Below are 117132 nucleotides of genomic sequence, written 5' to 3' on the forward strand. Positions count from 1 at the left end.
TTAGTTTTTCAACCAATATTATCACTCTTGCACACATTGGGGTCAAACATTTAGTTTTTATGAACCAATAAAGTAGATTAGCTCTGTGGAGACTCCTCCCGGAGCTGTGTAAAACTCCTTGTGCTGTGTCTGGCTTTAGACACAGAAGGGGGAATTTCCCACTCAGAATGTCCTTTTTTTCTGGAAAGATAAGCCCAACCCTTTTTTTTCTCATTTTACCGTCAACGGGGCAGTGCCTGTCCGTAAACTCTAAATTGCATCATACCTCCTGCAGGTCAACTGCCCTTCTAAATAAAAAAACTCTCATAGTGTAATACAAACAGAGCTCCCACTTTTTACTACAAACTCTGAAATTACCTTGTTTCTTGAACATGTTCAGCTCCACACTTTAGTATTTATAATACATCTGGAAATTGTGTCATTTCTATAAATCAAATTTGCAGTTTGTGTTGAGAAAAAGTATAAACTACTATTGGCATTATACACGGTTACACATATCAGAGTAACATTAACTCCCTTTTGAAAGAAAAATGGATCCCCGGATTTCCGTAACACAGGGCTAACGGGAACCCAGACCTCCTGAGCTACCGTAAGGGGCTGGAGACTATTCAGGGTTAGAACGAACCCAGATTTCAACATCTTATTCACTTCTCCTATTTTACTGTGGACGACAAGCATCTCTGACGTGCACCAAGGACTTGTGGTAACTGCAGAGCCAGTATGGATTTATGAAACTAAATTCTTGCATAAGTACTACATTTCTGGTGGAGAGGGGCCAATAGGTGTCAACATGGTGGGGTTCACTCTTTGGGTTACCAGGTAACAGCCATAAAGTGATTTCTCTTTACATTTTTCCTTCATGAACTGCATGACATTCTAAAAACACATTACTTCACATTTAACTTTTAAATATTACAAACCAACCACAATACCACATAAAACACCCTTCTTGTAAATTCTCAAAGATACCTATAGCCCCCTGTTTCTTTTGACAAAACAAATCAATTTGATTAGTTACAAGATCAGAAGGGTCAGTTCTCGCTTACTACTTTTATAGCATCAGAGTCATATTGGTCTACAATGACCTAAAGATTAGCATCCATCCTAGACTGAATTCAAATGTAAGGCTATTTTAGATGTTTTTTTATTCTTTACATTCATTTCAACGTATCAATTGCCATGTCATGCAATACAAAATACGAGCCTCAAACAGTTTCACATACACATGAAGGGCCACAAATCAGAAAGTGTTTTCATGTTGATTTGGCCTACTCATTACTGTATTCATTTAGAAAGTGAACACTATTCTCTGTTCCTCTATACCCTCCTTGAAAACTTCCTAGATTACCAGAGCCAAGGTTTTTAATTTGGCTTTTTCATTTACTTTAAAATTATGGCCAAATGGATGAGATCCAAATATCTGAACATCCAAAGTATTAATGGTAAACGTCTGCAAGTCAAGACAATTAAATCAGTATTCATATGTTTCAAATGAACTGTCATTTTAAAAACAGTACTACAGAGTGCATTACAGTTTCACGGTAGCCTCACATAAATGGTAGTTAAAGGCAACGTAGCTATGCCACTTCAATTTGTTTCCTTTCATAGGTCTCACTTAATATCTGCCACAGGTGAGTCATGTAGTAAGCTGACCCAACTGGAATGGGCGTGGTGGCTGCTGAGTGTGATGAAACTTCCCACCTCAACCATAACGTGACTATTCTTATTTCCACTTACAAACTTCTAACTTTCACTTGATTTCAGTAAGGCACATACTGTATCTTGCTACTGTATTTACATGTCAGTAGGCAGATACAAATGATCAGGTAGGTATGGATAAATGGATGTCTTAAATCTAAAGCTATTGCACAATCACAAATCACTTCCTGTACCACTACTAGGGAGTACATGTTTGCATATTAGGATCAAGCATATATGAAACACCACAGAACAAAACTGATGTTGTTTTGTAGAGTGCTTGAGGAGGTCGTCAGAAAGCTTTGTTTACATGTGGGATACATCTCATTGTCAACGTCATCAGTCCATGTTTGATCAGTAGTAGGCCAGAGGAAGGAAGTTGCGCTGAAGAGCATACCGTGGGGGAAACACCGGCTCAGGGGACACAAGTAACGGTAGGAGACCTACTTGATTGTGATGGTGCATCTAAGACAACAGCAACCCAAGACAGGAACAGGAACGACTGCTCATGTCACAACAATCGTCACCATATTCACCAACGTCTGCTGTGGTGGAGGGACTGATATCTTAGTACTTTTCCATTTGACTGTGTAGCACACTGATCTCCAGTATTGAAACATTATATCAACAATGGAAAACAAAATAAGGATAAACATTTGCTTTACACTTTGTGTAAAGATGCTAGATAATTAAGCAGTCTTTTCATAATCATGTCTTATTTATATTTATCATGAATTATTTCATATTTATTCTGGTTAAGGAGGGATGTGAAGCAACTTGAGATACACCTACTGTACATCCACCGTGCATCAGCTGTTGGTGAGCTGGTGAGTCAGTATTGATCATCTGAATGTTCTCAGACATTGGAATTTCCAGAACTGTACTTGACTCCCAGAAAATAATCCACATCTGAAAGGGAGGTCTTATCGCCAAGAATCCTTCCCTGTCTCTCTAGGTTGACTGGCCATTAGGAAGTTCCAGGTTAATGACTAAACCCTGGACATACATTGTAAGAGCTCGCAGAAAAGAGTTGATGCCTTTTTAGAAAGTTCTGAAACTGAAGTTACAGATTCAGACCAAAACTAAGCAAAGCACATGGTAAACTGTAAAATTGAGTACTTAATAGAAAATGTATAGATTATTTCTGTTCCTTCATCATCATTATCATCATCATCAACATCATCATAAACACAACATGATGAAATCCAAAACTACAACACTTGTGCAGACCCCAGAGGGTACCAAATAAAAGTACTATAGCTTTAAGATCACTTCCTGTGTTTGCCCAGCCACGCCTTGAGTACTTTTCCCAATGCTGATTGTTGCAGCCTGTTCTATCTAGTCCTCTGACGTCAGTTGCATCCGCGTGGCTGGGAGTGCTATTACTCACGCTAGTTGCATTCCTTTGCAGCATGTACCAGTGCCTACTTCCCCCTCTCTCCAAAACAGTTTCCCAAACAGGAAATCCGGAAGGTTGCCAAATGACTTGTACCAACATTGTGGTTTACCAATTTTTCACTTGCTGGTCTGATACTATACGATCACACGTGCCTGATTTCATGCAGCACTTATGACCGACAACTGACTTTTATTGTCAATGAAGAGACACACTATAGGCCTTCCACACTACCCCTCTAAAATATTGACCTGGATCTCTCCTGTTCCAGCTGAGATGTATGTCCTTAAGTGGATGAAAAAAAAAATGCTAGCACATGGAACATCAAAAAAATTTAAAGCACGAGTAACGTGATTATATATATAAAAAGGATGGTTTGTAGGTTGGAGGACAGGAATTGCGAACCAGGTGCTATTAACCTGACCCAGGCTAGGCTGTGGTAGCAAGTCAAATAGAGCCCTCTTGTGGTGGATTTGTGAAGGACAAATACAATTGAACAGAAATTCTATTCAAATTTGTATATTAGTCCTGAAGTCATTTCTGTTAATCTGTAAAGTCATAACATATGAAATGCAAGTAGTCACTCTCCTGCATATGACCCTAGCCAAGAAATGGACCATAAATGTCGCTGGCCAGGATATGGGAAAGCACTTGGCCCCTGGGCAACACGGATGTGGCTGACCACTGCTCCTAGCTGCCCTTGGAGGAGGGACACAGGATGGGACAAAAGCAGAGACCAATTTCTCCAGTGGATGCCTGGGCAGGCTTGTTCTGCCACTCCCTGAACACGAGTGCCTGTGTGGGATGAGTAAAGGATTCTTCTTTATGAGAATCAGAAACATAGACCACCAATAAATGAGATAATTTTATTACCCCATATATTGTTCAGAATTCAGACTGAATATGAAGTTGTATACTTTGTATCAGTTCTAAAAACCAGAACAAATCAGCAGTACAATTTTATTAAAAAAAGGAGTACATTGATGTATGTAAATAAAAAAGACAAATGGTTGTTGAGCTGAGCATGAATACAGAAAAACAGAAGTGCCTGGGTAGACACATGGTTCCCAGGCACGGTGACTTTGTTGCTCACTGACACACAAAAAATAAATCAGCATACATTGAAACCTGATTTGAAAACATCAAGAGGGTGTCCATGGGTTGGACCTCATACATTCTAAATAAAGGTACAGCCATTGGACTCAAAAAGCAGTTTCTATGAGCCACTAAGGTAAACTGAATGCTGCTAGCAGCTTAACTAATCTCATTTCATGACAAACCTGTTTATTCATTCACCACTGCAGGATGTCTAAGTGAAAAAGCAATCATACAAAATAACATAGCCAGCTCAGGCCCATTTCATAACATTTATGATGGACCAATCCTACAGTGTTTAAATCCCTGCGCTGGTGTTTGACTTTTTGGTTGAGATCCCCGTCCCTCTGTTCCAACAGGCAGGATGGATTCAGCATTCATCAAGTGCGAATTTAAAGGGGTATCATACTGATAAGTATTTGTATTGCTGGCAAAAGAAGAGTACTCTGTGTCCTCGTTGGCTAAGCTGGCATTTTTGTGCGTAAATGCAGCCTTCCATTTGATAACAACTACACAACACTTATCTGCTGCATTCCCCTCAGGCTTACACATTCACTTTTTCTGAGCAAGAAAAGTCGCAGCACTTTTCATGTTAGAGCAAAAATGTTGCGCACCATGAACATTATCACGTAATCTTGTAGGTTTGACAACTTCAAGAGTCAATGGAAGACTCTTTTACAACTGACGTAACTGATTTGTGAAATTGCAGTGGCTGGAGCCGATTGTGAAACACCAAGTCTGGATGTTGGGTCTCAAACATAATAGCCCATGACATACAGTGAATGTGCACCTTCCATTCACAGCTCATCTCAAAGTAAACTCTCCTGTGTAAATGTCAAGTTTGGAACAAAAATGTGTGGGGAGAGGGGGGATTACTAGGAAGAGATTTAGAATACATTTCACATTTGACTTAATTATAAGCTTGAATATTGCCTACTTAGAAGCAGTACAAATCAAGCATCAGTAAAAAGCTCAAATATATTCTGGCTAGGCAGTTTTACCATACACTCAAATGCACGCACATCCTTACACACACACACCAAGTGCGCCTCATGTATATTAAGCCCAAATGCCCTACTGGGGGTTGCGGTGGGGAGCCTAAGGCCCAACAATGGCCCACTGCATGCACTGCTCATCTTGTGGAGGGGAGACAACCTCCCATGTACTCCCTCCAACCAGCTTCAGCTTACTCCTGAGTATAATACTGCCCCATCTTCAGGAGAGCAATTACGCTTCTGAAGTGTGGTTGTTTTCCACAACTGATGTCTACCACCAGGATGGCCACAAATTAAGTTCTGTAAGTCTTAGAAGGAAAAAATATCTAATGTCCAGGGGTGTAATTATGTGAGAAGCCTATGGACATACTAGCAAGGGCTGAAATGGAAGAACACAAATGAGTTTTGTTTGGTACATAAATGGAGGTGGCATGTGTGTATGGTGGACTGTGGTTCACAGAACACAGGATCAGACTCACACACCTTCCTTTACTGCCTGTGAAAGAAAAAACATTTACTGACTCAATTTTCTTTCTTTTTTAAATCAACATGTGTATTTTGGGGTGTGACACCTGAAAATGTAGGCCCTGAGCATACAAACTGACAGTTTGAGGATGTGTTACGGTGGTTGAAAAGGGAAGGGCTACCCCTTACTCTGACCTCAACACACCACCTACACTGATTTTGTAAATAAAACAATTGAGCCTGAATCTGCTGAAGTTCAAACAAACCACCCGCCAGCAGAGTAAGCCCATAAGCAAATGGGGCCAGCTGGACAGGCTGATTCACCCTGCGAAAACAGTGAATAGAAAGGGAGGAACAAGAGAGGGAGGAAGGAAAGACATCAGTGAAAACAGGCTCGATAACAGACATAAGCACCCAGGGCCAATGCCGTGCACAGGCAAACATTGGCCAACAGAGGGGTCCAAGTCCCCTTTGGAGAGCTGTCGCCTGCTTGCTCTGCAGCCTGGGTCAACTTCTGCCTTTCTATCTCATACTGCCGCTGAGGTTTGGGTGGAGCTTTGGAGGCTTCTTCTTTGCTTCCCACCAGTCCATCGGGCTGGTCGAAGGGGTCAGTGGGGGGCTGAGGGGCAGCAATATCAACACCAGTCCTCCTCCGGACCTCTGGCTCTGGTGGGGCACTGCCGACAGGTGCATTCACAAGAGTAATTAGTGGATAGGGGGATTTACGACATAAAATATATTTGATATGCAGTTCAGATGTTTTTTGCCTGCAAACTTGTTTCAGGTTTGGTCTGTAACAGATTTTCCACATTCCAAGATGGTTACCTGTGAGTGTGAACATCATTCTGTGCAACAATCAATTGAACGTCAGTCGGAGGAAAGAAGGAGAGGCGCTCAGGTGTGCCGTTTTGAGAGTCTCTTTGAGGAGGAGGAGGTGGAGGTGGTGTGAGCTCAGGCGGAAAATCCTCCTCATTTGACAGCTCTTTCCACGACTCCTAAACGTAAACATAATGTGAATGGTATGGACATTTAAAGGCTTTACGAAGAAAATATCTAGGGCCTTCCTTCTTCAATAAAAATGGGTTTCTATTCATAAGATTTTCTTGCCAGAAGTATCTGCAAGATGTTCCTTGTGAAACAATCTGAGTTACCTGCAAAGACGTGTCTCCCATGATGCACTTGGCACCTTCAATAACAGCGAGGTAGGAAAAGCGGAGTTGGTCCGCTGTCTGAATCAGACCCATCCGATAACGTCTCATCTCCAGCAGTATGTCACGAATGCGCACAGTTGATGGGTCCTTGCGAATGGACATCTGGGTTGAGTTGAAAATAAAAGTTACAATTAACTCATTACTTGATTAAATCATCTTGTAAAGCATCATGTAAACCATTATACTCCCCCAACAGGACACTTTCAGTAGAAACTGCTGTGCTGTGCTGTGCTGTACTGACCAGTAAGAGGCAGGTGTCTACCAAGCAGAAGGTTCCGGAGCGGCCAATCCCAGCACTGCAGTGCACCACCACAGGCCCCTGGTCAGAGTTGAGACATCCAGACTCCCGCACTTTGAACAGGAAGTTGAGGAAGGAGGCAGGAGACTCGGGTACTCCAAAGTCAGGCCAGGTGGTGTAGTGAAAATGTAAAATCTCTCTAGTTTCCTGAGTCTGTAAAGGTAGGAGAGCAAATATACATTGACATTGTCTGACATGAATGCCCAAATGAACCCTAAAACCCAGAGGGCAGAGCACAACCAGAAAACAGATATCTTACCAACATATTTTCCAGCTCCAGCTGACGAACAGTGTAGTAGGATTTTATGTCCTCTGAAACCAGAGTTAGCTTGAAATTGGTGTCATCAAAAATAGCCTCCTTCTCCTCTCTAGGCGGCCAATACTGTGCACATTTCACCTATGAAACATTTGAGTTTGAAAATTAGAATTTTCTCTACACACTTGAAGATCAGTTCCCCCTTATTGACCACACACGTATTCATGGTAGATGTAAAAGCATCAGCAAAAGTCCTAACATGCACATGGTATTGTGCAACTTTCTCACAGCAAACAGAGCACGTCTGATAGTGACAAGGTGTGTACAGTAGGCCACATACCATATTAAATGGGGGGCTGACTTACCGATCCTTTTTCTATGACACGGTTTAACATCACCACACCTCGGGTTCTCTGCTCCCACACCATTTCCCAGAAGTGACCACAAGTGTTTGGAAGGGGTCCCTGAAGGGGTAAGATAAATGTGAATCTATGAAACAACATGAAATAAATAAATCCAGATATGATTTCGAACAAAAAATTCCATAACATGTATTCCTCTTTAAGGGACAAACATGTGTGTTCTCCAAACTCCCCCTCAGTCCTAGAACTAACCTGAGTGAGAATGTAGCTTCTCTGTGCCTCCTCTACAGATATCAGGCTTGCATTTATGTAGTCATTCATACCCAGTTGCAGGCGGATTCTGCTGTGATCAACTACAGAGAAAAAAATACTTTAGAATAAGAAAATGTATTCATGGCTTTGTCATTCCTGATATCCCTCGGGGACTTCAGATTAAATGTGTTCTGTCACGGCCTAGAGTACGTGAGAGCAGCACAGCTGCACACAACATGACAGGTCTGTCTTTGGTGAAACACAGAAGTATTTGTTCCTGATCCGGTTTTATGATCCACACCATTGAACATGAAAGACTATTTTACATAATAATAAAAAAAGAGACAGTGATACCTGCAAAGAAGTTAAACTATTCACAATTTATCAATTTAGTACTGGTTGTATGACTTTCAACCAAGAAAACCAAGCTACACATCAATACCACCCATAGTGACTTGTGACCGGCCTGCATAAAGTGTTTGCTTTAGGTTCACTTTTTGCATTCTTGTGAAAAGAGGAAACCACCCTTTAGAAGTTTCTCGTTAACATAACTTTTTGAATACAACAGTGAAGAGCATTCTGACTTAGTAACGCAATTTTGAGAAATCATAATATGAACAAAAGCACTTAACAAGAATAACAAAGGAAAATTATTTTGCCCTACATATTTATCAATAACAACTGTCTGACTAGAATCATAATCAGAATGGGCTTCATGTAGCTAAAATGTAGCTGTCTTTATATGGGTGCATGACATTGCTTGTAAAAGGGGCTGTATGATAGATGATCAAATAACATTTGATTCATTCACTAAGGGATACAACAAATAGTTTGTCTACATTCTACATTGTAAGAAACAGATGACAAAGTTTGGGCTGTATCAGGTAGTTTACAGTATATCACAGGGACTATGCAACACTCATCACAGGTGTCAAAAGCTTTTCAACTGGGTACATGAGCAGTCTTTTCTTAAACAAATTGATTATATAAATGTACCAGACAGAGTACACAACTTACATGGGCTGACATCTCTGTAGCGATTCCGAGTTTTGTTTTCAGGTAATTTGGCAAGTTTGCATGGCAGTTCACTTGATTGCTGACGTATTTCCTATGAAGATGAAAACAATTACTTATATTATAAACGTTTTGCGCACATAGTATTACCATCTGATGGATCTTTCACTGCTCTCATTAAAACACCAACTGTGACAGGAACCTCAATGAGACATGCTCAATCAGCAAATCCGGTGACATAGCTGGCAATATTGATAAATAAATGGCTATACACACAATAATTGTTTGCTGAACTGAACTCAGAAGTGGTTTAGTAAAATATTCCTGCATACATTTTCCTTCCGTTCTTCCTAATCAATGGGATTGTTGTATGCTTATAAATGGATTGCAATATGTGAAATGGAGGAAATGATAAATGAATTAAATGTGACAATACATACTACAGTAAAGTAACACCAAAGGAAGTCACAGCACAAGGCTGCAATGAACGCAAGCAACCTTTTTAGCTTTAGGCTACATTAGGACAGCTATAGGAGGCACCGGCAGACATGATCGGATAGCTGCGTGGAGGATGATGTTATCAACTAAGCTAAAATCGGAACTTGACAGCTAGGGCATGTTATCTATTGTCCCAACAATAATGTAGAGGAGAAGTAATGAAGGGAATAATAATACGTTTATGTTTAAAATGTAGGGAAGGTTTGTGATTAACCAAATAGACACACACAACTTATAAAAAGTCCACCTTCCTTTACCAAGAAAACCCTTTTTACTCGCTACCTGGTAAATGGCGTTCCAACTCCCTGGTTCATCGATCTCCCGAAACTCAGCTTCCATTGCTGTGCTGCTGCCACCCGTTCTTCCGACGACCAATGAAATGAACGTTAAGCTTTAGCAAATTTGACACAAACTGTGTCTTGGAAACCAGACAACTCTATGGGCGGATTCGGCGCTATTTTTTATTTTTCGGTACTGTAGCTTCATAGATTACTAGTAATGTTGTCGCTCGGCCTCGTCTAACCGGAAACACGCCGTACGCTCCTCCCCCACCTAAGCACAACTGTCCTTGGGTGGCTCTAATCCCCGCCCTCATTTTTTGACATTGGCTGCTCCATTTGTACATACTTCTTTTTATTACTTTTTTACTCGTTGCAGTTCTTCGGTTTGCAGCATTAACCACTCGTGTAATTGTATGTTTGACCCGGATGACTAGAAAAAGGCTAATAATGGGTGCTCTGTAGTGTAGCCACTCACCACTGTGAACATCACCATCTAAGATCCTAATGTACAAAGATATATAAACAGGTTACACTGAAGGTTATTGTTTACTGTCTGGCCCTACAACATCACAATTTAAAATGTTGTTGTGGAGACCCACCAGGCACTATTCCCGGCATCTCCACAATATACTATGTGCATTAGCCAATGTTATACATTACAATATGGACGGTCTGGTACTCAAAAATAATGTCAGTAAAATTACAGACATGTATTTCGCCGGCGAGTCCAGAAACATAAACCGAGGTTACTCAGAGCTGACATTATTATTATTATTATTATTATTATTATTATTATTATTATTATTATTATTATTATTATTATAGCGAATGAAATTAAATGATAGTTTACATTAAATACACGTGTTTTACAGTGTACAGTGTATACGTGATTTTTGTGCTGGTTGATTCCTAGATATAATTTTCTCATACTATCGACATGACCTGCTTTGGTGCCTGTTGTGTTGGCGTCAATTAAGTGCGCGCACGTAAAGTGACGTAACTTGCTCGCTGGGTAAATTAGCTGGTTTGTTGTGTTTTTAAACGTTTCCTGCTGATGCTAGCTAGCGTAGTTAATAGTCAGGCTAGCTAGCTAGCTAGACATAGTTATGCATTTGGCCATCATAGAAGCTTGCGTTAGATGAACGTATCGTCTCCTTATCGCAAACTTTAATATATTTTCCAGTAAGCATTCGAGAGGGGCTTGTCGTACGGCTGTCATGTATCTTCCTTGCCTATCCACAAATGGCTAAACTACAGTACCGTGTCAGTTAGCTAGCAAGTAGCTAACTAGCAGCTTGCACTAGTCTGTAACCACCTGTCTTAGCTGACCAAGTGGTGAGTACTGGTTATCAAGTCAATAATAGTACTAGCAGCAGTTGACATTTTCTGAATTGTAAGCCATTCTGTGGCTAGCCTACTAGTAGTGACTATCTTCTAACGCTGAACTCCTACGTACTAGTATCATGTGCTTAATGTAGCTAGCTGTACTGTACAATTAAAGTGTTGTGTTTGGCTGGCAAAACAATAATCACCGACGGTCATTTTTCAGCATCATACAAATAAAGCTGTCTCTTTGTGCTTTTAACAGAAACTGCAGTCAATAGGGGATCTTCTGAGACTTCTAAGGCACTGGTCATGGCTCCCAAAGATATCATGACCAACTCCCATGCCAAGTCTATCCTTAATGCCATGAATGCACTTCGAAAAAGCAACACACTCTGCGACATCACATTGAGGGTGGAAAATACAGACTTTCCAGCGCATCGCATTGTCCTGGCCGCCTGCAGTGACTACTTTTGTGCCATGTTTACAAGCGAGGTCAGTGTAACGGTGTTCAATAGGGCCTATTAAATAGGTTGTTCAAAAACCTCGAGAACTCAATAATTAAGGTGCATACAATTTTGGACCCAACCCCCCCCCCCCCACACACACACACACACACACACACTTCTCAATGATAGATAACAAGATGTTAAATGCAGCCATGGTCATATGGCCAAACAGGGACTGGTAAGGAATTACAGGATTATTTACGTGAGTCCCAACAATAGCCAGATCAGAATTGATGTATTTGCCATTTACCTCATTGCAGAAAAAGACTTAAAGAAGATTTATATGCAGCCCAGTTGACCTAGCCTATCTTTCTTTCTTAATGTTTGTGCCTGTCTAAGAATCATCAGGTGAGCATATCTTTTTACTGACCAAACTACAGTCATTAGTTCCACACTTATATGCTTAACAGTTATACCTGTTTAATACAGTTTAGCAAGGTTTGAGATTTTTGAAATGTGTTTTCTTTTCATAAATGTTTTTATTTGAATTTTATTTAGCCTTATATGTCTCTGTTGTGATTCTGCAGCTGTCTGAGAAGGGGAAATCCTTTGTGGACATTCAGGGCCTGACTGGATCAACCATGGAGATCTTGCTGGACTTTGTCTACACTGAAACAGTTCTGGTCACAGTGGAGAACGTACAGGAACTGCTTCCTGCTGCTTGTTTGCTTCAGCTCAAAGGTAAACGGGAGATTTCCTTGTCAGCCCTGCACACTGTTTGAACCAACTACTAGTGCCAAAATTGTGAAGTGGCATGGACAATAGGCATGACAATCATTGTCTGAGTTGACCGTAACACTATAGATATGGGTATGGATTCTGTATAGCCCAATATATGATACATTGTGTACACATACAAATGTGTGGATGTATCTTTGTTTCCCTTAGGAGTGAAAAGAGCATGTTGTGAATTTCTGGATAGTCAGCTTGACCCTTCAAACTGTCTGGGTATTCGGGACTTTGCCGAGACACACAATTGCCTTGACTTGATGCAGGCAGCTGAGCTTTTCTCCCAAAAGCACTTTCCTGAGGTTGTTCAACACGAGGAGTTCATGCTGCTCTGCCAATCAGAGGTCGAGAAGCTTGTGAAATGTGATGAAATCCAGGTAGGCTTAAGAAGGATATGGGAGGAGGGGTGTGGGGAAAGGTCTGCCCTTTTTAACCTGCCGGATGAACAATGTCTGTATACAAAATGTTGTGCAATGTTCAATAAAGTCTGTAACTAATGCATGAACTATCCAGGTTTGGTTGACATAATGTTTGAAAGTATCCTTAAAAACACACTTGGGAGGTAAAGATGCAAGTGCAGGCCTGCTTTCATCTGTTAATACGAGGGGGGGGGGGGGGGGGCAATGCCTGTCTTCTGTGTGGATTTGTGTGATCTTCTTATAAAATTATGATAAAGGAAACTTGATTTAAGTATGCCTTTGTGCATAGGAAATTCCTGTCTCTAACCACACAACTTGTTTTGTGAAAACATGGTTATAATCATATGATGATTTATAGATCCCTAACCCATTCAACAAAAGCTTGCCTATCATTTGTTGTGTTTTTTTAAATTCTAGCTATGCATGATAATCATACTGTAGTCGAGACACCTTTCCCCTCAGAACATTCAAAGTAATAAAATGAATAGTGTCCTCAGTTGTCAGTGCTTTTGATAAATTGTGAATTCCTTTGAGTTGGCTAAATGCTCCGTCTGTTTCTGTTACTAGGTTGATTCGGAGGAACCGGTATTTGAGGCAGTCTTGAATTGGGTCAAACACAAAAGGAAAGAGAGAGAGCCGTATCTCCCGGACATGCTTGAGTTTGTGCGAATGCCTCTGCTGACCCCCCGCTACATTACAGATGTCATTGATTCTGAGGTGAGGCAGACCACACACTGCCTCATGTAGGCTATTCCCGCTTGACTTTCATGAACACCACTCCCTCATGATGGATGTCTTTCTAGATAATACATCAAGTGGCAAGCATAGGATTAACTTTTATAACTACTTTAATCTATTGAGTCGCCCAAAATGTAGTTATATGTTTTGACATGTTCCAGCCACTCATTCGATGTAGTCTTCCGTGTCGAGACCTAGTAGATGAAGCCAAGAAGTTCCACCTAAGGCCAGAACTTAGGAGCGAGATGCAAGGCCCACGAACCCAAGCACGATTAGGTACAATCTTCTCATTCAAGTGCAATACTGCTTTTTCACAATATACTTGCTTCTTTGTGGAAGGTAACTTACTGTTAATCCCTTTAGGTGCCAAAGAGGTTCTGTTAGTTATAGGTGGATTTGGCAGTCAACAGTCTCCTATAGATATTGTGGAGAAGTATGACCCTAAAACCCAGGAGTGGAGCTTTCTACCTGTGAGTAATATTGTTTTGGTTTGTGGTAAGACTTCTTACTTAACTGTACAAAATGTAAAACAATGTGTATAAAGTGCAGTATTATAAGTGCAAAGTGCAGATTGTGTACTTTGGCTAATGTTAACTAATCCAACGTTTATTATTTCAGAACATTGCTCGTAAAAGACGTTACGTTGCCACTGTGTCCCTCAATGACCGTGTGTATGTAATTGGAGGCTATGACGGTCGGTCGAGACTCAGTTCGGTGGAGTGCTTGGATTACACCGCTGATGAAGACGGTGTCTGGTACACTGTTGCTACCATGAACGTTCGCCGTGGCCTAGCTGGCGCCACCACACTCGGAGGTGAGGGACCTTTTCAGACTGACAGCTTGTACTTCTAAAAGTGCTACCATGATTGCATTGCCATCGCCTTAGCTTTTTATTCGATTTTAAATATACATTTGTTATCATTTGTGTGGGGGTGCTTTGTTGCTGTACAGACATGATCTATGTTGCCGGGGGTTTCGATGGAAGCCGGCGTCACACCAGTATGGAGCGCTACGACCCAAACATTGACCAGTGGAGTATGCTTGGGGACATGCAGACAGCCAGGGAAGGTGCCGGGCTGGTGGTGGCCAGTGGATTGATTTACTGCCTAGGTAGGTGAAGGTGCTTTATATCAGTTTAGTGTATATTCGTTTGAATTGGCTTTAAGGGTCCCATTTACTTTTTCTGTTGTAAAAATCTGTTTTCTTTGTTCACAGGAGGATATGACGGGTTGAATATACTCAACTCAGTTGAGCGATATGATCCACACACAGGGCACTGGACCAATGTCACCCCCATGGCTACTAAACGCTCAGGTCGGTATTTCTGAGAATGGCTACTGAAATTTGCCATCTGGTTAGAACTTAGAACCTAGTCTGAAGATCTGGTCTTTGTTGCAGGTGCTGGAGTAGCCTTGCTCAATGACCACATCTATGTGGTAGGTGGCTTTGACGGAACTGCTCATCTAGACTCTGTGGAGGTGTATAACATAAGAACAGATTATTGGACAACAGTTGCCAGTATGACTACTCCCCGGTGTTATGTAGGGGCTACTGTTCTCCGTGGACGGTTATATGCCATAGCTGGGTAAGCATGCATGCCAAACATTATAACTATTAGTCCTTGATGTGATTAAAAAAAAAAAAAAAAAAAAAAACACTGTCACACCTTCTCTCTTTTACTTGTTTAGATATGACGGGAACTCCCTCCTCAGCAGCATCGAGTGTTACGACCCAGTGATAGACACCTGGGAAGTAGTCACCTCCATGGCAACTCAGCGTTGTGATGCTGGAGTCTGTGTCCTCAGAGAAAAGTAATTTTCATCATGATCAGCATCACAGAGGAGTTAAGCGACAATGACGTGCCACTGTTGAGGTGGCTATTAATGTACCACTACCACTGAGCAATGGAAAAAGTCATTGTTGGTCAGAATGTGACATGGGCTGCTTCAAAAACTCATCATTGCAGCTTCATCAGACTTTCATACTTGAAAGAGTACACCCTTACCAAGAGTATGCAGCAGAGATGAACAACTATGTGCAAAAAACTCTTATTTGTTGATGCCTCCAAGAAACCAATACCACTTGCATGACTCTTTGGTGATACATGTTGCTGTGGTTACCCGTGAGATTATAATTTTGATGTATTTAAAGTGCAATACATTTATACTTCTTGAAAGAAAGGAACAACAGCAGAAATTAACAGGTGACTCCTGCTGCTATATGCCTTATGCCCCTGTGGCCCCCATATAATATAACATCCATGTTGCCTCTCATTTGGACTAAAACGATTGTTATCATGACATCAAGTACTGTATAATCAATAAGCGTTTGCCAGATAATTCAATTGTCAGTGTCCTTTTGTAGTTTTTGTAATTCTGTATGAAGAGCTTTTAGTAACAAATCAAATGAAGATGTTTTCTTCATCTTTGTTTTCAATGTAGAGATACAAGTATGACATTTTAAGCACTACACATTTGCATTGTAGACTATGCTGTACAATAATTCTTGTTCTCAGTCCTCTCAAGTAGGCCTACAGTAAAAAAAAAATCGTGTATGTGTATTATGCATGCATTTATCCCCAATGGTTTCCTTTGTACACGTGCCTAACATGTATGTAGACGAGATATGGTAGTTCACCGTCGGATCATTTTCTTTGACTCGAAAGTGAATAAACATCTAGTCTGTCATACTTTCATTATCATCCTTGTTTCGAAGTGATTGTAGTCGATCATTATCTCTAGTTTTTTTCCATTGGTATGACATTTACCTAGTTGGGTAAGACAAGTTAATACATATTCAGCCGTGTACAGTGTATACACTGCTGTACTGTATTATCTTACTGCTATAAGTACCTAACCTAGCCTTATTCCTCGACCATGGGTACTGTCAAGTACAGGTATTTGAAGTTTACCATTCAGCATCAAATATATTTAATATCACGTTATGCATTATCTGGAAAAAGACAATCAAGGTAGTATACTTCATTGCGCAGGACTTGTGGTCGACAGGGGAACTGTATAAAAGCAACCCTAGCACTCACTTTAGGCAGATGACATTGCTGTGTTGGCGAGGACACGTTGCTCGTCAGGGTCGACATTGCTCAAGCTTGAAAGTTTTTTAACGCATTGATTTTTAAGCTTTTATCAGATCTTTCAAGAAAAATGGTAAGTGTTGAGCCGATAAGTTTGAGTCCTAATATATTTATTTGCCTATGCATCAAATGCCAGATGACAGTTTTAGTTAGTCTTTTGCCCCTTTGATTCTTTATTTAACCGACAATGTTGATAATAATTCAACAAAAACTCGTTTGAACTAATCTCTACGGCGTATCATACTATAGATCATTAGCAGGTAATTGATTTGCGGCTGTTTCTATAACACCAATATGTGTAAAATGAATTTGAATTGTGCATGACTGGAATTTGAGGAATCTGGAGCCGAGCCTTGGGTGAGAATGTGGAATGTATGTTCGTAAATTCTCCAAGCAATTCTATTGTTAAACATGACCCTGGTCTATTTCTAAAATGGGGTCACAACATGTGTAATAACAAAATAATGAAAAGTATAGTGAGTGCATGATGTGACCAGTGTCCATTTAATGAGAAGTCAAGTTTGTGATCCACTTACAGTAGCAAACTCTTCTCTCAAGACTATAGCTTTAGTTTAGAACATATCATGAACCTTTCTTTTTGATAAAATACTTTGTATGGAAGCTACAGATCTTTTTGTAAATGTCAGTAGAAAATGCCTGTGCAGGAATGATCACTTGTATGCAGAGATAACAGCATACTATTTGGACAAGTGGAAACACGTGTATTCTGAAGGCACACTAACCACTTTCTGAAACATGATAGCCACAATTTGGGCTGTTATGGACCATCCTGTTTTTTAAGTAGAGCAGATGTATTGCTTACATTTTCTTTTTTTGAACCCCATAAATTGCAGCGGATCAGGCAAAGAAAAATTGTTTCCTCAGAATAACATTGAATAACACTGGAGATTACTTACCAATCCAAATTTCGGATGTGCCCTTTTGAAAGTATACAATGATCTTCTATTTTCTTCACTGTTAATATGTATGTTTTAATCTTATGTATTTTTTTCTTACAGAGAGAATGCATATCTATCCATGTGGGCCAAGCAGGCATACAGACAGGCAATGCTTGCTGGGAGCTTTTCTGCCTAGAGCATGGTGTAGGGCCTGATGGTGTATTTCAGGATGTGCCGGTAGAGCCGAATTCACGTTCAGATCCGTTCAACACTTTTTTTAACACTGGAAACTCAGGACGCCATGTTCCCAGAGCCATATTTGTGGACCTGGAGCCAACTGTGGTTGGTAAGCAACCTGTAAAGTTTTTTTTCCCCAGGTTCTTTATGTTTTTCCCCTATAAACTTGCATAAAATTGTATATGTGCTGTATATATTGTGAGTGCATTTCCATCCACATGGGCCACACAGGAATACACATTGGCAATGCATGCTGGGAGCTGTACTGACTGGAGCATGGTGGCGGTGATGACTCCTTTAACACATTATCCAGTGACAGCGTCACTGGACAGTGACAGCGTCACTGGATAAGTGTCAGTGTCATAAGAAAGCATGTAAATTTCACTGTTTGTGGATGTAGACAGTTGACAATGGTCAGTGGTGTTGTAGAATATAGAGCTTAACAAAAGAGAAGTAAAGGGGTATAAATCCAACCCCTTTATGAATATGATTATGGACTTAACATAATAGGAGTGGGGCTTTTTGATGTAAGTGAAATTTCCCTTCGAACTATTTAACCAAACAAATAGTTCGAACAGAAACACTGTTCAGGGTATCTTTATCTCAGTTGTCCATGCATGTATGGCCCATTAATTTAATCATTATCTCTTAGATGAAGTTAGGACAGGCAAGTACAGGCAGCTCTTCCACCCTGAGCAGCTCATTTCTGGGAAGGAGGACGCAGCCAATAACTATGCTCGTGGGCACTACACTGTTGGGAAGGAAATAATTGATGGTGTACTGGAGAGGGTCCGTAAAATGGTGAGTGTATGGTTTCACATGACAGTACTCCAGTATACAGGACTTGATTGTACAAATCTTGATTAAAGATGAACAAGTTAATGTAGTTGAGTAAGCTTTTAACATGTTACAATCATGTGTCCTCAGACTGACCAGTGCACAGGGCTCCAAGGGTTCCTCATCTTCCACAGCTTCGGAGGGGGGACTGGTTCTGGCTTCACCTCTCTACTGATGGAACGCTTGTCTCTTGACTACGGCAAGAAATCAAAGTTGGAGTTTGCCATTTATCCTGCACCCCAAGTGTCTACAGCAGTGGTAGAGCCGTACAACTCCATCCTGACCACCCACACCACCCTGGATCACTCTGACTGTGCCTTCATGGTGGATAATGAGGCCATCTATGACATCTGTCGTCGTAACATGGATATTGAACGTCCATCCTACACCAACCTCAACAGATTGATTGGTCAGATTGTTTCCTCTATCACAGCCTCCCTTCGCTTTGATGGGGCCTTGAATGTTGATCTAACAGAGTTCCAGACCAATCTGGTTCCTTTCCCCCGTATTCATTTCCCTTTGGTAACTTACTCACCTATCATCTCTGCGGAGAAGGCCTACCATGAGCAATTGTCTGTTGCTGAAATCACCAGTGCCTGCTTTGAGCCAACCAATCAAATGGTCAAGTGTGACCCTCGTCATGGCAAATACATGGCTTGTTGTATGCTGTACCGTGGTGATGTGGTTCCAAAAGATGTCAATACTGCCATTGCCAATATTAAGACCAAACGATCAATCCAGTTTGTCGACTGGTGTCCTACTGGATTTAAGGTAGTCAACACAGTTTGCGGTTTATATACAGTGTAATATGGTATGCCTTACACATCCCACAATCAATCCACCTATTAATTATCTTTGTCTTTGTCTCAACAGGTAGGCATTAACAATCAGCCCCCAACTGAGGTTCCTGGAGGGGACCTTGCAAAGGTCCAGAGAGCTGTGTGCATGCTTAGCAACACCACTGCTATTGCTGAGGCCTGGGCACGTTTGGACCACAAGTTTGACCTCATGTACGCTAAACGTGCCTTTGTGCACTGGTATGTGGGTGAAGGCATGGAGGAAGGAGAGTTTGCCGAGGCCAGAGAAGACTTGGCTTGTCTAGAGAAAGATTATGAGGAGCTGGGAAGAATGAGTGGGGATTCTGAAGATGAAGTGTGTGAGGAATACTGAATCGCAGTGCCTGGAGCTGTCATCAGATAACACGAAATAATACTGATTTTGTTATTGTCTTATTATGTGTTACTTCAGTTTAGCTGTAACAATATAGAATAATTTGTATGCATCTGCCATTAGTAAGACTTTATTTATATAGCAGATTAGTTTAGTCATGAAACGTTTATCAAAGGGCTCTAAAAGGGGTTATTTAAAAACATTTACCCTGAAACAAGCCAATTGCTTGTTTAAGCATCATAATAAAGATGTTATATCATTGTCTTCATTGCCTATGTATAACAATAAGAAATGGATCTTCCAAAATAGTGGTCTAAAATAGGGCTTACCTTTCGTACCATGCAGGGGGATTATGTAGACTGTCTGATGTATATATGGCCTGTGTTACAGTTTTGTAAGGATAGATGATTACAAAACTATCAAACACAGGCAAATCTAAGGATCCACACTTAAGACACACTTTAGACTAATATTGGTCCTTGTGTCCATCACAACGGGAACATTTAACAAAAATGCTTTCTAATCGCCTGCTTTACAATCGGAAGGATCAGAGTTGCTGAACGGGTGCACCCAAATTCTCAATAGTAGCTATTTAAAGAATGAGTCCCGGTAGTAGCGAAGGTGTCACCTGAAAGTATCCATCCGCGCAAGTAAACATTGAGAGTAGAAACTAGCAAAAATGTTACTTAAATGATTAAGACGCTTAATATTAACACATTGGCAATAATAATTCATATAGCCTAGTTGACAGTTAAATTTGATGATCATGCTGATTATTTTGGTAGAATTAATGGGAATAAGTGATAGATGTAGTCTACAAGTAACTTGAGATTGCATTTGGTTTGGTATAGGCTATATGATTATGAACAATGTCTTAATCTGTCAAATTGATTTATACCGGTTTACCTGGACCATAACATTCCAATGGTACAATTTGTTACGAAATAAACTGTTTTGACTTTGATGGATAAATCAAGATCATCATATCATAAAATATTCTGAAACAATATAATAGTGTTTGGTTCAAGGTTATGTCTCCCATCTTTTAACGTGGGTTGTCCATCATTAGATCAATTAACAAAGAGACAATGTGTTAGGAAAATGAATTGTTGACCCATAGTCTTCATGATACATCGGATTAATACGAACAAAATTGACATATAGGACACATGTATGTATTGTATAATGCATTACCATGAATAATATATTTAAACTGATATACCGTAATTTTATATGACAAAAAACATTTAAGAAACGAATCCGCGGTCAAAATCCTCCAATTTTAGAACATCTATTTGGTGTCTAATTCTTTAGGCGGACGTGTTCACAGCCTTAGAACATTCGTTTCAGTGTGCGTGCGTGTGTGTGTGTGTAAGCTGTCTCTCATGTTGATCCCGTTTGAGTCGAAGGAAACCTGACATTGGGAAATTAGCTACTAGACTACACCTCCAGACAAATCATAGCACGGTGACACCTTGTTGCCACCGGTCAACCTGTGTTGTCTGAGCTATAAGAACAGTTCACAACGATGACCCAGCCTCGACTAGATGAGTTCAGGTCTCCTCCGGAGTGCCCAGTCTTCGAACCCAGCTGGGAAGAATTCGGTGATCCTTTTGCTTTTATTAATAAGATCCGTCCAATCGCGGAAAAAACTGGAATTTGCAAGGTTCGCCCACCTCCGGTAAGTTTGATTGAAGTGATTCATACCAATTCAACAGATGCTCTTGACAGTGTTATCTCAAGAATAAGGATGGATAAAGCACGAGCACTGTGGACGGGGTTTAAAGGGACTTTTCAACATGGCGGAATGAAGGATATTCTGATTCTTTTGTGTAGCTAGCAGCAATCATGAAGTTGAACCTTTTTTTAGTCACATTTGTAGTTCATTAACACGTAATAGCCAGCATGGCGGCAGTCTTTTTTTTCTTATTTTTTTCTACGGTGGAATGCCTGAAGTTGTTTGACTGCTCTTGTACTTCTGTATGGAACCGGCTGAAAGCTAACTAGCTTCTAGCTGTATGGTGACTGTCTGTAGGCTACAGGCTATCATGGTAGGTTGCTTAAAATCCAAAGTCGAGAAAGAATATCGGTTCGAGGAGGCCCAATATATTAGGTTAGATCTAAAGCATTAAACAAACTGCAAGGTTTGTTAAGAAACTGAAACTAATCTCCGTGGCTTTCAGGTTGGCCAAAAAAAAAATACAACAGTATGACAGTAGGCCTCCTTGCCAAACACTAGCCAGTAGTAGGGCCACATCAAGTTACTTCTGGCTTTCAGTTGAGCAAGTGAGCGAGCTGTCAGTGTGATATAGCTCGCTTAAACTAGTATTAAAGCTAGTGTATCACATTATACACAGTAGCAATAGCATGTTGTATGTTGTTGTGAAATTGGATTGCAGTCTTTTTGTCTGCATTTGTTGTTGTTTTTTTTATAATACATTTTCTATAACATATGTATGACCTAAATTATAGCCTGCCATCCAGATATACATTTACCATTATTAATAATTGTAAACGGCGTCATTGCTGTTTTCTTGACGGTAGTGCATGGTGGCTATGAAAGGTTCACCCAACAAGCCTTGTCCTCCATGTTGGCTTTGTGGTGAGCTTGGTCTGTTCAGTGAGTGTTCCATCTGGCCATTTTGTGTGCCTGTGGTAGATGTTGGCTAGTGAGTTCAAACAAGGAATTAGAGGATTCTTGAGATTGTTATATTTTGTAGGTTCTTTACACATGTAGGTGTGCTTAAAGTACTGTCCTTCATCAATAACATTGGGCTGACTTGCTTAAAAACTCAAGCATATTATCCAAAAAGTTATTTAATTGTTTGATGACACTACATTTATAGCCTTACATGTTACACATGAACTAATGAGATCGCCCTAGTTGATTATATAGTCTATGTAAGTATCTATTTGTTACCACTTCACTACATAATTTGCTAATGGAGTCCACAATTGTGACCTGCTTACCAACAGGGATATTTAGCATAGCTGTAGTCATGACCTTCCTCTAATAGACACATCTTGTTACTGTTAGGTAGTTTTTTTCAAAACTATTTTATTGGGTTGGTAGGACTGGCAGCCTCCATTTGCTTGTGATGTTGACAGACTTCACTTCACTCCTCGAATCCAGAGGCTCAATGAATTGGAGGTGAGTCTATCTGCTTCTTCCTTAAAACTAATTCATTGGTTTTCCTTACAATTTGTAATGACATGCTTGTGTAAAGTACAACATTTAAAGTGCAACACAACAAAAATATTGCAATGCTAAAATATGGGAATGGGTTAGGCTAGGTCAAACAAGTGGAATGTGTGGTCTGAAATAACTTATTGATTTAAAGCCCAGCATAACTGGCAAGAAATACTCCTAATGATCTAAAACTGAAGGAATTTATATTGTTTGTACTATAAACACACTCTAAATGCTTTGGTCAATCAACAAAATATTAAATATATTTCTGGGGCAGAGATGTTGTAGTCCTACCATGTAATCTAGCTGGATTGAATGACAAGCAATCATGCAGTAATTCAAATGTGTATGCTATTCAATAAATATTTTTCTATGTATCCCTGTCAATAGGCACAGACTAGAGTCAAGCTTAATTTCTTGGACCAGATCGCCAAATTTTGGGATTTGCAGGGATGTGCCCTAAAGATTCCTCACGTGGAGCGCAAAATTTTGGACCTGTATCAACTCAATAAGGTTGAATTGTTAAATCACAATTTTACAACAACTATCAATTCACCAAGCTATTCAAAGAGATAGAGTGTGCATGATGAAAGTATAACCAATTTCATATATGGACAACCCTCACCATACAGTAGTTTAAGTTATTTTTTAGCTTTTAAAAATATGAACCCTCTTTGCTACAAACTCATTGGGTGCAAAGATGTAGGATTAGATTAGAGCTATATTCACAGCACATCTATCTATTTAAAATCTAACTTTGAGATGTCTTTTTTTAAAGCTGGTGGCAGATGAGGGGGGATTTGATATTGTATGTAGAGAGAGGAAATGGACCAAGATTGCAATGACCATGGGCTTTGCACCCGGCAAGGCTGTGGGCTCTCACCTCCGTTCACACTACGAGAGAATCCTCTACCCCTATAACCTCTTCCAAAGTGGAGCAAACCTTCTGGTGAGTACAACATGTTCATCATATTAATGGTTAATCTTCCTCAGCCTGTTGATGAGCCAGTTGAACACAGAACTCTATACACCAGTTGCTGTTTGTTTTTACATCGTAAATTATAACTATAATTCATATGGTAGATGTTTGTCAGTGTCATCCAAAAGAAAAGCATCTCTGACTAAATACTGCAAGAGACACTTTCTGCGTGGGGTTTGGGATACACATATAAGTGCTTATTTTGGTGAAAAATATCAATAGCTGTTCTTGCTCTGTTACAACACTAAAAGGTGCATAGCATAATATAGTGCTCTGTTTAGCCAAGAGAGGACTGTGCATGAACTGACCAGGAGACATGTATTTTGCCCTTCTATGCTTGTTTAGATAGGATAACAGTTGCATTCAATGTGTTGAGCAGTAGCAGCTTATCTTCTTGTGTCTAGTCACTGGACACAAGAAGATTCTGTGCCAAAACCCCAGCAAGAGAAAGCCTACAAACTGAGAATGAATTGGATCTGGGTGACCTCTTGTGGAGAGGTCACTCAAAATTTTTGTGTAACCATCCAAGCTTTCTCTTGCTTTAGGCGCCAGAGCTAGCTTCCAAACTGATGCGTTTAGTGGCTGATCCTGATCTTGAGAAGGTATGTTTGTGTCATGGTTAAAAAGTCAATAAGTCTATGAATTAACAAATCGCAGTCTTACAATTGTACCGAAGGGTTTGACAACTTGGACTTAATCTTTATTGAAAAAAATAATTAATATTGTCATGCATTGTACACAGGGTTATATAAACCCTTGCCTACATTAAAATGAATTACATTTTGTCCAATTCAATAAAAATTTGATTCATGTATTTATTCTATTGAAATACAAAATGATACAGATTTTTGTCCTTATAGCCAAGCCTTTTGATCATGGACATTTTTGAAAATTACAGATAGAAAAAAATTGCTTAACCTCTTTCTGGCTCTATTGACTCTATTTGATCTGTGTTCTTCTGCTCTCTGTATTTGCGTGTATTTGTGATGCAGCATGTTTTGTGTCTCAAAACCCTGTTGGGGAAGAACAGGGACGGTTGAGAGGGCTAACATAACAGACTGTTAAACTTGCGACCTAAAATATAGCATATCTTTATTGTCACGTTATTAGTTTAGCGCTGTAATATATATTAAATATGGTGCCTTTCCACTACAGAATATAGTTTCATGCTTTCTCTACTAGTAATTTAAAACTCATTTGTGGTGCATTTTGCCTTTAACACAATGTTGAAGTGTAGCTAGTTGACATTTACAATTGTAACATACATAATGTCTCACCTTTGGTGCATATTCCTTTTGTCGTTAAAGAAGCCCACCATGCCTGTGGATAGCAGTGATAAGGAGTTCAAGCTCCACGACCTGGCTCAGCATCAGTTTGTCCAGCCAACAGAGACCTGCCCCAATGCCCGCAGAGCCAAACGCACAAGATCTGAAGTGGACGCTCTTGACCAGAGCCACACACACTTTGCAGAAGAACTCCACCTAAAACCAGTAATTCAGATCCTACATCAGCCCCATTTGATCTAAGTTTTCACTACCAATCTCTCTACTAAATGACTATGTAAAAATAGATAGAAAAAATAGAAGAAATGTTGGCAAAAGCCAATGTGAATACAATTTTCATCAATATGTATTGCATGTTGTGTTGCACACTCGTTTATTGCATGACCATGACACAGAAAGTTGAAACTGTGTGAACTAAAAACATATTTTTTGTCTTTGTAGTCTGGCTGTGTAAAGACAGAACCAGGGGAACCCTGTGAGAACAGGCCCAACCTGAGAAGGAGGATGGGCTCTTTTGTAGCTAAGCCTGAGCCAGGTGAGATCACACACTGTTAACTGCTAGTTTGATACAATGTTGTAAACAATGTATTAGTTTATATAAATGCATGTGTGGCACACCATGTATTATTATGGAGACTTGTATTTTTAGTTTACAGTTGTGTGTGTTATTTCTTCTTGTACTTTATTTGCTGTACAGAGAAAGAGATTCCTATTCCAGTGAAACAGGAGCCCCAGGAGAGTAAGGAACCGGTGAGCGACGCAGACAAAAACAAGTCACGGTATAAGAAACCCGCCCCTCCAGTGAGCACCGTAAGTTTACCTCTGTCTTTTTGTGGGTTATCATTAGTTCTATCTTATATATTATCTTATGTGTATGTATAGTTACATCCTCTGTCTACTCTGTAATAAAGATCTGTAGTCATCTCAATCACCAAATGTAATCAAGTAAATCACTCAACCACTCTGCAAAAGTTAATCACTCAACCACTCACAACAAATGCCCAATCTCCTGTTCTTCTGCAGGTGGACCTGTACGTGTGTCTGGTGTGCAGCAGTGGGAGTGATGAGGACCGTCTGTTGCTGTGTGACGGCTGTGATGACAGCTACCACACATTTTGTCTCATCCCTCCTCTTAGCGACGTCCCAAAGGGGGATTGGAGGTGCCCCAAGTGCCTGGCTCAGGTGATTCTAACACATTCACAACTCGCTAATGAACCATGTATGCCCCAAGGGAGAACTTGAGAGAAGAGGACATACACATAAGAGCCCAGTGTTGTGCTACTCTTATCCTAAAAGAGGGTCTGTTGTTGAATATGAAACATGTTTTTGTTTAGTCTATCGTGTGTTCATTTGAGGTTGAGTAATCCTAACGTTAGCATGCCTATCTATATAGAACAAATCATTGGATATTGAAAAGGCTAATTGTACTTAATGAGTATATTAAGGGTCTGTCTCTATTGAATGCTATGAACAGGAATGCAGCAAACCTCAGGAGGCTTTTGGCTTTGAGCAGGCATACAGGGACTATTCCTTGCGTGCATTTGGGGACATGGCAGACTCCTTCAAATCTGATTACTTCAACATGCCAGTTCATGTAAGTGGAGCATCAGTTACAGTTTATTCTGCTGCTGTGTTTAAACTATTCCTGTGCCTATCCAACCTCTGGCCTGTTTCTTTCAGATGGTTCCTACAGAGCTGGTGGAGAAAGAGTTCTGGCGTTTGGTGGGGGCCATTGAGGAAGACGTCACTGTCGAGTATGGAGCAGACATAGCCTCCAAGGAGTTTGGGAGTGGATTCCCCATCAAAAATGGAAGATTTAAGGTTGCTCCTGCCGATGAGGTGAGTCCGTTTTAACCCTCCAAATCACCTAGCTATTAGAATCTCAGTGTAGTTATGGCATACATTGTCCAGATTTAGCAACTCCCCCACCCATCATGTCTCCTGTTCTTCAGAAGTATCTCAAGTGTGGTTGGAACCTGAACAACATGGCAATGATGGATCCTTCTGTGCTAACCCATGTCACGGCTGACATCTGTGGGATGACCTTGCCCTGGCTCTACGTGGGCATGTGCTTCTCTTCCTTCTGCTGGCACATCGAGGACCACTGGAGCTACTCCATCAACTACCTGCACTGGTACTGATCCCCGTTGACTATTTCCTTGAACAGAATATTCAGAGAATTTGAGTATGTGCCGATTTTGTCCGATTCTTTTCTTCAAATGTGCTTGCTTTATTTGACCAGAGCATTTTTTATGTAGAAGCAGTGTCACCTAAAACTCTTTCTCTTCACAGGGGGGAGCCCAAAACATGGTATGGTGCTCCTGGATTTGCTGCGGAGCAACTGGAGGAGGTGATGAGGAAACTGGCCCCTGAGCTGTTTGACTCCCAGCCTGACCTGCTGCACCAGCTGGTCACCATTATGAACCCCAACACCCTCATGGCCCACGGAGTCCCAGTGAGTCTCAGCCTAGCTACATTAACACCCATGAGGGCCTCACATCAGTATATTTCTCCCACATTTGCTACACGTGATACTACTACCAAGGACTACGTTCATAGCACTTGAAACCCCTGTAATTTTGATTCATCTTAACTCTGTTACCACAGATTTACAGAACCAATCAGTGTGCTGGTGAGTTTGTCATCACTTTTCCCAGAGCATACCACAGTGGTTTCAACCAGGGCTTCAACTTTGCCGAGGCTGTCAACTTTTGCACTGTGGACTGGGTATGTCCTTCCATAGAATACATAACATCTATACATAAAGGTTAAACATAATATAAATAGACTCTAGTAACATATTGCCAATGTTTTTTTGGTATGTATATGAAAAGGAGGGTTTTTATGTATGGTGTTGCAGATGCCCCTGGGTAGGCAGTGTGTGGACCACTACCGCCTGCTCAACCGCTACTGTGTCTTCTCCCATGACGAGATGGTCTGCAACATGGCCTCCAAGGCCAACAGTCTGGATGTAGTCCTGGCCTCTGCAGTACAGAAGGACATGTCCACTATGATCAGAGAAGAGCGAGACCTGCGAGAGAAAGTCCGAAAGATGGTGAGTAACACATTTTCCTACAGTGCATAATTAATTAAATGTTAACATATGTAAATTCTACCTAATAACAGTCGTTAACTCATAATTTGCAGCATCATAATATTATTTAAAACCTTTAATCACTGTATGTGGTTTAACATTACACATGTCCTGAAGTAAATGAGAGGTTAATGTTTCATAATTACACCATTGCCACTCACTATGGAGCATGTGGTATCTCAAATTAAAGTCAAAACCACATCTCCCTCAGGGTTCAGTGTAAAACCACAGTCTAGCCCCATCTCCCTCAGGGTTCAATGTAAAACCATGGCTGTGTTGTTTTGTCTTGCTCCCAAAGGGAGTGTTGCATTGCCAGGAGGCGAAATACGATCACCTCCAAGACGATGAACGGCAGTGTGCCAAGTGTAGGACCACCTGTTACCTGTCTGCCATCACCTGTCCCTGCAGCCCCGGGGTGCTGGTGTGTCTCCACCACATCAAGGACCTCTGTGCCTGCCCTCTCAGCAACTACACACTGAAGTGAGTCCCGCTGTCTGACTGAGAGGCCTCAAACACTCAACATGATATTAGGAAACAAAGTAATGCAAGCCATATTCTGGGTGCAATGCTCACTGTGAGTTGAATCTCAACTGATGTTTTCCTTTGCGTTTCATGAATCCTGTAGTTACAGATTTACACTGGATGACCTCTACCCCATGATGAACGCTGTGAAGCAGCGAGCCGAGTCATACGACGACTGGGCGGCTCGTGTGACCGACACTCTGGAGGCTAAGCTAGACAAGAAAAAAGGTGAGGCGTGACGTCGGCGTGAGGGGCACAGCACACGATACATCTCTGTATCGGCCCCTGAATGTTGACCACTGTCACCTTGTTCTCTCAGGCCTGGCTGTATTCCACTCCCTCGTTGAGGAATCTGAGTCCAACATGTTCCCTGACAACGACCAGCTCCGCCAGCTCCGTCTGGTTACTCAGGATGCAGAGAAGTGTGCCTCGGTGGCACAGCAGCTCCTCAAGGGGAAAAGGCAGACCAGGTACAGCAGATAGATACACTATCACATCACACAATCACACATGCAGCACTTGTTTGCCCACTGACTTACTTGTAGGAATGGAGGAAGCACCAAAATGAGCTCCGACTTGGATTTATTGTTTCATCGAGAGGCTGTTTTGGTTCCCTCTCCTAGGTACCGCTGTGGTGGGGGGAAGTCCCAAAGTCATCTGACTGTGGAGGAGCTGAGGTCATTTGTTAGGCAGCTGTACAACCTCCCCTGCAGTCTCAGCCAAGCCCCCCTGTTGAAGGTAGGTGGTGGGTGACACACCACTGCATGGGGTTGGATAGGGTAACATAAAAATAGACGAGGTCTATACAATCGGTTCGGATTGTTTTTCCTGTTCTCATGGGTTGTATTATGTTTGCTGATCATGTTGTTAATATTCTGTGGCAGGAGCTGCTGAATCGCATCGAGGACTTCCAGCAGCACAGTGAGAAGGTCCTGGCCGACGACGTTCCAGGAACAGAGGAGATCCAAGGCCTGCTGGACATCAGCTTTGACTTTGACATGGAGCTGCCTGAGCTGCCTCTCCTGCGGGTGAGGCTGGAGCAGGCGCGCTGGCTGGAGGGGGTCCAGCAGGCTGCCTCCCAGCCTGCCACTCTGTCCCTGGACACCATGAGGAGGCTCATCGACCAGGGCGTGGGCTTGGCCCCCCACCCCTCTGTGGAGAAGGCCATGGCTCGCCTGCAGGAGCTGCTCACTGTGTCTGAACACTGGGAGGAGAAGGCCAACAGTCTTCTCAAGGCCAGGTGAGGGCAGTGCTGAGAGATCCTTGTACTGGCATGTCGACCAAAACCTTCAAGGTCTGCTCTGTGAAGGGAGACGTACTATTTACAGTAAATTGCATACGTTTGTCATGCTCAGATTGTGCCGATTTTTTACGACATTGGCAGATAGGTGCAAAACATTTAGTCTCAGAGAAAGGTTCATCCTGTAATAATGAAAGAATATCCTCCTCTTGCTTTCATTTAATGTATAAACATATACCCTGGTGACTGGTGATTACTGACTTATTATGTAGCATAATGTCAGTGTCCCTGATTTTGCTTCATTTTAATTACAGCTAGTGCAAAATGCTGCCGCTAGAATATTCAACAAGATCAACAAAAAGTGAGCATGCATATCTAGTTCTGCCTTCATTTCATTGGTGCTCGGTGCTTTTTAATAACCACTGTCACCAGCGTTCTCAAAAAGCTTTTAATGGCATGGCTCTCTGGAATGTACATCTGTGCGCTCCACATATCCACAGTTAACTAGCATTGAGTCCAGTGTTTGATTTTGTGCATCTCCCTAGAGCTAGAGTCCATTCAGATTTTCTTTACCATTTTAGAGTGTAGAATGTTAGGAAATACTCCGCGCTCACTGTAGCTCATCATGGTTGGCTGGATAGTTTGGTTCTTTTTCAATCAAATCTGTATGCTTTGTTTTAATTTATCAGAATGGTAATGCGTAGCTCATATCTCAACAACTGTCTATGCAATGGTTTCAGATTTTGGCTGCAAGGAGTGTGTATAGTTTTATGTATTGATTTACTCAAGGTAACATACTGTCATCAGTGTGTAGTAGAAAACTTTGCATGGTTCATTACTGTGACAGCCATAATGTCTGACTTCACTGGATCAAATGTTTGCCACAAGATGTGAATGGGTGTGTAACATGAAAAACTTTAATCAAATTGTTCTGAGAGCAGGATTGGAGGAGTTGAGAGATGTGCCAATGATAGCATATCCATTCCATTAATTAATAATCAATGTAACATAAACATGTTTCCATATCAAAAGTTCTCTAGGATGTCCACACCATCTTATTTCAGGAAGATATGGGTCTGCACTGCCGGGCTTGTCCACACTTGACTGTAACTGTGTGTGTCAAAGTCTTCAGAAGTGACTGATGTCGTGTGATGCTCTCCTCCAGGCCCCCCCACTCACTAGAGACCCTGACGGGGGCTGCTGCCAAGGTGGAGTCCATCCCTGCTTACCTCCCCAACTGTCTACTGCTGAAGGACTCCATCAACAGAGCCAGAGAGTGGCTTCAGGAAGCTGAAGAACTTCAGGTATGGAAGCAAGTGACCACGTTTTGGGTTAGCCTGAGACGAGGACAACCTATTGGTCTGCATGTGAACAATACTGATTGGAAATATGATTTGAAGACACGTGTATCTGTTTCAGGTTGGAGGCTATGTCCCCATGTTGGACAGCTTGTCTGACATGGTGCTGCGAGGGCAGGCTATCCAGGTCCACCTGGAGCCCCTGGAGCTGCTGGAGTCCCTGGTGGCAGAGGTGCAGGCCTGGAAGGAGAGCGCAGCCAAAATGTTCCTTAGGAGAAATTCTTCCTTTACCTTGCTCGAGGTACAGTACTCTCCTGGTTTGGTGCAATCTAATCCTGTGGAGAGATCAATGGGATGACAGAGCTACAATTCAATATGAATTTCACAGGTCCTGTGTCCGAGATGTGAGGTTGGACACTGGTCTCCCAAAAGGAAGTCCAAGAAAGCGAAAGATAGCCCTCAGCACAGCAAGAAGAGGATGGTGCGGCTGGACTGCCTGAGTGATGTGGAAAGGGCCCTTTTAGAGAGCAAGGACTCTACCTCTGCTGTAAGGGACTACCTTTACCTAACCACACATCTCAATGCAGACGACAAGGGCCATGAGTTGCTTTTCACTATTATATACTGTATTGACGTAACTGTAACAGGACCATTATACATCAACAATTGTTTGTTTGACTCGTATCCATGTTGTTCTTCAGATGGCAACTCTTGGGGAGGTGCGGTTAAGGGAGATGGAGGCTCTCTCCTCTCTCAGGGCAGCTAACGAGTCGAAGCTCCTCCCCACCACTGAGTGTATGGACCTGAAGGTGTGTGTGTGTCAGAAGCCCCCCATGGGAGCCATGTTACAGTGCGAGCTCTGCAGGGACGCCTTCCACAGTGTGTGTGTGCGGGACCCCTCCAACACCCGCTCAGCCCAGCCCTGGTTGTGCCCTCTCTGCCAGCGCTCAGAGAAGCCACCCCTAGACAAAGCGCTGTCCCTGCTGGCCTCACTGCAGCGTATCAAGGTACGCCTGCCAGAGGGCGACGCGCTGCGCTACATGATTGAAAGGACAGTCAGCTGGCAAGACAGAGTGGAAAAAGTCTCAGACCCCTGTGACCTACCAGAGCTGGAGGAGAGACCCAGGACCCCTCCTACCCCTTCCGACAGGGCATTCCCCAATCACGCCGCTGATACAAACGAACAGGTCAATTATAGCCTTCCTCTCTATGTTTAAGTCCCTTTGTCTTATCAGTAACCATTTAAGTGAATCGCAGCATTTTCAAACCAAAATTCAAACGCTTGTTTTATAGTCCTGTGTTTTGCTCGGTTGACGCAGGCTCCATATTTGACTCCAGAGTGGAACAGGACAAGCAGCATTCAGACAGTCTTCTACACAGAGCAGCGGTGCATCCCCTTGCAGGGTCAGTGCTTGTCCAGTTGTAGTTTTTTGGGGAGGGAATAGTGTGTCATTGGTGATACACCTTTTAATATTTGAAATGCGCTCCATTCTCTTTTTAACGATGCCTGGATAATGACACCTGGTTTTGTCAGCAGGTTTGAGTCCGGAGCTGGAGGAGTTGATGGTTGAAGGTCTGCTGCTGCAGGTGTCCCTACCAGAAATCCCTAGCCTTTACCACATGTTACTGAACGGTTTCAGGACTCAACACACCGGCAGCAACATGTTGTCACAGGATGAACCCTCAGAATGTGACAATCACAAGCAGTGTAAATCTCAGGGAAGGAATCAGCCACAAAATGAGGTTAGTGAGCATGCTGAAAAGTTAGTTCATGGAACACTCTGAACACAGTGTTCTTATGTCAAAGGCATTACCTTGAAAGCTCTGCTGTGTCCCTGTAACACTCTTTACTTATCATGGAATTTCAGCACTGAGGAGAAACTACAGTTTGTTGTGTTTAATGTGCTCCAGAATGGAGGTCACGACACGCAGAGGGAAGTGGTGAGTGTTGCAGAGAAGAAGGCCAAGCGACGCTTGGAGAGGGCGGGTCTGGAAGCGGAACGCAGGGACAAGGCCAAAAAGCTCCAACACAAGCGCCAGAAGGTGAACAAAGACAAGAACCTGGAGCGCCGAGCAGCTTCCACCTCCTCTTCTCCTCGGTCAGACTTCTCTCAGTCCGACAACTCTGATGAGGAGATGGTCATGTGTCCGGCAGAGAGATGCCAGCTGCCAGAGGGAGATGAGGTGAGCTGAGGAACTTAAACAGACTTGCTCGACCCACCAGTGTATCTGTAGGCTTCAGTGCAAAAAGATTATTGGAAGAGAACCCTTCTTTTTAGATGTTATTTTAATGTAATTCAGTCTGGTTAGTGTGTTAAAATAAGGTGTTGTTCAATTCAGGTGGATTGGGTCCAGTGTGATGGCAGCTGTAACCAGTGGTTCCACCAGGTCTGTGTGGGTGTGTCGGCCGAGCTGGCAGAGAAGGAGGACTACGTTTGTGTCAGTTGTACATTAAAGGATGGACACATGAAGTGAGGAAAAAACAGAAAACAAGAGTTGTTTTTTTTAAGGAAACCTGGAGGACTGCTCGTCCTCACTCCATTAGCAAGCCACCAGTCTGGATGTGTCACTGACCCCGCCTCCATAGTGCTCCCTGCCCTGTGGTTCCCTCTCCATCCCCTTTGTAACTACGGTGCTATCTCCTCTATATTGGATTGTTGTCCCGAACTATACTATTTACTTACTTTTTGTATTTTTTACTTATATTTCTTTCCTCTTATGATCTATTTGTGGTTGTCTAAATAAGTATGGGGATGTGGGATCTGCATGGGTTTCCATCACACGTTTGCAAAGGAGTCTTAACAATAATGATGCACCCTGTTAAGATCAAGGGTTAATACTGTCTTTGGAACGTCCTTGCATGCAAAACCAGAGAAACTGGGAGAAGATAGAGGATTTGACACCTCCCCTTAAAAAAAATCGGAATAAATAAATGATAACCTTTTTTTGTTAAACCCCAGTGTTAAGTACATTCATCTTAATTATATAATTATTCCCAAGTTTTGTAGATTAGTTTTATTTATCTGAGCAATAACGTTTGTCTGATTTGGCTTTAATGGCTTGATCTCTGCTAAAATGTGTGTTGGTGCTTTTGCAATGGTTTCATGTACAGAAAGATAATAGGTTGTTGGGTAACAGTTGTGGGATAGAGATTTAGCAGACAGAAGGATAAAGGAACTGTATAATGGTACTTTTTCTGACACTTTATGTACTTTGGGTAGGTAACTTTGGGAAGCGAGAGTGCGGGGCAGATGAAGACGTTGCCGTTTATATTGTGGAATAAAACGTTTTGTTCTAATATCAAAACCTCATCTGACTTGATTTTTCAACCGCTAGATGACGCCATTCAGTTAATCCCTTTTGAGGCACAAGATTTGCCATGATTTGACGCAGGCAAATTACGAAAATAATTACTACTTTAGCAGGTATTATCAATCAAGTTTGACCCAAAAGATTATATAATTACTTTGTTCGCTTTATCGCAAATTGGTGATACTGTCAGGCTCCAGCACTGGATCTCCAGGAGCCACAAAGATAGGCGGTCCGGTTGAGTGCATCTGATAGGCCGATACTCAAGTCTCATGGCCAAAATATAACAGCTCTCCAAGGAAAACCCTCGTGTATAATTCACAAGTTTTGATCATAGAAAACGGCATTATCTTGGGTAATCATGTCCGGGAGTAACGGTCCAAATCAGAAGCAAGAGAGCGAAGATGAATGTGACATTGACAATCTTTTGGCATCTTTAACGTCTGCTGAGGTGGAAGAGTTGGAAAATGAGTTTATCGACATTGATCCGGACCCAGCTGTGCCAGTCGGCCTCAGGCAGAGAAACCAGACAGAAAAGCAGCCGTCAATCCAATACAACAGAGGGGCAATGCTGGACTTCTGTGAGCGCGAGACCAAGAAACTAATTGAGAGAGAGCTGAGCTTTGAGGTATGACTATTTTTTTCAAAAATTGTCAACGTGTTTAGATATAGGCTACCTGGACGTTTTTCCTGGCCATACCGTACACCATCAGCTTAATATAGTCAGACTATTATGAGCGGAATGTCAGAAATGTCAGAAACTGTAATCCACCAGCTAGATTCCAAACATGGTGCAGTGGCGTGAGGATTCATCTTTGGGGTTTGCTATTAATGGTTAAACCACAGCATTACATTTAATGTAATTCAAAATTGAATAGTGATAAAACGTTGACTAACAAGTAAGCTAATTGTACTAGAAATGTAATGTGTAAAGACAACTTTAATGTGGAAAGACACCTTTTTATGCATGTTTAGGCTATTCCCAACTGATAAGAATTGATATCTCTTAGACATTTTAGTTCCAGGGCTTCTCTTGGTTTATTCACACTCAGCCTTGTGGATACAAACTTCAACAGGTGGAATGATGTAAGGAAACATGATCTATCTGGAGACAGCCGTCAGACCTTAATTATAAGTCTTGTTGTTTGTAAAAGGTCCAGAGTATGGGTTTGGAAAACCCAGGGTGAAAAGGCAGAATGTCATCTATTCACCAGGGCATCATCACTCTTAAAGTTGCTATGCAGCTTGAAAACAAATGATCCCTTATCAAAGTTTACCAGTAGTGAACTTTAAAGAGCAAATCCCCTCTCTAATTATAGGAGACAAACACCTAGGAACAGATGGAGGCTTTTCATGGTAACTGCAAGACCTGGTAACAACAAGAACTTCATTACAATTTGCTACTATACATTTTTACCTTCCTTGGCTTAAGTGTCTACACTTGCCTTTATTTATGAGTACTGAGTAGTTTACATCTTGGCATGTATATTATTAATAAGGATATTTGAATAATTTATGATAATTATATTTTATTGCAAAGTGCTATGAATGTTCTATGAATTGACCAAGATGTTGCAAGACTTATAAAGACTTATAAAATATGGTGCAATGTCTATATGTTTCAAAAGCCAAAGAAATGCAAAAACAAAATCACATTCTGCTGTACATCTCATAAAGCTCTGCATTTCTCCCTTAAATCAAAAATAGGTTTTATTGAGCTGTTATGAAAGATATAAGCTCCAGATATAATGCTGGCTTGCTCATGTTGGCATGCTGCTCCCAATTTGAAGACAAATGAAATTCCTCAACCGGAGGCTTAGACACACTTCCTTTTAAGGACACATCTGCAGGAGCTCTTTAGACAGCAACTTGTAAACCCCTTCCAACACGTTGCCTGGTGAGGAATACAAAATACTAACCTATGTTATGTTTCCAATCAGAGGTTTGGTTTTTATAAAGTTTAAAATTATATTTTAAACAAACAGCAGTCACAATTAAGTATATATCATTACAAATAATTTCACAAGAAAAGTAGTGTTTAGGGTTGTAAATTATACTATGTGCAGTCAAATATATTTTGTCTCCACACTCAAGGGGGAGCCTGACCGAGCGAAACAAGATAACTTGAAGAATATGGGGAAGAGCTGTGAGAGTTTCTTCTTTGTGCCAGACGACCAGGATGGCTTTGGCTTCGATAGTCAGAAGCAGGACAGATGCAAAGAGGAAATCCCAGACAACAAGAAACTCAAATATGTTGACGAAGGTCAAAAGGTCATAGAAGAAAAAAGTCCACATAATATGACTGGGGGTGAAGGTAAGGGAGATGAGGTAATTGAGAAAAACAAAGAGAGCCAGGTGGGACAGGAAAAAAAGGAAGGGTGCAAGAAAATGGAAAAAAGCACTTGCAAAACACTTGACCTCATATCAAAATTACAAAGCAAAAATTACATTAAAACTGAAAAGGACAAAAAAGAAGAGTGCAGAAGGAAAATAGACTGCAAAACCAAAGAGCTAATTTCAAAACTGCAGGGACAAGGGGAGAAAGAGGAGAAGGATAAGGACAGGAAAGGAAAATCACAGAAGCTGAAAGATAGTAAGAGGGGAATGTTTTTAAAGGAAGGGGACAGAGAAACAGATTTTAAACAGATTTTTCCTGTCATAAAGGCCCAGAGGGACAGTGAGAAGGACCAGAAAAACACAAACTCTGTGAAACAAAGAAAATCTCCAAGGGAGAGAGAGAAGGACTGTAACAATACAACTGAAAAAACTGTCCATAAACATTGTAAATCCAGCCAGGTAGAACTAAAGAACAACAACAGCGAAGGTTCAGCACTTGAGGAAGTAAGGGGAGAGGAAGACATCTCCAGCATGTTTGACCAACTTCTTGAAAGAGTCAGAAAAGACGATCCTTTGTTGACTGAGCTCAATGTTAACAACTCAGATGTCATAAAGACTCTGACTCTGACTCAGTTTGCAGAGGCATTATTAGACAACAAGCACGTCAAGACCTTTGCTTTGGCAAATACCAGAGCTGATGACTTTGTAGCTTATGCTGTTGCCAACACACTACGGAGGAACACCTGTCTGACCAGCATCAACCTCGATTCCAATCACCTTACAGGCAAAGGCATTCTGGCCCTGATACATGCCTTGGAGAGCAACACGTCTCTCACCGAGCTGCGCTTCCACAACCAACGACATATTTGTGGTGGCAAGACAGAGATGGAAATGACCAAGACCTTGAGGGAGAACTCCACGTTGTTGAAACTAGGTTACCACTTTGAGCTGGCTGGCCCAAGGATGACCATGACTAACATCCTGAGCAGAAATATGGATCAGCAGAGGCAACGCAGGATGCAGGACAAGAAACAGGTTGATCAGGATCTGCAGACCACATTGAATCGGAAAACATCTCACCAGTCATCTCAGCAGGTTCAAACTTCTGGAAAGGCAACACATAAACTTCCTTCAGACATGGATCAGACCAACAAAAAAATATGCACATTGCCTCTTGTCAAAGGAAAGGGCAAGCCTCTTCCGAGTATCACCACTGTTGAATCCTCAATGAAACGCTCCCACAAAGCAACCCCTAATGCAGAAAGTGCACAACCGAGGCCAGTGGATGTTTTACCCCCACCTCCTCCACCTGTCCCTGTCCCTGTCCCTGTACTAGAGAGCTTGTCCTTAAGGAAGTCCTTGACACCAGTGACACAGAGAAAACCTAATGGGCAGACTTCACGCCACGAGAGAGGGACAAACTCTAGGGATCAGTTGCTGCTTTCTATTCGTAACAGCACCTTAAAAGTTCTCAAGAAGGTTAGAACAGCTGTACTTTGATGGTTTTGCATGGAGATAAATATGAAAAGTGGTCGTAACCAGTGTGTGAACAATGACTGTAATTCATATTTTTTATCTGTGTATCTTTTTAAACATTATATTCTGTCAATTCTTGAAAACGCCTGTTTCTTTCTTGCAGGTTGATGTTCCAAAGCTGCTTCGCTAGGAACCAAACCAAGAAGAGTCATGTTTTACATTATTTTTACATTGCAGATAATTGATATACAGGTGGTTCTGTCAGGGCTAGAGAATTATGTTGGAACCTAGAGAGAAGTTACAAAGTATGACTGAGAGGGTATCAAACGATGTGTCAATATGATTATTTATTGGAATTTAAACAGGACTTTTCCAAATAAGGCCACAGAGACTACCTTGTGCAACTTATGTTGAAAACACAACAGGAAGATGTTAGCCTGATAAGAGAAGCTTGTGTAGAGTTTGCAATGTAAATTATAAATCTTGACAAATGTTGAGGAATTATCCTTTTTTTTATGTTCACAACTTGTTTGTTTGAATAACAACCTTTATATTTAATAACTTGGTAATAATATGCACACAACATGAGGCACATAGTAGTTTGCAATTACATGTATAAGTTACTTTTGCATTACATACATAGTTACATATAAGTCTCCACTAGGCCTCCTGTTGACTTAAGTGTCATTAAGTTGGATCTCAAAGCTTGTTTCTTTTGCGTCCAGTTGATGCCCATATTTAGTCTGCAGTGAAGATGGTATGATGTAAGAATAATTCCTCTATTCACTTTAATTACCAGGGAATGGCCAGTAGGGTGTCTTGCTCCTTCACAGACAGTGAAAGGGGGTTAGAAGGAGGAGGATCATGGGGATTAAAGGAAGATGAAAAGGGGGAAGAGCAGAAGGTAACATTTGCAAGCTGCCACATTTAAGAACACTATTGTCTCTTTACAAACCCACTTATAATCACTGAATCTCAGTGCCAAAGTATCAGTCAAGGTAACATACAGTAGATACACATGTGTATGTTGGTTTCTTATAAGTAGAAGATGGATGTGTAATGTTTTAGTTTATCAGTGTGTGGTAGAATGTATTTGATATTCAAATGAAGTGTAGTTGACAAGCCCTTCAGTGGCCAACACGGCTGTGAATTGACAGCTGTTGTTCACAGAACATGTCACTTTTTGGACTATGTGTGTAATGTAAAGCTACCAAATAATGTTATTTTAGTTGGGTTAAATAAGGCATAGCTCACATTCTGGTTTTCAATTGATGATGAACAATAGTGGGGCCTCCTGGGATGTGTCTGCAAAAACATCCTCCTGGGATGTGTCTGTGAAACTTCCTTCCTGGTGTTAGGACAGCACCCAGGGAATGTCTTACTTCCTATAATAATACAATTACAACCATTGGCCACTGCAGTTGATTGTGCTGAAAGAGATAGATTTATGCATTTATTCTTATGTGTGGAAATGACAGATTATAAGGTCTTCTTTTTATTGACAGGTAAGTTTTAATGAAAAAAGTATTTATATTACACTGGTAGTTCAGATAGGGTATGCTATTTGTAAGAATTATTGTTTATCAAGCCACAGTAAGACATTGCAAAGTATTTTCTTTGTGTTTCATGTTCATTCTTACAATGTGATAGACAATTGCAGATTTATTTTCATCAAGGTCTATTTTGTGACGTGAGCGGGAAAATAAAAAATGGATCACATGGACGAGAAGGTGGATCTTTAGATATTATTTGTTCATATCCAGATGGATATCAGAATGTACCTAAATACTTGTGTCAACACCCCTGCACCACCAAAAATTATGTTCTCATCAAAAGTGAGAAAGCTAATGATGTAGTTCAGAATGGAAGATTTAGCCTCTATGACAATGTACATGGACGCACTTTTACTGTTACTATCAAACACCTGGAATCTCAAGATGCTGGATCATATTACTGTGGACTTGATCAATGGGGAAGAGATGTAATGATCAAAGTAGAGGTCTCTGTTAGTAAAGGTATGTAAAATGCTGTTTTGCTTTGATGTTACTGTGATATCAGATACTATTAAATACTGTATCTCTCAATACACACATTTGTCATGGAAGTTGATAGTTGTACATTAGAATTTCAATATAATTTACACACCCATCCTCAACACCAATGAGCAGGTCACTCACTAGGGTCATGTTTAAAAATGTGTCAGATTTTGTGATTAACTGATATGCTGATTTTTTATGTAAGGATAGGTGTAAACTGAGGTTCCTTTGTAAGTCTGGTCATTTATGTTGCAATCTCTCACCTATATGTTCCCGTTAGCTTTATCCTCTCAACCTGCATTGGATCCTGAGATTGAAAGCAAGGACACCTATGGGATAAACAACTGCAGATCTGTATGCACAGAAATCCACAACTCTACAACACAGGTTTATACTGGTAAAAACTCACCATATTGCACATCACTTTATCATACCAGCACATTATCCCTCACTGGCTTCTCTTTTCTATTTATGATCCATTTACATTAAGGTCACGGACAAGGTGCCTGTTGGAGATGGGGATGAAACACCTCCATTTCCTACACTTCCTATTGACATCTCAGGTTAATTAACTTAATGAATAGCTTTGGTGACACATTTTGATACTGGAAAACCAAACTATCTTAAATCAAACAAATCCTTCCTCAGGTCATGCAAGTGTCAACATTATCATTGGCACCTTCTTTGGATTGTTAGCGTGCAGCTTTCTGGTTGCACTCGGAATCCTCAGAGAACGTTCAAAGTCAAGTTCACTTTGTAAGACCTAGCTCTCTATTCAAAGTATATTTTCAATTAAAGAGAAGAGTTCACATGAGTTTTGTAAACATAACATTGGTTTTATGTTCAATTGTTATAAAGGAATTCACAAACAATGTTTTCCCCCCTAAGCCTTTCAAGCATCACAAGTATCAGATCATTTAAATGTTTTACAAGTGAGTTTCATTTTATACTTATATTATTTTGAATTAAACTCAAGCATTCTTATTATTGCATATCAGCTCTATCTCTAATTCAAAACGATTTTTTTGTCTTTTAGGATGAAAATGACCCTGGCCATGTCTATAATGAGATAACTGGATGGATGGAGGAGGACTTGTATCACACAATAGAGATATGGGAACCTCCACAAGAAATGGACAGCAATGCTGTCTACTCTGTTCTGACACTGAATTAACAAAATTACGTATTGGTTTTACTATAGGTGCCAAAAGAACAACAACTTATTCCTCTCGTTTCTTTCAATGCAGTGTTGCTAATGGTAGGCCCAGGCTATAGCCTACTTAATCATGCAGAAGTCCCACAGCTTGCATGTTTCCTGAAATTGCAGTTTATCTTTGTGAAACACGGAGGAAACATGGTTGTAGATATCATTTACAAAGTTTGTTTTCTCCCTGTTTAAAAAATGTACTTGCAACAAATACTTGTATATTTTAATTTAACCCTAAATGTATTTTACATACATGTATGTTTAAATAAATACCCATATTCCAGTCAAATGAGTGAAATATTATAGCACTATTCATTTCAATCTGTTTAACTAAACTAAGAAAACCATGGACTTTTTGAACTAATACTACAAAGCAGCTGATGAGCTGCTGAAAAACGTTGTTGCCATTTAAGGTTTGTCCGTCCAGAGGGAATGACGTTTGCAGTGTCTGCCATGCAAAAGAGGCTCAGGCTGAGTGAAGGTACTTGAGAGAGACGGCGGCGAGAGGAAAACACGGTGAGTAGCCAGCCAGCTAGATTGCTAGCTAGCTAACGACAACAACGGCTTTCTCATGTTTCAATGTAGGAAGCTATGTAACTGACTGTTACCATCGTATGACAGACAATCTACATTTAGCCTGCTGAAAACGGTAGATCGAAGGAAGGTGTGAGTGGCAAGTAACATATCAACTAGGAGCAAGTGCTAGCTAGTGTGAAGAAGAATTGGCTAGCACTTGAAGCTAGCTAACCTACTAAGTAGCTTGCCCCAACGACTGTTCATGTCGTGGGCACGCTCATGTCTCAGAAAGCACCGGACGGAATTCTAGCTAAATAGCTAGCTAACTAGCCTTACGTAATCCAGTATAAAATTCATATTTTTGATTAGGTTGTATTATTAATATATTTCTCAGGCTGATTGGTGACTGCTAGTTAGTTAGTTAGCTAATGAATTCAGCTAGCTCGCTAGTTGGCTACGTACTGCTAGCTAGTCTGCATGTTGGCTAGTATGAAGCTAGTACCAAGCCGGCAAGAGGGAGGCCAAAACTTAACTCTAACTAGTAGCTAGATTTGATTCGTTAGGTAGCTAGCTATGGCTATTGAAAGAAGTAAAGTAACGACTGTACAGTCTTTTTTAAGAAAGGAAAAAAAGCAATTTCCAGTTGTGGCTTTGTTATTGCCATAATACAAGCTTCCCAGTTGGGGCCTTGTTTTAGGAACGGAATTTAACAATTCCCAGCTCGCTAGCACCTTTAAACAAAACAGGCCCGCTAGCTAATGTGTTGATCCGTTTACAGTTAAATTCAAAATATCTGATACTAACTACATCAATAACATTACATTTTTCATTTCAGTGCCAGAAATATTCATTATCAAGTTGTATTACTTGAAAGTTGAATTATTGTTGTGACGTGCTGTTGGTCTGAGTTTTTCAAACTGGTAGTTGAGTAATTTTCCAGCACTTTATGCTCTCAATTTTACCATCAACAACCACAAAAAATGTTTTTTATGAAAAGTATTTTTGTAAGTATCTTTTAAGAATTCTTTGGAATAGAATATTCCTAACTTGATAATTTGTTGGTGCTCACCACAGCTTCCTGCCTACTGCATCAGCCAAATCTGGGATCTGCTGGCCTTCTCTCACCAGATGTAGAGGGGACTTGTCATCTGCAGCCGTGTAAACAGTAGGTTGTGTCGCAAGACAGTTTTTTGAGGGGGTTGGATTGGCCAGAAGAGGCCAGACACAAACTCTTTGAAAGAGTAAATGTGCTGTCAGGTTGACATCAAAGCACATCAATTTGGAAACAGTCAGGCACAGTTGAAATTGTCCAAGTTGTTAAGGCACTTATGTTCATAGTTAACTACTTCATAAATGTTGGCCTGTTGGGGGCATCCCAGTGGCTCACCGGGTAGGGCATGTACCACATAGGCTAAGACCCTACTGCAGCAGGCCGGGTTCTGTTCCAGCCAGGGCCATTTACTGCATGTCTCCCCCCTATCTTATTGGTGCACAAAACCTGGACCTATGAAGTGTACTTTTGACTTGGCCTTCTTTGCACAGCTGTGTGTTGTGCTCTTGATTCATAGATATGAATCTTGCTCTCTTGGTCAGATAGTAATTCCATAGCTGGTCATTCTCTGATCTGTCTTCATCTGAGCAGAGGAGCAGTATTGTAGTGCTTTGGGAATTGAATGGTCCTTTGTGATATCCCTCAAATGCGTATCTCTCATTGTGGGCTCCTGGTGCTGCCTCATCCAGCTTGGTTAGAATTGCAAATGGCTTGTTGAGCATAACAAAGTGTTTTTTGTATGTTTGTCTGCATATGTAACAAGTCTCACTGAGAATTCACTTGTTTTCACTTATCTCAGTGTTTGGTCGTAGTTGAGTCAAACCTCCCTCAATCATCTGGGAATAGTTTGCTTTGCCTTTTATGTGAGCACTTGCCTCTTATGTTTTCAACGCATAACTAATCAGATCTCCGTCAGTAACTCATTATTGCATATCTCATAGGCAATCATAACTGGAAGGGCTGTTAAGGGAGTTATTTTATAACATGCTAATTAAACTAGGCCTATTTTTCATTTTGTCAGGCTGGAGGTGGTGACTTCTCCTCACCTCACACAGCACTGCTCCTCTGCATGCTAATGAGATTAATCTATTTGTGTCTTTGTGGATCTTAGCTTTGCCCTATGGCGTCAGTAGGTATGTTCAGGTTTTAGGCCTAGAGCTATTCTACTCTACTCCTACTCTATAGCTAGTAGCTTGCTGACTGTGCCCCGATGTTCTCCTCTCCCTTGAGCACTAGAATGCTCTCACACAGTTCTTTAGGCATAGAGGGTGGAGCAATACCCCAACTCTGTGGATTGCATTGAAATATTCAAGCTAGGTAGGACTGGATCTTGGTTTTCTGTGTTTTTCTCATAGGGGGGAAAAAGGGGCACTGGGCCTCATCAGCTTAAATCCTAGGGTTGCGGGTGGGAAGGAAAGATAATTATTTTGGCAGAGGACTAGAAGTCGAAGGATGTCACCTGCAAATATGTCAACGATATTCTTCTTAGGGGGGCGAAGTTCTTCTTAAAACAAATACCAAGATGTCTTTAGTTGGAAGTTTGCATGTCATTCTTAATGGAATAGTAATGCAACTAAGGGTCTCACTCTTTCCCCGACTGTTCTCTTGCAGACGTTTGTGCTGTCCAGTGAAGGAACCCCACCATGCGCGAATACAAGCTAGTGGTGTTAGGCTCAGGAGGTGTGGGCAAATCTGCACTGGTAAGAACTGCTTTATGTGTGGCCCAATGCACCCAATCTCTATGACTTGAAGTTGGTTAAATGTAACAAGAGTTAAGTATTATGAACACTTATTATTATTATTATCCCCTGGCTTTGTCTCCCCCAGACAGTCCAATTTGTACAAGGTATTTTTGTGGAAAAATATGACCCCACAATAGAAGACTCTTACAGAAAGGTAAGCTTGCTAAGTATGGGTAATTTTCTAGGACACCCACTGTTAGTGGTGTTAATCTTACTTTTTCTTCCTTTCCCCAGCAAGTTGAGGTGGATGGGCAGCAGTGTATGCTGGAAATCCTTGACACAGCCGGAACAGTAAGTAGACTATGTCTGTCCTGGGTCATATACTGTAGTTTGTATCCAGAAAATGGGAACTGTAGAACTGTTGGTCATGGACATTCCCCTCTGCTGGTCTACAGGAGCAGTTCACAGCCATGAGGGACTTGTACATGAAGAACGGCCAGGGCTTTGCCCTTGTATACTCAATCACGGCACAGTCAACATTTAATGACCTACAGGACCTCCGGGAACAGATCTTGCGAGTAAAGGACACTGAGGATGTGAGTATTAGATCTTGTAATGATAAAGCCCCCCCCCCCCCCCTTTCTCTTGCAATGACAGCTACCATGGATACCCTTTTGTCCGATAGTTTTCAAAGAGAAGGGCCAAGCCCTGTCATTTTTCCTGATTGTCTTTGTAGAAGGCCCTGAGTTGTCGACCGTCCACAGCCCTGGCATTCAGCCATAGATCCCTGTTCATTTCCCTTCCTCATTAGAGGCCTGTCAGTGGGGGAAAGGGCATGACAGAAGGGGGGCTGCAGCTTTGTAACAAGATGGAAATGTCACGGCTACTGTTAATATCTACCAGCCCCAGTCTACCTCTCGTATCCTGATTTAGAAGAAAGATCTGTAGCCCGCTGAGCTTATGAATGATTGATCTCTGGTTGCCTTGGGAATGTTTATCTTTTGAAATCTCACATAAGTAGGCACAGTCTGGTCACTGAGATGTATTTTCAGATTTTAGGGTTTCAACATTTCTCTTGACTCTGCCTTGGTTCTGGCTAGGTCCCCATGATTCTGGTGGGCAACAAGTGTGACCTGGAGGATGAGCGCGTGGTCGGCAAGGAGCAGGGCCAGAATCTGGCCCGACAGTGGAGCAACTGTGCCTTTTTAGAGTCTTCAGCTAAATCAAAGATCAACGTTAATGAGGTGCGCCCCACTGCTGTAAAATGCAATCAAATTAATTGTTAGTTCTGAAAATGTTAAAGGTAATTCAATTGCAAAACAGAATAGAATCGTTTAATGATATTAACTGGAGACACCAAGGGATTTGGAGGTGTGGTAAGTATTCTATTTTTGCAAGTAAGTGTTTTGGAATTTATGTGACCTAACATACACATTTTATGAAATAGCCACAACTTCGACATTAGAAAGCAACAAGTGTCCTCAGACTGCAATTTGTGGCGCATCCACTTTCATTGTGCCTGGTAGCTAAGATATGGTTACTAGTAGTCTGGTAAATACAATGTTTTTTGGCTCTGACCACTAAAATACTGTTAGAACTATGCACTTCTAATAATTTTCTTTTCTATGTTAAGCACAGTTTGTCACTTTGGATCACATCATCTGCCAAAATGAATAAAATGTCAATATAAATGATGCCTGTGAGTGGATTACATAATGTTGTATGCTGATGTATATGTCCTATATTTGAGTATAAGGGATGTGAAATTCTCACATGACAAATGTTATTCTTTGCCCCAGATTTTCTATGACCTGGTCCGACAGATCAACAGGAAAACACCGATGGAAAAGAAGAAGGCAAAAAAGAAGTCAAACTGCACACTTCTCTAAACCATCATACTCTGCAGCTCTGAGCCAGGTGAGGGGACAAAGTGAAGAGATGATGCACTTGATCATACACTGTATTTTATTGATCTTGAACAATATTTACACTGACTGTTTATTTCAACCTACCTTAGAGCGGACCTTACAGAACACCACTTTTCAGTCAAATGGCTCCATCTATTGTTCATGTTTTGGTATAAATGTTCCGTCAGAAATAAATTGATATGATTCAGCTAAATTTGACCCAGCCGTCCCTGGAAAACCTATAGGCCGTTTTGGTGGTCAGGTCATCAGAAAACATCTAGACCTTCACGCTTTTATCAGGAGTGCAGATCAGAGTTAACTGGTTGCATCTGCCCCTTTTTTGCAGGAAGCTGTAATTATATAAACGTTTGCCCAGTTGGAACGTGCCAGCATTCCAAGTTCCCCCCTAAAAATGTTCAGAACATCTCAACAATGGCAGAAATGGAACACTCCACTTCACCACTCAGAGGGACGGACGGGGAGTCTTCCCAGAAAGTTGTCTTTGCTTTTTGATGGTTAAAAGATCTAAACCTTAATCTCTGTTTATTCATTTTGTCAGCCAGCCATGAAATGATGAATTTTCCAGTTTTCAAACTTTTGGATATGGCTATTAAAAGTTTAAAAAAATTGACAGTTGTGATAACCTTTTTGGGAAATGAGTTGCTTTCTTTCAAATAACATCAATAATGGTTGCCCCATTTCAAATGACTAAATGTTTTTTCATCAGTCATGTGAAATGTTGGTCTCTTTCATACCGTTCTGCACTAATTTTGTCAACATAAATGCATAAATGTTCATGTTTTATCGCTCCTACTACTTACAATGACTTGTATTCATCAAATAACATCTTTCCTAAGTGACTTTGTTTTATATGGAGAGCTGCAAGGCTTTCATATTTCCCATAATATATTCTAATTCATTTTTTTTGCATAATGAAGCAATGGAAATTAGTATTTTATAGAAAGAAAGGGGAAATGACAAACTTGATTTCTGTGTCTTGAGGCTGAAAACATATTGTACTAAACCAACCCTAATATTGCTTTTTGTGTTACTGTCACAAATGATTTTCCAGCTTTTATGAATGATTAAATTTTAGTACATTTTCATTAATTTGTGTCCTTGTGAATTTGTTTTTAAGCTGAATCAGGCAACTGGTGTCATAAAAGCAGACCTATACTTTTTATGTAATTCGCTATTGTTCTGTCACTTTCTTGGAAGACAAAACAAACGTCATCTTAATTCGACCACGTGTTAATGCATCATATTTATCTTAAAAACAAATATTCTCATAGTCCCATTCACCAAACCCTTTACTGAATTTATGCAAAACAAAAAAATACATGTAATAGTATATTGAACTACAGTAGACCTCAACGATTGATAACAAGACCATGAACAAGTCCGAAAATGTTCAACCGACTGTAAACCCAACGCGGTTTCGTGAAAAGTGCATTCAGCAGAAGTCCGGTTATCTAGCACAAAAAGAGCAACCTAAAGAGGTTCAAGGTGTTATGACAGAGAAGGAGAGGAGGGAGACCATCATTTGCCAACTCAAATCAGCAGATGCGCTCAACCGGATCCGTGGCATGAGGCTGCGTCACCAGCACATCAAGGTGAAAACACGCTCGGACTCGGCACAAGAGCTACATGCCTCAATTCATCCCTTTGTCTATAATGCCGTTGAACCGTGTCAACCATTCGGGTCAGTCATTTAAACCCAACATAAAGATGTCTCCCCACTGTCATAGTCAAATGTTTTCTTTCCAAGACCCAAGAGATCAACTTGATGATCGCCTGTCAGCTCACCGCCCAAAGTGCTCTACGTTTGGAGCTCCTGCTGCCAGTGAAGGAGACCAAACTCTGTGTTCGGGACAGTCTTAACACAATGGAGGTCATTAGCCTACTGTATTTTGTTAACTTGTGGCAACATTTGTATTATTTGCTGAACGAGAAACATAAGCTAATAGGCTTATATAAGTTTATGGCTTTAGCCTAAATATTGGAAATTAATTGTTTAATGATTGTATTTTCAGAGGAAAAGGGTTGAGGCTCTGCTGGACAACAGCTGTGACTGTCTGGACAGACGCTGACTGCACCATGATACAAGACGCGTAATACAAGGCCCTCACTTGTGTCATACCTGCTTCACTTTTCTTTTTAAGAGACGTTAAGGAGGGTGCGCAATATTTCGACCTGACGCAACTACCAATGTAAGCCCACTTTTTCCTGTAGGCGACATTATAATTGGTTGACTGCAGAAACTGGGCTTGCCTGCTTAAGTGAAGCATCCTGCTCTATCCACTTGGTTGTTTGTCTCTGGGTCTATAGCTTGCTTTTAAACACAAAAGCTTAGAGGATAACTAATAGAATAGGCTACTCTGTCTACATTACGCCTGCCATTTTCTTGTGATGTGTTCCAAAAATAGCCTACAATTCCAGCAGTGGATCGGATGTCGCTTATAACCCAAATACAAGCCATCCAAACACATTTGCTTAATTATAACTGTCAAGCATGATATCGGTTTTTCAGTAGACAATTTATTTTAGATTTCCAATTTTAACTCTTCATATGCTCACACGTTAATCGATTGAATTTCATTCAGAAATATTGACATTCTTTTCACCTCTCTCTTCTCGCCCTTCCCCTCTCTCTTTTTCCCCACACACGCATGCATACACACACAAGCATTGGCAGGCTACACGACCCCCCTCCCCCCTTCCATCATTTTCCCATCTCTCATACCCACTCTATTCTTTACAACAAACATGGCCGCTAAATCTGATGGTACACTCGTTTCTCGGCGAAATGAAACACCACCCGAGTGCCCGTGTGTTCCAGACCAGCGTTCCCCCCAGTGCCGTCCCGCTGGGAGACGCTATTCTCTCCTCGATTGCTGCTGGACACTGTGTGCCCTTTTGGTATTCTTTTCGGACGGCGCATCTGACCTGTGGCTGGCTGCGGACTACTACCTCAGGCGAGACTACTGGTGGTTTGCACTGACACTGGTCTTTGTGGTGGTTCCATCTCTGGTTGTACAGGTGCTGAGTTTTAGATGGTTCGCCTATGATTACTCGGACACCGTGGAGAGTGGTACCGCAGCAGCCGCGGTGGTGGCAGCATCGGGCGCCGAGAGTAATTTCAGCACTAAGGACAGCGACCGACAGCGGGGCGCTGGCCGCACTGCTGCGGTCGGGGTATCGCCTGCCACGGGCACCAGGGGAGGTGCCCAAGGCTGCTGCAGAGTTTTAATGTGGTTCTTTCAATCTATCGTGCATATCTTCCAGCTTGCCCAAGTTTGGAGGTGAGCTAACCAAAATATGTCTTCGGATACAGTGCCCCTATTTGTGTGTGCGTTTTTGTGAAGTGCGTGTGTGTATTCCTGCATGTGTGTATTCCTGCATGTGTGTAGGAAACGGAGTTATTGAATATTTCTCAGATCTAAACAGTCCTGATACACTTTATGTAAACGTGGTTTTGTCTAGACAACAATAAGTTAAATCATTCAGATAGGGCTGTAATGTTTTCAAAATGCTAAAAATGTAGCTATTATACTGTTGGATGTCTCAAGGCTAGGACGGGGCATTGCAGGCTCCTCCCCTCACGCGCTTCTAGGTCAATAATCTCTGGTGGAAAATCGTCTACTCATCCACACCAATCGCTTTATGAATACACCCAAATCCTTTTGTCTTTCAGGGTTTGAATGAGAATGTGATATTTTGGAGTACAAAGTCTGGTTCTCTCTTTGGTAATCATTGGTAATCAATAAATTCCCTACGACTATGACTATGTCCCTTCGACCCAGAGCCCTAACTTCACATTAGCACATTCACCTTAGTGTCTTTAGTTGTTTTAGTGTGACTGAATCAGTCATATGATTCTTACGCTGGTCTGTTCTCTAGATGGGAGGCCATGTTAATGGGCCATGAAGGGTTTGATCTTTGCAGCTAGAAACATGAATTCCCAGGCTTTTTTAATAACAAATATCACTCATTGGAAATTCATCTATTATGGGTCTGGTGTTCAGAGGTCAGATAGTCAGCCAGTGATGTTCAGCCATAGACTAGCCTTATTTGTTTTGACAGCCTGAAGCTGCTGCCAGTGAAGAGGAGGCTTCCAACTGATCTATAATGTGCAGAGGGTGAGATTGATAATGTCTACATTCATATAAGGATTGTATGGGCTTCTGTAACAAGCTATTTTCCATCCATCCCACACACTTCCTGTCTGTCTTCCTGCGTTTATGGATGGGGGCTAGGTCTATTGATTTTGGTGTTTCCTCTTAGTGAATGAGAAACAGCTGTGTTCATGACTTAGGAGCAGCACAATGAAACTCTCTGGGAAAGTAGAATTACTACTAATTCCATTAAAGCGCTCTTCTCAGCATGGCTACTCTCAGACAGGTATGTCTGGGTATTAACAGGATTACCCTTGTGTGTTTTATCCTCAGCTGTTAACTCAGGAGTGAGCTGTCACTGATATATAGTCAGGTGAACTGGGATCAACGAGGAGAGAATGTGGGAATTAAATGCTCCTTTAATACTTAAAGACAAGAAAGGGGCTGGTATTGAATTGTACCACTCGGGGTCAGTAAACGGTCAGGCATTGTGTGTAATTGTGCACATGTGTGGGTGTGGCTCTGTGCCTTACAGCATACTCCACAGAGTATATGGCATCCCAAGGCATAGTTGTTTGTTGAGTGAAAATCAGAACAAAAAGGGTTACACAAGCTCTCTTACGGTTCACTGGGTTCATTGAGAATGTAAGGTTGTTCTGTCCCTCTCTTAGGCACTTGCCTTGGTACATTTAGTTGTTTTTCACTATTACAAACTGAATTTTCCGTACATATAGCATATCTGCTTGTTTCAGACCAACAGAAGACAGTTTCAAAGAAATGTGTGTATGCGTGTGTACAGAGCATGTGGGTTGAGATGGGTTTCACATCAGAGTCTGTCAAAACTTCAAGGTAGGCCTATGAGTCAATCACTGAGAACAGCAGCGAGCTCTTTGTTCCTTCACAATGAAACACAATGATCCCTCTTCTCCCACCTTTCTTTTCATGGCTCTGATCATTTGTAGCAGGAGAGAAATAACAGTGAAAATATTGCCTTGTCTAAAAAGTAAAGACAAAAGAAAAATTGAATTTATTTTGATACCGTTGAGTCTCTAGATTAAATCAACAAATGATCCCATCATCTTGTGCCTCTTCCTCTCTTTGCATGTTTCTAAGGTATGTCCATGCTCTCTACTTGGGGGTGCAGAGTCGCTGGCGTGGTGACCATGAGCGCCGTCACTTCTACTGGCGCATGATGTTTGAGAGTGCTGACATCAGCATGCTGCGACTGCTGGAGTCCTTCCTGAAGAGCGCCCCCCAGCTGGTGTTGCAGCTCAGTATCATGATCCAGGCCAGTCAGGTCCTCCCCCTCCAGGGTCAGTCATCGTGGACTCAATATTGGACTGACAGTCTCGAAATACACATTTTTCATCTCACTTCACCACTCTGCACTCGACATTATTAGACACCATTCTTGACACAAAAACAAATAGGTCATACATACCATACTGACTTGGATTATAGCAACACTACCCTTTAGTACTCAAGAAATGCCAATCACTTTCAGGCCATTCCAGTTCCTCACATTTATCCCATTTCTACTTGTCTGTCTGTCCTCCTCCTGTCTGTCTGTCCTGTCTGTCCTGTCTGTCTGTCTGTCTGTCTGTCTGTCTGTCTGTCTGTCTGTCTGTCTGTCTGTCTGTCTGACTGTCTGTCCTCCTGTATGTCTGTCATCCTGTCTGTCTGTCTGTCTGTCTGTTTTCTTCATTTAGCATCTGCTAAAAGAATAAGTAATTTGCATTATTTTTTCTTCCTCTATAGCTTTCTTTTTCTCATTATTTAACTGTCTGTTTCTCTTCTTCACCAGGTCTCTCTGCCTCAGCCTCATTGGTGTCTTTAGCCTGGATGATTGCCTCTTATCAGAAGGTTTTGAGGGACTCCAGAGATGACAAGTTGCCAATGTCCTACAAGGCAGTCATCGTACAAATTCTCTGGCATCTGTTCACCATTGGCGCTCGCACAATGGCCTTTGCACTGTTTGCCTCTGTGTTCCAGCTTTACTTTGGGATCTTCATTGTGGCACATTGGTGCATAATGACATTTTGGATCATCCAAGGTGAAACAGACTTCTGCATGTCCAAATGGGAGGAGATCATCTATAACATGATGGTGGGGATTGTGTATGTGTTCTGCTGGTTTAGCGTGAAAGAAGGACGAACACGCTGCCGACTATTCATCTACAGCATGGCTGTCTTTGTAGAGAATGTGGTGCTCACCACAATTTGGTACCTGTATCGTGGCCAGCGCACCTCAGACTTTTATGCTGTGATCTTGGTATGTGTTGTAGCCAGCAGCTATGCTTTGGGAACCTTCTTTATGTTTGTATACTACTGTCTGTTACACCCTGACGGCCCTATCTCAGGTTGGGGCTTTGTGGTGGAGGAGGAGGTGGTTGTGGGGTCCCCGACCTCCACTCTCCCACCTGATGTTGTGAGCAGCCCCCCCAGAACCCTCCAGAGAACTAAAGGGGGTGACCGAGAGGGGACAGGTGTTGATGGGGATGTGTTTCAGGTACGGGCGCTCAGGGCAGCCCCAGCTGCTCTTCCCAGTCTTGCCCCCTGGTCTGAAGGGCCAGTCATACGCATCGACCTGCCCAGGAAGAAGTACCCTGCTTGGGATGCCCACTTCATCGACCGCCGGCTACGCAAAACAATATTGGTGCTCGAAAGTGCTGCTCCAGTCACGCCAAGGATCCAGTACCGCTGTCTGGGCTCACCCAAGGAGATGATGGAGTATGAAACCACTGTGTGACATGGAGGCACAACCACCATGCCTGGTGTAGCACACCACCTTGCGTGCCAATCTACCCCAGAGTGGCACACTAATGATACACCCAGAGGATCAGTTCTGCTCCAGTTCCTGTCACTGTCACTATGTAATGTCCAGAGCTACACTGACAGAGAGAGAAATAAGGTGAAGAGAGAACTTTATACATCCCCAAACCCTCTATTGCGTGAGGTGAGGTGTATATTTGGATTCCGGTATCATATCTCAGGTAATGGGATGGTACAAGTAGATAATGGGAAGGGTTCAAAGGTCAGCAGGAAGATTCAATGGCTAATAACCCTTCAAAGGGACAGTTGAGTTGTGTGGTCATCAATGAGAGGTAAAGTATCCTAAATGAGGGTGCTTAAAAATGTCCTCCTAAGGCAAATACCATCAGAGATTATTCTTAAACATGTATGAATACCCATGACACCTGGTATTATCACAAGGACCAGCAGGAACAAAATAATCATCTGGAGATGTGTATATTATCTGTGTAAATGATAATCTGAGACAACATTCTGGCGTAAACCTGCTTATATAAAACCACTCTCTCTGCCTTGTGCAATTTCCCATAGTTGTTCATACATGTCTTATTTTTTCTCAGATAAAGCCTTAACAAGTTTGAAAAAAACGTTTTAGAAACGAGGAAACTGAAGCGTTGAATGTAACTTATAATTCTAAGAAAACATTTTCAACATGTTGCTGTAATATTATTACAACACAACGTGTGATTTAAAGACAATTTGTGAAATATGTGTTTAGTTTACAACCAATTGTTGTTTTGCGATACTATCAGTACTACTCCTTATCATGTCCATGGAAACATGATTATTTCCATTATATAAGTTTGTAATTAATTTACATAACACATTCACAAAAGGCCAAATCAATTCTCATAATGCATTCATGCAACACTAAAATTAACTTGATAAGCATTGATCTATGTGTAAATGTACATGAGGATACATGAAAAGTAGACATTTTCAGTGCAATGAAAAATATGCTGTCCTGCAGCCAGATTCCCTATGTAGAAACATTTTGGCGCTAGTTCCCTTGCAGCAAATTGTTTTTCTGATCATCAGAATAGTGGGAACGGTGTGCTACTTTTTTATTTAAAAACTTGGATTCATTCCTACTCAACAGTGATCAACAAGGTTGGAACAGAGAGCATATCTGGAACTGATTTTATCATTTCTATTTGGAACTGATTTAACCCTTTCTGGAACTGAAATTGTGTGTTTGTGAGTGTGAGTGTGTGTGTGTGTGTGTGTATGGAAGTGTGAGTGAGCATAGAAGTGTGAGTATGCATATGTTATGTTATTTTATGTTGGAGTTAATTTGATTTATTTAACTAAAATATGAAACATTTGGTCTGAATTTTTGGTTTATTTACGCAGATTGATAGATTCTCAGCAACGATGTAAACATAGTACAAGGAAATACACAGGCTCGATGATGGTGCTAAGTGTCCAGACCACCGTTTACCTTGCTCAATATTCTGTCTGAAGGATAAGGGACTGAGCTGTACCTCAAACACATCGAATCAAAGCCTTAAACTGGTCATACCAGACTGTTGCTGTTCTCAGCACAATAAAAGAGAAAATACTTTCATGGTCTATTGTAGTGGGGAAAATAAAGAACAATGTGTTTACATGCCCTGAATGTGTCTTCCCATCTATAGTGGTTAGCTACATTTAGAAGTATAAGCAGGCACAAGTCATGCCAAGGTATTTAGAACTGTGTCATAGAAAGAGAGAGACAAACACATTTGAGACAGGTTGTTGTGATTAGCTTTTCCTGTGCTAAAAGGCTAAATCATATGTCGTGTGGCAGTTAGTCAGTGGACTTCTAAACTCTACCCTGCCACTCTACTGGCTGGCCTTACTCTGGTGGACGTTCCCTAGCCATTATTCAAAACAACTCGATTCACTTAATGGTTTCAATCATAATGGTGAAGACAAACTGATATATTGATTTTAGTTGATAATTATATTGATATGCAACCAATACAAAAGGTGAAGGATTGTTTATAGCCTAGTCTTTGAAGAGTCCAAGTTTTCAGGCCTAATAATGATACCAACAAGGTATATTTATATTGGATCTATTCCTTTTTCAGACTGCGTCAGGCTTTACTTTACAGCCAATCCTATATGACTATGATGAATATAGTACCATAAATTTAGGGTCTCAGCCAATCATTTAATTGTAGGCGTGGTAAATTGTCAAACCGGCAACATTCTCCCTACCCCCGATCATTTCACAGTAGAATGGCGACGGCTGCCTGTGGTATACAATGTGCAAGCAGTAATGGAACAAAATCACACAAAGAGCACATAAGAAAAACAAAAGATTCCCGCCGGAGACAAGCCGCTCTTCTATTTCTCAACAATATATCTCTGGATGGGCGGCCTTTGTGTCCTCTTAACAATGGAAACATCGCTCAAAGAGAAATCGTTTGCGAGACTCGGAGACTGGATGTCGGCACAATCTCGGTTGGACACCTCGCGTTCACAACCAGTAGCAATGGAACAGCCCCCCAGGTGTCAAGCTCCGTGACAGTGGGCACTGTTACAAGCGTACCGGGAATTGGAGCTTTAAGCCCTGTTAATTCAATTTCTGTCACGTCCACGGGGACTGGAGCTAGTAGCGGAGGCAATGAGGTGTTTGGGGAGAACGCTGTCGGTGACTCCACCGTATACCCTCTCTCTCCCACCCCGCAGACCCTACATTTAAGTGCCAAATCTGTATTTAGCCCAGTAGTTCAGACCAATTCGGGGCCTCTGGATTCCCGTCAAAGGTGAGCATGTTGAAACATTTTGTAAGAACTCTATGAATGGTTACCATTCACGTTGATTCAGCATGACACCGAATGCCTATATTTACTTCCGCATAGGCTAGCCTATTCCAAAGTTGTGATTCATGATTATTGTTTATTGTTTTCAAATTGTTCAGTTTTGTTCATTGTGTTGAGAACAATACATTATTGTCATTGTAATGATTTATTGAGAAATATTTATACCTGAACGAGCCTCACATTTTACATTGCTAGTTGGCCGACACTTCCATTTGTTTGTACGTCACCCTAATCACATTTAAAGATTATTTGATATCCCCCTTGCAAGGCCTAATATAGACTAGGCTTTGGAATTGCTTTATGTAAATTCAATATCTGTGATTTAAAGACTTTATCAAGTCAAAACAACACAAATAATGTATGGCACAGAACCCTTTTTAAAAACCCTAATGATGTAGCTATATATATTTTCAGATCACACAATGTTTCTGGCTCCCCAGGACCAAAGGCTGCTAAGAAGGTCCACTTTATCAAGAGCATGAGGCAGTACGACACGAGAGGCAGCAGGTGAGTCTCTTAGTCAGGCAGTTGGGCATGCCAGGTGATGGATGACAGGGACTTTCCTTTAACTGAATGTGTATTTGTGGGCATTCATGGCTGAAATAAACAAAATATAGTTATCTGGCATTCTTTGTAAGTGTGAGCTGTACTGATGTAACCCTACTTTAGACTTTGATCACCCAGCATGGTTTCTTTGAAGCATTAAATAACATTTACATGTGACCAACTACCAGGCTCTGCCAGTGTGTAACAGGCTTAGCTTCACTAGCAGTTGCTAATTCACATAGTAACAGTGGGGCAGCTTGAGGGATTGCTAAACAAAATTTCATCACCCTTGGAAATGAATCAGCAGCTAAAGATGTCTTGTAGAAACATATCCTTGCCCCAACGGTGAAATACCCCTTATGTGAGAGGGGACTCAAATTATTGTGCTCTGTGTTTGCATGTTGATGTGCTGCTAGTGTCATCTTGTTGTGAAATATGTACTATCATTGAGCAATAATCTGTAGTATTATACTTATTTAGGAATTTCTGGTTTCTGAAGTGAGATTTTTGTACTGTACAGCCCCTAGGTGAGATTCACTTTTCTTGACTTGGTCTGGCCAATTTGTACCACAAGGCCGACATTTCAAAGGAGGAGTCTGCTTGCAGTATGTTATTTATTGGTGTTCAGTGAGGTTTAAAGCTTAGTAGCTGTTTGGAGATTTGTTTATATATATAAAGCCACAATATAACAGGTTTGCAGATATCTTGGGTACTTGGTTATAGTGTATTAGTTGACTTTAAAAAAGAATCTATAATTAGTTGTTTTTATCGTCTGAATTTCTGTATTTTCTCATTTTTTCTTGCATTCTCTTAATACGTTATCTATTTGAGTGGACTAAAGACAATTTAGCTTGTAGTTATGTGTCATCTTGGTTATATAGTTGTTTGTCAATCACCAGCTGTTTCCATTTAGACCAACATAGAAATGGTATTAGTGGCTGATCCAATGTTCTATGTTGTTTTTGTACCTCTCCCATGTCTCCATATGGAACCAGTGCTGCTGCTTGCTGTTGTGTAGTGGTGTGACTGTAGTCATTGTGTAGTGGTGTGACTGTAGTCATGGTGTAGTGGTGGTGTGACTGTAGTCATGGTGTAGTGGTGTGACTGTAGTCATTGCTTGTAGACTGACACTTCGTCTGTTTTGTCTGCCTGTACTTGCTATCTGTGTCCTGCAGGATTATGCTGATTTGTGCCAAGCGGTCTCTATATGCTGCTTTCTCAGTGCTGCCCTATGGAGAGAGTTTTCACCTCAGGTACAAAGCCCTAACCAACCCAGAGAGCTGCTTCGTGCCCCTGTGTGCTCTTTCTCACTCTCAGGAAAGGCTGTTGGCATGGTGAGATGGATGGGTGTTGATATTGAGCTCTAGCATGATGACTTGAATCGTTTCTTTTCAAGTGATCCAAAGGTGGATGCACAGCGACAGAGACTATCCTCTTTGGTGCCCCCTGACTTGCTTCCTACTCTGGAGGGACTGGAGTTGGCAGCCTACGGCAAGGTGTGTGTGTGTATGTGTGAGAGAGGGAGAGAGTGTGCTAGTATGTGAGAGAGTGTTTGTGAGGGAGTGCGTGAGACTGTGTGTGAGTAAGAGAGAGAAAGGAAGTGTTTTCAGGTGTTCCTTTTCCAGTCTAACAGCCTCATATTTCCTCAGACGGTCTCTTATGCCAAGTTCCTTTATCCAACTAATGCCCTGGTAAGGCAGAAGAACAGCACTGCACCAGATAACAACATGGTCCTTACCCCCCAGTCCCATTTCCGCAGTAACAACCAGCGGAATTTCACTCCTGCGCGTCTGAACAGCACCCCGGGACAGGACCCAAGTACGTTCTGCTAAACCTTTATTGAAGTCTGTTGTTGTTGTCTGCCGTTGGCTTCTCATGGAAACCCTTTGTTGGCAGGTATAGAGGACCTGTCAGAGTACGATCCCAACTTGCTCAGTGATCCCCAATGGCCTTGTGGCAGACACAAGAGGGTTCTTATCTTCGCATCATATGTGGTGAGCAGTCATGTGTATGATGGTCTTACAGGTAGTATTACAGTTACCTATTTGTGAAGAAGTGCAAATTTGCAACAGCTGCAATGATGTGCGCACATGTCATTTTTGTGGACTGACCGACAGAGTGAGCTATACAGCTGGTAGTTGCAGCTATTAATATATATAGTTGCCTAGTCTAAAAACTATAAAAACTGATATGTTCATCGCAAATTAAATGTTCTTCTCCTTGGAACATTCACTGACTACAGTCTGCACTTACTCTGTACAGTAGCATCTTTGTAACAGCTCAGGTCATAAAACTATTCACAAGACTATGGCACAGAAAGCACATGATAAGAATTACATAATCATCCAACTTTCATGACATGTTAAATCAGCCTTGGTTTTATTTTTGGTTTCCTGTTTTACAGACGACTGTTATTGAATATGTGAAGCCGTCTGACCTGAAGAAAGACATGAATGAGACATTTAAGGAAAAGTTTCCCCATATCAAGTTGACCCTCAGCAAGATAAGAAGGTACTGACACAGGAGCACTTGATATTTGTCACTGGTCTTCCTCTTCCAGCCTTGTACAGATTTCAGGTTTAAACCTGCACTTATATGTTGATACTCTCATCTCTGTCCTTTTAGACATGGTTGGCCTAATTTCTTAAGCTTATGACAATAGTCAAATGTTTGCAAAGATTGATCAAAAACATGAAGTATAACTTTGCCTCTTGTCTTTCCTCTCAGTCTGAAGCGAGACATGCGCGCAGTGAGTGAGGAGTGTGGTCTGCAGCCGGTTACCGTGGCGATGGCTTTTGTGTACTTTGAGAAGCTGGTTCTGCAGGGTCGCCTGAACAAGCAGAACAGGAAGCTGGTGGCAGCAGCCTGCGTGTTGCTAGCAGCTAAAATCAGCAGCGACCTGAAGAAGCAGGAGGTCCGACAGCTGATAGATGTGAGTCATGTTGTTGTAAAGATAACAGCTTGATGTTTTATGCACACCATGAAAGACTTAGCCACTAGCACAGATGTCAATAATAAAGCTGTCATATTTCAAATGCCAGTCTTATAGTCACCTATAATTTTCTTCACATCAGAAATAAACTGTGCATACCCTCATCTTGACTGTGTGCTTGATTGATGATCATCCAACTTCTCCACTCTCTCTCCATGGTAACACAGAAGCTGGAGGAGCGTTTCCGTATCAACAGACGGGAGTTAATTCCATTGGAGTTCCCTGTCCTGGTTGCCTTGGAGATGGGGCTTTACCTCCCTGAGAGCAAGGTCATGCCGCACTACAGGAGACTAGTGCAGCAGGGCTAGTATGGACACTGTGGACCAGTGTGAAACTAACAATGATGGAGATGGGACCTGAATCAGACTCTAGGGAGGCAGCCTCTGGGCTGGATTCTGTAGACCAACCGCTCATGGTTCATATCTCAATCAATCAAACTGAGATAGTGGCTGCGTATTTATTTTTAAATCATGATAGATTTTATTGCAAGAATTCGCTTTAATATTAAGACCAGTGCTATTTTGTTGTTAGACTTGATTTGTATGAATGCATCAGCATGTTTTAGGGTAGTAGTCTGATGTGAATTCAAGTGCTCTGTACTAACAATGAGATTTCACAGAGCCTGTTGATAGTGCCACCCCAAGGTAAAATATCAATGTGACACATTGTCTTTGTGCTGTGATGTAAGTAATGTTATTTACCATTTATTTATCTGTTCAAAATTATTCAACTTGCCCTGACACTGGCCCATGGGCAATTTCGAAAGGTACGTAGATGTGTACATTGCACCTGATATGTTGAGAGCAATGTAACTCACTGTGAAGATTACACATTTGACTGCCAAAGTCTGATAATGGATTAGTGTTTGATTGCATGTTTGTGTGTCTAAAGCTGGCCATCAGTACTAGTTCAACTGAAGAAGTGACCTTCACTTGTTCCTATTTGTCTGAAGTAGCATCTGTTTAGTATGCAGGGATTTTAATATTGAGTGAATTCTATTTATGTATTTATTCGTATTTCCATGGGAAATGGCTTTCTTACTTTTACTGTAGCAATCTAACTATTGATCTCCTAAATAACCATTGTGTGAATGACTGCACCACTACAGTAGGTGTTTTAATTGAGCCTTTATGGTCATGGAGTTTTACATTATTTAAAATTAAGTTAGGTTCTCAGGAAATCTGTCCAACATCTTAAATGTATGTTTCCATGGATCTAGATTTATTGAATCAGACCAACAGGTAGTATTCACAGAAGATGATGGTATTTCTCAGTAAGTCCCAGTGTGTTTAGAAAACAAAATCTACTGTAACAGTAGGTGCACAGGTGCCTGTACTTATCAAATGTTGTTTCTCATAAACAGTATTTGTGTACACATATCCACAAGACATTCATTATTAAGTGCCTAAAACAATTAGTGAAATATTTTGTCCCATCAAGCTGTAATTTACAGCAGTTAATGTTTTGTTGTTGGTGTCTTTTGATGTGGTGTGTATTGTTACCTTGTTATGGCCTGTGAATTTGAATCATGTCTGGTAAAAGTAATCATGAACTTGTATTGTTCTTGTTGAATGGTAAGCGTAATGTTGTGCAAATTCGTAAGTAGGTACCTGTACAGTAACTTTCTGCAAAGACTACAGTCAGCAGTGATCTTTTTCAAATGTTTTTTTTTTTTTACACAGACCTTATGTATTTAAAGTAATTTATTTCTGAATTTTACATGGTGAAACTTCATATTTTCTTGATTAATTGATTGTATGGATCGTGTAATTATTTTTACAAGTTCACGCTTAAAATCAAATTAGACAACGCTCTGAAATATATTTTCTGACCATAAGACCACGTGACTCTTGAGTGTTCTTTTCTTAGTTGGGATGTGACAGACCAGACTGAGAGGCACAGCTGACAGCGCTCTGCGCTGGCTTCAGCTTTAAACATACCCCAGTTATAGTCTACAGTGTCGAGTACCCAATCACACTTGGTTGACTTACTATGAACTTACAATAAAAACCTCTGTAGAAATAACTTGTATGTGATGCACACTGCTTCATACATACAGAGGGTTCCCGCAGGGTCTTAAAAAGTCAAAAATTTGGAACTTCAAATTTAAGGCCTTAAAACATCTTAAAAACTGACAGATTTTAATTCGAGGACTTAAATTTAATTGTCAGGTCTAAAAAAGGTTTTACCCTCAGTAATTTCCAGAAACGCTGGCCGCAGAAAGTTATTTCAAAGTAGCAAAAAAGTATTGGAGTCGTAGTTTACAAAGCGGAGCTCTGGAGTCCAGGGTTCGAAAAGGGGGGGGGCTTGGGGGGTTAACCCCCCTAATTAAGACTTGGATCCCCCCCAAAAGAGGTAAAAACAACAGGTCAGGGGGGTCGATACATTTATATATCGTTCTTACACGTTATCGTAATTATTACTTTACACCCTGGAGAAGAAGCTGACCCGCCCCATTATCGTGTATAATTCACACTCTTTCTAACCAAACTAAACTAGTCTTTCTAAGATTAACAAGCGTTTGGCGGAGAGCAGAGAGACAATATTTATGAAATTATGTGAAGGTGATGTCCCACATCTCACAAGACCAAATGTAACTTTTAAGTTAAAATAAACTATTTAAAATGTGGATACGAACCCAGGTTGTTGTGGTACTGCACCAGCATGTCTGAAAGAGCATGTCCACTAACCCAGTGATTAATTTAGGTTTTCTGACACCCCAACAACTTTAGTACAATGTCAAAAAAAAAATTGAGTGGAGATTATGATCCCTGATAGCTTAGTCGTTAAAGGATGTGGGCTACTGTGTGAGGAGTCTTGTGTTCAAATCTGGCTGAAGGATTTTCTTAGTTAAATTTTTGCTCTTGGACTGATAAAAGGTATCGTGGGTACAGGGGTACCGTGTATGGCAGTAGACTCGATGGTACACATGCTGAGCCACAGAGGTTTCCTGCAAAGTAACTTTCTACAAGATGGTGTAATTGCCCTTGTGACACCACTAAATGCCAAAGGACAACGTACGTTTTGTTTCTGCTAATGCCAAGTTATAAAAAAGAATACTCTGCCTTCTAAACATACTTACAAAACAAGTGAAAGTTTGCTGAAGGATTTCTAAGAACTTGTTCACAAAATACAGTGACAATAAGTAGAATTTTCTTGAATAGAATAATATTTATTTCAGCAACACAGATAAATATTAAACAGGCATGTACAGCTTACCATCTATTAGGGGTGGGAATCTTTTGGTAGCTCGATTTTTAATCAAATTGCCATTCAATATATGCTTACATAAAATAAATTGTGAATTGATGTGAATCACTAGAAGACTGAACTGCGATTCATATGTGAATCGATTTTTTTCCCCACCCCTAGTACTTAGTGCTGAATTAAATTAAATTAGGTTACAAATGTAATTTCTTTATCTGTAAATTAAATTGCTTTTTCAATGACTGAATTCATTGAAATACAAATATTTTTTCAGAATTTCTTTGATTTTAATATATTTTTGCTGATGCGTTGTGTGGCTCTTAAATTTCAATCTTTATGGTCTTAAAATGTTTTAATAAGGTAATTACTTTGACTTACTGAAACCTGCAGGAACCCTGCATACATTGACTGTTTTTATATTTTAAAAGCTGCATTAGCTTTGTGCACATTAGAAATTAATAAATACAACAGGCAGTGTATTTCATACCTCTAGATGCAAGATGTCATTACGTTATAGGAATTGTATATTCCACTACCTTTTATAATGGTATTTCTTAATAACAGCCAGTAAATAGGTCAACAGCAGTCAATTCTAGAAGAAAAGTTCCTAATCCAGACTCATGTCTTCGTCATCATCTTTCTTGTCTTTGGATTCATCTTCCTGGTCAGACTTGGTATCGGTTTCCATGGCTTTGGCGAAAGCTTCCACATCTGTGACAGGAAAATATTTAGAACACCGCAATTAATTTCTGGAGTCTGAGGACAATATCATTGGTAGTGTTGTATTTGTACAAGCTGGGGGACTGTACAAAATTTGTGTTTTTCTTCAACAATGAATCATACATTAAAACAAGGTCCCTGTGTGAATGGTCATCATAGCAGGACACTAACCTCCTTTGTTGGCTGCATCAACGGCCTCAGCAGGCAGGCCAAACTGGTTCATTAAGGGGCCCAACTGCCCTGATGCCAGAGCACTGCTGAACATACTCATAGACTAATATAGACAAAAAATAGATTTAATAGTGACTCATGACATTTAATAAAGAAGACGTTAAGAAGCACGTATAGAAAGTGCAGCATGTAATGCACACGCTGCTGTACCTGCTGAAACTGCGGGGAGGTGATGGTGTTGTGGAGCTCGTCTGGACTCTGCAGCAGAGCCTCTCCCGAGGGCAGGAAGGGCAGCAGCCTCTGCTGCACCTCAGTGTTGGCCAGGATAGGAGCCATGACCTCAGGAGTCACAACACTGGCCAGGTCCACTGGAGACAACACACATCAGACAGCTCAAAACACGAAAAGACTGGTGTCAGTTAAACAACACTACTTTCTGGTGGTCTACTGAAAACTGAACAGCAATTACTGTTCCTAGGCTAACAATCTAACATTCCTGTGAGCAGGGGCTCCTCACCTCCCTGCCCAGAGGAGGGAACGTTCATGGTTGCCAGGATGCTCTGCAGGTCGCTCAGCTGGATGGCCTGAGTGGGGCTGGAGGCGCCAGCTGAGAGAGGAGGGACAACAGGAGAGGAGGGACTGCTGGTGGGAGAGGCTGCTGAGGTAGCAGACGGGGTGATGGGTGTCGTTGGTACCTGGGATGAACCAAGTCTGGTGGCAGCAGATGTGGAGGTGGGACTTACTGCTGAAGTTGGACTAAAAGTGAGAAAGATCAATGTAATCAGGAGTGAAGAGGTCTGTCCTCAACCACTGATCAGTTAACAATAACTAAAGATTACAACTAATGATTAATTTATTACTTTTATACTGTTTGGAATGCTCTGAATATAATAAACAAAGTTTGAACTATACCCTGCTTTATTAGCTCATGAGAACATGGAACATCAGGGCCATTTCTAGGAGCCCCATCTAAGCCTAAACAAAAGCTATCTAGCATGCAGCGTCCTCTTTCTGTTCTTGCAAAGGCTATGTTGATTATCACCCCCTGAAGTTACTTGTGAGTAAAAAAATAAACATAATGTGATACTATTTAACTGCCCTTCATTCCTGTATTCACTGTCCAGTCCTCTGAGATGCTCAACTTGAGTGTATCAGACACCTGCACCTTATAAATCTATATTAAATATGTTGATTTTGTCTTGAACTTGTACTTGGCAATTCACTTCATTGACTTGGTACTTTCACAGCAATTGGGTACTATCTAATACGTCTTTAGGATTCATGGGTTTCAAAGCTAAAACGTTATTTTGTCAGAAATGGCATTGTTAGTACCTTGTAGAAGAGTTGCTGGCTGAGGAAGCCCCACTGCCCAGGAGACTGGCCAGGCCTGGTCCCGCCAAGGCCCCGAGGCCACCTACAGACACAATTGGAAGCTGTGTTAACCTTGTAAGTCACATACTGGTGGCCAAGAGAAACTCAGGCCCTAGATGTGTCATCTTCTAATTAACATATTCCTTAATCCACTTTGTACTTAGCCTGACATACCAAGACCACCTAATCCAGTCGGTCCGATAAGCTGCATTAGTTGGTTGTGACTCATGTTACCAAGCAGGCTCTGCAGACCACCCTCACCTGTAGCCCACAATGGAAGACATTTTTACTGTTAAGTGGATCTCACTTTAAAAGATTAATCTTTCAATATAAATCTAACCAATGGATATAAGGCTAATATCTATAGTTGGGTGTGAGGGTTTGGAAATGGAACCTTACCACCCAGAGCAGATAACTCATGCCCTCCACTGCCCCCACTGCCCAGCGCTCCAGGCATGGGTGGGTTGTTCAGATACTCATTCACTTTACGGCAGTACTCCTCATCCTTATCAGTCTTAGGCTCCTGCATGGATGACAGGAAGAGTCAACTACTTTAAACAGATACTTTAAAACACCTTTTCTATCTCACACAGAAATACAATAGTTGTATGATTTACAGTTGATCCAACAAAAGGATGAATGACATACACACCTGCATCCAAAAGAACAGTCTCTTGGAGCCAGCTTTGAACTTCAGGACAAACACACGACCAGTAGTGCACTGGTTGACCCTCTTGAACTCACAATCGTCTGGGAAGATGATCAGGTCCTAAAGTAGGACAGTACACAGATCATTTGTACAACAGAACGGTCAGAGAGAAAGGATGGGGAGGGTGACAATAGTAAGAGGAGAGAAACTGAGATGGCCACTGACATCATCCACATTTCCAGTTGTGCGATCCTTCCAACAGAAATGGATGAGAGAGTCATCCGTCTGCTGGATGTAGACCTGCCCCTTGCGTTTGTCCGGGGTCACCGTGCTGCCTTTCAGGGTCATCTTTCCAGCCCGAAACTCCACTAGGTATTTGCTGGAGGACCCGCGAGAGCCTGACACCAGACTGGGAAATAGAGCTCCCGAAGACATGGTGACAAGTAGAAATCTGCTTACGGGGAAGAGTAAGACACATCACCAAGCTAGCTAGCTATATTTTGCTATATTTGTATGCACTGGCTTGTTGGCAGGCAGTTCATTAAGAAGCTGATATGCGGTTTCATGTTGACTTAGAAATAAATTCTACCTAGATATTACTTTTACTTTGATATACATACAATAATCATGGTACAGTAAACGATGTTTGTTAGCTGACAGTACAGTAGTAACTATTATCACTGTCTAGCTGGCTAGCGTGTAGCACCATAATAAGCTTAGCTTGGTCGACAGTCTCTCTCCTCACCAGTATAATGTGACACACAACAATTCGAAATTTACCTAGTGCTATCAGTCAAATACACTATTTATTAGGATGATTTTTAGCTTACTTTTTGTTGAAACCTGGTGATTGTTTTCCACAGCTCTGAGGGTAACGTCTAACAGTAATGTCTAAGATTTCGGTGATTGGTCAGGTGCCACCCCTAAGTATTTCCCTGATTGGACAGAAGAATCGTCAATGCTGACTGATTTTTGATCTTCAAGTTTGGTAGACGAGCATGAAAGGATAAAAATGAATAACGTCAGTATGCACATCAACTTCAATTTACATTAAGATAAATAATACACTCATGGTCAACTCATAATTTATTAAATAATTATTTTTTGCAAATGGCCTACACATTACAGTATAATGGGGTGAGTCATATTTATGTATATTTTCTGGATGTGCAGTAGCTAATGTAGGATTCTGTCTAGACACAATGTAAAACAAACATTAACATGTAAGGACAAAAAAAAGGATGAATAAATGAATACAGACGTGTAAACATATCAAAATATTGACACCAAATTATAATATGACAAAAAGGCATGGGACCCAATGATTTGACGATCAATCTTTGACCAACTGCTGCCATAAAATATTTAACCCCAGTATCTCAAAGTGAGGGAGAGAAGCAAGCTGCACATTATTTAATGAGAATAAGTATTCTAATGTAACCTTTAGCTATACAATAAATAATGATTGACAAAAATAAGTGAGCATCTCGACTGATCACATTAGTGTGGTATCTGTTTACATTTATAAAGAGAAAACATTCAGTCTGACAGGTGCAGGCAGTCAGGAAATATTTAGTATGCACAGACAAAATTGCTAAATGTAAAATTCAGGGAAGAACATGCATAGGGTTTACCTTATTTCACATTTCTGGATTATATTAAAGACAGACAAATGGTGGTTGTTTGTTTGCATAGAATTATAATGTGTGACATGGAAAAGCATTCTGTTTCATTTCCACAAAATGATGTTCTGGTATTGACCACATTAACACAGTGCTTCACTTTTGAGAAAGTGTGAAAGATCTGGAATATTGCTTTGCAAATATTACAATTGTTATTATCCTGATCCTACAATGAAACAATGCTTTGGTGCCCATATCCCAGTCAAGCAGGGATCCAGCTAACAGCAGAGGGCTCCAGACAGAACAGGAATGAGAACAATGCATACAGTTCTCTGTATCCAATCTGGGTGAAACCATGCATTACATTTAATTATTCTGTCTGTCTGTCTGGTATGATCACCATCATCATGATGCTCAGTCCTGTGGCAATGCAGCATACAGTACTTGTATAGCTTTTGTTGTATGGCTTTAGTTAGTGTAAATTATCTTGGGGACCATGCATGCACCCAACTGTTATGCATATCTTAGCTAGTGTCAACAATGTAATTTACACACATTATTTGTTGGTTTACTTTGTAAGTAAACATTGTTATAAGCAGCTTTCATTTCTAGTCATCTAGTTACAAGAAAATAACAATCAAGTTTGTGGCATTGCAGGGGTGGTTTAGTGCTAAAATACAAGTCTAATATTCACACACACACTCATATATAAAAGTAGTGTAAATAACCCCTGATAGTTCATTGTACCGTCTGAGTGTGGTACATTTATAGATGTAGGAAATGGTTGAGTTATTTTTAACTCTTCCTTCTGGTTTACAGATCGTTTCAGACCAGAGCATAGTATTCCACAGTATTATTGTCATCACTCTGGACTTCACATTATTGGATGGTTCACAAAATCAATAAATGTAATTCCTAAGATGAGAAACATGGTATAGTATTTTATAGGTCATGGTCATTTGAATTTGTTAATTCAGTTAGACTGACCTGAGGAGTCAAAATCAAAGTAAAAAAGGACATCCTTCAAACTATATGTGACAGAACAGTAGCCTACTTTGCAAACTGCAAATAGATTATTAATGTTGGACGTATTAATTTCTATATTCCAGTATTTCAAAACCTCCAATGGTTATATTCTGAAACAACATGGTTCATAAATGATTAATATTATCTTATTAATCCAACATAAGAGGTAGTAGAGACTCCTCTGGTCACTCCTTAAACACATCAATATATATCAGGACAGTCAGTGTACTTCCTATCAAAGTATCCACCTGTGTAGAGCCAGTCCTGGGCCCCTGTGTGAGAATTGGTTCCCAACCGGAACCACCTATGAGACAGTAGTGGAAAAGCAAATGTGAGCAATGTTGAAGGCACCCTATTACATCATATGAAACCTACTTTCTAAGAGGCGCTTGTTAAGCCAAACAAACCTGGTAGACCACTCGTCTTCATCCTTGGAACGTTCCTTACGTGCTGTTCTCTGTTTCTCCTCCAGCCTGTCCTTCTCTACACTTGCTGTGTCTACAAAGGTATATAGGGTCAGCCCTTACCAAATGTCCACATACATATGTGTTTGTATATGCATGAGTGTTACTGTGCCTGTCATTACCCATGTCTCCATTCTCCATGGCTCTGATGTCAGGTCGTAGACGGCAGTCTGTGGGAGCCAGTAGCCTCTGCATGTTAGGCTCCATCTCATTCAAGGTCATGGCAAATGCAGTGAAATTATACATCTACCCAACAAAGAAACATCAGTGTTTAAACTGAGAAGGTTGTATTACAGACATAAAGAAGTACATTGTGATTGTTGAATGTCAAGTGAGAGATGAATGAGTGATAATAGTGTGTGGGTGTGTTGTACCTGGGCTGACTGAGCAGGCTGTGGGTTCATTCTCCATAACAAGGCACTTCCTGGTATCACAGTCACCGTCTCCTGAGCCTCCGGCATGTCATCTGCATCATCACCTTCCGCACTTTGCTCCTACACACGCCCAAAGTGTACATCACTATGCATGTTCACAAACTACATTGAGCGAAATACATTTACACAAAAAGCCACCACATACTCAACACACCTTTCTCAATGACTAATGCAAGCCATTATGGAGGATACTGGCATTACTAAAATGAGCACTATACAATAGACACCGAAGTTACAACTGCAGTACAGTAGCATGCTATAGCTACCATCAAATATATACGTTTACCTTACCTCACACTAAGCCACTGCAAGGTTTCATGAAAAAAAGAGATCCCATTTGAGAAAATGCAAAATAAACTGAAAACGTTTCTTTCTCTTATTTGACGAACTCTAAATCATGTCTTGCACTCCATTCAGTTTCAAGTATTTAACTGTCAATCATATTAAACCATTCAAAAATTAACAATTTGCTCAATCATCTGGGAAGTATTGGTGAATCACCTGCTTCTGCTTCTTAGAATCCCCCCCGGCCTTTTTCTCTGCCTTCCTGGCGGCTTCATAGATCTTAGAGTCCACACTGTACATACATTCCGTCCACTTCCCATAGATCACACGCTGTTTCTTCTTTCTGGTCAAAATATGACAACAAAAAAAAGATTAACAATCAGATATGTTATAGTAGGTCCATGATGAATGTGAACCTCTATCTTCCTAATGACTCATGACTGTGTTCTCTAACCTCTTGTCCTGAATGTGTCCCTCCACTCTGTGTAGTTCCTTCCCAAACATGCCACATGGTTTGAAGTTCAAAATACACTTATCTCCTGTGCTGGTGAAACAAATACAAAATATCATGTTAATATGGACCGAAACAAATATCCTAAATATTATTTTGTACACTCAACGTGAGCTTACCTGTGGTTTACTATTTCCACAGTTCCATACTGTTCAATCCAAAGTTTTCCCAGAATTATGTTGTGTACACAGCACAAAGGATTTGTCCATGTATATACCTCTTTATGTCTGCAATAAAGTAGAAGACCAGTCACCAGTTTGGCCGGCAGTCACTTATAATCCAATCAAATCTTTTAACACATTTAACTCACTTGAGTAGCTCCAAAGTCATAGTGCCTTTGGGCTCTGCCTCAACACTCTTGCCCCAAAATTTGAGCTTGGGGTAGATGGAGCCATGAAATTTAAATTCCTGCTTCAAAGACTCAGCATGGAAGGCACTAATAGGTGGGTGGTGGCTAACTTGCTCTGAAATCAACCTGTAGTCTTCCTCATCCCTAGAAAAAGAAGCAGCCAATGAAAAACACATACCCACACATCAGACACATACCCACACATCAGTGAAACTGATAATTTAGATAAAGTTGACATTTATTCTACAATACCGTGTAAGCTCATAGGTCTCTCCCAATAAGGGATTGAATGGCTTTCCAGTTCTGTCCCACTGAGATGCCACAGCGGACACCGCGAAAGCAGCTACCACCTGGCAGCGAGGACAAAGGGAAGTGCATAAGGGCCCGATAACATGACACCAGCTGGTGAACAGTACAAGTCTGCTACATCTGTTCATCTCTACCTGCATGCGCTCTATGGAGTCTGATAAGGCACAGGCTTCGTGGATGAGATGAGTATGTTCCATGTACTCTGAGATTCTTTGGAGGAAGCTAAGAGGCTCATTGAACACGATGGGCATTGCTATCTTGGACAGTTCCTGTAACCCAAAGCAATGTACATTCAAATAAATAGGGTAATAACATGATGACTGCCTGAACTTTGTAAATATTCCTCATAAAGTAAATAATGTCCACATGACTTACCATGCCAATGCATTTCTTCAGTATGCTCCACACACTGAAGTTATTTCTGGATATCATTGGGGCTGGGAGTACTTTCCTAAAACAAACAGAGATTGAACATGTTTATTACCTACAATGAAACAAGGTGGCCTAATTGTGACCATTCTCTGGCAACCTCACCTGCGCTCCCAAACTCCATTCTCCTGGGGAGGGCTGCCATTGGCCGGCTGCTTGCTGTCAAACACTATGGCATCTTTATAACTCACCTCACAGGAATCATCTGATTCCAAACCTGTGATGTGGGGAACAGGCCTAATGACGCTACACTTGTAAGCCGCTATACTTGTAAACGTAAACAAAGATGATTACTATGTAGGCCTGTACAAGCCTAACCTCAAAGTGTCAAAAATATGATGATTAAGCCATAATGCAAAAAACATGTATACAATTCTTATTTCAGTTATTACGTTATTTTTTTATAATGTTATCAGTCACAATGAACAACCAGTCTCGTGGGGTCGCCTCTGTTCATATCACAGTAAAAGCTTGTCTCACCCGTCTCGGCGTCGAAGAACTCTTCCTCGCTGTTCATGCTGTACAGTAATACGGGTCACTCAAAAGTCATGCTTCTCTTTGCTTGGTACTACCTGCACCACAGTTTCCATCCAAACATCACAGAACCCTGTAGGATGAAAAATGTCACAATGTATCAGGCCAGCTAGTGGCTTAAGCTTGTAGCCAAATAGCTTGCTAGCTACAATAACGTCAACTAACAACTGAGTATTGGACGACAACAGCTTCGTATTAAAAGCGATAAGTACTGCAATAAAAATAACTTCACATAGATTATTACAATGAAATAACCTTCGAGTCAAAGTCCAAATATATTGCTGTGGCTACGAAACATCAACAATCTGGAAATAAACCGCTTGATTAGAGGGGGAGGGCGGAAGTGGGCGGTAAGGACGATGTTATTGATAGGTCTGTCATCCTATGAATTTCCAAATTGTGGGATTTGAACGCAAGCGCTTATAAAAATACAATAAAACAAACATAGACTATAGCAATATACTTATTTTTGTGAGACAAAAGGTTATGCAGCTATTTAAGACAGAGTCCAGAGCTGTCTTTAGTGTGCGTTAGTGGATGGGATGACTGACTCCAGGATGGACAATTAGGAAAGAGGCATTTTTTGTCACGCCTACCATTTTGCCCAATCAGAGTTAGACTCGGTACTGATGGTGTTGCTCTGAGGTAGCTGTCAGAGCAAGGTACTGAAAAAGGCTTGCCAGAGGCGCGTGTTATTTATAAATGCTTCGTAAATCTCAAGTAACATGATATAGCCCAACTGAAGACTGGCTGCATTCAAAGTTGAAACGTTGCGAGACCACAACGGCGTTCGCCACCACTGCTAAACCTATGTTTAAATCTCCATTAATTGTATTTTCGTTTATATAGCCTAGGAATCAATGGTAAGCCTACCTGTAGGCTACTCTTGCTACACTTAGTTAGAGTCTGCCATGACAGTTTTAAATGGTCAAAAGGTGGCCTGAAAGTGATTATAAAATAGTAGGCCTATGGCTACAAGGGCCAACAGTTTAGGGATAATAAAAGCATTTGGATTAAAATTATTGCACTATCCGAGAGAGATTTTTTTTTGTAACATGGGCCTGGGCATAGGCATCACAAACGTAGGTTACTTATTAAAAGTGCATTTACCTTCACCTGTTGAGCAAAAACATCAGATCACTTGCACAATAATTAGTGGAAAGCTCTGCCTACTACAAGCAACAGATGATTGCACTACGGGGCTGGGCGGGGCGAACTGTGCGTAAAAACGGAGTGAGCATTATAAGCCAGAATCCTGTTTTATCGCTGTGCCAACAGTCGGTGAGACACCGAAGGAATGGGATGGATGCATGCGCCACCACCTATTAGGCCTACAAGCGCCCAGCAGTGGGATTTTGCTGCTGACCAAAAACGTCAGGATGGTCTACCTACATCAACGTATTCAACATTAACATCAAAGGGATAGGGCCTAAGACCGGATAAATTACACTTCCAAGCAATTATTACAAACTGAGAGTAAACGGTAAAAATGAACAGAGCCGGAGACAGCAGTGCGCCGCCGAAAACGCACCGGTGCCTGAGGCAGCCAAATTCTCAAGAAGAAACTCATGGCGGTGGTCAAAAGAAGAACCGAAACCCACCCACGGTACAACCCAAAGATGCCCAGAGATGTACCAAGATAAAGACAGTTGGAACTACTGGCACTCTGGCAACTCGGTGTGTCAGTGGTAAGGACAAGAAAGCAGAGAAAGGGAAGCGACATTCGAAAAGTGCGCAGGCTGCCACCGAAGGACAAAGGCATCAAAGCGCGCAAAGGAAACTCTCGGATGCCAGCAATGCTTCTGAGGACTTGAGCAAAGATTCTGGTTGCATATCCGGAAAGGTCTCGTGCTCCGACAGTAGTTCTGAAATTTCTGACTGCACATCTGAGGGAAATAAACTTTCCCCTGACACTCATAGCAGCGACACCGAATTGAGTGGTTCAGATGGGAGAGCTTTAGATACCTCAAGTGGAGATCCCTATACCCGTGTGCCCGACATGAGGAACGAGGGTATCCCGTCCACGTGTACATGGCAAGAAAACGCTATATACTCTGGAGGAGATGGTTATAACTCTTCTGGATGTTGTGGAGATTCACTCACTTCGCTCCCATCACTGGATGTGTCTGTGGCAGGATATTCTGACCTAACTGGGGAGCTCTTAGGCGAGACTCCCGAAGATCTTGTCAGAGAGGTGGATGACTTGAGATCAGAAAATGAATATTTAAAAGTAAGAAATTGACCTATGTGATTAAATCCGCCCCAATATATGTATTTTCAAATATCTTTATAATGTCAAGACAACAATTACACGTGGATGCTTGTTCAATCTAATTTAAGAGCCGATTAGGCTTGCTTTCTCATGTCATCCCTAATTACTGACGTGCGACTGCCTGACATCAAAGGGCACCCTGATATAAAAAGTCATGTAAGCTACAGGAGTATAGCCTACCTACAGATCTATAAGGTCAATAGATTGAAACCACAGTTTTTGAAACCTTTCAAAGGCTTCTTCTATCGTTTTAAATGGTTTTGTAGAGCACCTTTTGAGTTAAGGCAATACTTATTTGCTACATGTTATTCAATTAGGTGAAGGATGAAATAACTCTAAAACTTTACATAAAATAAGTTAATAATCTACTGATAAAATATTCCCGGATTTACTGATTAATGACTGGTAACATTATGATTACAAGGTGGTGATGGTATGTGTTGCCCTCCTTGTCTAGGATGAGATGGAGGAGCTGCACTGTGAGATGCTGGAGATGAGGGACATGTTCATGGAAGAGGAGGTCTACCAACTGCAGGATCTGCGGCTGCAGCTTGACCAGGCCAACAAGATGTGTCGCATCCTGCAGTACCGACTGCGCAAGGCTGAGCGACGCAGTATCAGGGTAGCCCAAACAGGACAGGTGGATGGAGAGCTTGTCAGAACCTTGGAGCATGATATGAAGGTTAGGATTATGTGTGTTTGTCAGCCTGTCTCACTGTTTAGTTTAGTGCTTGGAGCTTATTAAGAAACTTCACATTTCCAGATCATTGTGGTCTCATAAACATCTGGTCTGCATCTCACTGTTATCCAATAGAATTTCAACCACTGTCTTGCTCATATCCTATTATATGACTCAGCTTTATTGTATGTTTTTATGCAAAGCACGCTACATTCCACTCACGCCTGCAAGTACTAAATTAATCTTTATTGCATCCTGTTCTGGTGTCACAGTTGTTTGAATTAATTGCAATTACAATGAGCCATAAGTCTTCCTCAGAATAGCCTTTTTGTGTAGGCATTGAGTTGAGTTGATTTGATATCATGTGGGTTTCCCCTGGTACTTTTTATCTTTATGCAACTGTGCAGGGTGCTAGAATGGCCACCATCAGTATACATAAGATTTGATCCCCCTGCCAAAGCCCCTCTGTCTTACTACAGAAACTCACAATGTATATTCCTACCAAATGATCCCAGTGGTGACTTAGATTTTTCATACACTCCCATTCAAAATCATGTGCTGAATACTTTTCTGTAATTACTTCAGCATACCCTGTGTGTAAGTCATCATCGGAAGGTTTATTTAGTGGTACACTGTCAGAACAATGCTGCGGCTTTGAAAAAAGGAATGAGGCAACAGATCTTGTAAATCAGATAAAAGGACACTTCAAAAAATGAGACAGCACGGCAGTAAAAAGACATTTGTATTTTGTACCCTTGGTCAACACTTTTTGACAATCCATTGCCTGTGAAAAACGATGATGTGTTTAACAGGTGGCGAAGAGTGTATCCGTTCGCCTCCACAATGAGTTAGAGTCAGTGATGCAGAAGAATTCCCAGCTGGTGTGGGAGAACGAGGGCCTACGGGAGAGACTGCAAGATCTGGAGGTGTGCAAGCAAGTTCTTCAGGTCGAAATGGAGAAAGCCAGAGAGGTACTATACTATTTAAAATAGGGAGTAGGCAATTGTTGCAATTTAACCCCGATGGGGAACTTTCTCATTTTAACGTTCCCAGTAGGGAAGATTAGGATCAGAGGCTGAATAAACAATTCTTACTTGCTTAATTTCTTGAGGATCTCTAAGATCTCCAGAGATATAAATACAACATCGCTGAAGTACTGTTTGTGGCCAGAGCTCTATTCTTCACAGCTGCTCCATCCTGCTGTTACTCTGAAGAAAGATGAGGTGACAGATGACCCTGGTCTGGAACCCCAGTCTGTGTCAGGGGCACGGCCCAGCAGCTGAGCTGACTGCTGTCAGGGTGGGGCGAAGCTCTATGGCATGCCGAAGTCTGAACTTGGGGCACAGCTGACATTCTCCAGTGGCAACAGAGACAGAGGGAGAAAGATCGACTGAAATAGATCAAATGTCGCTTACTAAACATGTTTAAGCCAGGCTAAATCTAGATCACAGTGTTGTATCAAATCTTTGTTTTAGGCTCTGGCACACTGACCTACAACAATTAACTGAACACTATACTATCAACTTTTGGTTAACGTCATTGTTTCAGTCTCACTTTCTATCCATCTATTGGCCTCTATCCTGGGCATGGAGAGGCCTCAGTCTTTGTATTGGTTGTACCATCCAGTAGCACGTGTTTGCTTTAATCCAGGATTCGGTGCTTTGGATTCAGCCTAGCTTGGTCCGCTCATCTGAGACAGCTGCTAGTCCCTCTGATCCTGACTGGGAAATCCACTTACATTACCTAATCTAGGCAGACTAGGACCAGGGAGCCTGGTCTGCAAAAATGTGAACGAGAATTAACCTAACGACTGTCGCCACTGAAACTTGACTGTGTAACCCAGTTTATAGAGCTTGATCCCCAACACCCGACTGTATAATAATGGGTTAGTTACAAACTTCCTACGTTTGTTGCTGATATATCTCACTTGCAAATATACTTAATTTTCAATTTTCTTTTTACTTGCTGAGTGAATGGACATATGCACCACATGATATAACTGTTCATGGATGGTATTTTATAGTTTCAGGGCTTGTTCTGTTACAGTGCACATATTGATATGGTTGATTCATGGTAGATATTTGCAATTATTCCCCATAATAACCTTCAGGGTGCAGAGGATTCATAGCAAAGTGCCTGTTGACCCAGATGGTTTGCATGACTATTCCTCTGGCATACATTCCTCTCGTACACAGCCCGACACAACCTCATAAATGATTGTGGGGCATTCATAAGAGATTGATTGACCATTACATCTGCATAGCAGAATGTTCATCGTTTATTATTATGTTTTTTTTTATTTATTTTTATACTATAAGCTTGAATAACTTATAGTGGATGTTACCACAAGTGACAGGAGGGGTATCAAATTATTCAAATTATTATTAGCAGATTTTTTATATTGACATTTAACATCTATGGTGTGCTAAATTATGCTGTGAATGGTACAACACAATTCTTAGAATTATCTTTATTGGAATTCTCAGAGTTCTTTGAAGAGAAGAAGTGTCAGATCGCCAACTAACAAAACTGAGAAGAAGCTCTCTCCCCAGGTAATGGTTGGGCATGACTTTGTGATCAATAATTTACTGTTTATTACCTAAAAACCTTATGTAATTCAAGCCTTCCAGTAAGTACTGACTATGGAGATTTTTCTGGGTACTTATTCAAGATATGTCCATGGCAAATTTCCTTTAGAACCATAAAGTCTTGTTTTATCTAGGATGACAGTGCTGATTTGAAGTGCCAGCTCCACTTTGCCAAGGAGGAATCTGCTCTCATGTGCAAGAAGCTGACCAAGTTAGCATTTGAATGTGAAAAAATGCACGAGGAGCTGACCAGATACCGCTCAATCTACGGTGACATAGGCACCAATCAATCCTCTGAGGGCTCCTCCAATTCCCCCTACGCCAGGGAGGCGGAGGTCAAAGTTCACCTGCGTCTTGTTGAAGAGGAGGCCACGCTGCTAAGCCGTCGCATAGTTGAGCTGGAGGTGGAGAATCGCGGCATGAGGGCAGAGATGAGTGACCTTAGAGAGAGAGGAGGAGGAGGAGAGGAGCAAGAGGAGCCACAGGGAGGTGTTGGGGAACACCTGGCCTTACCAGCTCAAGGGAGTGACAGAGAGAGAAAGGACCATGAGTTGAGGAGGGAGTACACACGGTTTCAAGATGGCGAGAGGAAACAGGAGAAAGGGAGTGTGGTGCTCGAATGTTCTCAGGTTGATATGGAGCTTCATTTTAGTAACAACAACCAATCACAGGTTGAAAGGATGTTTGACCAAAGCCAGATCACTCGGGAGGGGCCTGTAGGAGGGGAACAGGATAGCCAAGAAAATGATTCTGATAAACGAGTCAGAATGGCTGTGAGTTGCTTCAGTGAGAAAGACCTTGAGGCCCTCCTTGACCTGCGAGATCATGCTTGCTTTGTGTGCTCAGCTCTCCAGCTCCTGACTACACCAGTCAACAATGGACACTGCTCCCCCCTACCATCTCCTTATCTTCCCAGGCTAGAGATAGATCCTCAAAGTAAAGCCCAGGTCCAAGGTCTAGATTCACCCCAGCAAGAGCCTCTATTTGGGGCTCTGGAGCTTCTGCAGTCCATGTTGATGGCCTTTGTAAGCAAAATGGAGAGTCTAATGTCATCAGGATTAGAGCAGAATGAGCTTTTCTACCAGACAGTTGACAGGGGTTGGGATAGTAATGCTGGGACAGTTTTGTCTAGAGCAAGTGCTTTGAATTATAAGGATACTAAAAACATGTTAGCTACACCAGAAAAAAAGGAGACAGTTGAAGACCTGAGTATAGCAGAAGTGATGGAAAAAGAAGTGGATGCAATGCAGGAATTGGGACCTCTATCTCAGTGGAACCACCTTAACACCTGCAGAGACCCAGTAGTACGTCTCACCTTGCAGATACTCTGGATTCTCCACCAACGGTGTGTGGGCAAGAGAAACTCGCTGGAGAGCAAGGAGGTGAGAAGATATTCCACCTTAAGCACAAGTACATTAAGGTTTCACACTCTGTAGATATTAATTAGTAAATGTTCCAAATGGTAAATGGCAAATGTTTGTATTGTGTCCTTTGATTTAGGTCCGAGGCACAGCCATGCATCTACTGCGGGGCGTGTTGCTGGAGTTAGGATCAGAGCTGCAGGAAGAGAACCTGACTGACCAGGAGACCATGGGTACACAGAGTGAGATGGCTGAGGTAAAGACGGTTATTGGTGCTTGTCCTTTTCTGTGTCTGTGCGTGTGTGTGTCAGGCAAGCTGAGGGGCTTTCACTGGCAAGGGATTCCCCAGTATGCATTCAGCTAAAAGGCATCATGAGTGGACTTGTGGCACCGTATTTAGGCTAATCTCCTGTGAGGGCTACAGCCAAACTAAAGCAGGCATGTGCATCATAAAAACATTCATTGTGAGAGTCAAACAGCATATGGATAGAGCAAGGGAGTAATACAAATATGTTTTGGTATTTGGTAACTGAGAGAATAAAATAGAGAAGGGTTGGTTAAAGTGAAATCATTCCCATAAGGTGTTGGGTCCATTAAATGTCTGATGTAGCTGAATTCTGAAGCTTGTGGTGTAAATTCAAGTATAAACAAACATCATATTTCATTTGTCATATCCTGTTGTGCATGTCCACTGCACATCTATTACAAACTTGTATGTGACAAGATTTTCATTGTTATACTTCAAAGAAAAAAAATGTGTTCAAACTAATATCCGTCTGGATTCATAGAAACTGAAATGTACTATAAAATGTTGTTGTTGCCAGGAGACAGACTGCTATGCAGCCATAGTAGCCAAAAAGTTGTGTTTAATGGGTCAATCTGGGACTGGGAGCAGACTTATCCCTCTGGAGATGGATGTTTTTCCTGCTAGCTCTGCTTTCTTAAGACATGATAATCCACCATTTCCTACAGACACACATCCCCTAAAGTCGTCTACTATGTCAGCCCACTACAAATTTGTGACCAATCATAAAATATGACATGAGGGAGCTGTTTTCAAAATGCCTTTTCGATTCTACTTGTAAAGTAACATGAAATATTAATTAATGTGATGCCTGTTTTTCCAGAGTGCTGTTCACACCATCTTAGATGAGGGAAGAAGTTTGGAATATGAAAGGTTAGTGTCTTTGTCAACACACTTATGTATACATTTAACACACACTTTCCTTGAAAGGTTAGTCTAATCATGTTGTTTTCACAGGACATACCCCAAAGGAAAAAAGTACAGACACAACTTCTATGCATTTGGCTCGAACCAGAAGAACCGGTGTTACCTTAGTCTTGAGTCTGCTCAATTGGACCGAGGTGACCAATTCAAGACCTGGGACCATCCCATCATGCCTCTCAGCTTTCCCGATTTGGACGTAGACCAGATGATTATAAAGAGAAGCCACACTGCTCCAGAGAGGACCAGCCTTTGCATTTATTACAGCCCCCCCTCTGCACGCAGAGTCCAGCTAGCTCAGCTAAAGAAAAGCCCCATCACTGGTAAAAATACTACTACCACCATCTCCCCCTGCCATAAACCTACAAGCTCTGTCTCACCCCACTGCTTGAGGCTCTCGGCTAACTTGAGTGATGACATGAAGGAGATGACAGCCAGCTTTCAGGCAGTCAGACAGGCAGTCCGCCGCTCCAGTTCTCTGGAAAGGAGGAAGGGGAGGTTGTGTGAGGGGTGGGTGGTAGATGTGGCCAGCGCAAGTACTCAGACTCTGATAAAACAGCCACAGATGGTGAGCGTGGGTCTGCAGACAGACGGCCCCCACAGTGCGGGGTGTGTGAGAGTGAGCCCTGCCCGGGTCCGGACCTCCTCTCTGGTCTCCTCCAAGTCCTCCTCTCTGGAAAGGATGCCTGGCAGGACCAAACCTGGATCCATTTCCCCAAAGTTCTACTGTAGACACTCTGGTTCTTCCCCATCATCCCCCTCCTCTTTCTTCTCTTCCACCAGTTCGTCCTCGTCCACATCCATATCCACTCCCTCTAAAGAGCAAGGGCCTCTGAGTCCATCCCAACGCGGTTCTGTCAGGTCAACTTGGGGCCGTCCCACCAATACCAGAAGTGGTCAAGGACTTAACAGCACCACCCTTATTAGTGATGCCAGCAATGCAGGAAACCATAACAAACCCCCCAGTAAACCTGCAGGAGCGAACCGCTATGGATTAGTAACCGAGTTTTTGCGCAGAGTGAGTGGTCGAGCAGATAAGCCAGCAGCAGGCATGGGCCAGAAGGCAAAGAGCAACCTGAAAAACCTGGAGCGCTTGCCTTCCACCAGACCCCCAGCTGGACCACTGCACAGGAATGATAGTATTACTAGAATTGTAAACCAGAGGTTCATGAAGCGAAGAGAAGAGGCAGGACGAATCCAAAAGGAGGAGAAAGGGCAGAATACAAACCAGGCTGTCAAAGGGGTCATCCACAGAGACCAGAACACCATTACACAAGAGGTGAGTGTGGACCCCAGCCACAGTATGTACATATATTATGTAATATCACATCACTTATATTATGTAATATCACAGTTTCACTTCCAATTATACTATTTCTTGTTGCTCTACTGAGCTGGATCCATTTGATCTTCTTTAATCTCCCTCTGCCTCTTCTCAGGATGGGAACTATGAGTGCCACTCCACCTTCTGCTTTGCCCGACCACCTCGCACTACCCAACGCACTTCACATCAGGTCAAACTACCCCAACATGGGTACACTGCAGCAGTCACTGGGTCAGGAGATCCCATCTGTGAGTAAGGGGGAAAGAGGGGAGGCACAACACTGGACAGCTGATGGGATTCCATGAGACGTGAGAATCATGGCCTGGATTTGGAATTCTGAATTCTGTATCAAAATGAAGAGGTTGAATTACAGCAAACCATCACTCTTATTGACTATAGGGAAATTCTCTACAGTGTGTCCTTTTAATTGTGCAAAAGTATTGTGTTAGAAAGTTTGATTATTACTATTATGATTTTTTTTTCATGTTGGTATAATCCAATTTACTGGATAGGCACTTTTCTTTACCAATATGCTTACATCTTATCTCTGTTATAACAGTTAGAAAAATACAAATGTTACTGTGGCAAGTTCATTTACTGTAACTGTGTTATGCAATAACATTTTAATATAGATTAATGTAATATTAATATATTTCACAGCCTATGCTAAGATAACTGTGGAACATTGTCTGTTGTCTGTAGGGCCTATGCAATGTATTCATCACATATACTGTACTGTTGTAGTCTGTGTAATCTTTTCTTATGTGTCATGATATACTGAGTTTAAATAAACACACGTCCCAGCTTCTATCTACCTGCTTGGTCAGCATGACCTGAGATTATCAGGTCTTTGGCCTAAGCAGGTCTTGAGAACAAAGTCCCTTACTTTCACATTGGATTGGAACCTAGCCAGCAAGACAGTACATTGTGCAAGATGTTGTGGAGGTTATAGGACATGGGCAGCTGGCCATTATGTCACATGCTCAAAAAAGCAGGTGAAACCACTAAGTAGTTAATGAGATTTCCTGCTTCTTGGCAGCTTGAGTATCTTTTTTCCAACTTCCACTTTCACCCTTTTATATGTCAAGAGTAATACAGTAGGCTTAGGCTACGATATACGAACACTTAGTAACACAAAACAATGAGAATAAAAAAAACACTGAAAAAGAACAGGTCTAGATTCACCCCAGCAAGAGCCTCTATTTGGGGCTCTGGAGCTTCTGCAGTCCATGTTGATGGCCTTTGTAAGCAAAATGGAGAGTCTAATGTCATCAGGATTAGAGCAGAATGAGCTTTTCTACCAGACAGTTGACAGGGGTTGGGATAGTAATGCTGGGACAGTTTTGTCTAGAGCAAGTGCTTTGAATTATAAGGATACTAAAAACATGTTAGCTACACCAGAAAAAAAGGAGACAGTTGAAGACCTGAGTATAGCAGAAGTGATGGAAAAAGAAGTGGATGCAATGCAGGAATTGGGACCTCTATCTCAGTGGAACCACCTTAACACCTGCAGAGACCCAGTAGTACGTCTCACCTTGCAGATACTCTGGATTCTCCACCAACGGTGTGTGGGCAAGAGAAACTCGCTGGAGAGCAAGGAGGTGAGAAGATATTCCACCTTAAGCACAAGTACATTAAGGTTTCACACTCTGTAGATATTAATTAGTAAATGTTCCAAATGGTAAATGGCAAATGTTTGTATTGTGTCCTTTGATTTAGGTCCGAGGCACAGCCATGCATCTACTGCGGGGCGTGTTGCTGGAGTTAGGATCAGAGCTGCAGGAAGAGAACCTGACTGACCAGGAGACCATGGGTACACAGAGTGAGATGGCTGAGGTAAAGACGGTTATTGGTGCTTGTCCTTTTCTGTGTCTGTGCGTGTGTGTGTCAGGCAAGCTGAGGGGCTTTCACTGGCAAGGGATTCCCCAGTATGCATTCAGCTAAAAGGCATCATGAGTGGACTTGTGGCACCGTATTTAGGCTAATCTCCTGTGAGGGCTACAGCCAAACTAAAGCAGGCATGTGCATCATAAAAACATTCATTGTGAGAGTCAAACAGCATATGGATAGAGCAAGGGAGTAATACAAATATGTTTTGGTATTTGGTAACTGAGAGAATAAAATAGAGAAGGGTTGGTTAAAGTGAAATCATTCCCATAAGGTGTTGGGTCCATTAAATGTCTGATGTAGCTGAATTCTGAAGCTTGTGGTGTAAATTCAAGTATAAACAAACATCATATTTCATTTGTCATATCCTGTTGTGCATGTCCACTGCACATCTATTACAAACTTGTATGTGACAAGATTTTCATTGTTATACTTCAAAGAAAAAAAATGTGTTCAAACTAATATCCGTCTGGATTCATAGAAACTGAAATGTACTATAAAATGTTGTTGTTGCCAGGAGACAGACTGCTATGCAGCCATAGTAGCCAAAAAGTTGTGTTTAATGGGTCAATCTGGGACTGGGAGCAGACTTATCCCTCTGGAGATGGATGTTTTTCCTGCTAGCTCTGCTTTCTTAAGACATGATAATCCACCATTTCCTACAGACACACATCCCCTAAAGTCGTCTACTATGTCAGCCCACTACAAATTTGTGACCAATCATAAAATATGACATGAGGGAGCTGTTTTCAAAATGCCTTTTCGATTCTACTTGTAAAGTAACATGAAATATTAATTAATGTGATGCCTGTTTTTCCAGAGTGCTGTTCACACCATCTTAGATGAGGGAAGAAGTTTGGAATATGAAAGGTTAGTGTCTTTGTCAACACACTTATGTATACATTTAACACACACTTTCCTTGAAAGGTTAGTCTAATCATGTTGTTTTCACAGGACATACCCCAAAGGAAAAAAGTACAGACACAACTTCTATGCATTTGGCTCGAACCAGAAGAACCGGTGTTACCTTAGTCTTGAGTCTGCTCAATTGGACCGAGGTGACCAATTCAAGACCTGGGACCATCCCATCATGCCTCTCAGCTTTCCCGATTTGGACGTAGACCAGATGATTATAAAGAGAAGCCACACTGCTCCAGAGAGGACCAGCCTTTGCATTTATTACAGCCCCCCCTCTGCACGCAGAGTCCAGCTAGCTCAGCTAAAGAAAAGCCCCATCACTGGTAAAAATACTACTACCACCATCTCCCCCTGCCATAAACCTACAAGCTCTGTCTCACCCCACTGCTTGAGGCTCTCGGCTAACTTGAGTGATGACATGAAGGAGATGACAGCCAGCTTTCAGGCAGTCAGACAGGCAGTCCGCCGCTCCAGTTCTCTGGAAAGGAGGAAGGGGAGGTTGTGTGAGGGGTGGGTGGTAGATGTGGCCAGCGCAAGTACTCAGACTCTGATAAAACAGCCACAGATGGTGAGCGTGGGTCTGCAGACAGACGGCCCCCACAGTGCGGGGTGTGTGAGAGTGAGCCCTGCCCGGGTCCGGACCTCCTCTCTGGTCTCCTCCAAGTCCTCCTCTCTGGAAAGGATGCCTGGCAGGACCAAACCTGGATCCATTTCCCCAAAGTTCTACTGTAGACACTCTGGTTCTTCCCCATCATCCCCCTCCTCTTTCTTCTCTTCCACCAGTTCGTCCTCGTCCACATCCATATCCACTCCCTCTAAAGAGCAAGGGCCTCTGAGTCCATCCCAACGCGGTTCTGTCAGGTCAACTTGGGGCCGTCCCACCAATACCAGAAGTGGTCAAGGACTTAACAGCACCACCCTTATTAGTGATGCCAGCAATGCAGGAAACCATAACAAACCCCCCAGTAAACCTGCAGGAGCGAACCGCTATGGATTAGTAACCGAGTTTTTGCGCAGAGTGAGTGGTCGAGCAGATAAGCCAGCAGCAGGCATGGGCCAGAAGGCAAAGAGCAACCTGAAAAACCTGGAGCGCTTGCCTTCCACCAGACCCCCAGCTGGACCACTGCACAGGAATGATAGTATTACTAGAATTGTAAACCAGAGGTTCATGAAGCGAAGAGAAGAGGCAGGACGAATCCAAAAGGAGGAGAAAGGGCAGAATACAAACCAGGCTGTCAAAGGGGTCATCCACAGAGACCAGAACACCATTACACAAGAGGTGAGTGTGGACCCCAGCCACAGTATGTACATATATTATGTAATATCACATCACTTATATTATGTAATATCACAGTTTCACTTCCAATTATACTATTTCTTGTTGCTCTACTGAGCTGGATCCATTTGATCTTCTTTAATCTCCCTCTGCCTCTTCTCAGGATGGGAACTATGAGTGCCACTCCACCTTCTGCTTTGCCCGACCACCTCGCACTACCCAACGCACTTCACATCAGGTCAAACTACCCCAACATGGGTACACTGCAGCAGTCACTGGGTCAGGAGATCCCATCTGTGAGTAAGGGGGAAAGAGGGGAGGCACAACACTGGACAGCTGATGGGATTCCATGAGACGTGAGAATCATGGCCTGGATTTGGAATTCTGAATTCTGTATCAAAATGAAGAGGTTGAATTACAGCAAACCATCACTCTTATTGACTATAGGGAAATTCTCTACAGTGTGTCCTTTTAATTGTGCAAAAGTATTGTGTTAGAAAGTTTGATTATTACTATTATGATTTTTTTTTCATGTTGGTATAATCCAATTTACTGGATAGGCACTTTTCTTTACCAATATGCTTACATCTTATCTCTGTTATAACAGTTAGAAAAATACAAATGTTACTGTGGCAAGTTCATTTACTGTAACTGTGTTATGCAATAACATTTTAATATAGATTAATGTAATATTAATATATTTCACAGCCTATGCTAAGATAACTGTGGAACATTGTCTGTTGTCTGTAGGGCCTATGCAATGTATTCATCACATATACTGTACTGTTGTAGTCTGTGTAATCTTTTCTTATGTGTCATGATATACTGAGTTTAAATAAACACACGTCCCAGCTTCTATCTACCTGCTTGGTCAGCATGACCTGAGATTATCAGGTCTTTGGCCTAAGCAGGTCTTGAGAACAAAGTCCCTTACTTTCACATTGGATTGGAACCTAGCCAGCAAGACAGTACATTGTGCAAGATGTTGTGGAGGTTATAGGACATGGGCAGCTGGCCATTATGTCACATGCTCAAAAAAGCAGGTGAAACCACTAAGTAGTTAATGAGATTTCCTGCTTCTTGGCAGCTTGAGTATCTTTTTTCCAACTTCCACTTTCACCCTTTTATATGTCAAGAGTAATACAGTAGGCTTAGGCTACGATATACGAACACTTAGTAACACAAAACAATGAGAATAAAAAAAACACTGAAAAAGAACACATTGCACTGATAAGACAATAACGGCTGGGCAATACAAAAATGGTCAGGAGGACTTGGGGGGGGAAACTGTGTTCTATGTTCTCACTACCCCTCAGCTGATCTTGGAAGACTAAAGATCATCATTTGATCTTTGTAACAATCGTCTTTCTCACAATCTGAAAGTACTCAGATGAATTATATATAGTTACATAAATGTACTAATCCCTCGCCATATGCAAAATCTGACCTCAAACAACCACTAGGGGAGCTCTTCGGAAACGTAATATATATTCACTGAAGTGTTTCCTTGAATAGTTGTTGACTGTAAAAAAAAAAAACAATTGATCAAGATTATTTGTTAGAGCATTTGATTGGTGAGAAATCCTTCTCTATAGTACATATAACTGTTAATGACAGATGTTTCTGGTCCCTCTAAACTTGTGGAATGGAGTATGTTTACTCTAGATTCGAATCATATGACTTCGAAAGAGATGATAACTTCCAGAATGGGACGAAGTCACTTCAAACGTCCAATGTTTCTGTCAAGGCATTGGAACTTAAACTATTCTTCTACAACAGGTAGATGTACAATCTTTGAATTTATATGAAATAACGCGTTTTTTTACTTTCTCCAATTTGATTATCGATGATGTGGTCTTTATTTTAATTATATCTCCTTCAGGTTCGTTGAGCCTATCAATTCGGAGGGGTACAAAGAGTGGAGACGACGTTTCTCTGTGACAGAAAAACCGTCATCCTTCACAGGGGACACTGTGCAACAACAGCTGCAGAAATCGAAGGATGAGTCAATTACAGACTCAAATTGTAGCAACACTGGAAGTTCCACTGATAGGACTATGAATGCAGAACCCCTCTCATTCGCTGAAGTGATGCGACTAATCGAAGCAGGCGAGGAAATCCCTGGGCTGTTAAAGCTTGACATAAAACCAACCAATGAATCTCCCACTCCCTCTCAGATGGTGAGAAGACTGAAACCCTGGGAAAAACCACCAACTTCTAAGGGACTTAATCACATGAATTAACACATTCGTTTTATTTTCTTTTAAAGGGAAACAAAAATGTAGATATTTGACCTGATTCATATTGCACTGTGAATTATACTACCATGGGCTCAATAAATGTCTGCAAGAGAAACTGAAATTCCTGAGATTACACTTCTTGCTCACATAGGACAAAGTTAGAAAAACTATAAAAATGATTTAAACTGGCCCTTTTTTTTTTTTTACTTATCTCTGAGAATGCTGTCTTTTGTCACCTTGATCAGCATAAGCAGGGATGTTCTAAAAGATAAATATAAATAAAGAGAACTATACTCAGTTTGTTGCAGAACATGTATGATGTATTTGTATTGCATGTATAGACTATGTCTAGATTCTCCTGGGCAGGATTCTCTCATGCAGGCTTGCTGGTTTGGGAGCGTTTGAGGCCTGGCCTGGGCAGGACAGCCATGTAGCGTGTGTGGGGCCTGCGCTTGGCAGGCTTCTTCTGCTTGGTTGTCTCTGGTCCCTCCTGAGCCCTGAGATGGCTGTCCCTCAGAAGCTCTGGGACGGGGGGCTGGATGATAGGCAGCAGACTGGAGTATGGCATGCAGTTGTATACCCTAAGCTGCAGACACAGACCTCATTCATTGAACTGCTCTATAGAAGTGTACTGTACATGTAAAACATCCAAAAGTGAAATAGGCTACAGGGGGCTGACTCACCTGCTCATGGCTGTTGTGGGGTGTCTGTAAATCAGGGGGGCAGGATGGAAGATGATGTCTAACCTTCTGTTTGTATGCCTGTCCTAAGATACTGCTAGTCTAATGACAGGGTATAAGAAAACCATACAGAAAGGGATTAACAACAGTATTTTGACATTACAGTAAGATACAGATAGTTACAGAGAGATGTGTTCAGCTCACCTGTTTGCCCTTCTCCTGCCACATAGTCCATGTGTTCTCTACCTGTTCATCTGTGTACTTAACAATCCGTGGATCTGCAGGGACCAGTTCTGTCAGAGTGGTGGCCTGGCCAAACTTGGTTATGTCTGACTGGTGCCTTTTCTGAGCTCTCAGGTTCTCCACAATGCGTTTGGCACAACTAGGAAAAGAACAACACATCTGTATTTTGTCTGTCTTGGCTCTGAAGGGGGTCTGTTTACTGTGTCTTCCTTACATCCAGTGAGGGTATCTCCCCTCATTAAGGACTTTCAGTGTCTGGCAGGATCCAGCCTTCTTCAGGTCCGCAGGCAGCTCCCTGGGAATGGCACTTGGATCACCAACACACCACATGCCCTGACCAAATGTACCTAAGACATGGGGAAAAGGGAGAAAAGTGAACGATTTATCCTCCCGCTGAAGTGGGTAGAGGAACATCTTTGTACATTCACATCTCCCATTGACTGAGCATTCATGTAGTATTGTTTGACATTTTATATAAGACTTGGCTCAACATACAGACAGTAGTTTGTGTTCAATGGTGGTGGAGCTAACCAATATATTTTCCAGCAATTGTCCATAGACGGACGTTGCAGTCAAGGCTGGCAGTGACTATGAGGCGAAAGCGTTCCACATACTCCAGGTGCACAATGCTTTTCAGATGGCCACGCCAGGAACTCAGAAGGACAGGGGGGATCAAGGACACAGTCCAGCCTTTGTGAATCTGGCCAGGGAGGGAGGTAACAATGTCTATTACTTCATGAATCATCATATCATTCATAATAATGACATGTTCTCTAGATACCTAATGACTAAAATGTGTTTTCACATCAGTCTCAATATCACTTTAGAGGCACCGATCTACTGCATGTGTGTCTTTGTTGAGTCACCTCTTTCTCCTGCCCCAGCACCCCTCTTGGTGGGCCTTATTGGTGAGGTAGGGGTTCCAGACTCTCACCACCCTATCAAAACCTCCCGTCACTGCAGGCCAGAAACACACCACATCCCTAAACAGCTGTGACAGATCTGTTATATAGCGTATACTGTTAGAACTTCAGAATTATTGAGTGTGACATATATATTCACACCCAGTATGTTGAGGTCAGGTGAGTAGTCGAAACATTGTATGCCCTTCTTCTGGTGAAAGTGTGCAGTTCTAGAAATAAGAAAAAATCCGCTATTAGAACATGAATCTATTTCCCACAAACACGTAGGAAGTATTTGTAAGTCTACATGTATTTGAATTTGAAAGAAAGTAAAGGGGCACATACTGGACTTTACACTTGAAAGAGTGAGGAAGAGTTGTCAGTATCATGGCAGCTTGACTTGCTGCACAGCAGGTGGCAATACAGTTCAACTCTGGGATGTAGCGCATCTGGTAGACCCAATCGTTATGAATGGGCTGGACCAAGAAATGAATGGGCATCATTTAACCACAGATGCAGAAGAGGGATACTAAATAGTGACAAAAGTTGTCTACTTACAACTCTACAGCAGAGAAATAAACTAGAGGAGTTTTTGAGCAGTGCTGTGACTGGAATCCGGTAATTGCATCCTGAGAAGGAGAGGTTGCATGAACATAAGTATCTTTACTCATCTGTTTGTTTCCCATTTAGTCTCAGTACCTGTCTTGAAGGCGGTGCTGTCAAAGAGGCCATTCTGCACCACATCGGAGGAGATAAAGATAAATATGGCGCCACTGGTAACGCCTATGCAGAAAATAGCTTTCCTGCCATCTGTCCTAAAAGGAGGTCATGAAATCAAGAATGAGCTGCCCTAACGAATGACCATTATTGTCCATTAGGCACAAATGATACATTTGTCATTATCTCATTATCGCACTGGCAGCATTCAGAAGTTAATGAGGCATATGGGTCAAGGTCAATGCCTGGATTAATAACCCATTTAACATGTGGAGTTGACACAGGAGTGCTGCTGTCTACCAGTAGTCCATTACGATCACGTTGGCCTCCAGCTCCGACAGGGAGAAGACTATGTCACACTTATTGGCACTGATGTCATAGAATTCTGGTGACAGCCCAAACATACAACACACACACATTACACATACATATACTATGTTGATACAACCAGCAGACAACTGAACCATATAATTCTCCAGACATTCAACACACCTACATCTCGACCAGTAGAGGAGATGGAGAGCATGTTAATGTTGCTCAGACAGACCATATCTGAAACCCAAACAGGCTGTCCAATCGTGTGCTGCATCTGACCAATCTGCAGCAGAAGTCATTCAGATGCAGTTAATTAATTGCAAGTTACACAAATGCACACCTAACATCTAACCAGTGATCCATAGTAAAGAGAGGGGTTGATATTTACATGGATGGTGCGCTGTATCTTGAACCTCTCGCTCCAAAAGATCAGGATTCCATCGTGGCTAACTGATATGTAGCGTCCTCCATGAGTGCGACCCGACATGCCCCCTGAGAACCTTTCTTGCTCCCCAGAGTCACCCTTCTTCTCCCCCACAGGGGGTAGGAAGGAGTGGAACTGTAAGCTCACTATGATCTCACAATGTCCACTGCACAAACCGAAAAACACAAAATGACACAAGGCCCACATGAAACAGAATTGGTCTATTATGTCATGCCTGTAACTTACGTTTGTAAAATCTTAAGTGGTTTGGGAAAATAGAGTGGCTTAGTTTTCTTCTGCAGTGAGTGTTTCACTCGGTACTCTAGAAGCATGTAGTTCAGATATTCATCCTGTATGTGTACACAACATTTGTATGAGATGATTTGATAGAAAGACCAATGTTTTAGTCACAAAAAACAGCTGAGATAACTGACTTTGGGATGACAATTCATGTTTTCCTCTTACCCAGTCCACACTGCCATCACAGTTGGCATCAACCTTCATAAAAATAATATCCAAATTTTCATCATCAACATCGCCCATGACCTTCTTCATTGCATCACGGAATTGTGCAATGCTCAACCCTGAGAGAAAAAACAATCAGTGGACAGGAAAAGCTTTTGTAATGAGGAATCAACTATCTTAGGAGCAGGAGTTAATGGGGGAAATGCCTCTAAGACAGCAATACAAATTTAATCTGTGTGGGTTTCTCACCCCCTCCACCATCCACGTCTGCCTCTCTGAACATGCGCTCGATGCGACGGAGGTGCTCATCGTTGATCTGATCCTCCACTTTGACTTGTGCTGGCATTTTTACTTTTTCCCCATGGTCAGTTTCCTTTCCTGAGCGCTCTGGTTCCATTCCCTGCTGAGGGGCTACAGAAGCCTAGTGAGACAGAATACACCCATAAACATGGACCACTCTCTCTTGACCAAGTCTGTTTTGATTTTTTATTACACATCTGCTTAGAACTGCTCCCAAATTTACAAATGACAAGATTTACCTGGAGAGTGTTGAGTTTTTGCTTATCCCCATCTGAGGTGGAACTAAATATGTAGATATGTATTAGAGGGAATTGGAATACATTTGAAAATCTATTGATATCCACCATAATTACTTGCTAAATGACTCGCAGTCCCTATGAATCCACTCAGTGACATTTGTCATCTTCTTAAACTACTCCACCTGGTGGTGCTGGCCATCCTCCCGTGTCCCTGTGATAGTCCACAAAGATATTCTGGTAATGGCTTGCTTAGTAAACTTGAATCCACAACTGTTACAGTCCAAATCACAAAGGTAAAAGAATGTTCAATAAAGTATGTCATAGTGCAACAAAAATTCTATTGATATATTAATGGTTACCATAGCAAAAACTACTTTAAAAAAAGTAATTTATTAATTTTCATTGTAGTACAATGTATTTGCGTTCAAGAATTACTCAGTATCCCCATTAGGGAATAGGACAACACAATGTGGAGGACAAACATGTTCTTCAAATTAAAAATGTTCTTGTCAAGAAACAAACCAGAGTTAAATATGTCTGGGGGGCTGTTTTAACCCTAATGCTGAGAAATAACATTCCTACAAATTCTGAGTCTAACCTGGCGAGTGTGGTCTGTACATAAAGCTCTCCGTCAACAGAGGACAACAAAGGAGATGAATGTTGACTTAAGGAAGAAGAGTAAGCACACCACTATTCCCATCAACAAAGAAACAGTGGAGGTGGTCAAGAACTTCCAGTTCCTAGGGTCCACCTCCCCTAACCTGGATTTCTAACAGCACAATAGTGAAACGCCACCAATGTTTATTCTTCCTTCAGAAAATTAAAGTTGTGTACTTATATCCCCACAACCTTCGCCCACTGTTTCTTCTGCTACTCCCCTGGTTTATCATTGTAGGGAAGCAAAATGCCATTACACATGCCAGTTCATGACTGTGAACTAACAAACCAACAAGAGGGAAGTATTTCTTCATCAATGTGCACTTGGCCACACATCCTGTTCTACGCTTTATATGAGGAAGTAGCAGTCATGTTGTAAAGATGTTTATGAGGCCTAATTGTCAAAATACTGACCATGTCTGTCTGCTACCATCTTATGATATGTCAGAAGCAGCAATACACACCTTGGAATTACATATTAAAACCAGTAAAACACCAGAAGCTCATAAATTGTGTAATTATTTTAAGACATGAGAACGTGTTGAACACAGTAGATACAGTATAACAAAGAACAATCAGAGTTAAAACACTTTAAGGCAGTGTAAATATAATTGATTTTTAATAAAACATCTTCAATATCATAACAAAAGAATCAATCAGGACCAAGGAAGCAGACAGTATGTAATCTTGAGGGATCTTGAAGAAGTGGAAGTGTGTGTGTGCGCAGGTATTACATTACACTCGAAGTGTGTTAAACTAACCTGTGTGTGACTGTAAAAAAAATGAGTGTGCATAGTAGAGGTGACAGATGAGTCAGGTCCAGTTGTACAATCACTAGAACTCTTCTGCTTCTTGTCCTTCATCTGGAATAACAAACCCCTCCTGCAAATGGGGAAACGGTACATAAGATTTAAATGCATTGGGGAGTGAGGGAGTCAGTGAGAACAGAAGAGAAGGAAACACTGTACTGTACAAATACAAAGAAAGCTCAGCACTCACATCAGTGGCATAAAGAATATCCATAATCCTTTGCAGCGTTGGGTCTCCTTCTCCCTCCTTCTCTTGGCAGATGAGCTCAATGTTCCTCAGCTTTCCAAAATAGAAGTCTCTCTCCTTCTCCATGTCCTGAATTGTGCTCTTTAAACTGTTGACCTATGAGCAAAAGGACAAAAGGTTACATGTATAAATGTCTTCAAAATAGGGACCAAGGGATGAACAAATTGCAATAACATTAAATCCAATCCAGGGTTTCAAGAAGGGAGAGAAAATGTCAGTGTAAATGCACTTGCTATGTCACCTCCTGGGCTAGCTCCACCTTCTCCTCGTCTCCCGCCACCGTCCCGGGCCTCCGTGGGGCCTTGGCTGCTGCTGCTGTCTGAGAAGACTTAAGGGGAGCTGAAAACAACACATCACAGCGTCAAAAAGGAAGAAATAATGACAACACACAGTTAGCTTTACACTTGTATCCTCACTTCACATAAACTGTAACAACCCAGTGATTTCAGTGTCTAGTAGTCCTTCAAAAGAGGCCTTCCTCAGTGACAAGCTTAGTGACCACTGAAGATCCCTGCGTCACCATTAAACCACCTTACCGACACGAGCAGCTGGTTTGGCAGAAGGTTCGATGAGCTTTACTAGGATAGAAATGCACACACATTCTCTTACTCTTGGTAATCAGAACTATATTTCCAATGGATAATGAGCGTCTTCCTCACCAGAGCTGACCTTCCTGGGTTTACTTGCTGCGACTGCTCCAGGGTTGGGCGTAGGGGTAGTTTCCTGGCCTTGGCGAGCTGCTATAGGGTCGTACTCCTTCCCATCATAGTTAGCATCAAAGAACTTCTTGAACCACTGCACAAACTCAAAGTTGTCCTGGAATTTTCCTTTAATCAACTTGTCCACAGCGATGATCTAGATTGAAAATCAATGTTAAGCGGTTACTAAACAATAAGGTCTTCCATGGTAAAAAAAAACTACGAACAAACTAAATAAAAACACATGCAGATACAACACCACCATGTAACACTTACTTTGTCAACCCCAATCTTCTTGAAACTTGTCTGCAGGATTTTAAAGTTCTGGATGTATTCATGTTCAAGTTTGGCCTGGAATTTTACTTTCTTTAAAGGCAGGCATCCAGGAAACAGCATATCCATGAACTGGCAATAGGATGCACCTGTATGAACACAAAAGTGACGTCCATGATATTGATAGCAAACAATCTGCTATACAGCTAATCTAGTTAGGCTACAAACTTTCCGTTAAATTTACTGTTATACAAAATGTCAGATAAAAAGGTGCTTACCTGAACACAACTGTTCAATTTTTGCGTGGTTAATTTGTAGGGACTCGTTGATCCATGCAAGCATGTCATGACGACTAAGGTTATCGCTCGTCACAGATGTGGAGTACACATTCACAGCCATACTCTGAGTGAAAGGAAAAATAGCCGTTATATTAGCTAGCAATAGCTATCTTAAAAGTTTGATTTGTAAGTTAGTCGACAAGTTAGCACGTGGACTTAACAACGAACAGAAACAGATGTATCTGCTGACTAAATGTGCAGAATAAAGATTAGATCTAGTTAGCCAACTTAGTTACAGAGCAGCTTGCTAGCTAACAACATGTCTTCCACAAGATAGCTCTCAAGCTACCAATTCCACACCCACAATGCGAAGAATTGGCTATGGTAGCAACCTAGGCTAGCTAGCTAACTACTTTCACGGAAACTTCCAGCGTCTTTAATCTTGAACTTACATCGTTTTATTAAATACAGACCAACTGATTGCGCTTGTTGAATCAATAACCTATTGGTCTATGTAATTTGACTTCCGACACAATTCCAAACTAGTAAGTTTATGTATAAAGTATTGTCTTCCAACTTTGTAATTTCGCCGTTCACCGGCGACTGTCAAAGTTTCATTCAATGCACAACCACCCATGTGATCTGTTCTGCTTGTTAGAACAAGTATATTCGATCTATATCACCTGGTTTCCCGGTGGCTGGAAGACATGTTTTCTGTGACGGTATAGATAGCCACAATACATACACCGCCCACTCGGTCGTTCAATAATAATAAATCAAGCAAGCCCACTTTACTGTCCTTTACATTTTTCCGTGCGTTTGCTTGCATTGCTTTTTGTTGTTGCTGTTGTTCGTTTTAGGGAGGACGAGAATTTATAGACAACCTGACATAATTAATTAATTTATTTCTCATCTGAATATAAACAATCACCATAAAAAAACACAATTTCACATTGATAAAAATTGTCCACTCACCAAAAACTATGCTCTCAACTGAGACAGATAGGCCTACCAGTGTCCTGAGGTAGGCCACCTGGTAGTACTATTTAGAGTTTGACCTAAAACAGCACACAATCATGAACAACTATAGACAGGCCTACAGAAAATGAGGAATTGGAGGATGGCAGACACACCCGACAATCAATACCAATTCTACAAAAAGTCAACTCTATATCTATTCAATAGCACCAGTATTGTTGGAAATTTCAACCATAAGTGTTGGCACCAATTGAGATAAGTGGATACATACAATGTTATTACTGTTTCATAGTTGTATTGGGTTTTATGCACAGTATTAGTAAACATCAAACAAAGCTGTTAAAAGGAAATTCAATAACAAAACATATTGAAAGAACATAGCACATTAAACTGACTATTGGATATGTCACATACATGCAAACTGATAGGGTTATTTAACAGTAAGATGAGACCACAAAACCATCTATAAACATCTCTGAAATATTTCCATATTTTATGGAGCACCAGTACAGATAGTTTGGATTCAATCTTTAGTTTCATTCACAATGCTGCACCCTCTTAAATGCTATATTTATGTTGATCTAAAAATTAAAAAATCCTGGAAGGAAAAAAAGATACAAAGAATGTTATTTTTGCAGGCACTTGTGATTTTGGACTGCTCAAAGATTAAAAACAAGTTGTTTACAAACAACCTGTCAAAGAATGCATACATGATCACTGAGTTTTCAACCTACATCATAATACATTATAACAATATCCATGCTACCTGTTGAGAGGGATTCAAATCTGAAATGACAAGGCCAATTATCTGCCAGTGTGACTGCCGAATTGTACTATACCTATTTAAAACATACATACAATTCTAGCAACATGATCAATGTGAGCATGATTACATTTGAATCAACTAAAACCACTACACAAAAACATCAGTTAAGAAAATCCATTGGAAGGAAGCATTTTCATAAAACTTCATTAAATAGAGATATGGTTGTTTCTGTAGATTTTGGACCAAAATATCAGTGTTGAGGTAGATCTCTGTGGTGGGCAAAGTTAGCTTGATAACACCACTGTTGACCAGATACTGAGAACACTTAAACTACACCTCATGCACAAAAAGAACCGAAAAGTGTCTGTGCTTTCTGAGAATATTCCACACATTTAGACAAAAATGAAATTAACAAAACTGCCCAACAATTGATACAGCTTCCTATCAGTAGAGAAAACAGTTAAAAACCATTATAAAAATTACAATAAGGTCCACCTAATACACTGAGTAGTTTGATTCACTGAAAGGCAAGAATGGACAATTGTCTGTCTGTCTTGATATGTAACCAGGTAAACATATGGACTTGGTCTACAGCACTTCCCTATTCACAGAGGAAGTAGTCCTGGTCTACAGCCCCTCCCTATTCACAGAGAAAGTAGTCCTTCAGCGGTGCAAAGAGGTGCCGAATCACAGGGACACTCCAGGAACGACCCAGGACTCTTTGTCTCTGAGCCCGGCCCATGTTATTCACATCGGTGTAGTGCTTTGGAAAGCCGAAGATCCTACAGAAAAGGTACATTAGAAGGCAAATAGTTTGAGCAGAGAAGTTTGAACAGAGATGTTCATTCTTAGTAACAGTAGACAGTATCAACAGTATTCAATTAATGGTGAATTTACTGTAAAATGATTGAGACTGTTACCTCTCCATCTCAGTGCACCACAGGTAGTCTTCCTTATTGTTCATGATGACTGGCAGTGGGCCCATTTTCCCCTGTCTGATGGAGTTGGACTTGGTGGTGATGGTGCGCACTTTGTTGAACTACATGTGAAAACGCAGTACAAGTAATGTAACATCGTTAACATACTTAAATTTAGACAAACTCCGGTATTAAAATGCATGCAACCAAAATACAAAATATCTAAATTAAATAAGAAAATATATATGAATCTCACCTTGGCTGTCCGCCCAATCTCCAGACAATCTTGCAGTTCAACTTTGTCATCGAGAGAAGTAGCCAGAGGTCTAAGAAAAAACAAAGACACGTGAAGTCACTTTAAGATCCTCTATAAATATCACCCTAGGCAGAGAGTGTTCTGTTGAAAGCACTGGTACCTGTTCATGCCTGGGAGGTTCCCCCAGAAGTACCGTGCCCTGTGAGCAGGACTGACCTTCACCGCATCAATGAGGATGGGATTACACTGACAACACAGGTGGAGGGAAACAAAAACTATGATTATGAAACAACAAACATTTCTTTACTCTTACAATTGCTTACACCTAAATCACCATATGAATAAACGAGCATATGGATAAACGAGAGCGCTTCTGTCATTACCTCAAGGAAGCGACATATGTCAGCCTTGTCGATTGCACTCATGGCAACCACATTCTCAAAAAGCCAGAAGAAAGGACGATCATCATCATCCTTGGGCCTCATCATTGTCAACATTCTGTAAAACTCAAAGAACAGCCTTCCAGTTCCTTCTGTGAATAGACAGAGATGAGTAGAAATTAAAAGGTTGGAGAAGTCTGAAGAACTTCCATGACAAATGTGAGATATGGTTTCCAGTTAACTGCTGGTTACAATGTCTCACATGTCCCTTTTCAATTACATTTTTAGGTTCCTTACCAAATAATCCTTTGCGTAAAGGATTGACCATTGATAGATCATTGCATGGGCTTCCTCCAATTAGCAGGTCAAAGGGACCCCATTCAGCCAGCTGAAACACAGAGTAAGTTCAGAAAATGAATAAAAATGATTAAACAGGTCAGATTTAGAGGAGTGAGTGGTAATGGCATTGCCTGAGAATGATATTGAGATGTATATTACACTCACATGTTTCCTTGTGATTGTGCGTACATCATTCACATATTCTATCTTTCCCTCATGCTTGATCATGCCCACAGTGATGGAATCTTCACAGATCTCTGAGGCAACATAACGCTCAATCTTGAAACCCAGGTCTTTGAGCACAAGATACCCTGCAACAGTGGTTATAAACACAATGCAATTAAATAAGTACAAATTTATTGAGATGAAAAAACTTCCAAGTGAAGAGAACCAGAACTCTTATTAACAAATACAATTTTAAACAGGAGACAAAACCAACAATATATAGAAATATAACTTACCTGTGGCAATGCCATCAAAGAGGGACAGCACCTTGATTGGTCTGCGTTGATGGGTGGGGATGGAGGGGTAAACTCTATGAGGCTCCTGTGTTGAGAGAAGAAATCCCTGGTCAGTCAATGCTACTGCCTAACACTTACAGCAATATAAAAATAACCTGAACTGGGAGTCACTTACAAATGCCAATGCGCTGTTATTAACAAAGAACTCCTGCACTCGCACACTCCAGTCAGGACGGAGCTTGAGTAAACCATTGCACTGTGAGGGCAGACACATGTAACAGCTCCAGGGATCCACATCTTTCAGTTTGTCGAAGGTCTCTGGTCCAACTAATATATTCAAACAGTCCTTGCAAAAACATCTAAGAGGAAGGAGGGGCAGGTAAGCATGTGAGAATAAGAAAGCAGTGATAATAGTGGTGTAAAAAGTGCTCCAGAGAAGAGAGGGCTCAAAAGAGTTGCTTACCTGCAGCAGCTGGCATTGCCACACAAGATAACCTCTAGTCCTGCACAACACACTGTGCAATAGGACTGGTAACCATCCTCATCATACCGATACAGGGTTTCAATGAAGTTGTCCTGCAAAATATTTAGTGCGACACCATCACAATATGACTGACATTTCAAATGAGTAGACAATGATGATTACATAACAACAATCGACATGACAAAATGTGATTGTGAGAGTGAAAAGATGCGTTCAGAGATTTATGTTTACCTTGCACTTTAGACACAGACTACCTTCAAACAATGGGTGGCAAATCTCAACAGTAGATGACCCACATGACAAACAGAAATCTGCGGGGATTCAAGAACACACAATATCAATTAGTAACGTGATTAAGATAGTTTGATGACGCACCTGTCAACCAAATCTAAGAACATACCCTCAATTTTCTTCCCTTTCATTGAAACCTCTTCCGCCATTGCCTCTGTGAAGCAAAATCGAATGAAATGATCATTTTATGAAGCCAAAAGATGTGTGTTTCTGTGTTTCTGATTCCTATTATCAGTGGGTAACCGTGTGTGCATGAACTGTTGTATGAGTAAGAATTACCTCTGCTGCTGTTGGTCTGAATCACATGGACTTTGGTCTTTTGAACATACTTCCTCTTTGCAGGGGGCTGGTAGTCTGACAGAGGGGAGTCTGAAGAGGATTCCGCCTTGGCAACAGAATCTTCAGGAAAGGAGCAATATGACAAAACGACTTAGCATCTGAGCCATTCTATAGATTATTTACTTATACAGAGTCTGTTCTAGGTAGACTGTAGTGAATGCATCAAGACAAATGTAGATGATTGAGGACACATACTGTCAGGGGGCAAAAACCCATCAGGTCCAGAGGGAAGGAATCCTCCAAAGGCCCATTCCAGCATCACCTTCGACTCATCTTCCTTATTCCCAGACGATAAGTCAAAGGATTTCTCACACCGCTCTCCTGCCAACTGTACACAGAGGAAGTGATTAAATGGGGTGGTATGGGATAGTGGGATTTTATATGAATGTATCAATCATATGTATGAAGCAGTGGATACACAGGATTGATAGTGACTGGTTGCACAACATGAGTGCTCCAGTTTTACCTCTAGGATCTGATAAATGGCATCCTTGTAGGCAGGCAAGCCGGTATATGAATCGTTACAGAAACACTTGGTAAAAGCAGCAAATGGCAGAAGCCTCTCAGTGTATATCTGCAACACGTTACAAATTAATAAATGCGGAATTAGTTCAAATGTCCACCTGCACATGCAGACTGTGTACCGTGTAGAGAAAGTATATTGTAGGTTTTACCTCAGAAAACATGCCATCTCCGAACCATTCAACCCTCCGCATGCCTGAGGAAGTTGCTTTAGACTTCCAGGGACCAACTAGACCAGGCCACCAAGAGAAGCCCTTCACTTTCCCCCACACCAGCTCTCCAGAGAGGAACCCCTTCCCATCCTGCAGACAGCCAGGGACATTTACATTTATTCATTGAGCAGACGCTTTTATCCAAAACAACTTCCAAGAGAGAGCGAGAGCAGCCAAAACATGAAGCACATATTGTGAACAACCCAAATAAGTGCCAAAGGGAAGAACCACAAGAGCATGTAGTTAAACAAGTTACAATGAAACACAACATGCCAGATTATCAGTTAAGCAGGCAACACTCTACCATTGACTGGTAACAAAAAATACAGGCAAGAAAATACTTAAAAGTTGGACAATACCTGGTAGTAATTTGCCTTCCTCCTAGTCTTGTGGCTTGGAGTGCTTGTGGGACTTTCACTTTTCTCCTTGAAGTCAAAATGTTCTCAATTGAATACATCAATTGAATTGCCAACAACGCTTTACACATGTAATGATGAAGTCTCTCTGAGTACCTTCCATGTCCACATTTGGATAATATTCAGGGTTTGTTGTTTTGCAAGTTTACTTTGTATCCATGCAAATTCCATCCTTTACATTTGAATAATATTTGACTGTTATGACCCAATCCAGTAGACCATGGGGCAGTTTCAGAGTAGTTTAGATGATAGGGGCAGATGGAATCGGTGATCATATAATGTTAATCAGAAATTAGGAATTTTGAAAGATAAGAATGTTAAAAGATTTGCAAAGGAAAGTAATAGTCATGCACTAAACGCCTGTTGTTGAGAATCAGCTCAATATTGGAGCCTTGTCCTATTGTCCAGAGACCAGAGGGGCTTCTGCAGGAGCCCAGAGAGTGGACTACATACCGACTCCTGGGAATCCAGGGCCTTTCTGCTGTTTTTATCAAGACACTCAGGCTCGACCCAGGTGCTAGCTCCAGCCTGAAACATTGTACGTGCCTGTGGCCTCTGGCGCAAGCTGCTTTCCCAGCCATAAATGCCTCTAATCGTGCCCTGAGGGACGACACACGCATTACACACACATACACACCCAGAAAGGTACCTGTACTGGAGATACTCATGCAGGGCTAAAAAATGTACATGTATGCACACACACACACACACACACACGATCCCCCACCACCTTCAAGGACTGCCACTGCTCCCAATACTCCCATGTTAAAAGGATGAGAAAGAAAGAAAAGTGAAAAGCTGCAAACAATGTTAGCAAAGAGACATGCGTCGATTTGCATGGATTGATTTTGTTAAGTAATTGTACATTTATAGGTTTAATGCTGGATTCCCATACAGCAGATGCAAGAAGGTAGAGTTAAGGTAGACTTTTACTTTTGACATGCCAAGTTTGGACATTATTAAACTCTAAGAATTGTTGTAAACCTTTGCTGTTGTTTCTGAACCCAACTTAAAGCTACTAAATATGGTTTTAAAAGCAGCTTGTTGAATTTAAAGTCCATAGCAAAGTCAAGTATATTTGTGACATTTGAAACAGATAGGATCCATGTTTCTTTTAATTGGATTGAAAGTGTAGTCACTTCAACTCCCATTTGATGGATGTTTGTTTTAGATATTACCTGGGACTTTTGCACAGGTCAGTACATATATAAAGGCTACATCTGTCATTCATAAGTAAAACAGGTATAACTTGTTATAAAGCTCATGCATACCTGAGGAGTAGCTCTTTAATTAATAAAAACTTACCTCTTGTACAGAGTTTGTCCAAATGATGTCATCCTCTACAAAGACACCATCCGGACCATTCTTTGGCCCTTTGAAAAGAGTAGGACAAAGTGGAACATTATTGATCTCTGATGTAAATTCCACTGTTACAATAGAATGATACCTGTTCACTGAAGAAATTATATTTTCACAAAATAAAATAATAGTGAATGGACATGGAGTGGATTGTTTTAAGCATTCCCTGGTAGTGTGTCATCTGTAGGTCACTTAAATGATTAAGTGGTACAGATGATCCAAATACCAAATATAATCTTCATTAACCGAGAATATCGTTCTTACTGACAGTCCTCTCCAGTCGCACTGAGCATGGCTTCATTGTCCAATTAAGGCCATTCACTGCTGGAAAACAACACATCGCTTCCATCAATTAACAAGGATTCCAATATCTGGTTAAATATAATACCACAGGAAAGGTAAACGCAAGTAAATAAAATTCAAATGTAGTTTAGTTTTAGAGTGAAAAAGCGTTATTTTGTTTAATTTGGTTCTAATATTTAGAAATTATTCTATAGAACAATTACGATAAATATACGTTGTGCAATTTAGGTATATCACTTTTTTCTTTTAGAATTCTTGAAAAGTTTGAAACGTTCTATACAGGATACCAGACAATGCTTACACAATAGTAATGGAGTGATTTCATGTTCAAATCTCTGTTCGTTCAACAGTAAATGGGACTCCAAATCAGAGTTCACTTACAACAATTCTTATCAATATAAATCACCTGACATGGTGCTACTGGATTTCTTCTTCTTTGATCTAATGGCAGGGGACTGCAGGGTAGTGCAGTCTGAGTCAGTGGTGACATCAACTTCTGCCTCACTCTCTTTTGTGTCGTCACTCTCAGACAACCTAGCAGATTCCCCAGTTTCCATGGCCTGAGTAGAGATGCAATCAAACACACACCACGGATATCAAGTATGTAAAAGTCTGTCTAATAGCACACTAAAATGAAGATTTTTAACGTTTACAAACCTGAACAAAGACATTCTTAGCTTCAAGCGGTGGACAGGGGAAGGCTAGAAGGGTCAACACCAGTTTTCTGAAAATGGTGTTGGACCCTACGGCCTTCAGCACAGTGCTCCAATGTTGCTCAAGTGTGATAGTGGTGAAGCCATTCTGGACACCTTTATCATAGCCATTCTCTTCCTCTTCTTTCTCCCCTTCCCCAGCTAGCTGGTACTCGAGGAACTCACTGGTGAGCTGGGCTACCTCGTTGGGAGAGGCACAGAGCCCGAGTTTGGAGCCCAGCTCTCCCACTGCCTTTCCGGTTACATTCAACCTGCTCTTAGGGTTAAGCAGCTGGGCTATGCTTGTCAGGATTCCATCACTAAGAGGTAAGCCCTCAGCTAATTTGGCAGTAAGTGCTGTGTAAAACAACACAGCCTCTTTCTGCAATAACGGCATAAGTTCCCCTGCCTTTGAATTATGGAGGAAGTCTATAACTGCAGACCCTCCCATGTTGACTTCTGCCTCTGGCAGCTGAAACTTCTTGGTCTTGAGGAGCTCAGTGTCTCGTTCCTTTAGGAAGCGCACCGTAGCCTGAGGATTGAGGAAACTGGAGGTGTAAGAGCTCAGCAGGCTACTGGCCTCCTGGAAGATGTGCCCCAGGTCGGCTCGTGCTGAACCCCTGTGGCTGTGGAGGAGTGTTTGGAAGGTTTGGAGGGGCTCCATGACCTTGTCCAGGAAGATGAAAGTAGCCCTGAGTTTGGGATCCTGGAGCTGGGTGCAGATCAGCATGGCCTTTTTATTGTCCTCTCCACAGGAGCTAAAGTCGGAAATGAGATCTGTCCACATCCCTGTGATTTTCCTGACTAGATCACAAAAGTTAAGGCAGCCCATGGTAAGGGGTAGGGAAGGTGCATTCATACTGCTAATAGTGGATACAAGTTCTTTTAAATTAACATGTAGGGTGGAACAGGATGAGTAGTGAGTGTGGATGTCTACTATCAGCTCCTGGGCCTGACTGGGGAGCTCCATGACCCCAGCTTGACAAGCGTTATCGGCCACCATGTAAAGCCCACTTAAGTCCACTACATTGGGGTTAAGTTCCCTGAGCTGACTGCAGATCTGCTCTGATGCTGCATTGCTACTGTCTACGTACACCGCAGCGAGGTTAGTTGTCAGAAGCTCAAATCTCTTCAAAGTCTCAACCAGAGCTGAAGCTGTTTTGTTCTCTGCATCATCCTGTGATGGCTGCAGAACATCCAGAAGCCTGATACGGTGCCTCGCTGTCTTCACATCAAAAAACCCGGCGAGAACCACAGCAGCTGTGCTTGTCTCCCCCAGGGCCACTCTTCCATATGTGTAAATACAGTAAGGAGTCTGCTGACAGATAGTTACAATGTCCTTGGGGTACTGCAATCCCAAGACATTGCGGGCAAATTGGTTCATCGTCTGCTTTGAGGGTACAGAGATGCAGTGCCCCAGGATGAACTGGAGGGTGGTTTCACTACATGGTGGAGTGTCATTAAGCCCACTGCGTCTTTCTCCCTCTGACATCAGGTCACCTGATTTGGCACGAAGGGCGTTCCCGTTGTGCTTCTTGGTTTGCTGGTGCCGTTTAAGGTCTAAAAAGCCAGTGTGGAAAATGTTGAGGTTCCTGTCACACACAGTGCAATAGGCATAGATCTCTCCAAGGGAGCTCTTCTCCACCCAGTTGTAGGTCTCCTTCCACTGGTCATCATATGTGATGCCCTTCCTACCTCTTACAACAGTATCTTCATCAGTGTCAGTATCAACCTTGACAAGCTTGTCCACTGTACCATGCTGATTGGGGCTGTGGGGGGCTGATGCATTCCTACGAAGGACTTGTTGAGTTGTTATGGGGATGGGGATGTCCTGGCCTTGCCGGGCTTCCAGAGCATTATACACCACATCTGACTGCTTTTCAACAAAAAACAATTTGAACCACCTCAGGAAGGACAAGTTCGCCTTGAACTCTGGTTTTATCAGCGCCTCCACTGGAATTGTCTATAATATAAAAGTGTGCAAGATTAGAGAACTGTTTAACATCTACAAGGATAAAGAAATGTAGTCGTCCCAGTATATAGAGATCTACAACAGGCAACGCAAATGGATTAATTTAAATGGTCTTACTTTATCAATGCCAGTTTTTTTGAAGCTTTCTTGGAGGAGATTTAAGTTGTAGATGTAGTCTTCCTGTTCCAAGGCTTGGAACTTCACATTGCTCAAGTCGATTGATCCAGGGAAGAGACAGTCCATAAGCTGACAGTAACACGCACCTGCACACACACATCCACAGAAACATACATAATCTGCACAAACATACATCATCTTTGAATTGTAAAAGAAACTAATTAGGAAAAGTCACCTTAGCCTTTAAAAGTTTACATATAGGTTTGGAATATCTAACACTGGTGTGATGACAGCTTTACACAAGATAAATATAGTTGTGCAAATATGCAAATACATAAAGTGGAAAGTGGCTAGCTGGCATGAGGGGCTAAACTGTACCTGAGCATAACTGCTCAATGTGGGTAAATTTGGTTTCCAGGGACTTGTTAAGCCAGGTCAACAGGTGCCAGCGGTTATATTTCTCAACAGAACCACCTGGGGTTGCAGTCGCATTTGTTGCCATTATTCTGTTTGATAAGAAGGAAAAAAAGAGGGTTAGGGTTCAATTATATTCCTTACATTACTGATGTATTCTTATTTTCAGTATAAACATCATTAGAAATAATAACAAAATAGTCACAAGCTTTAAGATCCCTTTGAAGACAAATACACGACATCATCGATGTTTCACATACACATGGCTTTAGTGGTAGACTTATTGACCATTCTTGACCACAGTGACAGTAGCATAGATCTGGTATCTGACTGACAACAGTACTTGAACAGTACATTCTGGTATCAGGTTGTCTTCAGGTTCCTATAATCAAAGCCCAGTTTTGGGACCACTCGTCCTTTACCATCCATGACAGGTAAAGTAGGGTGACCAGACGTCCTCTTTTACCCGGACAAAAACTGAGTCCGGCATGGATTCCAAAGTTGTTAGGAATTGTTATTTGATTTTGCCTCGTCGGATATTTGTGTTTCTTTGGGTCTTTCACAAACTATTACGCCTTTACAAGTTTTGGAAAGGGTCTCTTCTTACGTTTCACCTTCGTGCGCGAGTTCTGACTGTAGCGACAGTCAGGGTCAGATCCCCACCCCCCCACCCCACACACACGAGTTGGAAGGGCACTAAAAACTAAGGTGACTACACTACTACACACACCACTGTTTCTCTGAAAAATAAACACACCCCTTGAATAAGTAGTAGCAAACGGGCTGTGTGATCCATAAAAAATGTGTAGGCTATATGATGTTCTGAGATTAATCTAGAAATGTTGAGTATTTTTTGGTTCTCAAATTTGTTTACTGACCAAGCAGAAAGGCTACACGAAATTTCCGACCGCCCCAACTGTCCGTAGTCTCCAGCTAGCTAGTTACAGCTCCTCTTTTTATTTGGTTCTGGTTCGCTCTAACTGCTAGCTAGTCTACTGCCGCCGGTGTTGCGGAAAATTCAGTTCCCCTGTTCCCCCTGCCTTGCACGTGTGCGAAATTGAAAAAGGGGCAACTGAATTCTCCGGAACACCGGAACCAACCACACGCCATCACCCAACTACTATGTTCCTCGAGTGGAAATTACTTGCTCCAGCTGTGCCGGTTAACTTGGGTGCTGGTGGTAGGCTACACTAGCCTACTGTCACATTGCCCGTCTTAAGTCCATTTTAAACTAATAGACGAAATTCAGATATGTAGGCCTATGTGAACCAGAAACTGTAGCCTAGGAGAGGCGGCATTTTACAAAAAGAGTGACGGTTTCGAAATCACCAGTAGCCTACGCTCAAATCCTCAACATTCTTTCAATTTATTAGCATGGCCGCATACTATTCAACTCATGTGAATAATGGTAGGTCGTTCGCTTTAAAGTGAACGAAATTAGCTGATTCATCCCCGAAAAGATTCGTTCATTTGTCTCTGCCTAAAAATTAGGAAGCCGTTTAAAACTAATTCTGCATGTTCTTCACGTTCGTGCAGTCTGCTCGCGAACGAGAGAATCACCGGATGTCGTTCGCGAATCGGTGAACGAATTTTTTTGGTGAACGGAATCAAAAGATCAGACATCCCAAGTTGGAGAAACTCATTTCCGGGAGGTCCCCCCCCCCCCCCCCCCGGGACGCAATCCGGACGTGTGGAGTAGGCCCTACCCCCTCAACCAGGACTCCCCCCCCCCCCCCACCCCGAAACGCTCTCATGACGCACGATATGCACCTATCTGGAACATAAATGACAATTTCCCAGTCTCTCGCTCGCTCGAAATACAAAATCCCTGATTTCCGGGAGATTGTATAGCATTTTCGGGCGTCAGGGAGCCGCTATTGAAATGCGGAAGACTCCCGGACCTTCCGGGAGACTTGGGATGTCTGAAAGATTCAAGTCTCTGAAAAAAGCGAGCCAATCACTATCATTTTGAATTGGGGTATTTGTATCAATCGGGTAGTTCGTAGCCTATCAATTGTAAGTTTGTTTCCACCCTTGACACATTTCCATCGCACAAAGGGTTGTTCAGTGGGCCAGAGTAACAAGTACGAAGAAAGCTGTTGCACATAATGCTGATATTTTACCGCATGTTGTAGGCCATTGTGGTATTTTTGCGTAGCCTACTGGAGACTATTAGGCATAGCCGCATAGCCTCCTAAAAAGGCCTATAGGCTATTGCTGTATGGGTAGGCCTAGCTTAATGGACGCAGTCCATCCTGGCTCGCATACTGCGAAATAAAAACTGATGTAGTATGATATCTGTAGGCTACTGTTGAAGACATAGGCCTACTAGCCTAAGTATTGGGGCATACTCAATTTCTTGCATAGCCTACTACTAACTTAGCCACAGTGCGTTCTGGCAAAACTGGCTATGGGTGGGAGGGGTTGGTGCGGGGCTAGCCAATGGACCAATGGATGAGAGCGATCAATCTTTTGTCCAGTAGAGAAAGGCTGATGCGGGGCTGTGTGACTTCTGTTGTTGTTGTATTTACTCAACTTGTAAACATTCCTGTTTTCCAGTAGGCTATGGCCCTTCATAAACCGTGCAAAGTTATGAAACCCAGTTCCTTTCCTTTTCTTCGTCATATCCGACATGCTGTCTAGTTCCCCTCCCCTTTCTCAATGTATGCAAAGAGAAATCTCGCGTGGTACAATTTTGCCGCGGACGTCCCATGCAGTCAAGGCAATCTTCCATACTTAAAATAAAAGTAAGACAATCCCCACCAAAAACGTAATAATGTCAAAGGAACATCAGTCTTATCTTAAATCACACAGTGTTAATTAATTCGTTTGACTTCAGCTGTAAGCCCTCTAGTTACAATTGTGCTCATGATTACGTTATTACCCTGTAAAAACTCAATGTAGTATAGCCTACTGTAACACTCAAGCAATGATTAACAATGAATCCAGTCGCTCCATAATTCATGAAAAGGCACCCAAATTATTTTGATACTGATTGTTGCTTACTACTGCAACATTGAGACTTCCAAAGCTTCAAAAGTAAAAAATCCTCTCAAAAAACAAACCACGCTACTGAACATAGCCTACACTATTCTATCAAAAAGGTTAGTGGTGTAGAGTCACTATGCCAGTTTCCATGTTATAACGCTACTATTGCCTTTGTGTTAACCTGTCTTTGTGCTTGTGTCTGCATGGCTTTTAGCAACCGAAAATATAGGCAAAACCTTCAAAGTACTGAATTAAAATTACAAGCGTAATTGTCACGAGGTGCACGATCATTTTAGTAGGCCTATCACCTAACTATAAAATGTCTTTAGGCTAATATAATCTTTATTACCTACCTTTTCCCTTCCTCTGAGTATGAATGCCGCCCGGTCTCTGAAACAGGGCATTTCAACAATACTTTCAAGAGACGCCTCTTCGACGTTACTAGGCGATTCCTCAACGGGATTGGCAGATTGACCGTAAAAGGGGTGGTCTCTAACCTACGCCATTTGCGATATGGTGCTAGCTATAATAAACTAATAGAAGAAACCTATTCTCTGTTACATTTTTGCAAAATCATGTCTCTTTAATTGTCTCGTGGCAAACCTTTGGTAGGCTATTAAATGACGGTAGTAAATGTATTGTCAAGTTAGATCTACTAAAATGGGGATACATGTTTTACCATCACAGTCGGGGCCCCATTAGGACAACCTAAAAATCAAATGAAAATGATTACTTGTCAATACCAAGGCCAACTTATATTGTCGTTATGGTGTCAATAAAAACATGACAAGGCGCCTTCAATAGCCTACTTTCCTTGACTTTATCAGATCATTCAACGATTTCCTAAAACCCGCATTTGCCACATCTCAATCATAGCCTCTTTCCCTCTGAAGACGTGTGTAGACTACCACAGATGAGCCTCAATTGTCGATATAAGAAACTAACCCTTGTTGACAGAACATTTCAATCTACTTGGCAACATTGTTTGGCACGTGCACAAGGTCGTTCGATAGTCGAGTTGGTTCTTTGTAAAAATGTAACAGGTATTCATACTAATGCAATAGTAGGCTAAATTAGATAGGCTATATTTTGTCTACGCTAGCTTCAGATGTGCAGTCACGAGTTCGAATTCTTGCATGTCAGTAAAAAATGGCCGACAGTTCTAGTACAACCACGTTGGTCTGTGCACGTGGTTTAGCAAAGATCATGTGAAGCAGTAGCCTAACTATAATTTCATGTAACGCAGACTAAAACCCAAACCTCGGTCAGATGTAAAATAGCTTAATCAAAAAGGTGGATAACAAATTAACAACGGATGGGATAGTCTACGGCTTTCTGCAAATGGATTTTCCCATTTTACAGTATAGCAGTGCGACTAGACCGCTGCTTTTGAGTCTGAAACCTTAATTTAGTTAACTACACATATTCCATGTGGACCTGGCGTGTACACAACCTAGCCTTTTCTTGAAGGTGGGGAGACAGTCAGTGTCTCTGACGGAGGTGGGGAGTTGATTCCACCATTGGGGGGCCAGACAGGAGAAGAGCTTGTGTTGGGACTGGGTGCTCTTGAGCGGTGGGACCACCAGACGGTTGTCAGAAGAAGACCGAAGGTGGCAGGTGGGGGTGTAAGGCTGGAGCATAGACTTGTAAGTGTAATATAGTCGGGTGCAGTCCTGTTCACCCCTCGAAGGTGATGGGAAGCCAGATGGGAAGCCACTATATTGCCAAAAGTATTCACTCAGCTATCCAAATCATTGAATTCAGGTGCACAAAGCAAGGGCCATAAAGACATGGATGAGCGAGTTTGGTGTGGAAGAACTTGACTGGCCTGCAAAGAGTCCTGACCTCAACCCGATAGAACACCTTTGGGATGAATCCGAGTGGAGACTGCCTGCCAGGCCATCTCGTCCAACAACTGTCTAACCTCACAAATGCACTTCTTCTGGAAGAATGGTCAAAGATTCCCATAAATGCACTCCTAAACCTTGTGGAAAGCCTTCCTAGAAGAGTTGAAGATGGTATGGCTGTCAAGGGTGGGCCGGCATCATATTAAATCCTATGGTTTAAGAATGGGATGTCACTCACGGTAATATGCGTGTGAAGGGAGACGAGCGAATACTTTTGGCAATATAGTGAAACTCCTCATACCCACCTCTCTCAAACCCCATTTCTGCTCATTAAGGCCTTTAAACCAGGATCACACAGGTCATGGCTGTCTTTGTCTGACAACCTCCCTCTATCCACATGCCTCAGGAGGCACTCAGTAGGAGAAAAGAGATTGCAGGTGGGGAGGTTTCATTCACCAGATAGAATAAAGTATAGTTGCTTATAACAAGTAACGTATATTGATTTGTCAAATTGATAGGATGATTCTTTTTAAGCTAAGGCATAAGGGGTTTCAAGCAACTATGTGAGACTTGAACTGTGTGAGGAGTTATGGCATTGTTTACTTCACATCCAATACGGCCAGAACGCTGTAACATGACTCATGCAGTGCCCCAGAAGGAAGGAAATCTATGGAAACTATTTGAACTTTTTTCTCCATTGGATATAAGTCACTTTATACACTACATACAATATTAATTTGACCACCAAGCACATATGCTTTGATGGACCAATGATCTTGTACCGGACCGGTAATTAACATCTGTAATAAATAAATAAGTCACCTTCCAAGTTCTTCCTTGGCTACCTATTCTTCCCTATGGGATTTCATCATGACACAAATATAGTGCCCTATTGTGCCATTTCTAGGTTTAATATGGTCAGGTTGGTAAATGACCATGATGTTTTGCCGATGGCAGATGTTTATACAATTTTTTACCAGTGTTAGACAATGAGCTTGCAAGGTCAGACAAGGAAAGTAGTTGATTCGTGCAAACAAGAAGAAAGAGTAGGAGAGATGGATGGTGAAATGGTCTGATTGGTCCTTGAAATGTGCTGTTTCAATGGTTGAAAGGTTAAACCACAAGATTTCAATGGTTTGTACTGAACTAGTAAGACAGGGAACAAAGAAACCATAAATTCCACCTCTCCACCTAGAGGAGGAAATGGACGGAGCCACATGGAGTAGTAGGGAGTAGGCTAACTGCTTTTTTTTCTTTCTCAAATTTATTGTAGCATTTAGTGTTAAGGAAACTGAGTGATTTTGAATTTTGTCTGTGATAAAATTGTGCAGAACAAAGAGATTACACATGAATATAATGTGAGTTTCAACCAACACAATTATGAGTCTCAACCAAAATAATGTAATATAAACACACTGAATGCATCACTGACTGAGATTCTATTTGAAAATGTATATATGTTTTTACTTTTAATTATTCACTCACTGTCATCACTCAGCTACCGATCAATGATTAGCCTATCTGACAAAAGTATAGACTCCAGTAGAATTGGTCTTTTGCAACATAGTCTATAAATATAGTTTTGGGAAATGAGAATTGTACAATCCCCTAGTGTTATTGTTGTTTAATGATGCAGGCTTGTTTGGTTAAAGTTCTCTGTTGTAGGTAGGTTGAGCTCTTAGAGAAAGTGGGAGACAAACTAGAGTAAACAGAGGTCCACGTGAATTGTTAGGACGGTTCTAAAAGGACAGACCCTGACAGGTCCAATTAGACATGTCACATATCAGTGGCCTAGTGGTGGACCTTGTGACAACGGGGGGTTCATTGTAAGCATGTCACATCCAATCAAGATTGTAGGTTAGTGGTTGGGTGGTGTGAGAGGGAGTGAGCATTTGACCCTCACCACAGTGAGCCAAGAGCCATGGTTTTTAACAGGGCAAAAGGGTCAATCACAGATGGCAATAACAGAACCAAACATATATAAGCCATTAATATGTGGAAGTGTACAGTACTTCAGGAGCTCTATAAGATAAACAGAATGAAGCAATACATAATGTTTGCAAGGTTCTGCAGAACTTAGCTAAAAATCTGCTAAAGCAGAACTCTATGTGTGCAAATTTTAATTTGTAATCTTCTTGGAAAATTGTCATGCCTATGAGTTGGCACCAACTGCTGTGGCAGAGGGGATCGCTCAGTGAATTGCTTCTCCGGAGGTTTATGTCTCTGAGGGTGTTGGTTGGGTATTGTTGCTGATCTGTGTGAAGCCCTGACAAAAGGTCGAATGAAGTTTGATTTGTTACAAAATTTCACAAGAAAAATAAATGTATGGCAATGGTCGTAACAAAGTAAAAGATTTCCTACTGCCTAAAAATACATCCTCATTCATTAACTACTTTTTTGACAGTGGGGTCCAGTCATACCAGATGTCATATCAGAGATTACATTCTTGAACTAAACAGCAAAGTAAAGTGGGAACAGAAAGCCAAAGCCTTCAACCAACAGTTAAAGTTGAGTCAAGTTGAGTGTCAAACATCCTGCACTCTGATCTGTCACATGCTACTGGCTCTGCACCGAGAAGAGGCATGTTCTGTATATCATCATGCATTTCTGTGTTTTATCACATTGGAACAGCTGAAGTAAGTAAGCAAAGCATAATAGGATTGTTTGAAGTTGGTTGTTTGATTATTTATTTCTCATTTGAAAACATATGTTTATGTGGGAAAACGAGGGAAACACTCCCGTTATAACCTTATTACAAATGTATAATATATTGACTGATGCTGACAAAAATCTTTGAAGTCTGTTAAAATCATCTTTCCATCATCTTTCCATATGATCAATCATATGGATGCTTTGTTGGTTACTACCAAGACATGTTTAACTCAATGTGATGTGCTGTCCTTTATTTACTGGCATTTATATCCCATATAACTGCTTTCTGCACTGAAGGCTCCCACCCTCAATTACCAAGGCAACTACACTGGTCCCAAAGTAACTTTAATTGGTAAACAAAAACAAATTGTACACAAACACACACACACATACAGATGAAAGACTGGTTGGACAGCGCCACCTAAAGTATTTCAATATATTTACAATTGTATTATGAAATGTTTTCCATACCCTTGAAAAAATCCAAGATATGACTTATATAATAATATAATTTCATTCATTAATTATTATCTATAGACACCAATATTACTGACTGGGTCTGTGTTATAATTCCTTATTCAGTCATTTATACACATGTATGTCCAAACAAAGAAGTGTGATCTCTTTCTATTAACAAATATAATTTGGAGGATCTAAAAAGATGTCTTTGCAGATTGCGTAAATATAGGCACTTTTTTGAAAAGTGCTTCTCAACAGTCAAGGGAGCTGGGAGGACTACGACAGTTCTGTTACCATGACACCTGTAGCTTACCTCCATTCTTCCACAAAGAGTTTCCTGAGGGTAATTACTTGTGGTTTTCAACTGTAGCTTCCTCTACAGAACCAGACAGGCCTCTTCCACTTCCTCTCTTCAGTGGCCAGATTGCACATGGTGTTAAGACAGAGACACAGAGCTGATCAGCCTAGAGCACTCAAACATGACACTCGCATACTGTAGCTGGGCTATATTGGGGCACGGGACATATGCTATGTTTCTCTTTCTCCTCAAGCTAATACACAAACACACACATATTCAGCATTTAGTGGGCATTGTATAGTGCAAGTTTCACTGTAGTAAGACAAATCTAAACCCTTCTCCTTGAAGTATGTTCTCCTTTACACCCCCTCATGGATTTAAAGGGAAAGGACTGCTGGAAGAAACACTGTGGAGGCTCGCTCCAACTCAGGCTGACACTAATCCAATGCTAATCCAATACATGTGGGGAGTGAATGAGCGCACACTTTGGGAGAAGAGGAGAGAATCACACCTCTTCCTTTATCTCCCTGCCATTGTCCCTCCTCTCTCGACTGTCCCCTCCTCTCTTTATGATTAACCAGGCCTATCACCCTCTACGGTCTCTCCTTCCCTGTTACTTAGTTACCAGTTGCCATGATTTGCCTGGGCCGCTTGTGTTTCCATGGTGACCGTGCCCATTCTGTCGTCTCCGAGCTGCCTCTTGGCTTTGCTGTCCCAATGGCCTCTAGCCACCTCAGGCCCTGACCCACCCCTCAATGCCTCTGTGCATTCATGCCTCACAGTCCCATAAGGCTGTCAGTATGTGTTTATGTCTCACACCAGCCCCTCCCCACCCAGATTTGTAATCTAACATCAGCTGGTCTACATCACGTCTGTAGGAGCAGGACGATTCAACGAAAATGCCCTTGCACTCACATATATATTTCACTATGCTCACATACAATCATACAAATGCAACATCTTAATTGTGGGACCTTTCACTCTTAGACAAATTGAATTAAATACTCAAAATATTAGTTTTTTTCCCAAAAATGTTTAAGAATTTTGTATAATCTTGTTTTTTGGTCAAGCAAGGATGATTTTTCAAAATAAACATATTGAGAATGTGATTTAGATCTGTTCGATCTGACAAGAATATTGTGAGGACCCAGGACAGGACAGTATACGTGCAGTTTTAAAAATTCACCAACAGGAGGCGGTAGTCATCAGGTGTTTAGTCATAGAGTACCACACGGAGAGATCGGTGGTATGTGGGGTTAACTTGTCATCCTAACAGAGACTGATTCAGCATCACTCCCCCTCTTTACGTCTGACTGTCAAACACTTATTCAGCTCATTCAGTCTAACACTCTCTGTGTCACTTCTTCCCTCTCCATCTCTCACTGTCTCTGTGTTGCACTCTGCCACGCGCATTGAGAGCACAGATGATGTGGCAGAGTCAGGGCAGGTGGGTTACTAAGGGGCTTATGTTATGGGGAAAGAGATGTGTGGGGAGCAAGCATTTATTCAATACTAACAAACAATCAAAAAGGTAATCACACACACATATTTTACACACATTATACACGTGTCTAAAGCAGGCTATCAAAACATTAACTGTAACTGTAATGCAATGTTTTCAGCATTATATCATCGGTATAAATCTTGTGTAAGAAACACGTTTGGTAAGAACAAATTGGTAACAAGAGAAATCTATTTAAAATGTTCACCTGGAAGGTTAGTATTGGGCTCCACACTCTGCAGTCCTCTAGAATGGGAGTTGTCCACCCTGGTGTAGGGAATCATCTCAGTGGGGGAAGGGAACTTAATTACAGCACTATTGCCTCATTAAGAGGGAGGAGGCATGACCCCCTCCTGGTCTGCCAGCTGAACCCTGTCTGATGGTAGAGATGTGTGCTGGTGGCAGGCAGACCCAGGTTACAGGTCAGCACGGCAGTATTCATGTTGCACTCCTGTAAAGGGCTTCATAAAGCCTGACGCTATGTTTGAATTGCTGCATTTAGAGAATGTGCATGAATACAGTGAACACACATACACACACTGACTAAATTCATTGGAGGTTCAAATTAGCCTAACCCTCAAGCAATAGGACTTACACAGTAATGTGGGCTTGGTAACCTATACTGGCTTATCACTAATGCAGGGCAGTCCCATCAGAGGTACCAAGATAAGACCAAATGATGAAACCAAAAGCAATATCTGTCTTGGACTTGGTCACTCAAACATACAATGTCAGACAATCAGACAGCAATGCACACATACTCACACACACACTTTATTTGAGACATATTGATTGTCGGAGGTGTTCATTATTCCATGTGAGGAGGAAGTGAAGAGGGGTGGGGCTATTGTCCAGAATTCCGTTGTCTGAGTCAGGATGGAGAGGAGGATGGGGCATC

The 117132-nt window shown here is 41.5% G+C and overlaps 16 protein-coding genes and 2 long non-coding RNA genes across 33 annotated transcripts; 11 read left to right on the top strand and 7 right to left on the bottom strand.

Annotated features, from left to right (window-relative positions):
* Positions 1-2038: 2038 nt before the first annotated feature.
* LOC146251931 (uncharacterized) lies at positions 2039-4092 on the top strand. Its single transcript, XR_014732122.1, has 3 exons — positions 2039-2132; positions 2459-2525; positions 3699-4092. It is a non-coding gene; the product is annotated as an uncharacterized LOC146251931 (long non-coding RNA).
* ptpn1 (protein tyrosine phosphatase non-receptor type 1) lies at positions 4041-10075 on the bottom strand. The gene is made up of 9 exons (XM_084680832.1): positions 9823-10075; positions 9046-9136; positions 8029-8129; positions 7780-7878; positions 7418-7555; positions 7102-7311; positions 6801-6962; positions 6475-6644; positions 4041-6326 (listed from the first exon to the last, which is right to left on the bottom strand). The coding sequence occupies exons 1-9, from the start codon at positions 9877-9879 to the stop codon at positions 6029-6031; spliced, it is 1326 nt and encodes a 441-aa protein (XP_084536958.1). The 5' UTR covers positions 9880-10075; the 3' UTR covers positions 4041-6028.
* A 743-nt stretch (positions 10076-10818) lies between these two features.
* klhl12 (kelch-like family member 12) lies at positions 10819-16234 on the top strand. Of its 3 annotated transcripts, none has more exons than XM_084681098.1 (12): positions 10820-11156; positions 11410-11639; positions 12181-12334; positions 12542-12759; positions 13369-13518; positions 13701-13815; positions 13903-14009; positions 14158-14353; positions 14491-14649; positions 14755-14853; positions 14938-15124; positions 15228-16234. In XM_084681098.1, exons 2-12 carry the CDS (start codon positions 11457-11459, stop codon positions 15352-15354), a joined length of 1695 nt encoding a protein of 564 aa, XP_084537224.1. In that variant the 5' UTR covers positions 10820-11156; positions 11410-11456; the 3' UTR covers positions 15355-16234. The 3 variants fall into 3 exon arrangements, with proteins under 3 accessions (XP_084537223.1, XP_084537224.1, XP_084537225.1); XM_084681099.1 differs by lacking the exon at positions 10820-11156 and adding an exon at positions 11914-12001 and having other exon boundaries at positions 11501-11639; XM_084681097.1 differs by having other exon boundaries at positions 10819-11156; positions 13701-14009.
* Positions 16235-16577: 343 nt separating this feature from the next.
* tuba5 (tubulin alpha 5) lies at positions 16578-19958 on the top strand. The gene is made up of 5 exons (XM_084679568.1): positions 16578-16703; positions 17650-17875; positions 18419-18567; positions 18694-19374; positions 19477-19958. Exons 1-5 carry the CDS (start codon positions 16701-16703, stop codon positions 19771-19773), a joined length of 1356 nt encoding a protein of 451 aa, XP_084535694.1. The 5' UTR covers positions 16578-16700; the 3' UTR covers positions 19774-19958.
* Positions 19959-21128: 1170 nt separating this feature from the next.
* Positions 21129-34685, top strand: kdm5bb (lysine demethylase 5Bb). 4 transcript variants are annotated; one of them, XM_084680482.1, is made up of 28 exons: positions 21129-21454; positions 22847-22924; positions 23354-23476; positions 23742-23912; positions 24488-24544; positions 25250-25432; positions 25667-25760; positions 25923-26035; positions 26249-26407; positions 26700-26819; positions 26906-27064; positions 27178-27359; positions 27518-27680; positions 27833-27952; positions 28086-28280; positions 28618-28799; positions 28945-29069; positions 29161-29311; positions 29465-29579; positions 29726-30081; positions 31247-31385; positions 31501-31680; positions 31768-31926; positions 32081-32566; positions 32699-32783; positions 32917-33122; positions 33291-33563; positions 33720-34685. In XM_084680482.1, the coding sequence occupies exons 1-28, from the start codon at positions 21302-21304 to the stop codon at positions 33852-33854; spliced, it is 4662 nt and encodes a 1553-aa protein (XP_084536608.1). In that variant the 5' UTR covers positions 21129-21301; the 3' UTR covers positions 33855-34685. The 4 variants fall into 4 exon arrangements, with proteins under 4 accessions (XP_084536608.1, XP_084536609.1, XP_084536610.1 ...); XM_084680483.1 differs by having other exon boundaries at positions 27181-27359; XM_084680486.1 differs by lacking the exon at positions 21129-21454 and adding an exon at positions 21572-21824.
* A 69-nt stretch (positions 34686-34754) lies between these two features.
* On the top strand, positions 34755-38864 carry lmod1a (leiomodin 1a (smooth muscle)). The gene is made up of 3 exons (XM_084679017.1): positions 34755-35316; positions 36783-38504; positions 38665-38864. The coding sequence occupies exons 1-3, from the start codon at positions 35050-35052 to the stop codon at positions 38689-38691; spliced, it is 2016 nt and encodes a 671-aa protein (XP_084535143.1). The 5' UTR covers positions 34755-35049; the 3' UTR covers positions 38692-38864.
* Positions 38865-39092: 228 nt separating this feature from the next.
* On the bottom strand, positions 39093-42026 carry LOC146251937 (uncharacterized). Its single transcript, XR_014731985.1, has 3 exons — positions 40801-42026; positions 39756-39886; positions 39093-39326 (listed from the first exon to the last, which is right to left on the bottom strand). It is a non-coding gene; the product is annotated as an uncharacterized LOC146251937 (long non-coding RNA).
* A 114-nt stretch (positions 42027-42140) lies between these two features.
* rap1aa (RAP1A, member of RAS oncogene family a) lies at positions 42141-48010 on the top strand. 2 transcript variants are annotated; one of them, XR_014731984.1, is made up of 9 exons: positions 42141-42260; positions 43335-43425; positions 44923-45011; positions 45139-45207; positions 45288-45344; positions 45449-45589; positions 46094-46692; positions 46793-46910; positions 47247-48010. XR_014731984.1 is itself a non-coding variant. In XM_084679019.1 (9 exons), the coding sequence occupies exons 3-8, from the start codon at positions 44955-44957 to the stop codon at positions 46880-46882; spliced, it is 558 nt and encodes a 185-aa protein (XP_084535145.1). In that variant the 5' UTR covers positions 42143-42260; positions 43335-43425; positions 44923-44954; the 3' UTR covers positions 46883-46910; positions 47247-48010. The 2 variants fall into 2 exon arrangements, 1 of the variants encoding a protein (XP_084535145.1); XM_084679019.1 differs by having other exon boundaries at positions 42143-42260; positions 46094-46237.
* A 199-nt stretch (positions 48011-48209) lies between these two features.
* Positions 48210-49023, top strand: LOC146251939 (protein LKAAEAR1-like). Its single transcript, XM_084679236.1, has 3 exons — positions 48210-48513; positions 48669-48791; positions 48934-49023. The coding sequence occupies exons 1-3, from the start codon at positions 48292-48294 to the stop codon at positions 48988-48990; spliced, it is 402 nt and encodes a 133-aa protein (XP_084535362.1). The 5' UTR covers positions 48210-48291; the 3' UTR covers positions 48991-49023.
* Positions 49024-49651: 628 nt separating this feature from the next.
* On the top strand, positions 49652-53763 carry xkr7a (XK related 7a). Its single transcript, XM_084679401.1, has 3 exons — positions 49652-50202; positions 52129-52328; positions 52820-53763. Exons 1-3 carry the CDS (start codon positions 49667-49669, stop codon positions 53761-53763), a joined length of 1680 nt encoding a protein of 559 aa, XP_084535527.1. The 5' UTR covers positions 49652-49666.
* Positions 53764-56048: 2285 nt separating this feature from the next.
* cables2a (Cdk5 and Abl enzyme substrate 2a) lies at positions 56049-62013 on the top strand. Of its 2 annotated transcripts, XM_084679396.1 has the most exons (9): positions 56049-56578; positions 57050-57142; positions 58357-58434; positions 58578-58677; positions 58831-58999; positions 59078-59175; positions 59586-59692; positions 59909-60113; positions 60341-62013. In XM_084679396.1, exons 1-9 carry the CDS (start codon positions 56049-56051, stop codon positions 60479-60481), a joined length of 1521 nt encoding a protein of 506 aa, XP_084535522.1. In that variant the 3' UTR covers positions 60482-62013. The 2 variants fall into 2 exon arrangements, with proteins under 2 accessions (XP_084535522.1, XP_084535523.1); XM_084679397.1 differs by lacking the exon at positions 58357-58434.
* A 1306-nt stretch (positions 62014-63319) lies between these two features.
* LOC146251942 (proteasomal ubiquitin receptor ADRM1-like) lies at positions 63320-67208 on the bottom strand. Of its 2 annotated transcripts, none has more exons than XM_084679399.1 (10): positions 67122-67208; positions 66517-66742; positions 66295-66411; positions 66042-66165; positions 65817-65903; positions 65604-65685; positions 64789-65027; positions 64482-64639; positions 64272-64374; positions 63320-64091 (listed from the first exon to the last, which is right to left on the bottom strand). In XM_084679399.1, exons 2-10 carry the CDS (start codon positions 66724-66726, stop codon positions 63988-63990), a joined length of 1224 nt encoding a protein of 407 aa, XP_084535525.1. In that variant the 5' UTR covers positions 66727-66742; positions 67122-67208; the 3' UTR covers positions 63320-63987. The 2 variants fall into 2 exon arrangements, with proteins under 2 accessions (XP_084535525.1, XP_084535526.1); XM_084679400.1 differs by having other exon boundaries at positions 66517-66745; positions 67122-67188.
* A 156-nt stretch (positions 67209-67364) lies between these two features.
* Positions 67365-72622, bottom strand: LOC146251943 (oxysterol-binding protein-related protein 2-like). The gene is made up of 14 exons (XM_084679398.1): positions 72510-72622; positions 72201-72327; positions 71826-71937; positions 71667-71742; positions 71426-71560; positions 71235-71332; positions 70944-71126; positions 70753-70860; positions 70577-70666; positions 70339-70465; positions 69778-69897; positions 69526-69649; positions 69347-69437; positions 67365-69243 (listed from the first exon to the last, which is right to left on the bottom strand). The coding sequence occupies exons 2-14, from the start codon at positions 72235-72237 to the stop codon at positions 69141-69143; spliced, it is 1404 nt and encodes a 467-aa protein (XP_084535524.1). The 5' UTR covers positions 72238-72327; positions 72510-72622; the 3' UTR covers positions 67365-69140.
* Positions 72623-73550: 928 nt separating this feature from the next.
* On the top strand, positions 73551-86691 carry LOC146251944 (uncharacterized). The gene is made up of 14 exons (XM_084681421.1): positions 73551-74484; positions 74984-75208; positions 76018-76176; positions 77692-77757; positions 77928-79175; positions 79294-79410; positions 80282-80331; positions 80416-81658; positions 81819-81957; positions 82877-83304; positions 83423-83539; positions 84411-84460; positions 84545-85787; positions 85948-86691. Exons 1-14 carry the CDS (start codon positions 73744-73746, stop codon positions 86086-86088), a joined length of 5967 nt encoding a protein of 1988 aa, XP_084537547.1. The 5' UTR covers positions 73551-73743; the 3' UTR covers positions 86089-86691.
* Positions 86692-87314: 623 nt separating this feature from the next.
* On the top strand, positions 87315-88145 carry LOC146251945 (uncharacterized). Its single transcript, XM_084680659.1, has 2 exons — positions 87315-87563; positions 87667-88145. Exons 1-2 carry the CDS (start codon positions 87430-87432, stop codon positions 88025-88027), a joined length of 495 nt encoding a protein of 164 aa, XP_084536785.1. The 5' UTR covers positions 87315-87429; the 3' UTR covers positions 88028-88145.
* A 252-nt stretch (positions 88146-88397) lies between these two features.
* On the bottom strand, positions 88398-92586 carry LOC146251946 (cilia- and flagella-associated protein 337-like). Its single transcript, XM_084681422.1, has 18 exons — positions 92492-92586; positions 92310-92352; positions 92020-92191; positions 91771-91889; positions 91552-91655; positions 91270-91471; positions 91059-91164; positions 90867-90951; positions 90549-90664; positions 90408-90478; positions 90195-90325; positions 90012-90079; positions 89814-89904; positions 89479-89600; positions 89162-89294; positions 88909-89086; positions 88708-88806; positions 88398-88610 (listed from the first exon to the last, which is right to left on the bottom strand). The coding sequence occupies exons 1-18, from the start codon at positions 92506-92508 to the stop codon at positions 88398-88400; spliced, it is 2070 nt and encodes a 689-aa protein (XP_084537548.1). The 5' UTR covers positions 92509-92586.
* Positions 92587-93474: 888 nt separating this feature from the next.
* On the bottom strand, positions 93475-95888 carry LOC146251947 (microtubule-associated protein RP/EB family member 1-like). 2 transcript variants are annotated; one of them, XM_084679000.1, is made up of 8 exons: positions 95724-95888; positions 95272-95395; positions 94997-95142; positions 94682-94877; positions 94559-94600; positions 94264-94361; positions 93966-94118; positions 93475-93848 (listed from the first exon to the last, which is right to left on the bottom strand). In XM_084679000.1, the coding sequence occupies exons 2-8, from the start codon at positions 95390-95392 to the stop codon at positions 93801-93803; spliced, it is 804 nt and encodes a 267-aa protein (XP_084535126.1). In that variant the 5' UTR covers positions 95393-95395; positions 95724-95888; the 3' UTR covers positions 93475-93800. The 2 variants fall into 2 exon arrangements, with proteins under 2 accessions (XP_084535126.1, XP_084535127.1); XM_084679001.1 differs by lacking the exon at positions 94559-94600 and having other exon boundaries at positions 95724-95885.
* Positions 95889-96060: 172 nt separating this feature from the next.
* dnmt3ba (DNA (cytosine-5-)-methyltransferase 3 beta, duplicate a) lies at positions 96061-109898 on the bottom strand. Of its 7 annotated transcripts, none has more exons than XM_084678995.1 (25): positions 109831-109898; positions 106454-106581; positions 106076-106221; positions 103952-105949; positions 103701-103854; positions 103256-103312; positions 102938-103005; positions 102086-102232; positions 101576-101641; positions 101157-101306; positions 100949-101056; positions 100678-100810; positions 100423-100542; positions 100253-100297; positions 100084-100163; positions 99832-99944; positions 99544-99727; positions 99369-99453; positions 99073-99218; positions 98866-98956; positions 98572-98720; positions 98349-98434; positions 98189-98258; positions 97936-98054; positions 96061-97797 (listed from the first exon to the last, which is right to left on the bottom strand). In XM_084678995.1, the coding sequence occupies exons 2-25, from the start codon at positions 106575-106577 to the stop codon at positions 97656-97658; spliced, it is 4581 nt and encodes a 1526-aa protein (XP_084535121.1). In that variant the 5' UTR covers positions 106578-106581; positions 109831-109898; the 3' UTR covers positions 96061-97655. The 7 variants fall into 7 exon arrangements, with proteins under 7 accessions (XP_084535121.1, XP_084535118.1, XP_084535119.1 ...); XM_084678992.1 differs by having other exon boundaries at positions 103256-103315; XM_084678993.1 differs by lacking the exon at positions 109831-109898 and adding an exon at positions 107368-108104 and having other exon boundaries at positions 103256-103315.
* Positions 109899-117132: the final 7234 nt, after the last annotated feature.

The sequence above is a fragment of the Hypomesus nipponensis genome, chromosome 18, assembly GCF_054491055.1.
Source record: "Hypomesus nipponensis isolate SF chromosome 18, ASM5449105v1, whole genome shotgun sequence".
NCBI lineage: Eukaryota > Metazoa > Chordata > Actinopteri > Osmeriformes > Osmeridae > Hypomesus > Hypomesus nipponensis.

Excerpts from the sequence above, each read along its gene's own strand:
- ptpn1 (XM_084680832.1), bottom strand. The coding sequence starts at position 9,879 with ATGGAAGCTGAGTTTCGGGAGATCGATGAACCAGGGAGTTGGAACGCC. Across the intron at positions 9,137-9,822 it reads GTTGGAACGCCATTTACCAG|GAAATACGTCAGCAATCAAG; the intron begins GTAGCGAGTAAA and ends TCATCTTCATAG. Across the intron at positions 6,963-7,101 it reads TAGACACCTGCCTCTTACTG|ATGTCCATTCGCAAGGACCC; the intron begins GTCAGTACAGCA and ends AACTCAACCCAG.
- klhl12 (XM_084681097.1), top strand. The coding sequence starts at position 11,457 with ATGGCTCCCAAAGATATCATGACCAACTCCCATGCCAAGTCTATCCTT. Across the intron at positions 12,335-12,541 it reads TTGTTTGCTTCAGCTCAAAG|GAGTGAAAAGAGCATGTTGT; the intron begins GTAAACGGGAGA and ends TGTTTCCCTTAG. Across the intron at positions 13,519-13,700 it reads CAGATGTCATTGATTCTGAG|CCACTCATTCGATGTAGTCT; the intron begins GTGAGGCAGACC and ends GACATGTTCCAG.
- tuba5 (XM_084679568.1), top strand. Across the intron at positions 17,876-18,418 it reads CCTGGAGCCAACTGTGGTTG|ATGAAGTTAGGACAGGCAAG; the intron begins GTAAGCAACCTG and ends ATTATCTCTTAG. Across the intron at positions 19,375-19,476 it reads GGTGTCCTACTGGATTTAAG|GTAGGCATTAACAATCAGCC; the intron begins GTAGTCAACACA and ends TTGTCTCAACAG.
- kdm5bb (XM_084680482.1), top strand. The coding sequence starts at position 21,302 with ATGACCCAGCCTCGACTAGATGAGTTCAGGTCTCCTCCGGAGTGCCCA. Across the intron at positions 23,913-24,487 it reads AAAGTGGAGCAAACCTTCTG|GCGCCAGAGCTAGCTTCCAA; the intron begins GTGAGTACAACA and ends CTCTTGCTTTAG. Across the intron at positions 27,681-27,832 it reads TCATGGCCCACGGAGTCCCA|ATTTACAGAACCAATCAGTG; the intron begins GTGAGTCTCAGC and ends CTGTTACCACAG.
- lmod1a (XM_084679017.1), top strand. The coding sequence starts at position 35,050 with ATGTCCGGGAGTAACGGTCCAAATCAGAAGCAAGAGAGCGAAGATGAA. Across the intron at positions 35,317-36,782 it reads AGAGAGAGCTGAGCTTTGAG|GGGGAGCCTGACCGAGCGAA; the intron begins GTATGACTATTT and ends TCCACACTCAAG. Across the intron at positions 38,505-38,664 it reads CCTTAAAAGTTCTCAAGAAG|GTTGATGTTCCAAAGCTGCT; the intron begins GTTAGAACAGCT and ends TCTTTCTTGCAG.
- rap1aa (XM_084679019.1), top strand. The coding sequence starts at position 44,955 with ATGCGCGAATACAAGCTAGTGGTGTTAGGCTCAGGAGGTGTGGGCAAA. Across the intron at positions 45,012-45,138 it reads GTGTGGGCAAATCTGCACTG|ACAGTCCAATTTGTACAAGG; the intron begins GTAAGAACTGCT and ends TGTCTCCCCCAG. Across the intron at positions 45,208-45,287 it reads TAGAAGACTCTTACAGAAAG|CAAGTTGAGGTGGATGGGCA; the intron begins GTAAGCTTGCTA and ends TCCTTTCCCCAG.
- LOC146251939 (XM_084679236.1), top strand. The coding sequence starts at position 48,292 with ATGAACAAGTCCGAAAATGTTCAACCGACTGTAAACCCAACGCGGTTT. Across the intron at positions 48,514-48,668 it reads TGCGTCACCAGCACATCAAG|ACCCAAGAGATCAACTTGAT; the intron begins GTGAAAACACGC and ends TTTCTTTCCAAG. Across the intron at positions 48,792-48,933 it reads ACAGTCTTAACACAATGGAG|AGGAAAAGGGTTGAGGCTCT; the intron begins GTCATTAGCCTA and ends TTGTATTTTCAG.
- xkr7a (XM_084679401.1), top strand. The coding sequence starts at position 49,667 with ATGGCCGCTAAATCTGATGGTACACTCGTTTCTCGGCGAAATGAAACA. Across the intron at positions 50,203-52,128 it reads CAGCTTGCCCAAGTTTGGAG|GTATGTCCATGCTCTCTACT; the intron begins GTGAGCTAACCA and ends CATGTTTCTAAG. Across the intron at positions 52,329-52,819 it reads TCAGGTCCTCCCCCTCCAGG|GTCTCTCTGCCTCAGCCTCA; the intron begins GTCAGTCATCGT and ends CTTCTTCACCAG.
- cables2a (XM_084679396.1), top strand. The coding sequence starts at position 56,049 with ATGGCGACGGCTGCCTGTGGTATACAATGTGCAAGCAGTAATGGAACA. Across the intron at positions 57,143-58,356 it reads TACGACACGAGAGGCAGCAG|GATTATGCTGATTTGTGCCA; the intron begins GTGAGTCTCTTA and ends TGTGTCCTGCAG. Across the intron at positions 58,435-58,577 it reads GGAGAGAGTTTTCACCTCAG|TGATCCAAAGGTGGATGCAC; the intron begins GTACAAAGCCCT and ends TTTCTTTTCAAG.
- LOC146251942 (XM_084679399.1), bottom strand. The coding sequence starts at position 66,726 with ATGTCTTCGGGAGCTCTATTTCCCAGTCTGGTGTCAGGCTCTCGCGGG. Across the intron at positions 66,412-66,516 it reads CAACTGGAAATGTGGATGAT|GACCTGATCATCTTCCCAGA; the intron begins GTCAGTGGCCAT and ends GTCCTACTTTAG. Across the intron at positions 64,375-64,481 it reads CCTCCCCGCAGTTTCAGCAG|TCTATGAGTATGTTCAGCAG; the intron begins GTACAGCAGCGT and ends TGTCTATATTAG.
- LOC146251943 (XM_084679398.1), bottom strand. The coding sequence starts at position 72,237 with ATGAACAGCGAGGAAGAGTTCTTCGACGCCGAGACGG. Across the intron at positions 71,938-72,200 it reads GTTCTTCGACGCCGAGACGG|GTTTGGAATCAGATGATTCC; the intron begins GTGAGACAAGCT and ends CCCACATCACAG. Across the intron at positions 69,244-69,346 it reads GAAGACGAGTGGTCTACCAG|GTGGTTCCGGTTGGGAACCA; the intron begins GTTTGTTTGGCT and ends ACTGTCTCATAG.
- LOC146251944 (XM_084681421.1), top strand. The coding sequence starts at position 73,744 with ATGAACAGAGCCGGAGACAGCAGTGCGCCGCCGAAAACGCACCGGTGC. Across the intron at positions 77,758-77,927 it reads AGAAGAAGCTCTCTCCCCAG|GATGACAGTGCTGATTTGAA; the intron begins GTAATGGTTGGG and ends TGTTTTATCTAG. Across the intron at positions 84,461-84,544 it reads AGAAGTTTGGAATATGAAAG|GACATACCCCAAAGGAAAAA; the intron begins GTTAGTGTCTTT and ends TTGTTTTCACAG.
- LOC146251945 (XM_084680659.1), top strand. The coding sequence starts at position 87,430 with ATGGAGTATGTTTACTCTAGATTCGAATCATATGACTTCGAAAGAGAT. Across the intron at positions 87,564-87,666 it reads AAACTATTCTTCTACAACAG|GTTCGTTGAGCCTATCAATT; the intron begins GTAGATGTACAA and ends TATCTCCTTCAG.
- LOC146251946 (XM_084681422.1), bottom strand. Across the intron at positions 89,601-89,813 it reads TGCTGGGGCAGGAGAAAGAG|TTCCTGGCGTGGCCATCTGA; the intron begins GTGACTCAACAA and ends TGTCCTTCTGAG. Across the intron at positions 88,611-88,707 it reads CCCACAACAGCCATGAGCAG|CTTAGGGTATACAACTGCAT; the intron begins GTGAGTCAGCCC and ends CTGTGTCTGCAG.
- LOC146251947 (XM_084679000.1), bottom strand. The coding sequence starts at position 95,392 with ATGGCTGTGAATGTGTACTCCACATCTGTGACGAGCGATAACCTTAGT. Across the intron at positions 95,143-95,271 it reads AATTGAACAGTTGTGTTCAG|GTGCATCCTATTGCCAGTTC; the intron begins GTAAGCACCTTT and ends GTGTTCATACAG. Across the intron at positions 94,878-94,996 it reads AGAAGATTGGGGTTGACAAA|ATCATCGCTGTGGACAAGTT; the intron begins GTAAGTGTTACA and ends TTTTCAATCTAG.
- dnmt3ba (XM_084678992.1), bottom strand. The coding sequence starts at position 106,577 with ATGGCAACAAATGCGACTGCAACCCCAGGTGGTTCTGTTGAGAAATAT. Across the intron at positions 100,164-100,252 it reads GAAAGGGAAGAAAATTGAGG|ATTTCTGTTTGTCATGTGGG; the intron begins GTATGTTCTTAG and ends GAATCCCCGCAG. Across the intron at positions 99,454-99,543 it reads ATAACAGCGCATTGGCATTT|GAGCCTCATAGAGTTTACCC; the intron begins GTAAGTGACTCC and ends CTCTCAACACAG.